The following is a 135,809-nucleotide window of genomic DNA, read 5'->3' as shown; positions in this document are numbered from 1 at the left end:
TTAGCTATCCTCTTTGCTACGACGTAGAAAACTCTTGGCCACGACATAGTATCGTGGCCGACGACTTAGCTATCTTCGGGGCCCACGACTTGTAACACATGGCCACGAACATAGTATTCGTGGCCACGAGATTTAAAAAATAAAAACACACAATGTCACCTTTTGTGCCACCGTATGAAATCCGCCTCAAGTCGGATTTCTTTTTTTAATAAATTTTCAAGCGATACAGGAAAAAATAAATCTCTTCTTTTGTTATTCCGAAATTTTTTAATCAAATTAAACAGGCAAAAAAAACCCGAACTTTAAAAGCTTTTCACAAAGAGAAAATCAATAAAATTTTTATAATCAAGTTAAAGACAAATCGTGGACTTTTGAATAAACATTTAATAAACTTTAATGTAAACCCAAAACAATAAATTCAGTAAAAAGGATCATTTAAACAACAAAATAAAATTTTTATTGGCGTCCGCGCCGAAGCGCGGGCCCCTTAGGAATGAAATCAAGATTTTGTGAATGGGCGACACAGCAACTTCTCGAGTCGCCTTTTTATTATGACCACATAATAAAAGCCGATCATTCTCCGATCGGTATAGGGTGCTTGATTAAAAAAAATGTCCTCGATATGTACAATGAATAAGCGAACTGGAGAATTTCGCAAAAAATGGCATGGAAAATACCTTTTCCCCCGTCTCTTCGTTTTTTTTATTTATCAATTTTGTAAGTATACCGTTTGGGTTTTATTAAGGTATGTTAAAATAGAATGATGAAGTTGATGACCTAAACATTCCCCGAAAATATATTTATAGAGGGGATGTACTGTGCTATCCGGTAATTCCCCGGTCTCTCCCGGGTCTATTTTGACCGGGATTTACTGGTCTCAAACCCGGTACGGAATTAGACCCAAACCCGTTTGTAGTCAGAAAGTGTTCTTTAAATATTTTGAAAGATGGCCCAATTTTAAGTCATCTCTAGTTAATTGGGTCATAATTAAAGTGTATTTATTGCATGTGTGTAGTTTTTGTGTTGTTCATTATGATGTGTATTAAAAAGTTGTTTTTTGTGTATTCTCCAGGAAGCTGGGTCATTTTGTTGGGGGAAGGATTTAAAGATGTACCAGAGATGCCGCCAGCAGTCAGGATTTTTAAAAGTGGTGAATTTTAAAACTGTGTTACAACAAAGGTGAAGTTTTTGGGAAAAAAAGTAGATGGTAACCCTATTATATTTTGGGGGCCCTCATTTTGACTAAAATAGTGTTTGATGGTTTAAAGTTTGAAAGAACAGTATAATAATTCATCAAGAAAGTGGAATCCAGAATAAGGGCCTTTCAAATGTGACTGAATTTACTATAGGAACAAAGAACAACGAAAATTCACCAGGCCCGTCACCAAGAGGAAAAATTTGAAACAAAATGGGAACTGGTTTTGAATGGGATATGGATTGAAACTTTGCATCAGTGTTGTGTTTTATTGGCATAAGAAATCAGGAAAAATAAAAGGTAACTGACAGGTTTGAAAATTTTAAAGTTTTAATTTCCCAAATTTTTATTTTTGACATTTTAAATTGGCGACAGATGTTGTTATTGTTTTATATCCCCCCTTCAAATGTATATGTCCTGCTGAACCCTGTGTCAGTAGGCGCTGCAGAAGAAGGGTACAGAGCTTTTTTGCGCATGAAGGATTAAACCACATTTTTTGAATTTAAAAACGGTAAAATACATTTAAAATTAAAAAAATGGGAAATTTTAAATTTTGTTTAAAGAAAGTTAATAAATTGAATAAATTTTTTATTTTTTGCAACCCCCTATATTTCCCAATTTTTACTAAAAATTTTATACCCTTTTTTTTAAAAAAATTTATAGGGAAAAAATGATAAATTTTTAAAGAAAAATGCATTTTAAAATTTAAATGGAAAAACCCATGCATTGAAAGGGGAAAATTGGGGGAGTGCATTTTTTTTCCCCAGGGGGTTTTACTTTGGGAAAAAAAAAAAGGGTGATTGGCAAGGGCTCCATTCCAAAGAGGTCCTTAAGGGGGCCCCAAGAAGCACCGGCCCATGGTTCGAACAAGCAACCATAGGTAGCCTATTGCTCCCATATGGACCTGGGCATTAAATATGCACTGTGTTTCAGCAAAAGTTAATTGATGGTAGTAATCCAGCATTGGTAAAATATTGACTACATTGTTTTGTTATTTCCCAATGAACGCAAGAAACGACAAAATAATTGAAACGGCACCAAATTGATTTCATGTTGGAAAATATAGGCATTTTCAGGTAGTGAAACTTGATGTTTTGTGTGAATGCAGAATGGTTATTTGCCTTAAATATATACACCAAAAGAACTTTTCCTAAAGTCTTAAACAGTGATTTTATGGATAATTGGCTCATTTTAGAATAACACAGTTGATGTGAGTGTTGTTTGTTGTTGTTTGTAAGCAGCTGCTACAAGCAGTTAAACTTAGGTTTAGGGGTTTAGTAAATGCTAACACTGTTATTTTCAATGCAGGGCATGCAAATTTTTAGCACACAATATTTTAAGCCCCTTCCTGTGTGAATTAGCAAATCAAGCCATTGATTAAAATTAAGAAATTAAATTTTCTTTCTTTTTTGGATATCAGAAATAACAGCATAAATGCCGTTTTATACATTTCCCTTCGACATGTAACTTAGGTGTTGCAATATTTTTTTCCAGACCCATTGGCAAGTTACCAAACAGCCGGGGTTTGAAGTACAGGGACCTTACCTTATAAGACTGGTTTAAGAATCTAAGAAGAACTCTTTTCAAGCTCAGGGTTTTGGCAGGCAGAAATTAAAATGTAGGACAAGTTGAGAAGGTAATAACTTTATGTCTATTTTTTGAAACTTAGCTATTGGCGGCAATGACTCCCAATGCCTCGGGCAATATTTGGTAGATATTTTTGATGTATATCAAAGGAGAAAAATTTCTCAATTTTGACTAAATTTTAAACCACTTCTCAATGATTTAAGTGGGAGACAGTATGTGCCGCATTCATTTTTTAGCCCCCATATTCGTGTGGAAGAGTTTGGGGTAATCTTTCTTTGTCAGAAGACATAGCCCATGGCGATATAGTAACCTCTTTGCCAAACTTAAGATTACCTTGTTCGTGTTTTGTTCCTTTATAATTGATATCTTAAGCAAACGCAATCAAAGGGTAATAAGTCTTGGTACTTTTAACCTTTTCAATTTACCCATGGGTATGAATAGGTAAAAAATCATAATTCAGTAAGTTTTATTGCAATGTTGAAGGAAATGTTTATGAAAAAAGCACATTTAATTGTTGAATACTTGTATTTTAAAACACCCAAAATTTCATGGCTCCTGATTAAAATAAAAGAGGAAGTTTATATTAACAATTTTAAAGCAATAAAGGGCTTATTCTTTTATAAAATAACCGAAATGACATTGCCCGGTAACATAAATACTTTATTTTGAAGAAAATCCATTGGCCAAAAATCAAAAAGATATAACAAGGGAATTTGTGACATAAACTTTTTGCGGTAAAATTCTAAATTGGCCGAGGGCTGGATTTTTTCGCATTAATTTTTTATATTTAAGAAATTGTAATTGCATTAATGTAATTTTGTTAGAGACATGTCAAACCTCATAAGAATGTACTTGTAATAACACTAAAAATTACTAGGGCAAATGTATGGAAGGGGATATTTAAATTTTTTGGGCTTTAAACTTAATTTTTTTGGAACTTCATTTAGGTCTCAACCGCGGTAACGGAATTGTAGGACCCAACCCCGTTGTAGTCTAGAAAGTAGTTCTTTAAATATTTTGGGAAGTGGCCCAATTTAAGTCATTCTAGTTAGATTTTGGTCCATAATTAAGTGTATTTTATTGCAATGTGTTGTAGTTTTTGTGTGTTATACCCCTCAATGTGTTTTAAAAGTTGTTTTTTTTGTGTTTTTTCTCCAGGAAACTCATTTGTTTGGGGGCGAAGGATTAAAGATTGTGTACCACCCCACCAGCAGTCAGGAGTTTTCCAAAGAGTGGTGAATTTAAACCTGTGTTACATTTACAGAGGTGAAGATTTCTGAAAAAAAGTAAGTATTGGCTTTTCCCTATTATATTTTGGGGCCTTCATTTGACTTAAAATAGGGTCAGTTTTAAAGTTGAAGAAGTATTAATTCATATCAAGAACAGTGATGGAATCCAGAATTAAGCCTCGTCAAATGTGACTGAATTTACTATAAAAAAAAAACAGGAAAAAATTCACCAGGCCGTTCACCTACTATTGGACTGGCGAAAATAGTATCCACCGTTTATTGTCCGGCTATCAAGGGTTTTTGGAGTAAATGTTTTGATATCGTTACGAACAGAAAAATATTTTACAGATAAAAAGCTTTTTTCCCAAAATGAATGGTTTGTCACTTAGTTTGTTTCTTACAATTAATTAACGATAAACACACAGATGAACTTATTTCTTATTACATCCGCATAAATATTATCAATTCGAAAAAAACTCAAAACAACAACAACAATAAGATGTTTTCGCATTATTATCTGGTTAGTGAGTTAAAAACAATAAATATGTGCAATAATTTGAGGCAAAAAGGTAATTTTATGGTATTAATTATGCACTATACTTTTGAAACCATTTTATTTAATTTGTTATTCCGTTTTAGTTTAAAGATGACGAGGAATTATTCAAAGTTAAAAAATTGATTTTTATGAATTATTCAATTTAATTGATTAAAATGTTAAAAAAATGATAAAAAAAAATAACAAATGTAGCATGTAATTGTTTTTAAGAAGATAAACAATATTATAATATTGAAAGATTAAGAATAATTTACTGGACTTTTTGTCCAGTTAAGTTTTGATTTATAATCGTGCGGTCAATATGACAATTGAATTTTTTTAAAAATTTTTTTACAATTTTTGATAAAAAAAGTAAGTAAAACGTAAAAACTCAGTATTAAAAATAGCACATAAAACAACAAAAAGGAGGAAAACAATTAATCAGTAAAAATCTTGTATTTTTTTATATTTAAAATAGAAATTTTATAATTATTGGGTTATATAAACCCAATTATGCCAAATGATCAAACCATGGTAATTATAATCAGGTCATTTTTTTTCTCTAAGTGGAAATACAGATTACTCTTTTTAATTAGCGATAACCCATAATAAGAGACAATTCCCCCAAGGTAATTAAAAGTTCCGTGGTTACAACCATATTCGGATTATAAATGATGGGTATACATTAGAAATGCTTCCATTGCTATTAAACATCCAATTACGATCATAAAAAAAATAACAAAGTAATTTTCCCTAATCTCTAGCATGCCAATAAAGTTCATAATAAAACAAATTGTCTTTCCCGCCCCGTTCTTTTCTGGTAAAAAAAAATTTAAACCAAATTTGAAAAGTTTAAAAGAATATATTGTCATCATTGTCAAACCTATTTCATCTTTTCACTTTCCTGCATTTCTTGTTTGGGGGGCGCCCCTTTTTGTTTGGCTTTCCCAATCAAGGGCCTTTTCTTGTAAAGTTTAATGGTTTCGAGTATAAAAAAAAGAGGAAAAATAAGTTGGTAAATGTTTTTTCAAAACCCAAGTTTTAAATTTTACCTTCCCAAAAAATTATATCTTTTCTTCCCTTTTTATTTTTAAATTTTTAAAAAAGAGTTTTCAAATTTAAATTAATTTTTTTAAAAAAAAAACCCACCCAAAAATTTTTTGGAAGGGCAAACTTCTTGGGGAAATTTTGTCAAAAAAACTGTTATCATTTTTAAAAATAAGCAAATATTGTTTGGCATTTATTTTACCCAAAGACTCTTTAAATTTTTCGTGAGTTTGTTTTCGTTAGCTTAAAATAATTTTTTTATGTTAAAATTTTAAACTGATTTTTTTGGGAAAATTTATAATTTTCATGATAATTTTTTACCCTTTTAAATACCCTGATGGCCTGGGGGAAAATTTTAATGAAATTTGTAATCTCCCATATGTAGTAGGCGAAGTTCAAAATTTTTGGACAAATCCTGTGTGTATTTTTCCCTAAATTTTGTTTTTATTTTTTATCTTTAACTTTGTTTAAATCGTGTTTTTTTCATTTTTTGGCACTTTTAAAAAAATTTTTTCCAAAAAAAAAAATTTTTTTTGATAAAGGGGTTTCAATTTTTGGGAAAAAATACAAAAAGAAATTATAAAAGAAACATAGAACCCTTTTAAATCGAACATACAGTCTTTAAAATTTAAAACTAATTTAAAAAAACCCTAACACCTTGAAAATAGAGGCTTGTAAAGAAAGGTGATATGATTTATAATTCTTTTGAAATTTTCAAACTTTATAAAATTTTCCCGTTGGCATAAAATTTGAACCCCCCGAGGGTTTTAATTTCAAAAATCCCGTTTATTACCGACAAATTTTTAAACCGTTGCAAGTGCCCTATGAAAATATTATGCTTAATTTTGCATAAAACAAGGGAAAATTTTTATGTAAAGGGGGGCCCTTTGCATGAAAGAATTATTCTTAGGAAACAAATTGGGAAAAAAAAATACTATTTAGCTGAAATCAATATTCATGTGGGTTACATACGATAAAAGTTAACTTTTAAATTGGGCCTTTTAATTTGCGATAAACAAATCAACCACAAAGATATTTTAAATTAGTTTTTCTTGTGTTTTTAAATACGATTCCCCGGCCCTATTTGCCCAACCAAAATTAAATTTTTAAAATGTCGTTAAAATACGTATATTTAACTTTTAAAATTGCCTTTCAGTGCGATAAACTTCAAAAAAAGATGTTTATTAGTTTTTCCGTGTATAAATTTAAGATTCCCGGGCCCCTACTTTTAAAAACCGAGATTTTTCATACAAAATATTTGTTTTGCACATCACCTCCCAAACCCAAAATTCAAATTACCTTTTTTGTCTGTCTTATCAGCCATTTGTTTCTTTTGAAGATTTTTAACAAACTAAAAACGGACACGTGATTCTGGGGAACTGTTTATAATAAAATAGTAAAAGAATAGAAAGTTCTCATAACATACAAACAACCAGAAAAATTAAAGTGTAATTTCAAATAAACATGCATGATTATTTATCAAAAAATAGCACGCTTTACACTTTGAAAAAAAGGAAAACCATCCCTAAATTTTAATTTAAATTTTCATAGGGATAGTCTTAATCATTTTTTTAAAAAAATGTAAAGTTTTTTTTTACGATGTCAATTTGAAATTTTATTTTATTAGCAACATTAGTATTTTTTAATTTTTTGATTACTGAAAAATTGTATCCTTTTAATTGTTCAGTAATTTTTTAGCTTTTTTTTACAGAAATTTTGCCTTCTCCTACCATAGTATAAATTAAACGGTTAAAAAATATAGTCGCCGGTTTTTTTCTCCCCCCGGGGACTAATAAAAAAAGTTCCCCCGTTTTCCAAAATGAAAAACCCCCGAAAAAAATAATCAAAAATGATATTTTTATGCTACCATTCTTTTTCGTTCCAGAAAAAAAAATAGCAAAATCATGGGCCTGCTCTAGAGCGCAGGTAAACTATATAAAAGTACCTCACTCCAGTAATGTAAATTTTTTAAAACAATTGCATTTGACTTGTCTCCAATACTCAGGTTCCCGGAATTAAAACTGACGAGAATTCTCAATAAACAATGTTCATTGACTGGGGGGGTGCTTTGTCCCTACCTGTATTTTTGATGGGGGGGGGGGGGTTCTTTTGTCCCTATGTGTAAATTTCAACATGGGGGGGGGCTTTTTGGTCCACCTTTTTCGTTTTTAGATGGGGGCCCTTTTTGGTCCGGGGGTTGGTTTTTGTTCCGGTATCCCCATTAATTTAATTGGTTCGGAGAAACTAACTGGACGCAAAACTTTTTGGTCCCGTACGAATGATTGTCATACATGACCGAAACTGATGTCTGTTTCTGGGCATTAGCAATTAGTTACTGAGATGGTAAAAATAATTTCAATAATTACCTATTGCATTTGCGTATGGGTTATTTATAATACCTCAAAATATTATAATAGGCACTCAAAAACTATTATACCGAGTATAGCAAGCTTATTATCGTTAGCACTTCCAAATAAATTTATATAGCACTCGAAAATAGAAAACATTTAAACTTTTAGGACAGTTCATAGAACTGGAGAAAAAGTTTCCCGCTCTGAAAATACGAATAAGACTATTCTGGAAAACTAAATCGACAATGTTTTTTCTCTGTGTGTGTGTGTGTGTAGGGGGGGGGGTTGTTATGCATTGACTTAAAAACGTTTAACTTTGTTTAGTCTAATTTTGTCTTTTTAAAGGTAATGTACCCTTGTAAATTAGAAATATAATGTACTTCAATTTGGTTTAAATTTCCCCAGAGCTAAATTCCGTAAACGAGTACCGAAAACTTAATGGTGGGCTGGTTTTTTGGCCATTTTCGCTTTTTTGCCCCGCGACCCCCACGCGCCAAAGCCGAAAAGTCGAGAAATTAAATCAAGTTAAAATGGTGGGGAGTCAGGGATGGAGCTAAAAACACAAGCTTTAAATTAGCGGGGGCGCGTGGGCGAAAAAGTCGGATTTAATTGTAAAACCCGCGGGGAACCACGAAGGCGCGGAAATATTTATTGTTATAGGCCGGGCTTAATTAGCGTGCTTCGTTTCCCCCACCCCCGCCAAATTTTATTCTTAAAAACCTCGACTTTTCGCTCCCGCGCCCCCGCTAATTAGCGTGTTGGTCGCTCCGCGCCCCCCCGTTTTTTTGTAGTTAAAATCTCGGTTTTTTCGCCCCTCTTAAAATTAGGCGGTTTTTCACATCCGGCGCTGCCCCCCCGCCGTTTTTATTACAAATTTATTTTAAAACCTCGTTTGGCGCCCCCGATAAAAGCGTTTTTTTTCGGAAGATCCGGCGTCTTTATTTCTTAAATTTTCGTCCCCGCGAAACCCCCCGCGGGGCGAAGTTTTTTTCTTAAATCTCGCCCGCGCCTCGCTAATAAGCGTGTTTTCGCCCCGCGCCCCCGCCGTTTTATTTTTTAAATTTCGTCCGGCGACCCCGCGGAGCGGGAAGTTTTATTTCTTAAAATCTCGCCCCGGCGCCCCGCCTATAAGAGTGTTTCCGTCCGCGCCCCACGCCGTTTTTAAAATTTCTTTAATCTTATTTCCCGCGATCCCGCGGGCCGAAGAAATTTTAAATTCTTAAAATTTTTCCGTCTTCCCCCGGTTTTTTTGGTTTGGGCATGCGCAGTTTTGTTTTACAACATAGTGTTAACACAGGCATGGATGCATTCTATCTGTAAACTTTTGACATTTTAACAGGTAAAACAAAAATTCAATACAATATAGATACTGATAGTATAATATATAGAGGATATTTGTTCGTTTGTGTGCAATGAAATTTTATTTCATCGAGTGGACTTTAAAAACAGTATTCTCACGAGTGGCGTAGCCACGGGTGAGAATACTGTTTTTAAAGTTCACGAGATGAAATAAAATTACATCTTACACAACAAACAAACAAATTTTTCTTTTTATTCTTATGCTAAAAAACAAGTTAAAACGAAATTTTTCCATAATATAACGGTAAATTTTAAAAATCTGGGTTTTTCCCCATTGCAGGAGCCCCATTTAGTTCGGAATACTCATTGAAACAAGAAACTTGAGCTGAAAGTCCGACAATTTCAACGTTAAATGACAGTGATAATTATTTATTTAATTAAAAAATTATATGAATTCAATCGCTTGTTTTTAATTATAAAAAACAAACAATTCTTTTGGTAGGTAAAAAGGGAAAAAACGTCCAAAACCATCCATCCATATTTCTGTTACTTACTGCGAAATTTATAATTTTTAGACCTGGTTTTGTTAAAATGTAAGCGGTAGCCATTTTTTAAAGTTGTGTATTTCACGAGAGGAAAATAAAATTGGTGTTTGCATTTCAGGAGGGGAATACTCCATTTTGGGATTTGTTTTAGTTCATACACCTTTTTAAAAGAAAGAAAACAATATTTGAGGATTGTAACAGACCAAAAAAATAAGTGTTTTGACAGATGTGAAAGCATTCAAAAAACCAGGAAAAAAAGGCTAGAACAAAATCTGGAAAACCGTTGTGAACCTTTTGCTCAGGAACGCTGGTTTGTTTACTTGTTCTAAGAGCTTGATGGCTGGTCCCTTGCTTTTCCCAAATTTTCATAAAGCATGCGGCAAGTTTATTGCTCGTAGCCCGATACTTTAAATATGCCGCAAATGTCATCAAGAGCAGTTTTGCGCATGTGGAAGGAATGTATTTTTTCAAGACTGTAAAAAATGAAACAAAAAAATTTAGAGCGCGAATTTGGTGATTGGAATTTGAATGAAAAGATTAGTAAGTTTTCGTCTTCTTTTTATTACTTTTGATATTTATTAGGTTATTTTATCAATTTTCAGTTACAACAGCCTGACATTGTTCAGAATTGTTAGCAAAAAATAAAATTGAGGAACCACATGGGAAAAAATCTTTAAAAAGTAGTTTCGTCATTGAAAAGTGTGAAATTATCAATTCTTGATAATTTTCACCACTGTGAAAATTTTATCAATATATGTTTTTTCACGGATAAATCAGAGTAATCCAATGAAAAACATAAAATAAATATAGAACAACAGAACAGAACAAAATCTTTATTGTAGACTTGAGCTCTACGCTCCTCGTCTATATAAATACAATACATATAATACAAAAGTCAAATCAATTACAGCATGAGTACAGAGAGAGATAAATAAACATTCTGAATAACATTTTATGTGTAACAGAAACAGTACAAATCGCCCAGTAACTCTGGCAATTTCTGAATATAACGTATTTAATGTTGTTGTTTTTTTTTTAACAAATGTCACTAGTGGAGGTTATACAAACATTAAATTATAGCAGTTCGTTGGCTCTGATTTTTAAAGCACAATTAAGATAGCATGCTAATTTGTTTAAAACATCTATGTTTGTGACTGACATTAATTTAAGAAATTTAAGCATGCTAGGTCGTTCAAAATAATAATTGTCAATATAACGTTTCCTAATCCATTTATACTTGGGACACATAATAAACAAAATGGAACTCATCTTCAATATCAGAAGAATTACATAGTTCACAACGTCTTTTCAGTTCTTTCAATTCTATTTTGTCCCATACCTTCCTGTTTCGATGCGTAATTTGTGAGCGGATAATCTAAATTTTGTAATAAGTTGTCTAAATAATTTGTTTTTAACAGAACTCAAGTAACTCTCGTATTTGAAGTCATGTTTAATATGCTTATATACAGTTTAACACTCTGTTTTTCTCTAAGCTACTTTTCCATTCTTGAGTGAAATAGTCTAACAAACGCTTGTTTAAATTTGTATAATAAATGTGACTTCATTACAATTTAAAGGGTTTTCCCAAACATACCCATAACCAAACGTATATAACATTGATTTTACATTTGACAACCAATTAGTTTTATTCTTTTGTACGTTTTCCCAGCATAATTGAATACACCGTTTTTAAAACACAATTACTAGTTTTTAACACTTTAAACCAAAATTTAAGCACTTTAATGTAGCGATTGATATACAGCGGGAATCGTCCTAATTCACCATATACACCAGCATTGCTTGTGGATATCTTAACATTTAATACTCGTTTGCAGAACTTCAAGTGTATACGCTCCATCTCTTTACATTTGTAAAACCCCACACCTCAGCTGAATAATTTAAAATCGAGGTTACAACGAATCGAATAAACTACACATAGTTTTTGGGAAAAACTCGAACTCTTTCGTATTAACTAATAATGTATTCATTGCTTTAAGCGCTTTAACCCACTAACATTTGGGAATTAAGATTGAATCCACCATTTGAACCAAATACGACACCTAGATAGTTAAAGTTTATCGACTGTTTCTAATGTAATTCCATCGTATGTCCATTTCTCATCATCATGTAATCTTCCACTCTTTCGAAATACCATCACTTTGGATTTTTTCCGTGTTTACTTTCAAACCCCATCGATTACAATATGTGTTTAAGTCATTTAAACTCAGTTGAAGATCCTCGATGTTATCCGATAATAGCACCATATCGTCTGCATATATGAAAAGGATTAGTGTTATATCGCCATAATTAAGACCACTTCCTGGTCTAGATCCTAGGAAATAATTCTAGTCTTCAATAAACATAGACCAGAAAAGAGGTGAACAGATTTCTCCTTGTTTTAGACCAACGATTAAGTCCATGAAATCCGAATATTGGTTACAGTGCCTGACACGGCATCTCACGTATTCATACATTGATCTTATAATCCGTAGCATTTTACCATTTATTCCAAGTTTATACATTTTAAACCATAAAGCATTTCTGTAAACGCTGTCAAAACACTTTTTCATATCTATAAATGTAGCATAAAGTCTTTTCCCATTATTAAAACTACTTTCTATTATACTATTTAAACAGAAAATCGCATCTGTAGTGGAAAACCCCTTTTTAAATCCAAATTGTGAGTCTGAAATAACATCATGCGTAAAACACCACTGAGATAATCTAGCATTTAGAATAGAAGTAAACAATTTTGCTAGAACACTGATTAATGTAATTCCCTATAGTTATTCACGTCATTTTCGTCGCCTTTCTTGAAAAGCGGTATTATTATCCCCATCCATCCAGGCAGAAGGAAAATAGCCACTGGAGAATATCTTGTTAAATAAGTCAACCAAGTGTGACGTGAGATTATCACTCCTTCAATTAAATATTCATTTATAATTTCATCACTCGATGCCGCCTTTCCACGCTTAAGACCTTTGATCGCTCGATATACTTCAGAGCTTGTAATAACAACATCCAGCTCCTCAAATATAGGGTTGTCCGCAGTCAGGTTTTCACTACAAAATTGCTCGCTGTTTTCATCAAAAGTAATATTTATTTCTTGTGAAAGATTCTTGAAGTACTCATGAAATTGTTCAACAGATATACTACCCCCTTTCATATCTTTTTTCTATGAAAAGTATTTCCAAAAGTCCTTTGGTTTTTTCCTTTTTAAATCCTCGATTTCTTTCATTTTGACATGTTTATATTTATTACGTTTTGATTTCACAATCTTTTTATACAAACGTTTTTTACACATAAGATTAATCCTGTTTTCATCAGTTTTAAATTCATTAAAACAACGTAATGCTTCAATATAATCCCGTTTTGATTCTCTGCACGTTACATCAAACCATTCCGCGGGTTTTATAACGGCTTTACTTGCAAATTGGTTCGGTTTTGAAGGACAGTTTTTTATTTCCTTTGAGAATATTGGCTTCGCCACACAGTTTATTAGATTAACAAATTCCCCCACAGCATTATCTATTGTAGACTGGTTTACAGTTTCTAATGTGCCCAAAACATGATTAAACTGGGGCAATATAATATATAATAGATATTTTCTTCTATTATTCTGTGGAAGACGAAAACACGAAAATTAGAAAATAAAAACTTCGCCCCGCGTGGGCGCGCAGCGAAATTTAAGGCATTATACGGAAGGGTAGCGGGGCAAAAACACGCTAATTAGCGGGGGCGCGGGGCGAGATTTAAGAAATAAAACGGCGGGGGCGAAAACACGCTAATAAGCGGGGGCGCGGACCGAAAAGCCGAGTTTTTAAAGAATAATTTGGCGGGGGCGCGAACAACAGCACGCTAATTAGCGCCCTATAACAATAAATATTTCGCTTCGCGGTCCCGCTAATTAGCGTGTTTTTGCTCCGCGCCCCGCCATTTTAACTTGTTAATTCTCGACTTTTCGCTTGTACTTCAGGTACTGATAGATATCTATAAGTGTGAAAACTTGCTTATGTATTATATATGCAATGGATGATACGAACTTGTAATTTTTTTTTGTTGGTCTCCATTTTAGGCCAGTTGTTTAAATCTATATGTAAACTTGTTATTTAACAGTGGGAATCTTTTATTAAAGTTTGGATTTGGCAATCACGGATAAAGTGAAAAATGCTAGGCATACACGTTCGCATTTTCAAAAATAATTTTAAAAAGCACACTTTATATGTCTGGATTTTTGGCAACGAACCCCCATATTAATCAATGCTACGATTATATAAATTTACATTAGAATTTACAAGTTTTAAGAAATTTGTACGACATTTATATACGTCATAATTATATAGAATTGTTCTTCTATGTAGATATGAATAAACAATATATTTCTCTGGGTTTTTCGCGGATAATTAATTGTTTAAAAGATATACTAGTTATTCTGTCAGATGTAAGTAAAGAAATGTATGAAATTCATCTTTAACAGTTATTTCCCCTAGAATATTGTTGTGTATTTGATTATAATAGTCACTAGTCACACTCAATCACTACTTGAAAGTAGTTTTAGATTAAAACAAGATCTTTGAAAATGTATAACGAATGTGGTTTTTTGTTCACCCGATCGTTGTTAAATGAACCAATATAACTTGTAAACTAATCCTATTGTTTAAAAGTAATTTGTAAAAGTATCGCTTGTCAATCGGATTGTTATGGGTCATTTCCTAAAACAAAACTTTTTTTTTGTATTTTTAAATGGCCTTTAATATTTACAATGTGTATTCATATCAAACAGAGAATATGAAAAGAAAAATATTGTGTCAAATTTTATCTAATGTGTGTCATTTATAAATAGTTGACTCTTAAAATTATGTATTTTGATTTATGATAAAATGGAATTAAATTGATTACAGTATTAGTCCGTGAATAATTATTTTTGTACCCGCACGACTATGCATGTAGACAAGAACATGATTTGTTGCATGCATGGATAGCGGTGACCAATGGTGATCAAATGATATTTTTCTCACCAGCCTGGAACCGGGTACTCGGAAGTTGAATTATATTTCGCTAAGAAGTTATTACACTAGTTTTTTCGAAGTGACGTCAAATTAAAGTGAAATGAAGTGAAGTTAAATTAAAGTAAAATTTACACTCAAATGCCTTTCTAAGGAAATAAAAAACACTTTCAACGAAGAGTATCATATCTGAAATTTACCTTGTGATGGGCTGTACTCATTCGACACCGTCGCGCACGACACGGCGGAAGAAGAAGAAACGGTCGAGAAAAAAGAATGTTTCAATCATAGAGTCAAAAGAGATGGCAATTAAAAGACAATCAGCCCCAACACAAGCTGTAGTGTTTCATAGTGACCCAGATGAGTTTGCAGCACCCCCTCAAAATTATAGATCTGAACATATAGGTGTACAGCAGATGGTAAATGATGATTTAGTTTTTATAATTAAAAAAAAAAACAGCGTTCAATTATGATAAAAAAATAATCGGGATTATGTCGCGTTTTACGGTCAGGTCATCAAAAGGGAGAGTTAGCGAGCTGCCTGTATCTCAATTCAAGGATCCTAAGTTCGAGCCTTTGTGGGGTATCAGCCATATCTCTTCTGATCATATGACGCCAGTACTGCATGTTAGCGGACACTGATTAACTTTTTTCACATTCCAATTTAAAGGAGATGTATCAGTCTCAAAACAAAAATTGAGTCATAACTCTACTTCATTTCTTGAATGAATTGTACAGGTTACATTATATTTTTTTAACTGTTCATTGTCAGTTTTCGGGATAATTATTATGTTAGTTATAAAGAATTTTTCAGGTTATATGGTATTATGTATAAACGGTTATATTACTAAAAATTGTTTATATTCGGTCATATAACCTGTCAGTAATATTTAAGACAACAAGCATCATTTTTAATGAAAAAAGTGAGATTTTTTCATAAATTGACAGCAGCCGTGTAAATTATTAATTATAAAGATTGTTGACAGGTTATATAGCTATATAACTGTCAAGATAATCCAATGAAAAGCGACTTAACAAACGTATAGCTCAATCTGTTAATTAAAGCGCGAGACTTGTAATCTCGACATTGTTGGTTCGATGTACGGGCTGACCAATTAAAATTACTAATCAGTCTTTCGGGTGAGACTTTAAACAAGGTCCCGTGTACGAGTGCTTTAACAGTAAGTCTTGGTATGCTAAAGAACCACGATAAGCCTCTGAAATTAGGGGATCTGTTTATGTATCTTGCACTTTCCTCCAAAATCTAAAAACAATGACTTAGATTTTTCTGGAGGACTCGCCTTTATTGGCAACCGTAGGCGAGAATAAATAAATTAAAATACACAAAACCTTGCCAGAATACATGCACGTATACACGTGCAGGCTGACATGGCTCTATACTTGTGGCTAAGGCTAATAAATTGTACTTTCGGTTCGAGTAGGGCAACGATAAGCATATTTCAAGGGTTGACCGTAAAAATCTAGTAACTTAATAACTTACAACTTTTTTTAGCGGTAACTTACAACAGTTTTGCGGTCGACCTTCGATTTATGGATGCGAAACCAGATATAAAGAAATTATTGCCTGGGCTAAGATAAGCAACTGTTCATCCTTTATGTTCTTGTGTAGTACTAGTACTGTATTAATGTTAGCAGTGTCTTTCTATTAGAAAGACCCTGAAATACCCTGGTGTGACATAAGGTGGTTCATTCATGTCTTTTTGCTTGAGCATGTTTTCTGGGTAAACATTCCTTAAAACATAAAACGCTAAATAAGCAGTATTTACCGAACAATTTATTTGAAGCATGCGCGACATAATCAAATGGAGCCTCAAATTTTGAGCTTTAATCAGGGTCTTTCAAATAGAATTCGAAAGACCCTGCTTTAATTTACTATTGTCAAGATCTGCAGTATTTGTAGAATGAAAACTATGTTTAACAAAATCTATGAGGCATTATTATTAGCACTGTTTCTAAAATGGAGATCATGAAAATAAAACTATTTCCAGTCAGATGTCCCGGTAACGACTGTGTCACGAGTGGTGTTCAAACAAGCTACCTACACGGGAATATACAATATTAAAGTCCATTACGCGGACCATCAGGAGTGCCGTATCCAAGGTGCACAGTTTCTACCAAACGGTTCCCTGATAGTGTGCGATCAACACAACCAGACACTAAAGCTATGGGGCATGACCTTTCAGTATTTGGCTCATGTCGTACTTCCAGGTAACTTTGGTTTTGTTTTGACATTTTCTGTCATTTTTTTTTATATTTCTTTTCCTATTAACTTCCCAAAACCGAAGTAAGATTCGTATTAATGCAGACAATATTAAAAAGGTTCGACTTTTCAGTTAGAATCGACTCGAGATCTAATTAAGATACCGCACAAGACTGTCTGAAATATTACAACTCATCATAAATAAAATATTTTGACATGTATTAAATATTAGTCAAGTAGCCTGATTTTTTTATCAAAGATTTATTTCATTGTGCTTTCAGAAAATTTCATTGTATTTTAGAATATTGAAAAAGATAACTATAAACGGATCTTTTTTTTATCTACTTTCGATATATATTCTGTGTTCTTATTAAACTATGTTTAGGTACTTTATTGTTAGGGCACATTAACCGTAGCCACGTATACTTCTGAACAAAACTTTCATCAAACGTTCATCACTTTTAGAGAACATCTGCATAATAAGTACTGACTGAATAGCGAACAGATATGCCAGCACTGGTCGCTTAGGTAGCATCAGTTGACGCCCTTAAACTTGGTTGACCTTAATTGGTTGATATTCTTTGCAGGTCGACCTCATACCCTATGCGTTCATTCCTCAAATAAGGATGGGTCAGACGTTTACGTCACAATCCCTAGTGATAGAACCATTATGGAGTTTTACGTTGACGGCAGGATAATTATTCCAGGGCAGAAAATACGAACAGACGGCTTCTGCTATGGGATAGCTCCGTATAAACATGGACTCGTCGTGGGGGTTGGTTCAAAAGTAGAATTTATTGACACCGAAGGAAACATATTGAAAGTTTTAAAATATTCTGTGAACGGTGCTTCGAAGTTTGGTTCCCCTTTTTATTTGTCAGTGACCGGAAATAACAACATCATTGTGTCTGATTCAATGAACCGCTGTGTAATTTGCGTAACACCCGATGGAGAAGAAATGTTCAGGTTCGTCTGCATACGTTTTTCTCTTGTTTTTTTTTTTCTTTCTTTCTGTTTCTTTTTTTTTTTCTTTCGAAAATTTTCGTAAACTTCTTAAACATTATTTTAATAGGACAGATAGCAAACATTCCCATTTGAATTTATTCCAAATGTTAGTTAATCGGTTACCTAAATATTTTTAACTTGTAAAAATATTTCTTTTTTCAAGATATGATGAAATTGGTATTCCCCACGCCACTATGACAGACAAGGAGGAAAATATTTACATTTGTGGTGAGTCTTTAATGACAATTAACATCATTCAAAGTGAAAGTTGCATAAATACCACTATATTATATAGTAACTATTGTTTTTGGCGTAATTAAGTCTGATATACGAGTATATGCGTGTCTTTTTGTAAGGTTTTTTATTCACACCCTTCTCTTATTAGACATTTGCGGCTTATAATGAGGAACGGGGATTGAGGATCGAGGACAAGTTATATAAAGGGATAATCTCAGAATAATCTAACATTTTATAATAAACACGGTTTATAAGTTACGGATAACACCAGCATTGTCAACGATACCCATCTCTGTTTCAAATCGGAAATAAGATCGTGCACTGGTAAGAGAACCTGTTAAGGTCCTACAGTACAAGCATTAAAAACAGCAAAAGAAATCATGAAAATGCAAACTCGGTTTGATTGGGTTGTACATGATGAATAATAAAAAATGCAACAACCCTTACGCCCCCCTAGCATCGACTTAAGCGGGACTCAACTCTCAACACTTAAACGTTCTGGACTCAATTATCCTAAAGGACCAGAAGATACTAGTATAGCAACACTACATAAACACTATATAAATATCGCGTTAAACTCCGATTCAGTAACTCACTCCGTTTCAATTTCACACTTCAATATTTTCAAATTATTGCCAGCGCTTTAGGCCGTATACAACGTCTTGAAAGACGTCTTTTGAGTAAAAGATTTAGTGCAAAAAACAACTGTTAAGTGCAGTCCCTACGGGCATCTAAACCAAGGGCAAGCTTAAGCGGCTCACATGCAGCAGTCATTGCTAGGTCAAGCTCAGATAAATCTTAACAGATGTATAAATGAGGGCCACCATGGACAGCTGACCAGCAGCTTCGCTCCCGCCTAGTCCCGAGACAACTCGAACCCGGTCCAGTCCAACGAGGCCGTAGTCAAGACGTCAAAATGTCCGTGCTTAAGCAGCCAAACGTTTTGACATCATCATATTGCAAAGGACGAAACTATTGATGCACGTCAGCGCACTAGACAAAACAACCGTCAACGCAAACGACCATTGGCTGAGCTAATGAGAAAAGTTCGGATTTTAATTAGGGAACTTGGCTGGCATCAGTTCGTTTTGCAATTACTTAAATGAAAATTAAGATGTAAGGAAAGAAACACAGTAAGATACCGGTATCCTGGCCTTATTTCAAGTGTTCATAACATGTGTTGAGATGACCCCTCAATATTAACATAATCGTTCCCGACATTATGTCGCAAATGTCTAATATTATGGTGTCTTTAAGTATGTTTTCTCTCATTTGTTTTCAATATTCTTTTGCTATGGTTCTCAATATGCATTGCTCTGGTTCGATTCCTCAATATTTTTTGAGTAATTATTTAGTTGTTGTTTTAAACATTGTTGTTATAGTTTCTTTCTCTTAATATCCTGTTGCTATGTTGTACCACTAAATCACACGGTATCTGACTAAATAATGAAGGTCATTAACTTTGAACCACTTAACCTACATGTAAAAGAAGCCAAAATCTTAAATTAAACAAAAAGCCAATATAGTATTTTATTTCTTCTTTTAGGAAATGAGAAAGGTGCAATAGATGTTCTGCATCAACTAACTTTGCGAGGAGAGAAGATCAAAAGTTTATTGTCATGGAGGCACGTGGGGTTTACACCTGACGCCATTTGCTACAGAGAAAAAGACAAACTTCTGGCAGTGTGCGGACAAAGTGACCGAATAAAAACATTCAGGCAATACATTTAATTTTTTAACCTCTGCAATGATTTAAGAGACAATATATATCTATATAACTGATGTTTCTTCATTAAAATGTCGGCCTCTCATCCCACGGATCATGGTTCGAGCCTAATCGGGTCACGACCATGTTTCTTCATTAAAGTGTCAGCCTCTTATCCCACGGATCATGGTTCGAGCCTAATCGGGTCACGACCATGTTTCTTCATTAAAGTGTCGGCCTCTTATCCCACGGATCATGGTTCGAGCCTAATCGGGTCACGACCATGTTTCTTCATTAAAGTGTCGGCCTCTTATCCCACGGATCATGGTTCGAGCCTAATCGGGTCACGACCATGTTTCTTCATTAAAGTGTCGGCCTCTTATCCCACGGATCATGGTTCGAGCTAATCGGGTCACAACCATGTTTCTTCATTAAAGTGTCGGCCTCTTATCCCACGGATCATGGTTCGAGCCTAATCGGGTCACGACCATGTTTCTTCATTAAAGTGTCAGCCTCTTATCCCACGGATCATATGGGTTCGAGCCTAATCGGGTCACGACCATGTTTCTTTCATTAAAGTGTCAGCCTCTTATCCCACGGATCATATGGGTTCGAGCCTAATCGGGTCACGACCATGTTTCTTCATTAAAGTGTCAGCCTCTTATCCCACGGATCATATGGGTTCGAGCCTAATCGGGTCACGACCATGTTTCTTCATTAAAGTGTCGGCCTCTCATCCCACGGATCATGGTTCGAGCCTAATCGGGTCACGACCATGTTTCTTCATTAAAGTGTCAGCCTCTTATCCCACGGATCATATGGGTTCGAGCCTAATCGGGTCACGACCATGTTTCTTCATTAAAGTGTCGGCCTCTTATCCCACGGATCATGGTTCGAGCCTAATCGGGTCACGACCATGTTTCTTCATTAAAGTGTCGGCCTCTTATCCCACGGATCATGGTTCGAGCCTAATCGGGTCACAACCATGTTTCTTCATTAAAGTGTCGGCCTCTTATCCCACGGATCATGGTTCGAGCCTAATCGGGTCACGACCATGTTTCTTCATTAAAGTGTCAGCCTCTTATCCCACGGATCATATGGGTTCGAGCCTAATCGGGTCACGACCATGTTTCTTCATTAAAGTGTCAGCCTCTTATCCCACGGATCATATGGGTTCGAGCCTAATCGGGTCACGACCATGTTTCTTCATTAAAGTGTCAGCCTCTTATCCCACGGATCATGGGTTCGAGCCTAATCGGGTCACGACCATGTTTCTTCATTAAAGTGTCAGCCTCTTATCCCACGGATCATGGGTTCGAGCCTAATCGGGTCACGACCATGTTTCTTCATTAAAGTGTCAGCCTCTTATCCCACGGATCATATGGGTTCGAGCCTAACCATGTTTCTTCATTAAAGTGTCGGCCTCTCATCCCACGGATCATGGGTTCGAGCCTTAATCAGGTCACGACCATGTTTCTTCATTAGACACCAGTACTGGTTGGTTCCTGAAAGCGGACTCGAGAGTGGTTGATATAAGTTGCAAGATCGAGCTTATTAAATAATAAATTAATATGTTTAAACCATATATTTGTCCAGTTCTGACTTTAAAGATCGGTAAACATGTCCGAGACGGTCTTCTCATAAAAAGGAATGTATCATAAGGTTACTGGAAAGACTCAATAAAGAAACCTCAGTTCAGCAATGAGTTTGATCAGGCAAACCAGTATGTCCAGACCATATTACTCGTATGTCATATTTTGGTATTGCAGTGACGTTACTCGTTGATTCACGTATTCTTTTAAGGATTATGCTTTATCGATATGATAACATGCAGTAGTACATGTATTCAATTTTTGCAAAATTTGGTCGAACCTGAAGATGTTTGCCTGACTTAAAGTCGCGTGACATTGGATGTTGTATAACGAAATACATGTAGTATGAAGAAAAAAGTACATTTTGTAGGTTTTTATTATTTTTAGTGGTCATAGATAAATGTCCTTTTAAATATAAGACATATTATGAATAGAACCCATATGCTAAAAAAAACAACTGTACTGACAATCTCTTTTTGTTTAAACATCTACGTGCATTTTCAAAATTACATAATAATCTTCATCTTTTTTATTACATAATTATTTAGGTTGGAAACGAAAACATCAGGGAAAATTTACGCAAATGACGTCATCGTTGACGCAGAAAGAATTCAAACAGAAAGAAGTACAAAAGAGGTCCAGGAAATCATGAAAAGAATTCTTATTACTTAGGAAACTACCTGTGTCAACTGCTTTACGCGTTTCTTTCTAAAAGAATATTACTTTATTTATATTTAAATGAAAATAGCTATCCTCGTGCAATTAGTATTTCTATACCATTCGTTACTGTCATATAAACACGTGGCAATATACCACTGTACGGATATCTTGCTCGTGCCTATATTTTGACAAAGGCAATCGTGCAGATGTCACGAGATTTTCTTACAGATTTATGAACTTGGAGGGCAATTTTATCTTCATGAGAAGTTTAACAAATTGGAAGGAAATATAAATCCATTAATTCTTAATTAGCCGGAAACAAGCCGTGTTTCATGAACTGTATTTTGGCTGTCTTGGAATATCAGACCTATACCGCTGTCATCGAACATGGTTTACTGAAGTTAATTCAGGTTTACTAAAACAGCCTCTGAAAACGCCTTTCGGAGAAATGATATTAATTAAGACAATATAAGTAACGGCAGCAAAATACGATGCTATAATTATAATGTGAAATTTGTAAAATTGGTGTCAATTGCTTAAATTAAAGCGGTAGGCAATAATCATATACATCGGTTAATTCAATGGTTAAAACATATGACATATTTACATTTGTTATTAAATTCTCATTATTATTTATAAATATTACGTTTTCACCAAATATGTGTATTGAATCAAGACCGACCTACAAGGCATAATGGACTTTTTTTAAATAGCACACATGCAGAAAAACGTTCGTTATGGAAAACTATATAAATGCAACAGAAACATACATGATTGAATAGCTTTTTTATTGCACATATCTTCAATAACAGACATGTATATACATTGATTAACAACAACAATATGTGCATGTATAGAGTACATCATGATTTTTTATACATGTATATATTTGAGTATATTCCTTTCTCCACAGGCAGGGTCGTATGGCAAAAATTATAGAAACTTCTGAGCGGTGGCTAATTCTAAAACATTTGCTACATTCCATTTCCAATTTGAAACTATTTGTTATCTATAAGTATACATTGCAACGTTGTAACAAAATCTAATTTCAAAAACATCAAATCTCTTTAAACTGTACATGGGAAATAAACATACATTTCCCTCAAAAACATTAAATCTCTGCAGTATATTACTGTACATGGAACAATGCACACACTTGTAAACAATTTAAAGTCGTTTCTAGAATAAGTCTCCCATTTCATTACAGTTTATAATCAAACATCCTGAGAAATCTTATATACTATGAACCTTTGATGACATGATTTCAATGATAAATGTAGATTTTTTTAACAAGTTATTCCTTAGATTACTTAAAAATGAAAAATAGCCTCGCCATGACAAAACCAAAAGCAACATAGTGCGTTTGCAACCAGCATGGATCCAGACCAGACTGCGCAGTTTAGACTAGCCTGCCCATCCGCACAGTCTGATCAGGATCCATGCTGTTTGCTTACAAACCCTATTACAAGGAGCGCAGGCTGGTCCGGATCCATGCTGGTCACAAACACACTATGTTGGTTTTGTCATTGCTCATTTTTACTGTGAAATGATCAATCTGCAATGTAACTGGTGCAAATGTACATTTGAATGCAATACCATATAACATCATCTGGGTGATAAAAATTAGGTAATATGCATATATAATAGGGTAAATGAATTCTTAGTGTTCCCATGTACAGAAATCATTATTTTCAAATATAAAAAGTGAGAATTATCAAAACAACAGTTTTTATCTTATCTTTTAATTGCTTTGTACCTTTGTTATATACTGTAGCTATATTATTATGAATCATATATGTTGCTATGTTATGCTTTTTATGCTATATGTTATGTTGCTATGCTATATAGTCATGCTATGTTGAATTATGTACTTGTATATGTTGTTATGTTATCCTACATGTAGGAAGTGCTATGTTATGTGGCTATGTTATGTAGTTCTGTTTTATGTTGAATGTAGTGTTGTAATTTTAAGTTATGAAGAGTTGTAATGTTGAATTATGTAATGTTGTCATGCTTAGTTATGTAGTGTTGTTATCTTATACTTTTGGTGTTATGTAATGGTGTTATGCTAGAATATGTTCTTGGAATGTGTTTAACTAAGATAACATTACATTTTACATAGCTATACAATTACAATATAAGATTTGAGAAATATTTATACTGAGTACATATACAATTTCTGGTTAAATATTGCAGAAAAACACACACAGATATTTCTGGTTAAATATTGCAGAATAAAAACAATAACAAACAGTAACGTCTAGATACATTATCTTAAATAAAAGTTCTAAATAAAGCAACAAGATTCGGTAAAAATGTAGTGATAAAAAAGCTAAGAGACTAATGTGCTTAAATACTGTTTTAATAGCCTTTCACCCTCTGATTTCTGTAGAACTTGTCCCACAAATGATTTCAATGTTAAATACTTAATGTTCTGGCAGACCTGTCTCTGTAACTGTGACATTTATCTCGCATACCTGACTCTGTAACTGTGACATTTACCTAACAGACCTAACTCTATAACTGCGACATTTACATGGAAGACCTGTCTCTGTAAATGTGACATTTACCTGACAGACTTGACTCTATAACTGTGACATTTACCTGACAGACTTGACTCTATAACTGTGACATTTACCTGGCAGACCTGGCTCTGTAACTGTGACATTTACCTGGCAGACCTGGCTCTGTAACTGTGACATTTACCTGGCAGACCTGGCTCTGTAACTGTGACATTTACATGACAGACCTGACTCTGTAAATGTGACATTTACCTGACAGACTTGACTCTATAACTGTGACATTTACCTGGCAGACCTGACACTGTAACTGTGTCATTTATATGACAGACCTGAGTCTGTAATTGTGACTCTGTAAATGTGACATTTATCTCGCAAATCTGACTGACTGTTTGACATTTACATGGCAGACCTGACTCTGTTAATGTGACATTTACCTGGCAGACCTGACTCTGTAAATGTGACATTTCCCTGGCAGACCTGACTCTATAAATGTGACATTTACCTGGCAGACCTGACTCTGTAACTGTAACATTTACCTGGCAGACCTGACTCTGTAAATGTGACATTTCCCTGGCAGACCTGACTCTATAAATGTGACATTTACCTGGCAGACCTGACTCTGTAAATGTGGCATTTACCTGGCAGAACTGGCTCTGTAACTGTGACATTTACGTAGCAGACCTGACTCTGTAAATGTGGCATTTACGTGGCAGACCTGGCACTCTAACTGTGACATTTACGTAGCAGACCTGGCACTCTAACTGTGACATTTACTTGACAGACCTGACTCTGTAACAGTGACATTTAACTGACAGACCTTTGGCATTTACATGTCATTTTTAACTTTAAGGCCCTTCAATATGTTAAAAAAAGATACTAAAGTGTGTAACTTTATATATATGTAAATATGTTATATTAGAATATAATATTACAATTATAAATCAACAACAGTACAAAAGTCACTTTTTAGTTTAAATTTGTTTCAAGATTCTTTAAAGAAAAAATAGAAGCTCTGAATGCATTAAAAGGAATAGAAATAAAAAAGTGAATAAAAACAATAACAAAATAACGATACAATCAAACATACACAAAACAACAATTATATTCCACTATAACTTGAGGTATAGACTAAAAGGCAAGCAAGTGATGTCAGTGTAAAACTTTTTGAAAAGGTGAAATCCCTCCAAGACTATAAGACCACATACAGAAATGTGAAAATCACAGCCTTGTTGTAACTGACTCTGTTTAAGAGGGACAGTGGAATGTGTTACATCAGTCTAGGCTTTTAGCACCACAAAAACCTTTAATATGTGATTCTTAAAGATATACTATGCTCAAATTTGATAATAAGACAGTATTTGTAATTGCAACACAGTCTCTTTGTAAATATAAAATAAACATGTTTGGAAGATATGTTTTGTCTAAAACTCTAAACACTATAGGTGGTCACAAAATGAATATATAGTGTCATTAAAAAAACTGGCAGTTGTTTTTGGGTTTTTTTGTTGTCGAGAAAACACCAATTTTATTGACCTGTAATAGGAAATACACCTTCCCATACATAGTTTATTCATTCTTTTTATTGAAGTAAGACATATTCAGTAAGAATTTCATAAATTTCAAACAGTTTCTGTGATTAAAATATTTCACTCCAGCATGAGCATAATATATCTTTAGATTGAAGAAAAGGAAAAAATGTATAACAAAGAGAATGTGAAGGGCAAAAAATGATGGTTCAATGAAATGACAATAACAAATCAATAACAGAACAGGTTACACAATTGGTTACCAAAAAAAAAACAGGTATGAAAAAAAAATATAAAAAAGATTTAAGACATAAGCCTTCTTAGTGATGATCAAACTTAAGGAAATCTATTTTACACTTTGACAATATCATCAATATAAATTAATGTTAAAAGTGAATGATTCTCATAAAAGATAACAATAAAAACATTTTGTGACTAATATACTGGTGAACAAAAGGGTGAATATTAATAATCAAATGTATATAGAAAACATTTACGCTATTTCTTGGGATTTATTTTTTTCTGTGTACCATCTTTGTCCCATCTAATATCGGGGTACAAACAAACTTTTACCATTATAGTTTGATGGTGCAATACTGTTCACAAAAGAGTAATCATCATCACCTTGTTGATCTTATAACGGGTATATTTACTAATTTGTAACTGTAAAATAGCCTTTAAATAGGGCTGTCATTGAATATCGCAACATTGATATACGACTGATATTCATCATCCTATACAATATCAATACACACTTTTAAATATTGATACAAGCTAAAATTTATTTATTTCTGTTAGTGAATATACCTCTCTATTATGGCAAATAAGAGAACTCACTTTTTGTCAGTTTTCTTGGCTACCCTGAAGTTTAAACTCAAGTGTTTTCAACTGTCAGTGACAAAAATAACAGAAAAAACAAACTATCTGTTAGTTTGTAGTATTTGTAATGTCTAATACAAGCATGCATAGCACCATGATCCCAATTTATAACACATATTAAAATTTTTTTCATTGTATCTACTGTCAAAATCAGTATATCAATATATCGTTGACATTTGTCCCTTGATATATCGATACAAACTTTTCCATCAATGACAGCCCTACAGTGAAAGTTTCATTGTACCCCCCACAATTAGATGGGTACAACTCACATCAGTATCTCTATATCTGATTCTCAATTAACCCTGAACATTCAGAAAAGGAGGCATGCATTTCAACAATGCTCTCTCTTTTTTTCAGTCTAAATCTTGACATATTATCTTTTGCATTCATCATAAATTGTCAATCACTTAATAGTTATATATCGCACCCTTAAGTGATATGACACTGGTCAGTCAGTTTGGCAGGACGTTACTGTACTTTTTGAAACATTTCATAAGACACTCATAAATAATGGAACTGCCATTTAGCTATAGATAGTAATGCTATTTCGATTTTGCTGATTTTTGTCTGGCATCAAGCTGTTTTTTTGTGTGTTTCTTCTTGGGCTGTACTCCGACAGAGGATTTTTTACCTGCAGATGTGCTGTGGGTGGTTTTAGCCCTGGTTCCACTAGCTCTAGGTGTAGTAGTCCTTTCTTTAGTTGGCCTCTCTATTCCAATATCTTGTTCCCACATTGGTACCTGGCTTTTGACCATAGACCAGTAGTTCTTCTACATTCAAAAATAATATATCATATTATGTATTTAATGTTACTGAATCAAAAATTGTACAAAAGTTTTGTGCTTTTTTAAGTATATTCTTTGTGAATATAACTACCTTTTCCTATTGAATTTTCAGCAAAACAACTATTTTCATGTTAATTATTATGGTGATTTTTAAGATGGACTTAAGGCGAAAATCTATGTCAGATGCCTAAATACAATCAAATTCAAACTAAACTTCCCACCCTATTGCACATATTGTGCACTTATAGTGCACTAGACAGAATGACTAGACAGGACGACACTTTGCTGGTTTAATGAATTATTGCATTGCATTGACGCCGGTTAAGTCATGTATTAATTGACTGTTGGCATCACAAAGTAGAGCCACATACCATAAACAAGGAAATCTGTCTTTCTCCTTACTAATACATGTATACAACAAATAAATATGCTTTAAGCTTTTCAGCTTTATAAAATAATATTTTAGGCGCCTGGATCAGATACAGATTGATTTAAAAAAAAGGTATAAATCAACATTCAAAAGAAGCTTTTGAGAAACATGTTAATAATCTAATAAATACAAGATGCAAAGGTTGATCTGCGGTTAACATATTTATATTTGTTTACAATGGATTCAACTCGCTAGTGTTGGACCAGCACCTTGAGACGCTTGCAGAAATCATGATCACAAAGTACAAAAATATCACGCTTTTTTTTTTTTGGTGATTTACATTTTTCAATCATCGTACATAAATCAAGTTAACTGATGAAGTAGTCATCTCAGGGTGCATTTCGTTGGGTGAAGATTTTAACATTTAATCATTTTAGTGCCTTGTCCAGTATATACCTGAATACAGTATTAAGAGTGGTGCTCCAACACTTTTTTAGCCTCACTTGTTTACAGTAAGTCTTATATAAAAGAATAACAAATGACTATGCAGTCCACAGGGAACTTCATACCTGAAGAGTCATAAATCTTGGAGTTGGTGCTGCATTCAGAGACTCATATACATCTTCTTTTGCAACTTTTATATCCTGTAATAAAAGATTGTATCGAATTATTCAAGGAAATATACATAAACACATAATATTTTTACATATATCAACATGCATATAAAACACACAAAAATGCAACAAAAATAATCATAAAACTATAAAGTAGTATGTTTTATGTTGTGCTAGGATATTGCCCATTTAGCTAAAAGCTTATTTCCAATGGGGTCTAGCTAGTTACTGTTGCATTAATAAAATGTACACTAAATTAAATGATTAATGAATTACTATAAATGAAATAATTTGCCAACATTGTACATGTAGTTTGTACTATATACCAGGCACATTTATCAATATTATGAGACAAATAGATAAACATAATATCTACAACATTTAAAAGTGACATGCTGGTTAGTGGTAATGCTGCTGCCAAAACTTTTGACAGTAAGTAGGCAGGTGAAAAAGTTATGGTAGAAGGTAAACTGGTAGACAGCTTGAAAGTGTTTTATAACTTTCACAAACAACACAAGACACAAAAAACAGTTTTTCTCTAAAATTGACAGACAAAAATTTCTAAGCCAATTTAATTTCTACTGATTTGGTCAACTAACATTAAACTATGCATGTCTGCAAAGGAAGACAAATACCTTGAGTAATTTCTGATTTCTGATAAATGCCTGTTCTGTGGTAAGTGTACCTGTTAATGTCATATTATTCTGGCTCTGACTATATGCTAGGGAACAGTTCATCAATGCCTCTCTTCTTGATAATCTGAAGAAATAAAATGTATTGATATCAGATAATAGGTGTAGGCCATTTCAAACAGCCATGATGTTGGGGTCATAATAAAAGGTTCATTCTTTATGTGTGCTTACAAATTAAACAGACTGGTGAAAATGTCCAATCGGGCTTAAGACATATAAATCATATTTGTAGAAAAATAATTAATATGTTTCTTTCTAACTTATTTGGTTTATTAAGCATGAATATAAATCGAAATAAAAAATATTTTGGTTCTTAAATAATTTTTGTTTTCTTAAAGTTATTTCCCATTTTCTGGAAACAAAATATTTGAAGTTCATAAAAATTGTGTTGAAATTTAAATTTCTATTAAGAAATGTGTCCAACAACTTCATTTTGCTCAAGATTATTGCGCCAGTACCTGTATTCTATATATGTTTGGATTAAATATTCTGTTTCTGGCATAGATCTGTTTTTTGACAATTCTTAGACACTGAACATTATACTTTTTCTCTGAAAACTGACTGAAATGTATGCCAACAGGTGTTGGCGCAATGAATTAGAGCATAAAGAAGTTATTTACACTATTTTGTTTTACACTTAGCATATATGTTACTAACATATTTTTTAAGGACTTCAAAAATTATGTGTTATAAAAATATGAAAAAGGGGAAATAATTCTCGGTAAAGTGACAGTGGCCATATATTTTTCTATCTGTTTACGTAAAAAATTATCCTCAATAAAACAAACAAAGTTAAAAAGAAATATCTTTATCACTTTTCTAGAAGGAAGTGGCTAGCCGTACGGGCCCGTACGGCTAGCCAAAAGTTCTAGCCGTACGTGAGTCACGTACGACTAGCCAGGACTCGCTGCATTGTCTAGCCGTACGGCACTTTTCAAAATTATATAGAAGTCGATCATGCATGTGTTATTTTGTGCCTCATGATTATGATTTGTTGTTTTATTTGACTGAAAGATGATTTTTGGTTAATTAAGCACATGGATCGAATAAATAATGATCGGAGTGGAATAAATAAATAAATAAATAAAAAGAACATTGAAAAAAAAAACGATGAAAAGCAAAAATAATTGTATAATTTTCAAATACAGTAGATAAATATCGAACATAAAAGCACAATCAATTAATAAGCCTTAAATAAAGCCTACCCAGGGACTGACAATAGAATTTTAAAATGCGTTTCACGGAACATGCAAACTTTCCTTAATGATGGACAAACTTCTATACCGTCGGTAATTGACGCAAATATCAGAGCCTAACAATAATTATTTTCTTTTTTTTTTCATTTTAAAGGTGTCGAAAATTAAACTCTATGAAACAAAAAAGGATTATTATCAAAATTTTGTAAACTATTTCAATTGATGTTATTTAACTGCGACCTAACGCTATTTTTTCTCGATGTCTTGAGATGATAAAGATCGATATTCGTACTTTTTTTACTGTAGCCAACAAGGCGATTAATCTCTATTTAAAGTAAATATACGAAGACAATTACTATTTCTTGGTTAAAATCCTCGCTTAAAGTCATGAAATAACATATGTATTTTCGACTTCTATATAAATTTGAAAAGTGCCGTACGGCTAGACAATGCAGCGAGTCCTGGCTAGTCGTACGTGACTCGCTTACGGCTAGAACTTTTGGCTAGCCGTACGGGCCCGTACGGCTAGCCACTTCCTTTCTAGAAAATATGATTGTTTATAAAATGTCATAAGCAAGATCAGTCATTTTCATGCAAATATTCCAAATGTTCAATAAGCCGCATACTCTCTTATTATAAAATGATATCTTCCTGTAAAGCTACTGAAAATATTAAGTAAATAAATTCATATTCCAAATGTAAACAAATATACAATAACTACTGAATAAGTACGAGTAAGTTTAGGTACGAAATTTTTATATAAAAAATGGGCACTCACATTTCCTCGTGTAGACGTACAAGCTGCATTTCCCTTGCTGTCCATTGTGACAAACATATATCCACCTCACTTCTTACTGTACCTTTTCCCTTTTCAGTCATTGCATTCTTCTAAATTGTTGCAAAACTACCAAAAATAGTTGGTTGTTTACGACGCTATTGTACTTACTTTAGTAGTTTGCACTAAATTCCGTCCTTTGTCCGTACCACATTTGAATAAAAAATTATAGTGATTAATTAATTATTTTACGCTAACATGTAATTGTAAATGTTTATGGATGTAAATCAAAGGGACTGGTCATTTCTCTGGCTACATGTCTTGATTTTATAGTTCAAATTAGCATATTTGGATTGTTTAACAGGATATGACGTCATAAAGCAACTACGTCAAGAGACGTCGTTTAGTTCCTGCGTTGATGCCGTTGACAACAGAAACTGGTTGCGGGAGGTGAAAGACGGGATCATTAGTTTAAGCCGCGGGATTAACAAATATAATCGTATGTAAAACAAAGTTTTCTTTTTTCATTTTAATGTCTCGTGATATGCTTAAGTTGCAGCTGCATCTTGTGTTGTGTTGGCTGCGCAAACGGTTAAAACTTTAAACGTTGCCTAGGCCTTCATGCTGAACTGTATATTTTGTGCATTGCATTCACATATGTTCATATGCATGTTATTTTTTTTTTTTTAATTATTAATAAGTGATATATTTTGTAAACCATGTTGTTTGGAAAAAGGTGACAATCTACTATTTATTTTTCAGTGTAGGTATATATAGACCTACTGATCTGCTCGATATAATTAGATCTATCTAATAAGTTAAGCTTAAAAATATTCAACGAATTATGAGCTTGAATAAATTAATAATACTTTGTTACATATGAAGCTTGATGTTGACACAGGTCTGTCGACTAACTGTTACTTGGAAATAATAAAGCCGGTTGAGTTTAATATAAAAACAGTCTAGTTCACACTAATTAAAGATTACATATTTGTGTTCTTGTCGAGCACTGCATTTGCACTTTCAATATGTACTTCTAGTGCACTTAAATGTGCATCTCTAGTGCGTTTCGAATTACACTTTGAAGTGAGCCTTAATGCACTAGACCTTTTTTGCACTGGGCACTTGGGCAGTTATATATTTTGTTTGTACAGCACTTTATTACCACACATTTCAACAATTATCAGAAGCTTGTGCCTTTCAAAATATAGAAAAAAATAGAAAAAGAAATACTATTTCAGTTTTGTTACTGTTATATTTTTTTTGATATAATTAAATATAATGGTGTTCATTTTTTGTTTAAATTACCAATTAATTGATTCATCTTTATTTTTCTTGTGGTATGAAAATTATCATATCTCACTCATGGCTACGGAAACTCATGAACTGTTTAAAATTTCATACCGCTCGATGAAAATAAATCTTGTATTTATACAAAAAAAAAAACAAAAACAATGTCCTGTACATGTATGTACCGTGTACACATCATTTTTTTTTAATTACACATATTGTTTACCAATCTTAATTCTTACGGATATATGTCCGTTAGAATTTAAATATATGTACACACATGTGCCATTAACTTCATCTTCTTCTAAAATCACTTTACTATCTCATAAAATCATAAATAAATAAAAATAAAAATAAATAAAAGGTAAATTTTAAAAGTCAATGAAAAGACAGACTGCTTGAATGTAAAACTGAAAAACTAAAAAAAATTGGATTTTTGCACTTTGAAATAATAATAATAATAATAATAATAATAATAATAATATAATAATAATAATAATAATAATAATTAATAATAATAATAATAATAATCATAATAATCATAATAATAATCATAATAATAATAATAATAAATGCGAAAGGGATATTTTCATATTATAACATTTATTTTATAGATAATTGAAATTTCTTTGTCATGTTCAATGCGAAATTCAAAATTAATGCTCATAAATTAGAAAATGTGGCTGGCAGACAAAGAAAATGTTTAGCAATCGACGGAATATGTAAACAATGTAAATCTCGTGAAATAGAGGATGAACTACATTTTCTAATACAATGTACATTGTTTAAGATATGACGATGAATGTAATACACATATCAACAAAATATCATTTAAAGAATTTTCTTATCTTTATATTAATTAAAAAATTAGCACTATATAACGTTTTCCATTTATTTATTAAGTTATGATCTAATGCTTAAGTCACCAACTTTATTACAAATCTTATTTACAAAATAAAAGAAGAGTGGTGCGTAAAATCAAATTCTAACACTATCGGAATTTTTTCTATATAGACAAAGAAGGCCGGAAGCGTGCATTATTCTACAACAATGCACTCGCCGTTCTTATTATCTCCCTGTGTATTTTCACATTGAAGGCTCCATTTTGTTTAAAAAATCTGATAAATTAAAACAATTTTTTTTCGAATTTTGTTGTGAAAACTATCTAGAATGAAAGAAAATGGTCTAACTAAGAAAATTAATCCGAACACCAATATCTTTAATTCAGTCGTTAACGCTGTACAGACGTTTAAAGTGTTGTTTACGTGACGTCACAATGTAGCGCCAAACAGCACATGCAAAACAATCAAATCAAGTTCGCTATTTAATGTCGCAAACGAGTTTAGTTTTACATTTATTTCACTTTTAATAATTTGTATTTCGCTTGGAAAATTATAAACTGAAATAAATAAACAAACAAAGTTGTAGATCTATCAACGTTTTCAAAATTCGTTATTTTCAAAATGTTTCTACAAACGGTAGATTTAACAGTTTTTTTTCAACCCACTGGAACGGCCTCTAAAGAACGTTTCTATTGGAAACTCTGAGGCGAAAACAAATTCAACCACCAAACATAAAGTCCAACGTTATAATAAAAATTATATTTTTTCTTGACGTATTAGAATGGAAATAGATATCAATTCTTCGTGCATTATTGTATAATAATGCACGTTTTTCGTTCAAATGCTTTGTAATTAATCACTCAGGCCTATCGGCCTTCGTGATTATATTACTACGCATTTGAACTCAAACCGTGCATTATTCTACAACAATGCACTCAGAATTGATATCTATTTCCTAAGTATATTTAATCTTAAAAGAAAAATCTTTCGATGACATTAAATCTAATGAATCTCCACGAGGTGAAATTCTGACAGATTTCTATACTAGATTATTGAGTATGTATTCTTAAGCCATAATTACCTTCAAGCTGGGACAAATATCAATTATATGTTAGGTTATATCTACGTAAAAATAGAAATGACTTGTTTATATTGTATTAACAAATTTCTTAGACAAGAGACATTTTAGCTACATTGAATAAATTTACTATCAAGCTAGTGTCAACTTAAAGTGCGATGAATGCAGTCAAATGTAATTATCGTTCTACCATACATCATACAGCATATGACTTTTTACTAAAACTTTCTAACCGTTTGGGTTCAAACCGCGTCAATGGTGAGCCATTGTTTCCTTGAGTGAGAAACTTTACACTTATTGCTCAATACTGGTAGATTCCAGGGACGGATTCGAAAGTGTGTCTTAAAAAAGTACGCTTATATGTTGTCGAAAAAATAAATTCGGTACATATCTAAAAAAAATACTGTCGTTTATATTGTACAATAAGCTTTATGTTGATATTATTGTAGATAAATGCGTTATAAAGATACAGATGTAGACCCTGGCGGGGAGCCAAAGCCTGGGGAACAAGTTTCTACTACAAACACGAAAAGTCCACAGATTGGAAAACATGTCCAAGACCCGGACTCTATGCTAAACACAGTTCGTTATCGTTTCTTTTACAAATTTATAATAATATAAAGAAAAAAAATCAGAAATAGAATAACGTCAAAATGACTTGTAATTGACTAATTGTATACTGATATTTTAGAAAATAAGCCCTTTTTCAGAAGCTCTCTTATATAATGACACACAGTGAATTTCTCCAAGATCCTGTCTAAATTCTTATTAAAAATATAATGAAACAATATACATAGCGTACTACATGTATCTATAATAGATCTATTGATACGCTTTATAGATTTAAAGACTTAAGTATTGATAAGAAAAATTAGCAACATTTAAAAATCAATTACACCCTAGCTCCCCCACACAAAAAACACGAAACAAAACAAACAAAAATACATATTATAAAATAAAAATAATAATAATAATAATAATAAAATTCATTCTTATTACATCGTACTCACTTAATAAAACTTTTTTCCAGTTTATACAATGGGTTACAAAACCTGAAAAGGGCAAGAAAGTCGTAAAACCAAAGCAGCAAAAAGAGAAACCGGAGAAAGTGACAAAAAAGCTGAACTTTTTGAAGAAAAGTCGCTCCGACAAAGGTTACATATGTATAAATTATGAACTAAGCAAAATTACCGTTTGTTGGTACATGTAGTTTTAAGCTGGGGTCCAGAAAATATTTCTTATATTCATTACAGAAAAAAATACATGTACTATGAAAAAATGAATGATCACAAATTGTAAAACGTGTATTAAATACTTTCATTGTTAAAAACACGTCGAGTAAAAGTATCATTTGAAAATCTTTACAAATTATTGCTGAAGTTGTGTGTCGTCGAACTGACTTTGACAAAATACTCTTTCTATGTCCCGCACCCTGGCTATTATGTTATTGTCAACTGAGGCGGAATTAACCGAATTTCTACGACTGAAGAAGAATTATCCCCGGTTACCCACGGTATATACCGGTATATTTCGTATACATAATACATAATATATTCCGTACAAACTAGATTATTTACATAATGTAGTATGTATATGGAATGTATACCGTGGGTAACCGACGCTGAAGAAGAATGCGTTGTCGCCAGTATGTTTAGTTTAATTCATTCATATATACATGTACATGTAATCATTTTTGTTTTCATAGGCGCAACAAGTGAAGAGCTTAAGCTTCTCAGAGAACGTCTCTCAAGACTAGAGAGTAACCCTTTGCTACAAAATGTGCACTTTTCACGTCCATCTACGCCACAAGCAATACCTAGCACCAGTACTGGTGAACCAAGTAACAACTCATGTGTTGATAGTAAGTACTAAGTAAATTTTATAATCCAATGGGTATAGGTCATTCAAAGATGTCAATTCTGTAGTTTTGTCTAGTTTATTAATTATTTTTGTTTTTGCATTGTGGGTTTATTTCTAGAGCGTATACAGACACCTGTTGCTAGTTCTAACGTTTAATGATGTTCACGGTATAGGATCGAGTGGCGGGAAGATAATGGGCATGCGCATTACTAATGATGGCTGATTTGGTACACTGCGCGTTGCGTTGTCGATGGCGACAACACAACCTATATCGTTATCGCTTTTCGTCTTGTCGCCAGCGAAATGCGCCAAACGGCGCCTTGTCGCCATGTCGTCCTGTCTTTAGCGAAGCACGCCAAACGGCGCGTTGTTCTGGGCGCGTTGTCGCAATGTCACCCTGTCGCTTGGTAATAAGCAAATCCTTCGATTTAAGTCCAAGCGACAATGTGACATCGCGACAACACGCTGGACGACAACTCGCCGTTTGGCAAGCATCGTTAGCGACAGGACGACAAGACAAAGGTCCGACAAATCGCCGTTTGGCGCTTTGTCGTGCTGTTGCTACAGACAACACGAAGCACAAAAGGGTTTCAAATCAGCCACCATACATTACTGTATTTAGTCTATATTATGATAAAGCATACAGTTGGCATTTTACTTTTTTACGGTTACTAATATAACCGTTAAGGTAAAGAGAAGTGTAACACTTTTGTGCTTTTAAAGGTGTCTTCCTTTTAACCCAATGATAGTTAGTTCGAGCCCTAGTCGATCAGCGACTATTTTTATTGATATGAACCAGTACTGGTCAGTTCCAAGAAGCGGACTTACCAGGCGAGCACAAATCGTTATTTGCATTTTTTTTCTTCTTTTGTAAAATAAACTTATTCATATTTATAAACTCTATAATAAGGGCGAATTTCATTGGATGACGACAGACTATAAAGTCTTACACAAACAAGAAGAAATCTTCTATTACAATAATGATATTTGATTTACAATTATACCGTTTTTATGTTCGTGGTGGTGGTGGTGGTGGAGGGCGGGGGTCGTGTTCCAGTGTGTTGTCTTTAATTTCTTTTGAATCTGGGACACTATATTACCGGTATTACTGGACCTCTCCAAAGCGTTGTGAATGATTGCTAGCGGCATCCATTTTGTGTATCAAATTGAATTTGATGAACCTCATTTAAAGCCTAAAATCATTCGAACTAGTCTTAAATATGTGTGCATGTTCCTTTTCAAAATATGACTTTACTTAAACGAAATATTAACTTCGAGGTGAACAAATCGTTATAAGGAAAAAATCGAAAAAATATCACTTACGTTACCTTGGACACTATATATACGAACAGTGGTTCATTCCGTTTTGAATCTTTTAAACTGTACAAAATTGATTGTTGTTTTCTGAATAGAATCTAGCGTTTTACTATTTCATGTTTTGAAAAATAGTAACAATAAACACTATAGCCCCAATATCACCAATCATTATGATTTGTGTACCGAAATTGTGCTGCTCCTCTAACTTTTGAACATCTCTCCAATTATTCCTATATTTATTTTGTTTCCAAATGCAGTGCTTATGAAAATCTACGTAGCCAATTTATTAAGCGTTGTTTTTACATTCGGCCAAGTATGGCCAAATTTATAGATTTACTACAATCTAAAAGCCATAAAGTATTTACAAACTTATGTTATTATTTAAAAAAGGCAAACATCAGACGAAATGATAACTCTAGAAATCTTCAATAGTATTATGATGCTGTTTTGATTATATATACTGTGATGTTCTTTCTTTATATTATATAAATATTTTGTCAAACAAATTCGATTAAAAGCGAAGTTATAGTTTGTTCTCCGCTTAAATTTAGTACTCTTCATTATTCATTTACAGAAGTAATTTATAGATATAAATATATAATTGATTAATGGAGATTTGTCAGTATATGTAATGTATTACATTGTATGTATTAAATATCCCATTGCTCAGTATTAAAAATTACTAATTAAAATTATTATTAAACTGTTATTACTTTTAGAATTATTATAAAATTATATTTCAAACTGCTTGTTATAACGATGTACCTATGTCTGTACAAGTTATGAAATAAACTCTGTTCTGTTCTGTTCCTATTTAGAGCTTATCCGGAGACTGACGGAAACAGCCGATATGTAGCTATTGTTCTTTCTTAAAGAAGCAGATTTGTATATAATATTATGTTAATGATTGAATTCAGAACATAATCCTCTAATATGTTGCTAGGATACCGAGTGATGTACTTGTTGGTCAGGGTAGAACAGGAACTAGACCATACAAGAAGGGTTGTGCACAACATGCAAGAAAAGGGCGCGAAAAGATCACGAGTTCGCTCTGTGTCAAAGGTCATGAGGCAAATCGACAACCTGCGGGACCAACTTCTGCGCATCCTTGGCAACGATACTGATACAATTGAACGCATTGGCGATGCAGACGACATGGAGCTGTTCTTTCAGAACATCGACAGCATTTGTTCTGCTGCACAGGAAATCACGTTTGATGGTGATGGAAACGAGGCTCTATGTAAATTGTTGCTTGAAAACAACGATAAACCAAATGGAGTCATCACGTTGAAAAACGGAAAGGTTTGTTGTATAAAAATGTTTATTTCTTTTAGAGAAATAGATATGTACCTGGTTGTGTGAATGAAATTGAAAAAAATATGTGTGACAATAACAAAAAAAAAAAACCAACAACATCAAGAACGAACAAAAAAAAACAACAACATTTCATTGTAAGCTTTAAGCAGTGAAAGTGTTTGTAAAATACATTTCATAACAACAGTACACTTACTTGCTTAAAAGAAAAATATATGTCAGTATATTTAGCATCGTAAATTTAAGGACCACTGAAGTTTTTTGAATGTCGGGACTGCAGATTAATGTTTCATTTGATGAAGGTCTAGACCAATTACTTGTGTTCACAGTTTCAGACCATTCGCTCACACAGGGGTCTACGTTTTTCCAGAATGATTCTTCTTATTTTGAAATATAATCCAAAATTGAATAGCACTGCAACGGTTTCCACTCAGATCGGGCTAAAATAGCACAAAATACGACTTCTTAATCATTATAAGTATATTTATTACATATCGTTTGCATATCTTTATGTTTAAAGTGCCTAGTTTGGTCTATGTAAGAAATTCAAATTTTAGGTTTTTGACCTCAGCGGAGTTTTTCTTTAAAAAAGGCTTATTTAGAACTTGGTTCCATACTATTACCAGCAATGTTTGAATGAACTAATATATTTGTTTGCAGTTTTACGGACCATTTTTATTTTGAATACAATTCAGTAAGAAATGTTTAGATGATTTTAACAACGAAAAAGAACTTCCCAACCTTTTCCACGTTGTCTGCATATATATATATCGTTCAAAAGTATTGATTAACTAGGAATGGGTTATCAGTTATTGCGCATGGCCACTTAAACTAGAATTCCCCAGGTGTTTTTTTCTAAAATGTCGCATGTTCTCTAAGGTAACTTTAAACAACAGACAAAACTTCAAAACATATAAATCGCTGTATTATTTTAACTGCTGTGTTGCATAGAAAACAAATGTCTCTCTGATTTAATGAAGTACACTGTAAATGAGGAGAACACCGGACGCGTTCACACTTGTTCAATTTTGGAACATTGCGCGTTTATATTTTGAATGCCTGTGTTCAGAAAAGGAGTTCTATTACGAGTTGAACACTTATCATTTGAACGTCAGTGTTCAATGGTAGTCCTTCTGACTAGACAACATGAAAGAATTTGAGTGTTTGACTACTTGGGTCAATATATTGTCAGTTGGGGTTACACTTACGCAATTTAACAAGTAATGGTGCTTTAATAATTAAAACATTTTAAAGTGGAACATGATATGAACAGTAGCGTTCATCGAATGTTCTAGTTGAGAACGTTTCTAAAAATAGATTTGTGACAATTTCTGACGTCATTCCAAGTACCACAACAACAACAACGACAACAACAAGTAAGCGTTTGCGAAACGCAAGCTGAACATTTTACACTAACAATGACTAAAATTGAAGAAAAAAAACGGTATTAACTTTTACTTCTTTAGCTTTCTTTTTTATCCATAATTATTTTATTTTTCTGAAAAGAACTAAGTCGTCATCTTGTTGTAGTTATTAACGTGTCTCCTTATATACAAGAAGAAGATCTATGTGATATTGTAGAATAGATGTTTTATGAGTAGTCGGGGTTAGAACTATCAAAATGCAAAGATTAATGAATTCTTTAGAAATTGTGTATAGATCTTTGTATGATATATTGTGTTGATTTATATTTTAATAGGATAGCGAGTAAGTAGTGTTGTTTCAAGCAGTGATGAAAGATTTGAGCTATAGACTGTAGATCTACAGAAACTGTTCCAGACTTCCATACAGATCTTTGAGGTTTGTTTCCTTAAACAATATTAGGTTGATAATACCGGTATTTAGATTCTTACATTTCCAAATGAGTTTTTATCGTTAATCAAATCATTTTACATTCCATAACTGTTACAAAGATGGCCTGGCATTGTGTCACAAATAAATTGTGTGGTACAAGAGTCGTAGCTATGGATTCAAATCGACTTTGTGAGAATGTGCATGGCCCTGGTGATGTCAGAATTATATTAAGATAACCTGACTTGAATCTGGTGTCTGATAAACTGTTAGATAATGCTTAAACATAATATATATATTATATTCATGTTTGTCAACCACTTAGGCTGTTATTCTCTATATCAGAACTGTAAAGAATGATTTATCTCATAGGAAGCAACTATATAAGCCTTTAAATCACCTGCATGTTAATAAATTCCATTAATGTTTTCCAGGATAGTGAAGAATATGATTTTCCTGCTAAATTGGAGACAAATGAAAACACCCCGCACAAACTGATGACATACATTACAGAGGGGAGCAACTGTCCTTTGGTGTTTAGACATAGAATATTGATTATTATTTATGTACTCTCGCAGAAGTTTGTATTTGCGAAGAAATTTAGGAAATTATCCTTAATTCATGTGTTATGTTAAGAAGACTGCATTCATGCACACAAGAATATAACACATAAAAATACAACATGTAATAACAATAAGTGAAACAATGCTAGGATATTGAGATATTGTGTGATTACTCGTATTTTTGTGGTCTGAAATGAAACGCAAGATTCATGTTATCATGTACAAACAAGTTACTGAAAGAACTTTGTAAAACAGTATTTATTTTTTTACATTTTGATCATAATAGTTAATCTTAAAATCTTTTCATTTTTTACACTTATTTTTTATAACTGCTTATCAGGCTTAGAGTTAGAAAATAATAAGAAATTTTGGATAACATTATTCATTTTGTTATTGTGAATAACTAAAGAATAATTAAAAAATCTCAATATGATTCTTTGATCTGTTGTTTTATCAGGTGTTCAAATGTAACATAAGTGTTCATCAGTGTTCTAACTTTTAACATACCTAATTTTGAACATGTTCTATGCGTTCAATATCTGTTGCATCGAAATTGAACGCGTCTGGCATTTAAAAGTAGAACACCTGAGTGTTCATTACATGTTATATAATGGAATGGTTTGGTGTTAAGATTTTAACGTCAACGTTAAAATTTGAACCCTAGATGTTTATAAGGCGTTAGTATATGAACGGTTGGAGTCAAAAGTTGAACACCAGTATTAAGAAATGGAACGCGTCTTGGCGTTCAATATCTGTTGCAAATAGGCGTTCAAGATGTGTTCTATTCTTGAACTTTTACATTTACAGTGTAACATAGATGCGCTGCCCTACTGGCAAAAATAGACCGTACTGGCCGAAAATTAGAAAGGGCCGGAAAACTGCTTGGGGCCGGAGACTGCTAAGAAACCAGTATAGTATACACGTGAATATTTGCACTTACTCAAAACTGAGATTTCTTATTCCTGCAGAATATTTCTGTTATTTAACACACGGGAATATTGTACTTTAACAGAATAAACTGAGCAGACACAAAATAGTATACTGTTATTATAATAAGTGATAATTGCCTATAGCAATAATTTTGTGTATTCAAACATATTTCTTTCAGGCGGGTAAATTGAAATCCTTTTTATTTATTTTTCAAAATTCAAATGATAACTTTGTTAGCAAAAGGCAACATACCGCTTCATGCACTTCTATATTCTAAGTAGATTATTTCATTTTGTAGGTAAAAATGAAAAAGAGCGGGTCCTCGCCAGGTGATCTTAAAGCTGTGTTCGGTGTTGACAAAAGTGAGTAGACGTACCAATTATTTATCACATATAAATACACACTTAAAAAAGGTAGAGAAGTGGGGCTTAGAGCAGGGATGTGGGGCTGCTGCTCAAGCCGTTGTCGTTTTTATACTTGCTTTACTTGCTCAAAACTTACGAGTTAGGAAACTACCCGCCTATATGACTGAAATACTGTTGGGAAAAGGCGAAAAATGAAACAAACAAACAAACGAAAGAGACGAAACTACACTATCATCTCAAATGCTGGTATTCAATTACACATGTACCTAAAAAAAGGATGTTCAGGAAAATAATGAGCGACCATTTAACACATTTTCTCGTACATATGCTTTGGGCGGGGATAGAAATGTAGGGGCCAGACTTATAAATGGGAAAAAATGCTCAACTTTAATATTAATTTTAAATAATTGTTAAAAAATTACCGATTTTGTGAAGGCAATTATTTATTTGAAGATTTTGAGACAACTTTTGCCTTTCTTCGTGTACAAGTATTTAAATGAAGCTATTTTATCTAAATATACGCCTACTGCAGCGTTGTACATGTTAATGAAAAGCATAAATCAAACAAATGGATATTACCAATCATGTTTAAAAATGCCGAAATTAATACATGTGAATAATTATAATAGTGGTTTAATAATACTGTCATTTTAAAGGCACATTATGCCTCAGATATGCTATCTTTTTTATTTCTCAGATTTTTTTTTGTATTTTGTTACAGTTTCAAAAACAAATACTTATTTGCCATCTAAGCTTCTCTGCTTCTTGTCCTCTGTTGGTATTTGGTATAATTATAATGAATTAGTATTTTGTATGGAAGTTAACATACTTATTTGTTTACGTTTTGCTACCTTTACGACACATTAACTGCACATTCAGTGCTAATTTCTTCAGCTGTTAAACATGTAACATACTCTAAATCCATAAATCCATTACCATACCATTTCATGACATGTCTAGATAATTTGATAGATATATATTTCTGTGGCATAATGTGCTTTAAGCAAACCCGCTGAAAAAAAAACACTTAATTACCAGTCTAAAATAATACTAATATTAATCTAGAAATTTAATATCAGAAAAATCAATTTTACAACGGGAAAACCTTTCGTACGTACGTTGAACTAGACACATTGATTTTCTATTAGAGATGGTTTTCCAAAGCGCGTAGGAAAAAAAAGTGAAAATTGAAAATTCCATCAGTGACATTGAAGAACTTAAGCTCCGTGTTGTACAATACGTCACTTGAATGAAGATTTCGTTTGAAGAAATAACACCAATAAAAACAATTATAATAAAATAATAATTATAACACCACCAAAATAAATAAATAAAAAATATTAAATAAAAAAATTCAAAAATATATACTCTGTAAAATAATAAAAAAATAAGAAAAATAATAAATAATAAGAAAAATAATAATGATTTTGAATAGATAGATAGAAAAAATAAATAAATAAATAAATAAATAGATAAACGAACGAACGAACGAACGAACGAACGAACGAACGAACGAACGAACGAACGAACGAATGAATGAATGAATGAATTTAATAAAAAACAAGAACTGTCGGAGGACAGTAACGCTCGACTATTCGAAAATTTGTCACAAGGGTGTTTCATTGAGTATAATAATGCTTACCTATATTAATACATAAAATTGTCCGAAAAGGTACAAACTCTTCAAGTTTCAATACATTCCCTTCAGTAGTTATGGAGATACAAGCTTACATGCAAACACTTAACCAAGAATTCATGAGTCAAAAAAAGGGGCATAAATATGTAAAAAAGCAAATCAGAGTTATGGGACTTGTGCCAATTATCTTAGATAATCACAGAGAACAAGTGTGTGAAGTTTCAATCCATTCCCTTCAGTAGTTATGGAGATACCAGCTTACATACAAAAACTTAACCAAGAATTTCTAAGTCGAAAAAGGGGCATAATTATGAAATAAAGCAAACCAGAGTTATGGGACTTGTGCCAATCATCTTAGATAATCACATAGAACAAGTGTGTGAAGTTTCAATCCATTCCCTTCAGTAGTTATGGAGATACCAGCTTACATACAAAAACTTAACCAAGAATATCTAAGTCGAAAAAGGGGCATAATTATGAAAAAAAGCAAATCAGAGTTATGGGACTTGTGCCAATCATCTTAAATAATCACAGAGAACAAGTGTGTGAAGTTTCAATCCATTTCCTTCAGTAGTTATTGAGATACCAGCTTACATACAAAAACTTAACCAAGAATTTCTAAGTCGAAAAAGGGGCATAATTATGAAAAAAAGCAAACCAGAGTTATGGGACTTGTGCCAATCATCTTAGATAATCACAGAGAACAAGTGTGTGAAGTTTCAATCCATTCCCTTCAGTAGTTATGGAGATACAAGCTTACATACAAAAACTTAACCAAGAATTTCTAAGTCGAAAAAGGGGCATAATTATGAAAAAAAGCAAATCAGAGTTATTGGACATGTGCCAATCACCTTAGATAATCACAGAGAACAAGTGTGTGAAGTTTCAATCCATTCCCTTCAGTAGTTATGGAGATACCAGCTTACATACAAAAACTTAACCAAGAATTTCTAAGTCGAAAAAGGGGCATAATTATGAAAAAAAGCAAATCAGAGTTATGGGACTTGTGCCAATCATCTTAAATAATCACAGAGAACAAGTGTGTGAAGTTTCAATCCATTCCCTTCAGTAGTTATTGAGATACCAGCTTACATACAAAAACTTAACCACAGGGACGCCGACGCCGACGCCGACAAATGGGTGACTGCATTAGCTCGATTATTCTGCGAATAGTCGAGCTAAAAACAGTGGAAGAAAAACAACAAAACAATGAATTCTGTCAGAGAGACAACGTGGAGGACCCATAGCACAACACATTTTACCGGCGCTGTACTTAAAATAAAGTTATATTCATAAAGTTATAATGACAAATTAAAAACACTGTTCCTAGCACCGAAATTAATTAATATCTTTAAACATTAATGATCAATTATACATTTACAAAAATAAATAAATAAAATAAAAAATAAATAAAATATAAATAAATAAATAAATATGAATAAATAATAAGTAAATAAATAAAATTTAAGATAAATAAATAAATAAGAAATAAATAAATAATTAAAAATAGAAAGAAAGAAAGAAAGAAAGAAAGAAACAAATAAACAAGTACAAGAACTATTCAACGTAACCGTTAGTAGGTACAACATTATTGATTTTCTATTAGTAATAGTCGCAGCGCATAGAAAAAAGATGGAAGTTGAAGATTTCATTAGCGGATAATATTTAGCATCAATCCCAATTTTTCAACGAGTTACATGCATGAAGAAAACAAAATTCTTCTATAGAATCTAGTTAATACTGTCTATAACTATATATAATGTTTTATAAGAATGGATTACAGAAACGAATTTTTCTACTTTGGTAAGTCTAGTGTATGGAGCGTTTGGCGAAGAGTATTTTCTTAAAGATTTTTTTAAAAAGATAATTTGTTGATAATAGGTGTACTGTATTCTTAAAGTTTTTGTTTTTTTATGAATCTGAATTTAAATGTTAATAAATGAATTTTGTAACAAATGATTGTTTGATATCGAAACATCGTTTTTTAAGAAGTATATTATTGCCAAATATATTAATAGTTTTATAAAACAATAGTAGAACCATCATGCGATATTTTGTTTGTTTGCCTGTGATGTTAACTTATAGCTATGCATTGTTCATAAAATCAGTATAGAGAAAAAATGGCACCCGTAACGGCATAGATACGTTATACGTACAGTTTCCGGTCAAATTGTCTTAGAGGTAAACGTGCCTCGCAAGAAAAAAAAAAACACCACAAAATCACCATAAAAAAGAAATAATGAAATAAAAATAAATATTCTTGACAAGTTATATGATAGGCAGTTTATAAACGGTTGTTTGCAATGTTATAATCGCCCTACAACTTGTTACTTGTTGTAGATCTATATACATGTATAGTTTATGAACATAGAAGAACCAATTCTTGGCCGGTTATTATTACCAAAGGCCACAATATTTAATTGAGCCGCGCCATGACAAAACCAACATAATGGGTTTGCGACCAGTATGGATCCAGACCAGCCTGAGCATCCGCGCAGTCTGATCAGGATCCATACTGTTCGCTATCAGTTTCTCTACTTGTTTTAGGGTTTTGTAAGCGAACAGCATCCATGGATCCTGATCAGACTGCGCGGATGTGCAAGCTGATCTGGATCCATGGTGGTCGCAAACGCATTATGTTGGTTTTGTCGTGACGTGGCTCAAATATTATCGTAAAGCATGCATGATGATGGCAACAAATACACAATGTATGCTTGATAATTACAGAGGACGCCGTGCCAGACAGCCATTATTATAAAAATACTAAAGAAGCGTTAGAAAAATACAGAAACAAGGGTGGTAACTCTGACGGAACACGTCCCGGAAACGGCGATAGAAACAAGCTCGTGTATAGTAAGTGATTATTTCTTGCATATCAGACAGGAATATCTACCGTTTATACGTGTCCAACCCCCTGTAAGACAAGTCACGTGCATTAAATGACGTCATTCCAGCGCGCTCATTATAAATGAATTTGTAAATTCATACGCTACTATAAATAATAAGTGCTGAATGAAAATATTACATTTCCTCATTTCTTTCCGAAATATGATTAACGTAATATGCAAGAAAAAAAATTAAACACCAGCTGTCGTAACAGACGGAATAATGAAGCTCTAGCTCCGGTTACTGTTAGTGGAAATTCGGCAGAATCTCGTTACCGCCGTAAACAGCTACCCCCCGAACTAGATATTTCGGTCTTTATCGAAAGCCAGTGTAGCATCCTTATCTAACATGCAGCAAAGGCGTTTAAGTAAACATAGACACCAGCCTGATATCTCCGTTTACTATTTTATTCATTCATCCAAGAAATATTGTAATAATTTTGAAACATTTTACAATCCTTTGACGTCGAAAATGTTACATTTATTTCAAAATGATAATTATAAGCTGCACCTTTCCTATAATAATCGATAGACTGGTGTGAGTTTAAGCCCTTGTTAATTTATAACCAAGTGATAAAAGAAAATATGATCACTTGAATTAGCGTTTTTTCCCCCGGTTATTGACTATTTATACCTAACATTACTAAGGCTGAAGAAAAATCGATCTCTTTTTTTATTCACCATTGCTTCATTATCAACTGAATATAAAAAAACATTTTACTAAATAAATAAATAAATAAATAAGCGTTTGAACATGTGTTTGAATTGAAACTTTATTTCACAGAGAGCGAGGCCGTGGACAGTTGGTCAGACACCGACACGGACGAGGAAATGTCCGCACTGGAGAAATGTGATGGTCAGAAGTACAAATGGCCAATGCTCAACACAAACGACGAGAAACGCATAGAGAAAGAGAAAAAGTTACATACGCTTATGACTGAAATAGGTTTGTATAGTATATAAATTTGTTATGTTTGTGGTATGTCATGTGGTATGAGATGCCATTTTAAGTAGCATGCGTGTAAAATAATAGTTGAATAACGAAAAACGGTCTTGTTTCGAATCTTTTTTTCCTATCAATTTTAAGGGAATACAGTTCAATTTTCCTAAAACAATGGGCATCGCTTATCAATGCTTATTATATGTATAAACATCCAAGTTCACCTGCAGCTATTAAGATAAGAAATATTTGAACTCTGTATGGTGCATTTGTGTACGGTAGAGCACTTATAACAGTTATATTAGAGTTCAGGGTAAATTTCTCTGAATGAACTACAATTGCAAATACGATTTGGTATTATAAGCATTATTTTAATAATATACCATTGTTTATTGTACTTCCACAAACAAAACATATATAGAAAGAGTGATTTTTTTTTCGTTGAAATATTTTGATTTTTCATTTTGTTTCCTACGGTATCTTTGAACTATATTTTCAGTCACAATCATTAGATAAGGCATAAAAAGTGACATTTAACAAGGCGGTGAAATGCAAGGGGTATACAAATGGATTTATTTAAAAAAAATAAATAGATGAAAAGTATGTCAATAATACAGATGCATAACTACGTATACTAATGAGAATCTTGTATCTTATTCAGATGACCTCATGGATGAAGTTGGCCTCACTGACAACAAGGCACATAGCAACGGTATAACCTACGAGGTCCTCATGATGGGCAGTGGTGAAATGACGAAGGTAACGGAGAAGAAAGAAATCCCAAAGAAGAAGGTGAAGAAATTCGACACAAACCCCGACAAGTTCAAGGCAGCAAGATCTAAAATCCCACTGAAAAAGGCACGAAGCCAGCCAGATCAGTTTGTGGAAGAGTTCGACAAGTTGCTCAATGAATGTGATAAGAGTGATAGGAAAAAATAAAAAAGTCAATGTAAATGTCACACAAAAAATCTTTTGTTATTTATTGTGTACCAAAATGAGCAGTAGCATTGTGTGGTTCACACTGGACCATTTTATTCCTTAAACTGCAGACATAAAGAAGAAGTATGAGGTAAACCGAATATTTTTTGTCGGTCTACAGTAACTTTGCGAATGCTTATAGAGATTCTACATCAAAGTCCAGGGGTTGCTTGTACTATTGTACCTATTGGTAATCGAAGGAATCGTGTCTTATGTAAGACACAATACAATACTGTTTTAATGGCGATCATTTAGCAAGTTACTTCCCCTTTCCATAATTTGATTCTTGCAGCAGCAGGTGTGAGAAACTGGCAAAAAAGTAATACACATGTATAAGTAAATTCTCAACTGTGTGCTTCAAAATTAACTCTGCCAGGACAATATGAGGGCGGCATGTCTGTGTTCCACTTACACATTTTGTTCATTCTGATCTTTCTAATAGATTAGCAAAACCTTTGTTGATCATGCAGCATAAAAAAATTAATAAACATACAACTGACCACGTTTTCACATAAGCTTAACAAACCGTGAAATAATTGGCCTAACAAGGTTATATGCAAAGATACATTCTGGATAATGTAAGTCCCTAGTATCATTAGTCAATAAAACGCCCAGATAACAATATTTTGGGATTTGAACACACCTAAGAAGACGAATAAGTGCCTCTTTATACTATCTTTAGCCATATCCCCAATCAAACTTTAATTAAATTACTAATTAATCAAAACATGCATATATATATATTAAAATAAAAAGAAAACTTTTTTACTTTGACAACCATTCTGTATTTTATTAGTTCACAATTTAAACAAACATTAACAAATGTCGGTAACACAATAAAGATACGCAAGATATCATTGTCAACATAATCAATTTAGAGAGTTTTGTTTTTATTGTCATTCAACTAAGTTTCTTAAAAGTATCCTGCAGTTGAAACCTTATTAAAGCGGCCGTCAGCTTTTCTAAAGGTTTAATAGAGGATATTGAATGAATGTAGGTTTAATATTGAATTTATTAAACGAGTTGAATTTTTTTTTCATATCAGACAGGATTATCTGTACCGCATACACCCTTTCTTGCATATCAGGATTATCTACCAGGTCGGCAAAACCCTGTCTTACACCCCGTGTAAGACAAGTCGCGTGCTTTAAGTGACGTCATTGCCGTGCGCCTTTTATGAATAAATTGCGTTCTATGGATGACGCCATTTTCCCGCTATGAATGAAGTTTGTAGGTTCATACCCAACTATGTATATGTTAGTGTTCATTCGTACTGTTCTACAGAAATTAGAAACATCGACGGCAGCGATAGCGACAGGAGAATGTTTCTAATTTCTGTAGAACAGCTACGGATGAACACTTACATATTTAGTGTCAAGCTTTATTTGGCTTAATTTTATTCACTTAATTACGTCACTACGCGGTTCTTTGAAGTACTATGAAAAATAGAAGGCAACTATGAGCGGAATTCGACATAGTATCGACTTTTGTTCTTCTATGAAAATTAACACACGCAATCTTTAAAGATATACTATGTTCAAATTTGATATCAGGAATTTCTGGTTATTGCTACACAGTCTCTTTGTAAATATAAAATAAACATGTTTTGACTACACACAAAGTAGATATTTTATGTTTAAAACTCTACACACTGTAAGTGCACTGGTCACAATATGAATATATAGTGTCGTTAAAAAACTGGCAGTTTTTTTGGAAAAATACCAATAGAAAGGAACGACTTTCAAAACATAGTTAATTCGTTTTTTATTCAAATTAGACATATTCAGTAAGGATTTCATAGGTTTTAACAAATATATTGGATTAAAATATTTTACTCAAAGATGAGCATGGTATATCTTTAAGAAATACAGCGTTTTCATTGGATGACAAATAAAGCTGGACACTTAAAGAAAAGTGTGTAATGAAAATATCAGTTTTCGTAATTTCTGTTCCGAGAATAAATGGCATTTAATATGCAAGAAAAAGAATCAAACACTTGCTGCCGGTACAGACCGGAATATCTAGCCCTCGTTACCGACGTAAACAGTTACCCTCAAGTTAGATATTCCGGTCTGTACCGGCAGCCGGTGTAAGATTCTTAAAGTCTATACCCCCTCCCAAATGTAAGACAAGTCGCGTGCATCGCGGTCCCGGCCTTTAACTTCCCCGTATCAGTTTATGAAATAAATTGATAAGTAATATGCAAACACCGACTGTCCATACAGACAGGAATATCTAGCTCTCGGTAATTTTTAGCGAACTCTCAGCAAAGCCTCGTTACCGCCGTAAACAGTTACACCCCACCCCCTCCCCAAGCTACATATTCAGGTCTGTACCCGTAGCTAGTGTAAGATTCTTATAATATTATGGAGCCTCTAGCGACCAAAATATTATTTTATTCAACGAGTTCAATAAATTCAGTAATGAACCTGCACGAATGTAAAATTCTATTTATCACATGCCCAAAATTATGTGCAAAAAGAATTCTTTTCCATTGATGCGCCTATAGTGTAAATTTATAGTAAACGCTAACATACACTATAACGTCACGTCAAACTATATGCACGGAGTGCAATATCATATTTACTTGCACATCATATTTACAGAGTCGCAAAATCAGCACGGTATGTGTTAAAAGTTCAAAGAAACGTTTCCTACTATGACTGCCTCAACTTCACAAATTTACTGTTATTTCACAAATGTACTGTAACAATAAGAAATCAAAAAACAACAACGATGATAAAGTATTATATCATAGCAATATCTTTAGAATGTACATATCTGAATCAGTACATCAGTACATGTACACTTAATTTGATTGTTTAAACTGTAAGCACATGTCACACCTCAATGAGCAAATGAACGAGTCCCCACCCTTGACTGAATATTTACTTCCTATTTATGCCTTGAAAAATATTACTTCCAACACTTCTCCGACCAAAGCAAACTTTGTCACGAATAACTATATAATCTCCTCCATTATTAAACCATGCAAATATGTATGTACGTGAGACCACTGTATTTGCAACTGGAATAGATGAACAATCCTCTTTACTAACGAGCACACCCCACAAAGCTCAAACCTGGTACATACATTAAAGACATACATTATAATATATCTTGCAGAATTAAACTTGGGGTAGAACTAGTCCTTTAATCCTCTCGTCCCTGGCGTTATTTCTTAAGAAATAGGTCTAGCTGGGCAGTTTCGTTAATCTCCAGCGATTTCTTTAAAGTTGAATGTACCCTTGAGAAGCCTGCATGCTGGAAGCTGTGTGGCATCTGCTGGCATGGTGTATGGTCCCTGGTCTCCCATATAAACAGATCTAGATCACTGTTAAGGTCTTACAATACGCAATGCAAGTGGAAATATCACATGGTATTATTGCTCATTTTAATTATAGAAATACAATGTACACTAACTGGCAATAAAAATAGCAATAGCATATAAAGCAGCACGCCTTCAGATTCATGTTGATTTAAAGTTAAAAAGTAAAATAATGTGAGGTGAACAAATAAAGTAACTTAAATATTGCAATCGGCACATACGATCTACGAAAATTACCAAAATGTGTTCAATTTGTTTGATTGGGTTTTACGTCACACCGACACATTATAGGTCATATGGTCAACATATGCAAAAACAGCACTTACTGAGTTAGTAACACAGTTGAAATATTGTGATAAAATACTGCAAAATCAGTGTTAAACCGTACATAACATATAAAATGTAACTTGGATCTTGAATGTTTTTACCTCTCTTAAAAGTTTAGTGTATTTTTCTCAATATTGATTTTCTTGAAATATTTTGGATCATCTGGAGGCGTGCAGCTTTAATACTAGTAAATAAGAGACAATTAAGGCTGTTAACCCTTTGTCTTCCTTAATTGCTTATATATAATTCATAATTCATCTAATCTATGCGTTCCACTGCTCAGTAAGTCAGTCCTTTCAATATTAGAACTAAAAACCTAAACTTAGCATAAATTTCCAAGACATAAATGTTGATAGGCAAAAAATTAGGCAACCAATATGCTCAAAATCTATTCTAACGCAGGTTAAGCTATTTCTTAACAGATCTCATCTTAATCCTAAAATTTCCTTTGTCTCAAGTATAGAGCCAGACCAGCCTTCACATCCTTGCACTCTGACCAGTATCTATACTGTTGGTAGCTTAAATTTTATATTTTGATAAATCCTTCAAAACAAGGCAATTCCAGTACAAAAATTCAACTGGTTAACCGTTTAACGTAACTTAAAAAGTCATTTTGTTTGTTTTACAGCACACCAAAATTCAGGTCATATTGCGTCTAAACCTGAAAGATGATTTTTGGCCAAACTCTGGTGTTACAAACTTAAAGCAACACCAGGGGTCAAAACCACCTCACCTGATGGAGCTTAAAGATCCATAGATTCTAGTAACATGAACCCATTTAGTTGCCTCTTACCATATCGCAGGGATAAATAGCAGCTGCAATTCTAATGCCTAAACTATCAAAGGCAACTAACCATTCAGCTACAAGGGTAAACACAAAAGATCAAACACAAAAGATTAAAAAGACAGCATTCATAAGATATGAAAAGTAAAGAATACGGTAAACGTAGAACCCAGAGTGAGCCTGAACTAAGGTCTATCTCTTCTCCAACCCCAGGGTGGAATATAGGACATGGGTGAGGTGCAGGTTGTATCAATGGGTTGATACTGACCCTCAAAGGTCCATCTGGAGTCACTACAAACAGCCTCATCATCTGCGCCATATAACCTTTAGAAGACCTGAATAATATACATATCACATCTTAACAAAATGCTTGAAGTACTGTTAAAGCTTTTGCGCAAAATTTCAATTCTTGTATTTTTTTTATGATTCAACCGATAACATGTTTGAATCCAAAGTGTCTTGCCTTTGCCACAAGTGTAGAACCAGGCTTGCCTGCACAGCCGTGCAATCTGAACAGGTTCTATACTGTTTGTCACTCAAACTTTGTATTTTTTAATAATTATCTAAATCCCTTAAACTTTGAATGGACTGTTCCAAATTCAAAGCTGGGCAAAACCATTATTCAAATTCAGCAAGTTCTGGTTAAGAACAGTAATAAGTATATGAGACTTACAAACAATGGATCAAGATTTAATTCCAACCCCTCCTGCTATAACTTTTAAAATAACAACAGTGGTTACTGTACACAGACACAACTTTAAAACCATTAACTGTGATTCCCTATAATAGTCCTTCACATTTTCAACATTTATCCTGCATGTTTATGAACCAGAGGTTATTTCTTGAATAAAATTCTCTGTTCTCTTAAGTATACTTCCGCAACAAACACTTACTCTGGAGAGAATCACTCACCAATGTTTCTAGTGGTGACTATGGAACATATCATATACAATAAATTCCCATTGAGGCTGTAAAATTAATCTTTACCACGCTAAATATATTGATGAACTTGTCTAGTTTTCAATCTTGACCAAACCATTCATCATTTTTAAGGGAAACATTTCAAAATAAGTACATGAATTGATTAAATAGCGAACAGGGTAGGTAGATTGGTATGGCATGGATGTGCCAGCTGATCTCAGTCTGCATTGGTGCAATGTGTATATTCAGTAGCTACCTGGTGGCAAATGATTAAGAGAATAACACTGTCTAGGCTTACCTGCAGTGGCATGGGCAGTAAAGTGGCATATCTAAGTTCACAAGTTTGTTAGCATTGTCCTGAAAAAAAAAAATTACGTCCAAAAGTGTAAATTATAATAATACATTAATCATGCTCTCAAAATATGTTTATAGGGACCAATGTGTAACTTTAGCAGGAGTCAAATTTTAGCAAAAACAAAATTAAGTATTTTCCTAATATTATCTTGTGTTTGGCCAACTTTGTAAAATCATATGTTGACTTCAAAGGTTATTTCAGTTACAAGCAGCACCATAGCAGAACCATAAGCTAGTATGATTTATTATAACAGCAACTAATTTATTATTTCAATTTACAAATCATTTCCCAGATATACAGATAGGTTTTATTTAAAATAAGATGGCAATATTATTCAAGGAAATAGAAATTCGAGGTGCATTGTGTTGAAATGCAATATACAGTGACACTCGACTTTACAGGCACTCCAGTTACAGTTCAGAACTTTTCACTATTAAGGGGAGAAGCTGTGTAAGCACCCGCATAGCTCAGTTGGTAGAGCTGTGGAATGGTATTCCTATGGTCCCAGATTCGAGTCCCAGTCAGGCTGCATATTTTTCTCTCCCTGTGACACTCCACTTCAAAGAACACCCTCTATTCAGGGTAATTTGTTTTCATAAGAAAACAAATCACCACTCTTGACACCCCACTATTCTGGGTATTTAAAAGTTGTAAAGAACATAAAAGTTAGTAGTCAAAATATTTAATAAGAAAATGGTTCACTTCTCCCTGCACCCTGCTATTCCTATACTATGACCATCTTTCATAGAACAGAAATTGAATTTCCTACTAAAATCACCTCCGTACATAACTTTCCTATCTGTTTCTTGTTGTTGTTTTTTTCAGCAATCTTTATTCATTACACAGAAATATATTTGCTTTAACCACATACCTTTACAGTGCTGGTACTGGAAACTTTGATGATTTTTTCAGGACCACTACAGAAGAACCTGTGACCTCGAGGGCATTCATATTCCTCCCCTATATACACTCGCAGATTAACCTCTGTTAGTTCTACAAATAAAACACAAATACGCTACAGGCATAATAGAAAAAAAAATATTATTCCAACATAAAAATACTTTTTTGTTAATCTCACAGAATTATATGAAATGTGATAATGCTATATCAAACTTATTCAAAGTTTAATAATAACCAAAAATGTTTTGACTCACAGTGAAATATTATTAAGTCACACTACTGAGTAAAAACATCATGTAGAACTCTTTTTAAAATTTTTCCCATGAAATCCCTTAAACTTAAGAATGGATGGTTCATAATTTAAAACTGGCGGGGAAATTATTTTACAAATTTGATCATTAGAAATGGTTTAAGCCTTATTATGATTTAAGTTATAAATGTAGAGATGGTACAAAAAACCTTGGGTGTCAGAAAATTGTTTCTCATTTTTTGTTTTCTATACTGAAACTATTTTGTGCAAAGACCATGCATTACCTTTCTACCATTCATTGATATAAATTGAATCTGATATCATAAACATAGTAATAGCTGTTAGTTACCTTTCCCTCTTGTTCCTTTCTTCTGTTTTCCTTTCTTGCCTGTAGTTTCTCCTACTGTGGGCCATTTATCTCTCTCTGCTTGTACGGTTATATCCCAGGGTAACAAAAAATTACTTCCACTTAAAAACCCTGGAAGGTCTAAACCTGTAAAATATATTATATAGATAGTAATGATAAAATCAAAAAGAGAGTGTACTAAGTAGTTTATCATATAAATTACAAATTTGAGGTGTAAACATTTTCTACAAGCCAATACCTAATAACCTTTTACATAATTATACAGTATAACTTCTAAGTGTCAAACTTTGATTAGCCAATTTTCTCAATGTGTTGAAGTAAAATGAAAGTTCCAATTTTTTCTCCTATAATTTTTTTTAAACCTATAAATGTATATCATTTAAATTTTTATGTGTTGATTTTTTCACTGTGTCAAAGTTTTTACGTGATTTGTAAAGGATAATTCAAAACCATTTTACCATAAATAAGCCATAAATCCATTTATTACTTCCTATGTATGAGAATGAAATTTAATTGTTATCATTCAGTCATAATTTGAAAATAAATAGCACAAATTAGTTTCATTAATTTTGAGATCTGCCTGATTACCACCTGGGATATATTTACTAGCTTAGGTTATGTTATAACTCTTTCCTCTCATTACACCTTTTTTGTACACCAACTATTAACATCAATGGCTCAAAAGTTTATTTAATAGAGACTGATTCATGAGTCGAAGTCCAGTTGGGTCAAAGTTTTTAGCAACACCCTTCAACTTCGACTTACCGAAGTTCTAATGTATTTTATTAATCAACAGTATGCCATCCCTGAGAATCAAAATGTAACATAATCCCACTTAAGGGGTAGAAAAATCAGATTATAGATAATGGTAATTGTATTTACAATGCCACTTACCTTGTGTATGATTATAAAGACTAGATTTTCCAAGACAAACCAGCGACCAGGATGGAAACTTAGGTAGAAGCCCCACTGGTGACTCTGTATGGATCATTCCAGGCAAATATTCTGTTGTAGAATGCTGTCTTAGAGGGGCCGGGCTTACTGTAATAAAACAAGATCATGATAATTTCACAAATCTTTGCCGTACCATAACCTTTTGCATATTCATATGCATTTAAGTTACCTTTAAATACAGGTTACGAAAAACCCGAGAAACATTTCCAGCAAATATACTCTTCAAGATTATATAAAATTTATCAAACTCATCTGAGATAGTAAATTCACTAAAAATACCATCCAAGAAAAAATTCTTCTTTCATGAAGTGTGAACAAACCATTAGTTGATCAACATTATGTACCTCAAAATGAAGACCATTGACTGTTTTTATCCGGCAATGCCAGACATGAGTAAAAATCTCCAGGCCAAAATTTTCAAAATCATCTTAATTTTATATCAATCTGCTGTACCATAATGCTTTCTTTAATTTATGCTGGCTATAAAACTGGGAAATATGTTATTTTCAATGGGGAGATAACTCTTCAAATATATTTAAATAAAACCTAACAAAACATTCACTTACATGGAGAAGATGGAGAATGAGCTTCTGGCTGATCCGGATTAGGTGTTGCAGCATCATCTTGATCAGGTAGAGGGCTGCAATTACTCTGTCCACCATGTGCAAACAAATCACTCCCACCAGACTGACCTGCATATTTTAAATAATCATCATGATAAAATAATTAAAAAATAAGTATGATGTTTTAATATCAATATAATCAAGGTTTTCCTTTTTATCTGAGGCAACAGATGTGCCACCAAAAACAACCAAGGGGTATATATAAATCTACAGGCTGAAAAAAACCCAGCCGATTTAAACAGCTTTTCAACCGATATGGATTGTCAATCTGTTAATAATGAAACCTTGTAAAATATGTAAATACTGCACTTTTTTGCATAAAAAAAATTACAGAATTAATAAAGTCAAGTTGTTCTGTTTTTTTACTTACTTCATTCCATTTATAGATAGTTATGCTTTCAAATCTTGTTAAAGTGACATTTATGCCCATCTAAGTGTAAATTGTGGGTGTAATTGTAAAAATAACTTTACATTTTGCCATAATTGTAAACAATTTTATATTCTTATTTGTAAAAATAATAAAATAAACTAGAGCTATCACTGAAGGTGATTAATACCCCCACAAGTAACTTTGAATTTTTAAAAATAAGTGGCCTGAAGAAAAATTTGAACTCAGCCTGTAGTAAATAAAGTATCAACCGTATACAAAGAATTATTTCAATTAATTGCAATACCAATAAAGGTATTCATATAAGCTTGCTATACACCAAGTTTGATTACAGTATCTCATTCCTTACTATAGTTACTTTCCGGAAACAGTTTTACTAATATATAATGCTGAGTTTCAATAAGAAGTTTGATATTGAAATTACTGTAATCAATAATATTACTTCCAAAACTCAAATGATGAATACCATTTTACTCAGGAAAAAATATATTTTAGTTTTAAATTAATAATATTTTATTGTAAAAAAGAAATTAACACAATTAGCCATTTCACAATTTTACATAATTACATAATCGTAAATGTACAAACAAAACAGGTTGGGCAAAAAGTCAACATTACTGGGGCTCATCCCCTAAAATTTCAAAACTGGTCTGTCACACAACAAATAAATAACTAAAAAACAAAACATTATTAACACTTACCAATGATGTATAGATAAAACAATTATTAACCAAACAGTAAACATCAATGTTAAACAAAAACAATGTATAGTTACATGAAGATGGGAAGGACATATCTAAAACGAAGGGTTGAAATAACATACTACAAGTGCTGCAATGTTCAATTATTACTAAACAAATTTATCTTTAAAATTTGAAAACTGGATTGTGAATAATTGTCTTATGAAGTTATTAATTTTCTATCACTCAAGAATATTAAGAATCTTTTAATATACGTTATTTAGAACTCAGTAAATGTGTTTATTTTGCAGCTTATTCCCCAGTACAAACAAACTTTTACCGTTATAGCTTCATGGTGCAATTCCGGTCACAATAGATTAGTCAACCGGTTTCCACTTATTTTCAAAGCTGTAACTCTAAAAGTTTGTTTGTACCCCTTGATTAGCTGGGAAAAGCCCAAAATATTCTTAATTCCACGAGTATGTTTTTTTGAAAACTGGACTGAGAATAATTGATTTATAAAGATAATGATTTTCTATCACTCAAGAGTATTAAGATTGTTTTTCTCAATCTTAATAATAATGATTTCATTAAATTCAATAAAAAAAAAAACCTCCACAAAAATGTATTGTTTAAACATAAATAACCCAATATAAAATCTGTTTATAAATATCAGTCTGTGAAATTTACAGAATTCTGACCTTTTAAAAAATCTAGGCCAAATTTAGGTCAATTAGGAGTCAAGGTCATATCTCTGTCAAATCATAAAACAAATATATTTAAGTCAAGTTTAAGTCTGTCTGATGAAAGAAAGTGAGTGACAGACACATGTAGGTCAAAAACAATTATCTCCCTTTTTACTGAACACTATTATGTTAAATCAACACCAATGTTTCCAAAGAAAACCCAAAAAACTGTCTTACCTAGACTCAATGCCAGGCTGAGACTGGCCATGCCTTGAGTTACACCAGCCACCTCTCCTTTACCTGCACTAGAGACTGATTCCTTCTGAAGTTTGGGTGGCTGAGCCTTAGACCTAACCGGCGGGGTTAGTAATGCTGCCCGTATGTCGGTACTGCTGGCTTGAAACACAGGGAATTCATAACGCTCTAACTTTCCGCAACACATTTCCTCCAGTTTTACATAGAAATCATAGTTGGCCGCCTAGAATATATTAATTCAAGCCTGTAAACTATGACCAAAAATGTCTTGAAATTGAATTTGGCATAAAATCAGAAAAAGTAGACTAAACTTGTTACATGATACAATTTTTTCCACAACACAATAATTTTCTGTATTTACATTTGCAATAATAATGCATTATTAATAGCGAGCTCGACGAGCTGGCCCGAAGGGCCTGCTCGCAAAGCGAGCTTTACGGTAACGCGAGTACCTGCTAAGTGATGGTTTTGAAAACTTTCGTCCGAAGTACTGAATTGGACACATCGCAACTTTTGAATTTAAAGATAACGATAAAAACTGAGGACTTCTGACTGAAAAAGGATGTGTAGACTGGTCACCCGCGCACGTCTAAAGGAACCATAATTGGACAGGGAACCAGAACAACGGAAGCTGTGTATAAAATAACGAATGACAGTTTTAAAACGGAAAATGTAAAATGAAAATTGAAGGCGCCATTTTGTTTGAAAAATCTGATAAATAAAAACAGTTTTTTGTCGAATTTTGTTGTGAAAACTATCTAGAATAAAAGAAAATGGTCTAACTAAGAAAATGAATCCGAACACCAATATCTTTTATTCAGTCGTTAACGCTGTACAGACTTTTAAAGTATTGTTTACGTGACGTCACAATGTAGCGCCAAACAGCACGTGCAAAACAATCAAATCAAGTACGCTTTTTTAATGTCGCAAACGTTTTAAATTTAACATTTATTTCACTTTTAATAAACTTTATTTCGCTTGAAAAATTATAGAGTGAAATAAAATAAACAAACAAAGTTTTATCAACGTTTCCAAAACTCGTTATTAATTTAACGACAGGGGCGGAGCCATATTTAACACAGTACGTGTGACGTCACACGCACTGATCACTGCATTTGAAATAAAAATGAGCAATTATTTCATACTATTTGACCTTAAAAGTACATTGAGCTCGCTTTGAGGCTTTGCCTTTTTCATATTATATCATAAATGTCATCATCAATTACCTGAGTAAAAGCAAACAGTTTGGCCGATGAATATGGAGTCTGCCTATTAAACCAAGGGATCATGGGTTTAAGCCCTTTTTAGGTTGCATCCATGTGTGCTTAAATGACACCAGAAATAAATATTTCCAGAGATAGGCATGGAAGTGGTCCTAATCATAAGTACACAATCCAGATGAAATAAATATGTTTAAATTTGACAGTTTGTTCTCAATTTTTTTGGTCGGTTTAACATTACACTAACACTGTAAAGGTGTATCACAACTTTTCAGCTTTATTGGTGGAGGAAGACCTCAGGCACCTGTGCCTCAGGCACCATCGATGTTCCGTAAGCAAGCAGGATAGCTTTATAACATGAAACAAGAGGGCCATGATGGCCCTGAGGTCGCTCACCTGTATATAGGCACCCCCATCCCCGGGCCAATTTTTACCCAAGGGCTTTTATTTGTTTATTTGAACAGACTTGGTAGACACCCATAAGAAGATGTTTCATGCTAAACATCTAAGTTCTAGCTCATTGGCTTTTTTAAAAGAAGATTTTTAAAGTTTTAACTATACACATTTAGTTAAAAACAATGACACCCCTGGAGCAGGGCCAGTTTTGACCCCCTGGCGTTTATTTTAACAAACTTTGTAGATATTTACTTAAAGATGTTTCATGCTTAATATCTAAACTCTAGCTATTTGGGTTTTTCCAAAGAAGATTTTTAACTATTTGCTATACACATATAAGGAAAAAATCAATGACCCCCCCAGGGCTTTTATTTGAACATACTTGGTAGACACCCATTAGAACATGTTTCATGCTAAATATCTTAGTTAGCTCTTTGGGTTCTTTAAAAGAAGATTTTTTAAGTTTTTACTATATGCATATAGGGAAAATCTATGACCCCCTGGGGCGGGGTCAATTTTGACCCCAGGGCTTGTATTTGAACAAACTTGGTAGACATTCACTAGAAGATGTTTCATGCCAACTATCTAAGCTCTAGCTCTTATGGTTCTTTAAAAAAAGATTTTTACTATATGCATATAGGGAAAATCAATGACCCCCGGGGTGGGCCAAATATTGACCCCAGGGCTTTAATTTGAACAAACTTGGTAGACACTCACTAGAAGATGTTTCATGCTTAATATCTTAGCTCTAGCTCTTTGGGTTCTTTAAAAGAAGATTTTTTAAGTTTTTACTATATGCATATAGGGAAAATCAATGACCCCCATGGGCGGGGCCAATTTAGACCCCAGGGCTTTTATTTGAACACACTTGGTAGACACTAACTAGAAGATGTTTCATGCCCAATATCTTAGCTCTAGCTCTTTGGGTTCTTTAAAAGAAGATTTTTTAAGTTTTTACTATATGCATTTAGGGAAAATCAATGCCCCCCTGGGGCGGGGCCAATTTTGACCCCAGGGCTTTTATTTGAACAAACTTGGTAGACACTCACTAGAAGATGTTTCATGCCAAATATCTAAGCTCTAGCTCTTATGGTTTTTTAAAAGAAGATATTTAAAGTTTTTTCTTTTGGTTGCCATGGCAACCAGAGTTCTGCATGGAATTAAATTATTTGAACAATTTTTAAAGGTGACCACCAAAGGAACATTCCTGTGAAGTTTGGATGAAATTGGCTCAATGGTTTATGAGGAGATGTCATTTAAAGCAAAAGTTTACGGACGGACGACGGCCGGACGCCGGACGAAAAGCGATCACAAAAGCTCACCCTGTCACTTTGTGACAGGTGAGCTAAAAATACAAGGAATACAAAATCCCTGGCAACCTGTGGAGAACCACCAATGTTCCTTAAGCTAGCAGGATAGCTTCCTCACATGAAAAAATACAAAATCTCTGCCGAGATTCAAGCTCAAAACGGTGAGTGACAAGTGGTTTGAACATAACCACCTAAACAACTTGGATACAGATGTCCCTCTTGTTCTCAGATATACATACACCACATTACTTTGACAGGGGAAAATACAATGTATCTACCTTGTGATTAAATGGATCTTCTTTATCAGCTTGTTTTTTCCCACAATTACAAGCGGCTTTCATCTTGAGTTGACTAGAATGTGGCATCAATGGAAGGTGTGAGTTACTCTCAGTGTCTATCTCATCCTCTGTCTTATGTAACTGTAATAAAATCTTGCTTTAATACTAATACACTTTGGTTTTTATTGCAGGGGTGTGGAAATCCTATGCCCGACTTGTCCGACTCAGGATAAGTAGGTTTTTTTCATAGAACTTGCCTGTTAACAACACAAGGGGTGAAAGCAATACGTTCTAAGTGCATTTTCCAAAATTTTACAGGAGAAGCAAAAAACTGTCTCAAATGTTTGTAAAATAGCAAATATCCGCAACACTTTGATTTTACACATAGAAATGTTTAAGAAAGTGAAAATCTGAGCCTGTGGAAAAAACAAAATATTGGTATTCTATCTCTAATCCATTGGGAACTCAGGATAAGTTATGAAATCTTATTCAACTTTTGAAATGTTTGCTTTCAATATTGCCATAGTTAATTAGTTATATAGTTTTTGCCGTAGTTTGTTATATAGATTCACAACAATACTAGATATACGTACTGGATTAACACAATGATTGCCCGTCAGACTGATTTCCTCACAGAGTTGTCTCCCATTTTTCCAGAATCTCTCACACGAGTCTTCCAGCTGTTTCATGTATTTATCACAGGCAGGACCTCTAGCAAACTGACTGAACACTTTCTTAGCTTGTGCTAACTGTAACCAAAGTGAGGCATTGATATAACCATTACTGCATAAGAAAATCAACAAAGCCTTGGCTTTTGTAATCTTTCCAATCATGTTTTTTTTTGTTTTTTTTCCATGGGGAAGAGGAACTTTCCTTATAGTTAGGAGAAAAAAAAAACAACAAGTTTTTAATTCAGAAAAGGGAAAAAATTTGAAGTAAAGTGAATTTTAGAGGAAAACTGCATGATTGAAAAAAAAAATTTCTGAGGTAAAATAATGTACAACATGTATAGTAAACAGTCTATATATAACTAAACAATGATTTTTCTTGAAAAAGCAGAACAAATTCAACAAAAACTTTCCTTTTTTACTGAATGAGGTTAAAGATTTTTAACTTCACCATCAGCAACGACCGTGCATGACAAATTACTGAAAGTACGACGGAAATATAGTTGCGCCAATTATACAGGTTGCGCCAATTATACAGAGTTAAAAATTACATTGTCATCATGTATCTTTAACTTTTTTTGGTTTTGTAAGTTTGTTGGTTTTTATTGTTCCCTAATAAAACTATCCATGTACTGTAATCAAGGGAAACAAACCTTGCTAAGATGGTAGTTAGTGACATAATGAGTGGGTAAATTTTCCTGATAGGAACTTTCTGCTACTGGTAATACCTTGTTACACCGACTGAAATATTGAAAATCAACATGTTAAGAACTGCTTTAAAATTCATATACATATAGTGTGTTTATTCCAGTACTTGGTATTTGTTTTACCCCCTCCTAATCTAACTTTGGTGTTGGATTTCAAGTTACACTGACACTGGTGATATGGTGACATTCTAACTAAAAGGCCCATAATGCCTCAAAACTGGTTTTATTTTTATTTCTCAAAAACGTTTTGATTTTGATATACTTTTTATAGTACTAGTATCCATAAAGTTACTCATTGGCCAATTACCAGAACCATATCTGTTGCTTTTTGGCAATAATTACACTTATAGTGAACATAAGTATGTTGTATGGAAGTGAAAATACTACTTTGTTTATATTTTGCTACTTTTATGACAAATTATTCCACTTATCGCCAGTTTCTTCATGTAACAAACCTCTAACATTCTCTAAAACCGTTACTTAAACATTAAAATGTATATAAATTTATTGGTATTCTGAGGCATAATGTACCTTTAAAAGTGATAATGTGTTTGCTATTGTTTCAAGTCACATCAATATTGATAGGATCATATGGCCAGATTTTATCCTTAACTGGTGACGACCTCAATATTTCAGTCATGGGCACGAACCTTGCCACCTCTACCAGACACACACCCTACCCTATGCCTTATGTAAATAATAATCTTGTTGCAAACCTTGTTTACTATAGATATTAGAAGGTATGAAGGGTATATTAGACGTCAGGTACCTGTGCCTTGGTAGAACTGTAATAATTTTGACCTACACATAGCTGAACTTCTTCATCAAAAGAAACAAATACTCATTCCTGACTAGTTTTGAATCCAAAGCAATAAAGAAAGGAGAATTGAATCTGTCATGGAGGTCCTATATAGATTAGTTTATACAATTCTATTTTAGTATGATTGTGTAGGAAGCTATAAGCAAATTAAAAGTCCTATTGTTGGTCATAAATGCTAGGAAACACTAAGGATTCCTATGAAACACAGTCCAGATTTATGATAAAGGTAAGTTAACATACTTCTCTGAGAATCGAAGATCTGTTTCAAGAAGAGATCGGAGTGTATTGCAGTGTGGCTGGAGTTTAGGATCTAGCTTCTCTGAGAATAACATAAGATATAATTTGTTTGCCAAGGTAAACCATGTCTCACTTGTAGCAAGCTGTATTTGGGAAGAAAACAAAATGTTAGCACATTTAACACATTTGAAAATATTTTGGTCGCAATTTCTTAATTATCTCTTATTCATGTGTTTACTTGCTTCTTGATATTGAATTTTTTTTTAAACATTAATCAGTTGTTATTAAATCTAGAAGTTATGCTTTACTGTTGAACATAATCTATTAAGCTATGTAGACATACTGACTTATTGACGACAGTAAGTGAGTTAACATTTACATTCATGCATGTGCTTGAGTGTGTATGTGTGTTTAGGTTATCTACCCTAGCTAGCCACTAGCTAGCCACTGAAATAAACAATATGGCTAGACAAACCTTAAGTTTAATTCTACAATTAACAAATTATCCCTGTTAACAAACTTACCTCAAAGGTTGCAGTGACTGGGTGCCGTCCGACATTATCATCAAAACCTTTTGTCAGTGCCATATCAATATGTTGCCATATAAACTCCTTAAAACTAAACTCTCCTCCATTTCTGGAGAGTCCTTGTGACCTCGACCTGTCTATACCACCTTGACCTCTTCTATTTGATTGATAACTTTTCCTTGGCAGATCTGAATCTGTGTAAACAAGATATGTTTGTAAAACATGTATGCCCCCTATCGGCAGCCAATTAGTCATATGATCAGGTTATTATGCATGACTTCTGACCCAGTGAACAAACAATTAATAAGGGTTATGTAGTCTCTACAGGTCAAGACTAGTCACAAGGTAATAATTATTGTGACCCCATAGGTTGTGTGCAGCAATTTAAGTCATTACAAATCTTACAAATAATATAATTTTATTATGCATAAATTTTATGAATCATGTAGGCCTCATTAATGACAGCCAAGTTGTTATATTACATAAGACCTTCAAATGTGTATACCAAAAGCATTTTTAGTTTAATATAAAAATATCAACCAAGGCAACAAATCATCATTAAGTACAAGGTCAATATGACATTGACCCCTTGACCCCAAAATCCATAGGGGTCATCTACTGGTCATGACCAATCATCATACCAAGTTTGAAGTTCCTAGGCTTAAGCATTCTTTAGTTATTGACCAGAGAAAGTTTTTACCTACAAGGTAAACATGACCTTGACCTTTGACCCTTGATCCAAAAATGAATAGGGGTCATCTGCTGGTCATGACCAATCATCATACCAAGTTTGAAGTTTCTAAGCGTTCTTAAGTTATTGATTGGAAACTGTTTTCACCTACAAGGTCAATGTGACCCTAACATTTGACCCCTAAATCAATAGGGGTCATCTGCTGGTCATGACCAATCACCATACCAAGTTTGAAGTTCCTAGGCCTAAGCATTCAGTAGTTCTTGATCGGAAACCGTTTTTACCTACAAGGTCAATGTGACCTTGACCTTTGACCCCTTGACCCCAAAATCAATATGGGTTGTCTGCTGGTCATGACCAATCACCATACAAAGTTTGAAGTTCCTAGGCCTAAGCGATCTTAAGTTATTGATCGGAAACCATTTTTACCTACAGGGTCAATGTGACCTTGACCTTTGACCCCTTGACCCCAAAATCAATAGGGGTTGTCTGCTGGACATGACTAATCACCATACCAAGTTTGAAGTTCCTAGGCATAAGCGTTCTTTAGTTATTGATCGGAAACCATTTTTACCTACAAGGTCAATGTGACCTTGACCCCTTGACCCCCAAAATCAATAGGGGTCCTCTGCTGGTCATGACCAATCATCATACCAAGTTTGAAGTTCCTAGGCCTAAGAGTTCTTTAGTTATTGATCGGAAACTGTTTTTACCTACAAGGCCAATGTGACCTTGACCTTTGACCCCTTGACCCCAAAATCAATAGGGGTCATCTGCTGGTCATGACCAATCACCATACCAAGTTTCAAGTTCCTAGGCTTAAGCATTCTATAGTTATTGATCGGAAACCGTTTTTACCTACAAGGCCAATTTGACCTTGACCTTTGACCCCTTGACCCCAAAATCAATAGGGGTCCTCTGCTGGTCATGATCAATCACCACACCAAGTTTGAAGTTCCTAGGCCTTAGCGTTCTTTAGTTATCACTCAGAAACCATTTGGTCTACGGACCGACGGACTGACAAGTGCAAAGCAATATACTCTTCTTTGAAGTGGGGGCATAATGAAGAGAAGAAATTTTTTAAATTAACACCTCCAAATGAGCAAATTAAGTTTCAAAACTGGAATTTCAAAATGTTACAATATTCATGTACATTTTAATATTCTACTTGTTTCATGTAAATTAAAAGCTAGCTGGATAGCTTCCTCATGTGAAAGAAGCCAAAACCCCTGTCAGAATTTAAACCCACAGCAGTGACGAGGGAGTGATTTGAAGTCCACAACCTTTACCATTATTTACTGTTTGATATTGAAAGCTATGAAAGAAAGTCAACATAAACGGTGCTGACTGGCACAGATGTTCTACATTGTATATATAGCACAACATTTATAATTTACCTGCATCATGCTGTAATGTATTTTCTCTGATCTGCTGCAGGAAAAATGAAACTGGGTCAGCAGCCTCATTCTGGTACACATGAATAAATACAAACTCCTGATTGGCTGGCACAGCAAATAGTGAATTGTTACTATAAATAGATTGAAAACTTACAAAGAAACAGCATCAGAGATATTAAGGTATGACACACCCATCATTTATTTAACTAATAAAAATATTGCATATTTCATCACCTTCAGTTGAGTGTGTGCATATACTGCATATACATGTGGCAGAGAGATTAACACTTTTATACATGCATAAAACTTGCCCTATAAGCACCGAATAACAGTTAATATTAATACTGATCGATAAATTGCAAATGCCCATCATATAGAGAAATGTAGTCCCTGTAGGGCATGGCATTCCATTCAACTTTTCATTGCTCCAAAGTTCTTATAAATTCAGAAGAAAAAATCAAGGAAAATATTGACTTAACTTATGTTTATATGTATATATTTAGGTACCTGATATTGGTAATTACTCTGGATTTTCTCAGGATCTTGTATATCTGATCCTCCATACAGTGCTGCAGCCTTTTGATTGGATGTATTCTCTGAAAACAACAACAATACAATAAGATAAGACATATTTTCAGGTTATAAAAGATCACTGGATCAAAGCAAAATAGGTCTTAGTTCTGGTTGGGTTTGAAGTGAAGATGTCCATACAGTTTTCTATCAACTTCCCAACTGAACTGGTGGGTAAAGATACTGTATACTATTACAATTGTGTTTCTTAGTAAAGCTGTCTCTAATAAGGGTGTAAAAGTGGTCAGTGAAATAAGAAGCAACTACTTTGCGTTGTGTCTAAAATGATAATGTTTATTAACGGTAAAATAACAATGCAACGGAAATGACGTCATATGAACTCTTCTTCCCGCCAACGTAACGTTGTCTGCCTGCCGTTCCCGCTAACGTAACGTCATCTTTACGACATCCTCCCAGGCGCAAATATATGGTAACTGTTACATAGTCTCAAGGGGGTACAGCTTTACAATTGGTCTTGATGTAGCTGTACCCGTTACTGGTGCGAACCATGGCCGCTCGTGTCAATCCATCTTTACCAGTGATCAATTGTTCAATAGTTCCTAATTTCCACTGTGATTTCGGGGTTTCATCATGAATAATTACTACATCACCGACCTTAATCGTTTGTATATTATTTTCCGAAGTTTTGTGATACTGGCATAATGACGTCAAGTACTCGTGGCGCCATCTATCCCGGAAATGGCTAATGATCTGTGACTGCATTCTCGCTTGTTTGGTGATCCCATCTCTTGAAACTGGTTTTGGTTCGGATATATCTTCATTGTAAGGCAGGGCTGTCAAACGCCGTCCGTATAGCAAATGAGCTGGTGTAATTGGTTCTGGATCGGTTGACTCTGACGTAACGTAAGTCAACGGACGGTCGTTCATGACATTTTCTACCTCTGTTACGATTGTTTGGAGAGTATCATAAGTGACGTATGCATTACCAAGAACCCTTTTGATAGCTGTTTTGGTAAGACCGATTAATCTTTCCCACCAACCACCAAACCAGGGAGCGCGCTTGGGAATAAATCTCCACTCTGTACCATGGTTGTGTAACGCGTCTTTTACGGAAGTAGAATTCATTAATTGGCGTATTGTATTTGCTGCTGCTTGAAAAGTTGTTCCGTTATCAGATATCATAACCTTCGGTAGAGATTTTCTGCTACTGAATCGCCTAAACGCTTGTAAAAATGAAGATTCAGTCATATCTGAGACTACTTCTAGATGAACAGCTCTGGTCGAAGCACAAGTAAAAAGACAAATGTATGCCTTCTCATTTTTGTTATTTCCTCGTACATGTAAAGCTCCAGTGAAATCAACTCCAGTCACAGTAAAAGGATGTGTATCTTGAACTCGTATCTTTGGCAAAGGTGGTGGATCTGGTGCTGTGTACGGTCTTCCTGACACTCGGCGACACTGGTTACACTTCCGGAGTAATTTCTGAATACACTGGCGTATCGATGGAATCCAATATTTCTGACGTATATGGGTAATAAGTGCACTCGTACCTGCGTGGAAGTGTCTTTCATGGGCGTCTATAATTACAAGTTTCGTCAGTTGGTGGTTTGCCGGAAGCAGGTATGGGAATCGGGTTTGCTCAGCTAAAGGGGCGTTATGAATCCTACCACCACAGCGAATGAAGCCATTATTGTCAAGGTATAATTGTAGTTACCTAACAAGCGTTAGGTTTCTCCTTCCGGTCTTGATACATGTAATCTCAGCGCTATAGGTGGTTGCTTGGCAATTATGAAGCCACAACTTCTCTGCATCTGCAAGTTCTTTTACAGTTAACGTCAGAGTTGACGTATTATCGGAAGTTCTTGCAGATCGGCAATGTTGAATGAATCTCATCATATAGGCTGTCACCCTAAGAAGCTTTCTGTAACGGCTTAATCTGTTGATATCAATGACATTGTGAATTCCGTAGGTTGTCATGGTAACAAGTGTATCATCTTGTTCTTCTGCGAGTAAAACAGTTGTTACAACAGCTGGCTGGCTCGGGTACCGACTTTCATCAGTTAACCAATCAGGACCTTTCTCCCATAATCTACTCTTCAGAAATTCAGTAGCTGTAATTCCTCTTGTCAACATGTCAGCCGGATTGTGATCGGTTGGACAGTACATCCACCTTCTGTTCTCTGTAAGATTGTGTATTTCAGTCACTCTATTCTGTTCAAATGTTTTCAACTTTCGGTTGGATGACAGCCAGTGTAGAACAATTTGACTGTCAGACCACATGTGTACGGATGCTGTAGGTATCGTCTGTTGTACGTGCTGCAGAAGTCTTGAACCTATCACTGCAGCCATAAGTTCAAGCCTTGGTAATGTCAGAAGCTTCAAAGGTGCGACACGTGTCCTTGATATAACACGTGCAGACTGGTCACCACGTGTAATGTATATTTACTGATCCATAGGCCTTAAGGCTGGCGTCACAAAAACACATGAAGATGAATATCTGAGGATGCGCTGGCAGCACTGTCGCCTATACCGGAAGTAAATGCCAAAGAGTCAGTTTTCCTTGAAGTAACTTCTTCGGGTATCTGGGTAGGGATTACACTGTTTAAGTCTTTAGCAAAGTTATACCATTGGGTCTGTAGGTCATCTGGTAGGGACATGTCCCACTCGAACTTTTGCTGCCAAATATCTTGAAGTAGGATTTTTGCACGAATTGTGAGTGGGGTCAGGAAGCCAAGGGGGTCATAAATCTTCGCTGTTTTCCTTGAGTATGACACGTTTTGTCATAAATTGGGAAGTAGAAATGGTCTTCTGTGCTAAGAAAATCTGGTCTGATATCAGGTCCCATTTCATTCCAAAGATGCTAGTTATTTTCTTCAGTCTCGGCTACTTCTTCCGCTTCCGCCTTTAGGCTGCGCAGAGAACTGTTGTTGTAGAGCTCCAGGACCGTAAGTTAAAAACCAGCAGATGTCATCAATTTGCTGTGTGTTCTGGAAAGTAGTGTCAAGTAGAGTACTCTCGTCAGAAAAGCTAGAACATTACGTTTCAACATTATAAGTCTTTTAAGTATTGCACTCACCCCCAATTATGATCATTGGCACTCATATGCTTGGTAAAAAGTGCATGAAGTATAAATGGGTGAACATGTGGCACCAAAAAGCACGGACTTGAATCTGTATGTTGTAAGGTCACTATTTGGATCATAAATGTCGTTCAACCATAGAAATCGTGTGACGTCAACGATCATTTTCGTTGAGTTGTATTTGAAGAAAAAGCCTTTTCTCAATATCTGTGCAGACGGCAATATCTGTGCTTTCTAAAAGTTCACTAAAATACTCGTCAATTCGTTGATACTTGAGGAGGGGTTGATTCAAGGCAATCATTTAAGACTCGGTGAATTTTTGTTTTTGACGACAACTACAGTCAAACACAATACGGATAGGGGTGGTGGCCGAATGTTTTCTTAACTCCGTGATGTGGGATATAGTGTACGGGACGCTCACTTGATAAAACATTCACTTTTCTCTATAAATCCTCTTTTTTCCTGGTCTTTAATTATGCCATCGTACTTTTGTAGTAAAGGGGGGTCTTCACGTAATCGTCGTATGGTGTTCTGAGTTCTTCTTAATGTGATGTTATAGTTGTCGGGTAAATTAGGGTGATCAGGTTTCCATTTGGCAACGAAGCAGTATACTTGCCATTTTCAAAGGTAATGCAGTTCTTCTGATAATTATGCAAGTAGTCAGAAGCCTTTTCTTCTGCTACGGGTAAAATGCCGATGGATTCTAATTTCCCAGAATCGCCCTCAAGATCATCATAATCTGGTGCAGATGTAATATATATTCATAATGTAGTTCGCAGCTGTTACTTGATGACGTCACCGGAAGTTGGTCCGGACAGAAGAAAAACAATCTTTGACTGGACAGCTGTCGGGTCCGTCGCCTCCGTATAATACGGTCTCCAAAGATCTCCCAATATCTAATCCGCTCCAATTAGTAATGATATGTTGAATGTTGTCAACTTCCATGGTACTGGATGGGCTAGTTTCAAACCTCGTAAATATGGCAAAATGTGTGGCAGCTTGTATTTGGTTACGTAAAGGCACAGCAATTAGAAACGGCACAATTTAATACATTCGATTTTGGCAATTTTTTCTCTGAGTTTGTCGTTATCAGGTAAACTGTGGCGGGTTTCAAAATGGCCGACTTTTCTTGGACTCCGCCCCGAATGCAGCCAGATGGACAACTTCGGAACCCGCGTCCCTGTAATTGTAATGTTTCGGCGAGTTCATGCAGTTAATAAAATGAACGCTTGCGCTCCTTCGTCAAATAAAATGTTTGCTTTAGCACAGGCGTGACCGGAAGTAATCTCAGCAACAGCAGTCTTCAGTAAAACGTTGTTTCTACTTTGTGTTGCAGAATGTAGAATAGCCGATTGTGCACTGGAACCGGAAGTAAGATGCGTTGTTGCTTCACTACCGGAAGTAGGGACGAAACTTGGAGCCGATGTGTTCAGCGAGCTTCCGATACTCTGATCGCAAATGCTGGTATGGTGTTTCCGGTTGCATTTTCTACACCGGTGTTTTGAGCGACAGGAAGCAACAAGATGTTTGCCTAAACAGTTGAAACACATCCCGTCCCTAGATTTGCCACTAAAATGCCACCCTTTTCAATGGTGGAGTATTTAGACAATTTTCCACCAATAATGCCACCAAAACGCCACCCAAATCATGAAAATGGTGAAAAATTTGAGCAGGACTGATGTTATATAATTTTCCAGTTAATTCCACCTTTTTTACACTAAATGCCACCAATGAGTGGAAAATTGGTGGAGTATTTAGACAAACTTTCACCATAATGCCACCATTATGCCACCTTAGGGTGGCAAACTCATTTTCCACTAGATGCCACTTGTTTCCACTTATTGCCACCATAATGGTGGAAAATTGGTGGAGTATTTAGACAAATTTCCACCATTATGCCACCATTGAGTGGCAAACTTATTTTCCACCAAATGCCACTTATTTCCACCTTTTGCCACCATAAGGGTGGAAAATTGGTGGAGTATTTAGACACTTTCCCACCATTTTGCCACCAGATAGTGGCAAATTCAGTTTCCACTAAATGCCACCTATTTTCACCCTTTCAGAAATTTTCCACCTTGTGGGTGGCAATAGCTGGAAACTGCTTGAAAGTCACCCTACCCTGTACCCTAAATTGGAAAGAAACAAATTTTAAAAATAATCCTTTTTAATGTTTCCATATGAAATTATATATTGTCTCAAAAAATAGCAAAACATTAGTCCATTTATTTTCTTCAGTTTATCTTGCTATTCCTGGACGGTTTGAGTTCAGTCCTTTAGGTTGTCGGCAACTTTTCGAGCGCACAATCTAAAACAAAAAAAATTATGAATGATTAATACAATAATTAAAAACATAAGCTTACAATTTTATATGACTATTGGATATTTCTATATTCAATTTGAGTGCATAGATATGATTAAAACACTTTAAAAAACAGCACTGCAGACGTGGAAGAATAAGACTTTTCTTATTTACTCCAAGGCAGAAAATATACGCAGAATCAAAAATGATATTTTCATTCAGTTCATTAGTTACCTTCCAAGAACTTAAGTTTTGCCTTGTCTGCACAAGAAGGTCTGGCGTCAGACTCTCTGTTCCCTTTCCTCATACCAAACAATGAGCGGCCTTTAATCTCTTCTATATTGAATAGCATTCTGAAGAGCTTTGCTGTACCTTTCTCTTTTGAGGCATATGGCTTTAGTTCTGCCATCACTTGGTCCTAAAATATGATTAACAATATCAAATAAGTAAAGACAGAAAATGATTATCAATATCTAATATGTAAAGACAGAAAATGAAAAAACTTTTTATAAGACCTTGGTATATGTATACAACTCTAAAATTTTAAAATAAGAAAGAAATAAAGAAATACAACACATCAACACCAGTGCAGGTTGAGTAATTAATAATCTTCCAGTTTCAGTTCTTAACGAACCTTCATCAGGATAAATATTTGATAAAATTTTCAAGCTAAAATGTACAAAAACTCTAAAATTTGTAAAACAAAATGTAAATGCAAATTAAAGTGTCATAAAGAGTTTGAATTAAAGTAGGTTTGTAAATAGTGACTAATAGCTATATTTATCAAGAACTTATTGGGTACTGTGACACTTCTTTCCTATCAATTCTAAAATAACTTTGAATTAACAAGATACCTTTGTAAAGCCACTGAAGATCAAATGTGTTGCTCCAGGCTGCTCCTCATTGCTTTGTGTCTGCAAAATAATAATTCTTATTTAATGCTGTTTCTGTTATGAACTGTCATTCTCCTAATAGCATGTTACTCTAGACTGTCTAATTATGGTTATATAATTATCTACTGTACCATGAAAGCTGAATTACAACAATGAAGGAATGAAACTTACTAATAAATCAGTTACTGTTAATCTGCTCCACATGTGACACACAAGGAAAATTGTTTAAGGCATGAAAGTTGTAGTAATAGGTACCTCAGGTTATCTATTGTTTGATTGATGTAATATTGTACATAATGATATTGTACTTACTGATTAATTTCTATAATTTTTTTCTCAAACTTAAAATTTCTAACATATTGTATTTAAGAAATGATGAAGATCTTCCTACATTCTTTATATTCCTACATTCTTTATATGTACATTGTAAATGCAGCTTTCTTTTAAGTCAAGTTACAAACAAAACAAATATAAAACACAATTTTATACAATACCACTTCATATTTTTACTGTCAAAAAACTAAACAGTTTCTGCATAGATAACAATAATTATTGTATGTAAAAGTTGTTTACCTGAAACTTTGACTGGGAATGATTCTGCTGTTTATCTTCTTGTCTACACCCCAAACAAAAAAATACATCAACAAATTATATCAAAATTGTGAATAAATCTGGAATAAATCATGTTTTCCTGATTTGTTAATACAATTTGTTCATGATTGATTAAATGAATCATAAATAAATTGTGCTTTTACTGGAAAGAAAAGATCCCATTTATTATAGATTCATTACAAAAGACTGATTTATTAACCATTGATTACAAACATAAGATAAATTCAATACAATTTATTGCAAATTCATTACACTTGAACTGGAATGTATACAATTTATTCATGATTTATTGGAAATAGAACTTTTCCCGACTGCATTAATACCATTTATTACAAATTCATTACACTTTAAAGTTCTGAGATATTCACAAGTTGTTAATGATTCATTAAAATCAGAGATTTTCCAGGATTTATTCAATACAATTCATAACATATTCATTGTACTTCAGATGTTCATAATTTGCTTAATTATAACAGAAATTTTCATTGATGTAGGTCCTTTTGTTTTACTAACCCCTCTCAACTATACAAATATATATTTTTTTAATTTCCCTTTACTCATTACCGTACTTGTTTTTAATCAGTCACTGGAAAATATATATGGGTTTTTCAAGTCTCTTAGTTTAATTTAGCATCACCATATTATTAATTCCATGCTCAGCGCAAAACGTAAAAAAACAGTCAATTATACAATCTCGTTTTACTGTTAAATATGTTTAACTTATTTGCATGTAGATTTTATTTTTGAGTGATCATGCAATTTCTTATTGTTAATACGCAATCTGATCCATACCCACGGCTTTTTATGATTAGATCTATCATTATCAGTAAAAAAAATGTCGAATAGATTAACGTATATGCGTAAAAAGGTAAAATGTCGTAAAAAAAGCGACTTAATTCTCTCGGACTTAACATCTGTTATTAGTTAATTGTTTTGAACAGCATGGCTCCCAGCCGCGCGATTAAACGATAAGATCTTGCAGGGAACTGCAGCCAACCGTGCGCCCCCTATCAGCAGACAACAGAACAAGATTAATAGGAAACGAAATTTTTTTGCCATTTTAGAAAAAAGATATCTTACCATACAAACAGTTTTCTTTCATTTTGGATATAACTAATGTCAGACACAAACTAACTTACAACAGATTTTGTCATTGCAGCTGCAAAATTAGGAACTTTATACAATACTATAGTAGCTATAGGGATAACATTTCGTTTGCATTAATTCTATGCATAGGAAAAAGGCGGTCATTTTGGAAGATGAACACAAAAATATGGATAAAAAACAATATCAAGGCATCTAGACTACTGATAGATGGTATACTGATAGACGGTAAGTTCAAAATTTTCTTTTCGTTCTACATAGCGTTTTTTATAACCTTCTATAGATCTAGATCATGTGTAAGTTGGCAAAAAATAAAATTTACTGGAGTAATGTGCAGATTAGGATAACGATCGATTCGCCCCATAACGACTCGCCCCATTTTAGTGACGATTCGTCAACCCCCCCCCCCCCCCCCCCCCCCTAATGGCACCACCTTAAATTAAAACATTTTTTATTCATTTTATTTGGATTGAAAAATATTTATGATACAAGATACAAGTTTTAAAATATGCACGCATGTACATGCATTGTTTATGAGGATATCTATGTACAGCCCATTTTAAAAACATAAATCTGCATTGTTTCACACTGAGCTCATCTGCACATTTGAATGCGATAAAAAATGATGTTCTTTTTTATTTTAAGTGACTTCAGAAGACTATTTTTCTTTTACTTAGTTATCTCGCAGAAAACTGAAAAGAGCAGCAAAGAAAGGACAGAACGTAAAAATCAGCAACTCTGATGAGATGGTAAAAAGCAGATGAACGGGAGATAATAAAATGCAGATGGACGGCTTCTTTGATTGTGAAGAGTTTGCTATTAGTTATGGGACGAGGGCGTTCCAAGAAAATGACATACATGAGTCTTTGAAGCGTAAGTATAGGGCTACATATATATGAATCATTTTAAAAACGACAATGTGCTTTTTAAATATTAAGTACTAGTAAATGATAAAAAATAATACTTTTCAATCTGAATTTTGTTCATGTACATATTGTAATTCAATGTCATAGCCTTTCAATTTCGTTTAAAATTTAATTGAAGCAAATGGTAAAAAACTGGACTTGCTACAAAATATTTGTTCATTCCTCTGTTGAAAATGAAATCGAACATTCACCCGTTTGTTTTATCAACAAATATTTATCTATCATCAGACTTTGTGAAATATACTGCTGGTTTTTATTCAATAGAACATGTACAGTCCAAAGCGGTTGAGTCCTTTAGTGTATTTGGCTCCAGTTGAAATTCAAATTCAGATTGTATTGCAAATAGAACAAAAATATATTATACTTTTTTCAGAGTGATATGTCAGAAGTCTAAGTTTAAATTTTGATATTTTATTTATAAATATGATACTTTTTATGAGAATTTTATTTTCTATTTCAGAGTATGCCATTCATTGCCTCAGTATAGAGATTCAACATTTAAAGATTATAGGAATAAAAAAGGTGTAGCTCCAGACAAACACTGAAAAGGAAGGCAAAGATGTTTTCAGACTGACATAAAGCCCTAGTTTCTAAAACTAGAAATATATTCCTAACAGCAAGCACGAATATTTCCAGAATTATTCCCCTTAACTTGTTTGTTTTATTTGCAGGGATATTTATGAAATGAGCTATGCACGTACATTATGAGTTTTCAATGTTATGATGTGGTGGCATAGATTTTTTTCACAAATTTTAATCTTGTTGTATGTTCTTGATTAATCTAGTCAGCTTTTGTTTGTAAAAAATAAAATAAAAATAAATAAAATTTATCAAGATATGTTATTATTATTATTATCATTTTCATATTTTTCTCCGGAATTGACACCATCATTGGAACCTGCATTTATTCAAAATCCATTAGATAAATATAAGCAGGCAAGCCTGATTTGTTAATGATTCATTAATACATTGAATTTCGGTTTATGGAAGAAGAAAAAACACAATTTATTAGTGATTCATTAACAATTTATTTGCAATTCATTAATGAATCAGTTGGTCAGCGAACCTAATTTATTGCCAATTGATTAACCTGATTTGTTGATAATTCATTGACTAAGTCAAGAAAAGGACCAAATTCATTACCCATTTGTTAACCTGATTTATTAACAATTTATAATAAGTTGGTAAATGGACCCAATTTATTACCAATTCATTTCACTGATTTATTAACAATTTATTCATAATGCATTGGCTCATTTGCATGTCATTTCCATCTATAATAAATTGGGAATAAATGGTAAATTTGTTTATCATTTATTATACTGATTCATTCCTATCTTTTTTTTGTTTGGGACATTCACACTTCAGTTAAAACTTCTCATTTCTATTTACCACACTAATAAGACTTTAAATGTTTTCTTTGAGAAATCAAAAATATGCATCCTTACATTTTAAACAAAATATCTCCAGAATTGCTACAATATCAATAATTTCCTTTGTGTTTGCAAGCTTTAACTGACCTCAATTCCTTTGAATTCAAACTTTACAACGGTGTAACTGCATGGACAGTCCATTATAATTTTAAATTGTGAGGGATTTTCCAAAAACCATAGCACCCATCATTTTATTTTTTACATTCATTTGAATGTATAACTATATCTTATACCTAAATAGATTGAGTAGAAATAAGCTTTTGAAAGATAATTTAGCATGCTATTTTAAGACAAATTCTACATAAAAACATGTATAATGTTGCCTCTCCCAAAATAATCAAATGGAACATTCTGGTCAGCATGAGTAAACTATTAACCCCCATTCATAGATTACTAGATAAGAGGGCAGTAGTTTTATCAGATCTGAGATGTATGCTGTGTTGTTAAATCTTAGAGGATGCAGTATTTACTAGCTAGTATTTACTTATCCTGATTGTAAGAAATTTATCAGACATTATGACTTATTTACTTTTCACCTATTAATTTTTACAATAGATTTAAAGCCTCTGAAAGCATAGCACAAAAGATGTTAGAGACAATAATTTTAAACTCCACATATAACTTAATCTCATTTATGAGAAGTTACAATGCCAAGGAACCATAACTTTTTATTGCATTATTTGGGGTTTATTGCCATTTTTTACTTCTCTGCTTAATTTTTGTCTTGATCATTAAGCTTAAAAAGTACTGAAGATATTAATTTGAAACTTCACAGATATAGATCTTTTTGAGTAATGTGCTGTGTTTAAGAACCATAACTCTTTGCATACTTTTGGAGTTATTGCCCTTTGCATTTTTCACTTTAATTATTGTTAGCATTACATGAAAAGTGTTAGTACTCACCAGATATCAGTTTAAAGTAATATTGAAGAGACAATTTATTATGTCAATTAGAAGAAAAGACAAAAGTCAAACTTTATTCAAGATTGACATTAAATATCATAGAAGAAGCAACAAACTTTATGCAGAGATATGCATTTTCTGGGCATAGAAGAACATTTCAACTATTTAATAAATGTACAGATTATAACTAAAGAACAAAGTACACTTTAAAAGCCGTAATTTTATTTTACAAGCATAGATTGGAACATAAACATTTTGACTTGAAAGTCAAATTTTACATCCCTAAAGAAAAGTACTGCCATAAAAAATGGGAAGTTAAGTAACCCCATACTTTTCTAATTTTTCCTGATCATAATTATATGTGTTTAACGCCTGGAAAAGTGATTTTACGTCCAATTTCTGTGTCTTTTCCTGCTACTTTACAGCTGGAATTATCATACCGTTACTGTGAGGCAGTGACTTTGTATCAGAATTGTGTTCATGGCATTCTAGTATGTTTAAGAAATATGAGTTTCTGATAAAATTTTCTAACTGTTCAACTTCAATAAATTATATTTTTGATAAAAAGTTCACTTGATGCTTTGGTAGAGTACAAACTATAAACAGATTTATATCAGTTTGGAGCTTTGACTTAAACCCTGCAATGCACAATTATTAGATTTCTCAGTTTTTTCCACCAATTTTTATACAACCCAGAAAATAGTTAAGAGTTTCCCTTTTCGACTAAAAGTTATTCACAAAATTTTCTAAGTTTTTTTCCACTATTTTGCCACCCAGAAAATAGTTAGAGTTTCACTTTTCCACTAAAAGCCACTCATTTTCCACCTTCAAAATAAACTAAGTTTCATTTTTCACCAATTTCCACCCTTTTGCCACCATAAAAAAAGTCTATGTTCAAATTTCCACTCAATGCCACCTAAATGCCACCAAAGGATAGTGGCATTTGGTGGCAATTTTGCCACTACAGTGGAAAAAGAGTGGAATTTTGTCATTTTCCAGTTAATGCCACCTTTTTTACACTTAATGCCACCCTTTTCAGTGGAAATAGCTGGCAAGTAGTGGCAAATCTAGGGACGGGCCTGTTTCTTGCGATGAATAATGGCTTTTCTCTCCTTAGGATTAATGATGTTTTTACAGTCAATTGCAAAATGTTTTTCATTGCAGAATGGACATTTGGGGCGTTGGGGTATTTGTACTTCTTGTATATGCTGAAAACTTTTCTTCTTTTGTGTTGGTCTTGTGCTTGTAAGGAAAGATGCAGTTGCTAAATGTTCATATGTAGTCTGTGTTGGCTGGCCTGAATCTATTATATTTATCTCCTTCTTTAACGCTCTCCTAAGTTCCGGAAGTGACCATTCACTCCCACCATGGGCGCGTGTCATGTTCCACTTGATCTCCGCCGGAAGTTTTTCAAGTATGACCGGTATAAGTAAATTTCCAAAGGACTCATGACCTTGACCTAGGGACTGTAGACCACGGATATATGCCTCCATCTTTTCTTGAAACGGTCTTAGACTGGACAGTTGGGAAGTTGGTCTAGGTAAATCCAGCAAACCTTGCATGTACGCATTTACAACTTTATGTGTCTGACCAAAACGTTCCTTGAGTAAATGTATAGCTTCTGAATAGTTTCCATGTGTAACATTCAAACCATCAATGACACTGGCAGCATCTTTGGACAATAGAGTTTTCAGATAGCAAAATTTCTGCACCTCAGATAGTGACATGTTGTTATGTATAATTGACTCGTAACAGTCCCAAAATGTTTGCCACTCCAAAATGTCTCAAGTAAAATTTGGTAATGTAAGCTTCGGAAGTTTATGAAACTGTGATGCAGACTGAATTGAAATGTCACTTATGTTTTTAGCCGATGTGCTATTATTTCGGTTCCCGGAAGTTCCATCTGCGTGTTGTGCGGTCTCATGGTTGTTACTATTTAGGGGCTCCTCAAGTGTGGTATTCTCAAGGGTTATATGTGGGGAACGGGTGATCTTCACGGCAGCGCGGTGTTAAGCCTCCAAATCTCAAATGTGTAGCCGAACTTCCAGCTTCTCGGTCTCCATGCCTACCTCATCTACCTGCGACATTATCTCCTCGTTGATCTCTTCCAGCGCCATAAGTTTCTCACGTAGAGTTTCAATAACGGTAGTAAAGTGCGTATTATCGCCCGCATATTCTTCTAATTTGCCAAGTTGACGTGTTATCACAGCCTTATGTGCACTTCTTCTCTTCTTAATTCTCAAAATATCCATAATTTCTGTTTTTGTCACGGCACCAAAATGTAAAAGTGGTCAGTGAAATAAGAAGCAACTACTTTGCGTTGTGTCTAAAATGATAATGTTTATTAACGGTAAAATAACAATGCAACGGAAATGACGTCATATGAACTCTTCTTAACGCCAACGTAACGTTGTCTGCCTGCCGTTCCCGCTAACGTAACGTCGTCTTTACGACATCGGGTACACTTATGAAATTTTCATACATGAAAACCCTATCTAATGGTAATTTTCTCTTGCTATAATATCTAAATTATACAAGAAAACACACACAATTTACAATCTATTATTCTAAACATGTGAATAAAACATAGGTGGCCATCTTATATGACATCATATGTATTTTCATTGTCCATGACAACATGGCTTAGAAAAATTTGAAACCCTTAAGGCGCTAATTGTTGATCATACAGAATGAGCAATATTTGGGCACCTGAATTAAGTGGAACACTTTCAATACACTAGCTGTCGGGCACCTGTGTTAAGTGGAACACTTTCAATACACTAGCTGTTGGGCACCTGTGTTAAGTGGAACACTTTCAATACACTAGCTGTTGGGCACCTGTGTTAAGTGGAACACTTTCAATATACTAGCTGTCGGGCACCTGTGTTAAGTGGAACACTTTCAATACACTAGCTGTTGGGCACCTGTGTTAAGTGGAACACTTTCAATACACTAGCTGTTGGGCACCTGTGTTAAGTGAACACTTTTAATATACTAGCTGTCGGGCACCTGTGTTAAGTGGAACACTTTCAATACACTAGCTGTTGGGCACCTGTGTTAAGTGGAACACTTTTAATACACTAGCTGTCGGGCACCTGTGTTTAAGTGGAACACTTTCAATACACTAGCTGTTGGGCACCTGTGTTAAGTGGAACACTTTCAATACACTAGCTGTTGGGCACCTGTGTTAAGTGGAACACTTTCAATACACTAGCTGTTGGGCACCTGTGTTAAGTGGAACACTTTCAATACACTAGTTGTTGGGCACCTGTGTTAAGTGGAACACTTTCAATACACTAGCTGTTGGGCACCTGTGTTAAGTGGAACACTTTCAATACACTAGCTGTTGGGCACCTGTGTTAAGTGGAACACTTTTAATACACTAGCTGTTGGGCACCTGTGTTAAGTGGAACACTTTTAATACACTAGCTGTTGGGCACCTGTGTTAAGTGGAACACTTTCAATACACTAGCTGTCGGGCACCTGTGTTAAGTGGAACACTTTCAATACACTAGTTGTTGGGCACCTGTGTTAAGAGGAACACTTTCAATACACTAGCTGTTGGGCACCTGTGTTAAGAGGAACACTTTCAATACACTAGCTGTTGGGCACCTGTGTTAAGTGGAATACTTTCAATACACTAGCTGTTGGGCACCTGTGTTAAGTGGAACACTTTCAATACACTAGCTGTTGGGCACCTGTGTTAAGAGGAACACTTTCAATACACTAGCTGTTGGGCACCTGTGTTAAGTGGAACACTTTCAATACACTAGCTGTTGGGCACCTGTGTTAAGAGGAACACTTTCAATACACTAGCTGTTGGGCACCTGTGTTAAGAGGAACACTTTCAATACACTAGCTGTCGGGCACCTGTGTTAAGTGGAACACTTTCAATACACTAGCTGTTGGGCACCTGTGTTAAGTGGAACACTTTTAATACACTATCTGTCGGGCACCTGTGTTAAGTGGAACACTTTCAATACACTAGCTGTCGGGCACCTGTGTTAAGTGGAACACTTTCAATACACTAGCTGTCGGGCACCTGTGTTAAGTGGAACACTTTCAATACACTAGCTGTCGGGCACCTGTGTTAAGTGGAACAATTTCAATACACTAGCTGTCGGGCACCTGAGTTAAGTGGAACACTTTCAATACACTAGCTGTCGGGCACCTGTGTTAAGTGGAACACTTTTAATACACTAGCTGTCGGGCACCTGTGTTAAGTGGAACACTTTCAATACACTAGCTGTCGGGCACCTGTGTTAAGTGGAACACTTTCAATATACTAGCTGTCGGGCACCTGTGTTAAGTGGAACACTGTTAATACACTAGCTGTCGGGCACCTGTGTTAAGTGGAACACTTTCAATATACTAGCTGTTGGGCACCTGTGTTAAGAGGAACACTTTCAATACACTAGCTGTCGGGCACCTGTGTTAAGTGGAACACTTTCAATACACTAGCTGTCGGGCACCTGTGTTAAGTGGAACAATTTCAATACACTAGCTGTCGGGCACCTGAGTTAAGTGGAACACTTTCAATACACTAGCTGTCGGGCACCTGTGTTAAGTGGAACACTTTTAATACACTAGCTGTCGGGCACCTGTGTTAAGTGGAACACTTTTAATACACTAGCTGTCGGGCACCTGTGTTAAGTGGAACACTTTCAATACACTAGCTGTCGGGCACCTGTGTTAAGAGGAACACTTTCAATATACTAGTTGAACATTTTTTTTTCAAACAAATTAATTTGATTAAGTGCAGGGCATACTGACAATTAATTCACTTCAAAAGTCATTAAAACAAACCCAATTAGATTATTCATGCAATCTGAAGTTTTTTCGAAACACAAACACAAAAAATTATTATTCACACACTTTCATGCTATATCAATACCTCAACGTACCTGTGGTCTTGCCTTGTATCCCGTGTTCTCCACCAACTCTTCCGGATCATATTCTATAGTTGATGTCTCAAATACAAAGAGAACTCTTGGTGAACATGGTCGCCCATTGTATTTCCAATCTTTAGAGATTGGTAGATCTAGGAGCTGTTCTGTTACGCATTTCTGTACCTTCATCCTGTAGTAAAATTACATATAATTATATATGATGGGCTAACTAATACACATCTTTTTAATTTAAAAAATAATGAAATATTCAAAAAGTTAATGAAAAAAATAAGACCTGGACGGTCTTTTTAATTAGTTATCTGCCCCATGGAGATCATAAAATGGCACCTGGTTAAGGCATTAGGATATAACCTGTCAAAAACTGGCTATACCGATATAATGTCAGTGGTCTAACTGCACGTCACACCTGTTTAGAGTAAAGGTTAAAATTCCATATTTCTGGTTTATATTAATTGTAAAATTATCATTTCTTATTTTATCATAGATATTTCTATACATGATACCTTTTAGTCATTACCTTATAGAGTCCAAAATCCTGAATAATCTGACATATGTAACATCAAAAGATGAACCTGGGTGTGATATCTGAAATAGTACAGTAAAATTACAAATCTGCATAAGTCATTATTTTATTTGCACTAAAAAGAGCTGAGACTTTATCAAATTGCAAAATACATGTTTATTGTTACATAATTCTTGTCTGCATATAGTGCTGATCCTTGAATATTTATTATACACATGTACATAACTGGTAGAGTTTAATAACATCAATAAATGATACCATAACTGGAAAAAAACAAACAATGCCATTTGATACTTGATGCAAATACTAACATTTCACAATAGAGACATTAGTTCAGTTTATACAAATTTATTTTAGTTTGATTGTGTTGGAAGCTATAAGCTTATTGAAACACTCTCGAATCCGTTCCTCGAATCAACCAGTACTAAGCAATGAATGTAAAGTTTCTTGCTCAAGGAACAACGGCTTGCCCCTGACAGGGTTTGAACCCACGCGGTAAGTAATCCTTAGATTACTTGTCCGGCGCGTTAACCACTCGGCCACGCCGCCACTCAATAGAGTCATTAAAGGGACTCCACTGAGGTTTTTTGACATGACAGGAATGGAAACATTTTTTTCAGATTGTTACTCTATTTGATATAGATCTATACAAATAACTTATGTGCAAAATTTCAGATCATTAGCTTGCTCCGTTTTTCCAGAAAAATTATTATAATAATGAGTTGTATTTCATTTATATTTCTGTTTTAAGTGCTTGTGTTGATCTATGTGAAAAATTGAAAATTTATGTTTTTAGCCTTATAAACCTCAGTGGAGTTCCTTTAATTTTTTTATTTCAGAATTCAAAAACGAAGCCTTATTCTTTCTATCAATATATCACTATGACTAACTCTAATTAATAAAATTTTACAGTGAAAAAAGCTCAGCTAGCCAAGTTCTAATAGCTAAGTGTTTCCCCTATATTATATTACATACATAAATCAAAGATATACATGTAATCTATACTCACCACAAGTATATGAGAAACTTGAAACATGAAGAAGAGACATTTAGCATTGTGACAATCCTCTTGTTGCCATAGTGTCTGAAAATCCTGGAAATAATTGTATAATACAAATGGTTAAACTCCAAGCTCAAAGGCATAGGGTTTAATGAAAAGAACAAGCTGAAACTTTGATTTCTGAAGAGTCATATACTGTTCTGGCCAAATAGGAAATAATCATATTCTGTGCATAAAACTATAATGTGCATTCTTTAAAAATGCCCTCTGCAAGTTTTCCTTACTATCATATTTCATCACTTTTTTAAGCAAGGGCTGCATTATAGTTCTAGACATGTTCTTTTGACAGGTCACCGGCTTTCATTTAGTATGTTTTGTGTGAATTTTAGTCATTCCTAGACATTTTATCAATTGATCAAAATTAACAAATTTTCAAAACTGTGTCTATAATCTATCATAAGAAAAATACCATCATTGACTATAATGACATACAATAACAGCTCTAACTATATGTAGTTATACTTATTAAGAATCTCTTTCTTCAGCTATTGAAAATAAACATTTTCGTTACTTTTATTCAGGGACTAAAAATAAAATTTTCTGTATAAATATTGAACATTTTGCAATATATAAATAGCCCAACCTTCAGCTTACCTTGACAGAGGCATCCTTAAGTCTCTGGCAAACTGACGTCAATCTGTAAGAATCTAGTATACTGGTGAGATGTAGGTATACCACATTGCTGTCAATGTCATAGTAACACTCTATGTCACCCTGTAAAATATGCTATCATAGAGCTCAATTTGTTTGTGAGAAATGATGCTTATAAAACTTGGTTTGTAAAAATTGAAAAAAAATGGGGGTCAAACTTCTTTTACTCATCAAAATAAGAAAGAAATAAAAGAAATACAACACATCCACACCAGTGCAGGTTGAGTAATTTATAGTAATCTACTGGTTTCAGTTCTTAACAAACCTTCATCTAGATAAATATTTTACAAAATTTCGAGCTAAAGTATACAAAACATGGATGTATTTTATATTATATAAACATTTTTTTTTACTCATGTATAAGCATAACAAGAGCTGCCCCACAAGAAGTTGATTTATCTTATGACATAAAACTTCTCTTTTTTTCTAACCCAGGTCCTACATGTAATTAAAAAAAAAAACAGAAATAAAAGAAAGTTTGCTCAAAATGTTAAAAATATTTCTACTTTTAGCAATGTCTATGTCATTAAAAAATCTCATAATAGAAAAATGCTTTGTAAAAATTACTAAGTGCTAGACAGAAGACTAAATGGCCAGTTTTAAATGCATTACTTTGATAAAAAAAATCAGAAAAGGCAAACATTCTTTATATTTTCCTCAAAATGAATGAAAAAGGGAGGTAATTTTGAAGTGTTTAATTTTGAAGTGATATCTTCATAGTTTCTGAGAAAAAGGACCTTAAGAAATGGTTAATCAAACTGAAAAGGGGTAAACATTTGCAAATATTCATTTTAGGATTACCGGTATCTGCCTGTATGAAATTGCATTTTTTTATAACAAAATCATCTATACAAAGTTTGAAAAGCTTTCATAGTATCAAAAATAATCAACCTTAACACAAAATTAACCAGAATGCCAATTCTGACAAAAGAGTCATGACAATGGATCCACATTTTTTTCTTTCAAAAAGAGGCGGTAAAAATTAAACTACCCAATATGAAACAAAAATATGCTTACTTGATTTATACTATCCTCAAGGTATCCCTCCACACCCTGCAAATATACATATACATTGTATTTTGAATAAAAAAGATTTTTTTTTAATTAAATACATGTACTGGTACCGTTGGCCTAGTGGTTAAGACGGCTTCAGATTAGGAGGTCCAAGGTTCAAGCCCCACCTTGAGCGTTAATTGAAGGATGAATCTTTCTCGTTCGGAAATGTCTGCTTCGTGAGCCACGAGGCAGTTAAATGAATGGTTACTGATTTCTATCCGCCTGGCATAGTGGTAGTTGGGAAGTACATGGTATACAATCAAAAGGTGTCTCATATTAAAGTCAGTTATTACTGACCCTTTCAGTAGGGGTGGCACTATGATAAACAAGACCCGTTTACACGTTACTCTTATTCTAGAAACTACAATAGAGATTTACTCTATAAATTGTTACATTGGACATGGCCATCTTTGAATAAGGAAGTTTACATCAACAGTGTAGAGGTTTATGTTTAAGGTAGTACACCCCTAATGGACACTATAAGGAACTGTAAAATTGACAACATAGGACAGTTATATGCCTTAAATGTCACCTGTATGCAAAATTTAAGCAAAATTTATCGTGTGGTTTATGAGTTATGGACATTTTTCTGAACTAAAACTTTGCCATTAGAAGGGCTTTTTTCAGAAATGAGGAAACTTTAAATAATTTATAATATCATCATTATGAAAAATGTTTTCCTATAGCTCATTGTTAAGAAACAAAGAATGATATTTAGGTAATAAATTAAACAAACAAAATTATTGTTTTTAAACGAAATGTTTTTAATATGTATAAAAATGTAACCATACCCCACCCACTTTTAACACTTATGTGAAAAAAAACTTTTTTTACATATCCCTAAAATTTTCCACAATGAGGGGCAGTTTTCAAAGTTTGCATAAATTTTCTTAAATGTATATTGGTTGGTCTTGCAACATATTAAATATTTTTACCGTGTAGTTTTTATTTCATTAAACTTTGAAAATATCTGGTATCATATTTGCTATTAAATTTGGCATTATTAATTTTAGTAAATAAATACCTATAAAAATTATGTAATTAAAATGAAACACTTTTTTCTTCCATTAGGGATCTGAGAGAATGTTAAAAAGACAAGAGGGCCATGATGGCCCTGAAGTCGCTCACCTGTATGTAGGCCCCCCAACCCCCACCCCCAACGTTGCAGGGCCAATTTAACCCAAGAGCTTTTATTTGCACAAACTTGGTAGACACCCATAAGAAGATGTTTCATGCTAAACATCTAAGCTTTAGCTCATTGGGCTTTTTAAAAGAAGATTTTTTTTAAAGTTTTTACTATACACATAAAGATAAAAACAATGACACCCCTGGGGCCGGGCCAGTTTTGACCCAAGGGCTTTTATTTGAACAAACTTTGTAGACACTTACTAGAAGATGTTTCATGCTTAATATCTAAACTCTAGCTATTTGGGTTTTTTTCAAAGAAGATTTTAAGTTTTTGCTATACACATATAAGGAAAATCAATGACCCCCGGCGCGGTGCCAATTTTGACCCCAGGTCTTTTATTTGAACAAACTTTGTAGACACTCACTAAAAGATGTTTCATGCTTAATATCTTAACTCTAGCTATTTGGGTTTTTTCAAAGAAGATTTTTTAAGTTTTTGCTATACACATATAAGGAAATTCAATGACCCCCCGGGCGGTGCCAATTTTGACCCAAGGGCTTTTATTTGAACAAACTTGGTAGACACTTATTTGAACATGTTTGATGCTAAATATCTTAGCCATAGCTCTTTGAGTTCTTTAAAAGAAGATTTTTTAAGTTTTTACTATATGCATATAGGGAAAATCAATGACCCCCCCGGGGTGGGGCCAATTTTGACCCCAGGGCTTTTATTTGAACAAACTTGGTAGACACTTATTAGAACATGTTTCATGCTAAATATCTTAGCTCTAACTCTTTTGGTTCTTTAAAAGAAGATTTTTTAAGTTTTTACTATAATATGCATATAGGGAAAATCAATGACCCCCTGGGGCGGTGCCAATTTTGACCCCAGGGCTTTTATTTGAACAAACTTGGTAGACACTTATTAGGACATGTTTGATGCTCAATATCTTAGCCATAGCTCTTTGAGTTCTTTAAAAGAAGATTTTTTAAGTTTTTACTATATGCATATAGGGAAAGTCAATGACCCCCCGGGGCGGGGCCAATTTTGACCCCAGGGCTTTTATTTGAACAAACTTGGTAGACACCCATTAGAACATGTTTCATGCTAAATATCTTAGCTCTAGCTCTTTGGGTTCTTTAAAAGAAGATTTTTTAATTTTTTACTATATGCATATAGGGAAAATCAATGACCCCCCGGGGCGGGGCCAATTTTGACCCCAGGGATTTTATTTGAACAAACTTGGTAGACACTCACTTGAAGATGTTTCATACCAAATATCTAAGCTCTAGCTCATATGGTTTTTAAAAGAAGATATTTAAAGTTTTTTCTTTAGGTTGCCATGGCAACCAGAGTTCTGCATGGAATTAAATTCTTTGAACAATTTTTAAAGGTGACCACCAAAGGAACATTCCTGTGAAGTTTGGATGAAATTGGCTTAGTGGTTTATGAGGAGATGTCATTTAAAGTAAAAGTTTACGGACGGACGACGGATAGACGACGGACGGACGCCAGACGAAAAGCGATCACAAAAGCTCACCCTGTCACTTTGTGACAATCTATACTCTTTACAGTGATTCTAGCCTATTTGAATACTCTTTAAAGTGGAGGTAGTGCATTAGGGGTGTACTACCTTAATACGTCAAGATTACTCAGCCACTAGTAGTTGGGTCAAATGAATGCATGGAACAACAGTCACTTTGATGATAGTGTAGGTGGGTTAGAATTGTCAATAATGGTTAAAAGGGTAATATAAAACACAACTTAATAAACTGCTTAATAAACTGTTTCAAGAATACAAATTGTACAATGTTGAATTCTTTAACGTTTTGATTAAGTTATCTAAACGTTTCTTATTGATTTTCAGTTTTTATGGGTTATTTTTGTTGTGTTGGGTTTTTAACGATTATTCACCTTATTCAACAGAGGCCTATAAAAGTCCTCTTCTTCCCAAACAAAATTTTCTTTAAAACCATGCAGTTTTCCAAAAAAATCTGAACTTGCACCAGCTTTTTTAACTCCAAAATTTGTAATTTAAGAGATAATTTTTCCCAAACTGAAGATGCTTAGGCTTCTTCCCAATTAAGTGAGAAGTACCACTGGTCTAATGTCGCACCAACACTGTAAAGGTCCAGCTTAACTGGTGGAGGAAGATATCAGGTGTCCCAGCATTATAATTTCAGGCACTGACAGGCACTCAAGTAGAACCACTAACAGTATTTTTCTAGCTGGATAGCTTTTCATCACATAAAAACAATTTAAGTCCCTGGCAGCATTCAAACCTGCAGCAGTGAGGTCAAGGGTTAGTGGTTTGAAGTTAAAAATATTAATCACTAGGCCACAGACACCCTATTTCATACAAACATTCAAGTTAAAAATTTGTTGAATAATAACAAAACATAAATATTATAATATATCGGATAATACCTACAAAGTAGTTGAAAAATAAATCTACAATATTCAGCATATTTAATATTTCACCTTAAATATGTCGGCATCTAGAATTGGGTTGAATAAAGATGCTTTTGAAGTAGCAGTTTTGTACAGGCTCTTTCCAATGATAGACACAACACATACTTTATTGTCTTTAAACTGGCTTGGCCTGAAATAAATGTTTATTCATGAATGCTTTCTTTGACAAAAATATATATTGGAATGAATGTTAAATTTACAGGATTATAATATTTCCTGACAATAGTGCAAATCAAGTTCATGAATTTTCATTTGCATATTTTAAATGCTTTGTATACTGTGCGTATAATGTAGAAATGAACAGAACAGAAATGAGTAAACAAAAATGTTTCCTGCATTGAAGACTGCTATAAACTAAGTGTGCGCATAAAAATATATTGTCGTGTTTTGTTCTTTATGGCAAATTCCACGTGAATTAAAATAATCCCATTAACAATCATAAAATCTCAATAAAGTAATGAAAATAAACTTATACCCATGTTACATTTTTAAAACTAATTACTTATCTCGATTTTTCAGGGCCATCAACAGAATATTTAATGACATAATCAAAGTTTTATTGATATATCAAAAAGTAGATTTTGTGTATTGTCAAAGGAATATTGGAAAATTTCCTGCATTTCATATCATGTAATGATGTACTGAGTTGGGATACTGTATACACCATCTGTTTTCCAGAGTGTCAATCAAAAGCCAAACATTAAGCCATGAACATTCTGCACATACAGTGTACTGGCATGCGAGCAGTTCCCGTACAAAAATCGTAGTTACTTAAACATTATTTTTTATTACGCTCACTCACCAAAATTTGAACGTTACACATCAATATTCGGCTCGTCACAGAAATCATGGAAATTCCATCATGTTCTAAACATAGAATAACCCTTAGTTATGAGGCCTCATATGGGGTACCGAAATTATCCATTATTTTGTATGAAGAGAAGTAGTTCCCGTACATAAAATTTAACCCATTATAATTACACAATTTTATTATATCGGACCTATTTTTCATTTATAATTGTTGAACAGACCATTTTCTAAGAGATAAATAGATGTAATTCCGGAAATAGAAAGTAGACTAAACGCGTGTATCTATTACCCGGTACCGTTACCCCCAACACATTCACATGCGATGGCATGCTTGTATGCATGATATTTTACGCATCAAAGCCATAAAATTATTTTATATAGTAATATTGGTCAAAATTCTGATAATTAAACAAGTTTTCATCACATTGCCTTCTTATCTGTAAACAGGTGGTATAAGTGGAAAACCCTTTAACATGCCTCACGTGTAAGTATGTTTGCGCATGCGCGCAAGAACGGAATCCCCCGGATAAAACAAGGTCACGTTTTGACAACGCACATGTGTAAGTGATTTAAAATGAGACTTTTTATACGTACTGCCGAACTGACATTTAGATTTTGTCTCGTTTATGTATCTGCTTGATTTGAAATGAATTTTTGAAGAATGCATGTAAAAATAAAGTTTAAATGAAAAATACGGGTACTGCTTCTGTACGGGAACTGCTTGCATGCCAGTATAGCTCTTTTAAGCTATACATATTTAACTTTTTAAAACAGTTTTACCTAATTCAAGCTTAATAATCCAGGAACTAGAAAGATTCAGAAAGATTTTTCAAGATGTCTAACATGTCAGCCACTATAGAGGACAAAGTTTACAAACCAACACAAAACAAAGGACTGTTACTGCGAAATAACTTTTTCTCCATTAGAATTGCTGAATTATAGTGGTTTAGTCGAAGTACCGGTTCGGCGAACTGAATTTATAAAGAGGTGCGGAAGTGGTTTCATCGATCTTATGTAATATAGTAATTAAAGGCAAGTAGACATGGTTCATATATATAAAGTTTTATTTTCATTGTCAATATTTTGTTATAAATTTTAAATCATTATTCGCTTTTTCAGGTTTTACTTATATACGTCCATATATTTCTATGATGAGATCTTTCGTATTGTGTAATGCTTTTAGGTGAATATTACTATTATACTTAAGGAAATAATAAACAATACATGTAAGGTTAAATTTTTAATATCTTGTCTTTAATTGCATGAAAATGTGTGATAAACCGCGATAATTGGCATACCCATTATACAACAGATATTGTTTGCACTTTATAAATTAAGTTCACCGAAACCACAACCTGTTTAATTATATAAGATCAGGTCGCCGAACCGGTATTTCGACAAAACCACTCTCACCCTAGTCCTAATTATAAGACCTATACGTAACCTATTTCATATTTATCATTCATTAATCTGATATTTTACATTTTTCATTTTCCATGTTACGTTAGGTCTTAACAGATCTTTGCAAAATCGTGTAGCAAAAAAAATGACATTAGACATCGATTTAGATCTAATGAATTTAAACAATTAAAACAGCGTGTATTTACAATAATTTTGACCTATTTATGAACAAAACTAAAAAATAAATACCTTTAAACAAAATAATTGAACTGTCACAACCGAAAAGTCATGATTAAATCCTCTCATTTAATTAAATTCTTTGTACAGCTGATATACAAATGGCCGCCATACAGTGCGCGAAATCTGATTGGCTAATTCAAATGCAAGCGTTTAAATGACTCCAGAAGTTTCTAACGGAATATTTTTTCAACGAAATAATTGCCCATGCACCGTCAGTGTGTTCAAATATATTTTTCCGTTCAAAAAATTGGAATCAATCTGTAAAACGCTTTACTTAACCAGTATGGCCGATGAGCGAAATAGACTGATATTTATATTTTATTTTTAATTGATAAGTACATTGTTTGAAAGTTTTTGTTAATGATAGACCATGCAATTGAAAGAACAGAAGATAAGCTTTTGAATAAAGCTTGAAAGGCAAGTCAACAGACATTTTTTTAATTTTTCAAAATGCTACGCGTTTTTGAGCAATAACTATTAGACGTAAAGGCTTGACCAACATAAAACTATAACAAGCCTGTAACGTCTAATCTATTGGACTACTCTCACCCGAATTGCTAACATGTGGAACAAATGCCATGAAATGGCCAGACAGGGTTGTTTTGGCAAAAACCGTGGATACCTTCAAAAACCAGACTAGACCACAACTGGAATGTTATGGACAGATATGGAACTCAAGAGTCATCGCTTACTATCAAACTCCCATCCAAGAATTAAATGTAAATAATTAGTCTACTTTCACTTTTAAATTTTAACAATTCGTCAAGTAGATCTAGATTTATATGAATTTTAACATTTCAACTCAACCAGGTGAAAGAATGTTTTGGAGTGTTAAACGACGCACTAATACTGCTTGTTATAAAAGGTAACAAACGTGTTCAATCACTTTAAAACTTACACAAAATCGTGTTTTACTGGAAAAGAATTTGTTGTTGCTTCGACTGCCGACATTTTACCATGATAAAATCCGTCTAGCTTATCTAAAACCCGGCACTTCTGTGGCCGTCCACTACCTAATTGTAAAAAAATCAGATATATCGATAGTAGATCTAATATATGTAGATTTGAAAAAAAATGTTATAATATTATAATGTTCAATAAAATAACGATATCTATTTTCAATTATACTGTATAAGGGCACATAAAGCTTAACAAAATAATGAGTACATTTTTTTAATTTGTGCGATTTCAGCATGTTTTGCAGAGTTTATTACTGAATCAGAAAGTAGCACTATACTAGGTAATCTTCATAAACGTGAAGTACTAATTATATATATATACAAAACTAGGCTCTTTTTTGTAACTTGAAAATGCAAAAAAGGCAAGCTTGAGATTTATTTATTTATTTATTTATTTTTTTTTTTTTTTATTTATTTATTTATTTATTTATTTATTTATCTATTTATTTATTTATTTATTACGTTAAATGTGTTAATTTTATTATGTAGCATACACTAATTTAAAATTGATCACCAAACTAAGCAAGTTATATTTGATTTATCCTTTCAGTGGTTCTAAAGATATCGCTCATTTTTAAATAATTATGACAAATGGCAGAAATAAAAAAGAGTAAAATTGCACTAATTGTTTAAAAAGTATGCCTTTCAATGGTTGTTGGGGTATCATTTTTAATTGTTTTATAAGTGAATGCATTAATTTACATCAAAAACAGAGAAATGACTTCTCATGGAAACAACAGCAATTATTTTGTAACGACAGTAGTTTCCTTTGCATGGTTAAGAATTAAAACTCTTGGCAATTATTGATACAAGTACATGTACATATGTATACGAGGGCTTATCGGAAAGTCTGTGTTTGTTTTCAAATATATTTGCATTTTTTTTTTCAAATAAACTAATTTAAAAGTTACGTTAGAATTTAACTCATTACACGGCGAATCGTTACATATAATTAACACATTTACTTTACTATTATATGATAAAGAAATATAGAACAAATAAGTATATACAGACCAACAGATTTTTACCTAACAGTACTCGTACACGTTACGATGTACATAACCTTCAAAATCATATCTGTCATATGTTGCGGTTCGAATCGGAATTTCCGTCCCGAGGGGTCCCACCAATAGGCGAATTCCCGAGGGACAGATATTCCGAACATATGTCAGATGTTTTTTCTTGCATATTCCATTCTATCTTAAACTCTTTACTTAATATAACAATTTTTATGGAAATTTATGCCACTACACCCGTAACTATTTTCTTCCAACAGCGTAAGAAATTCTAACTTCATTCAAAATTGTTAAATCAGGTCATCCTAAGTGTGCCATTGTACAGCACTAGACTCCGCTGGCACCCCACCCCCATGCCAGAATTGCGGTATGGGTAAAACTGACATGACAGTCTGATATGCAAAGAATATGACGTCAAATATCACCATTTTTCCACATACATTGTAGTCTCCACCAGCATGCACACACATTTCGTGTTTCTTTATCCAATGACTTTTTCTTAATAGTATTTAATCCAAAATCAAGTACATACATGTACTGTACTAGTATAATGAATGACAGCTTCTTCACAATGTAGCTATATTGACGATCCTGGAAAGGAATTTCATGGAGCTAAGATTTTAACTGAGGAAACTGAGACCGAAACAGGGTTTTATAACACATGTGGAAGTATCTCAAATGCTTTCCGTACACCAGTTATTCACAATTCTAAGTTTTTAATCCGTCCCGAGTATACTTTTATCATTACCTCTGTATGTGTTTGGTGTTTTATCAAGTACGGTTTGTAAGTTTACAGCTGCAACATTGCTTGTTGCCGTCGAACTGTCAAGATGTTCGAGCATCACAGACAAATTGATTCAAATGCATGACTGTATTCGGGTCAAAATCTATCAGACGGTCCGTATTTCCTTCAGCCGAGCCTAACAGTGCTAGCCCGGTCTTTTTGAGTGTACACAGTGTTAAACGCATAACTAATTCGTGTTATGCATTTTGTGGGGTTTCATACATACAATTTACTCAAAAAGAAGTATGTTAACCGCGATTTTATTTTCATAATTTTCAATTATGGTTTTCTATAAAAAGATTAAAAAAAATCTTGCACATGTTTAAATTTTCCTTAGTTGCCTTATAAAAATAGAACTGAAGACTTTGTGAGAATAGCTTTGAAGCGTTATCAGATGCTACGTTTCTACAGGGTCTTTCAAATATTTGGGGAAAAAAATCTGGAAAAAAGTGATCCCTTGTAAGCATTAAAACAGCAAAACTACAACTCAGTTTGATCGAGTCTGTACATGAGAGATAATGTAAAAGTGCAATATCCCTTACGCCCCCCCCCCTGGCACCGATTTGAGCGGTACACAAAAGTGCTGGACTCAATGATCCCGAAGGACTAGAAAAATATACCAACACTGGTTTTTGAATTATGAAACGTTCTTACAGTCTACAAAAATAAGTTGGGAAATCCATTATTTTTTTTACTCGATTCATTGCTGAGGAAAAAACAGATGAAGGTGACCAACTAGAAATTCGACACTGTGTACATACAAGGCAGTGTTAGTAATAGGTTTTTATTAACAATATACATGTATAGTTAACCACATTCTGATAAAATCAGCTCTTAATAACGCTCCGCATGTAAGAAATAAGTTTCATATTTTCTCTATTTTATCGCCACATCAGAGTTGTTTGTGCCGTGTGGAGGCTGTAAAAAGTCGCCCCGTATACATTCAATCAGAGATGTTATATCTCCGATCCTTAAAGCACCATGCCTCCAGATTCATGCTAGTTTTCATGAAAATTTTAAAAATGTATGTAAAAGTAAAACATTGTGAAGTGAACAAAGAAAGTAATTTACACATTGCAAACGGCACTTACAACCCACGTAAATTACCAAAAAGAGGTCAAAATATACATAAATACCTATTACTGCCTTAGTAATTATAAACCAGTAGAATTATAGTGATTGATACTGAAAAATCAGTTATTAATCGCACATAACATGTTAATGATTAATTAAATATTGAATCTTTTTAATTTTCTTAAGATCTTAATAAGTTTTTCTAAATCTTGAATTTCTTGAAATATTTTGGCTCATCTGGAGGCGTGCAGTTTTAAAGACCGTTCAGCACTATAAGCCGGTGCGAATGGGTGTGGACGGTAGTTTGCACTTGACAGTACCGTCCATGAACAGGCACAATAAACCCGAGCCTGCAACATTTTCGATTTTACCGTTTTGGCCTTTCTTAAATTCATATTTTTTCTCTATTTTATTTATGAATAATAACCGAGATGTTCCGATTGAGGGTTAAATATTAATATAGCACGGGATCCGTGAAATATTTGAGTGTCTAACACTTTTCTATTTATGTATTTTATCATTATCTATAATGCTATTGTATTACGACACATGTACAGCGCACAAATCTCCACAATGATAAAAAAAGAAAAAGAAGAAACCACATCGCCATACCTTATCGATCTCTTATATGTAACACCGACACTTTGATGTCCATTTTCTGTCATCTTCGCAATAAAAATCATTTTCCTGATCATTTTTCGCACATTAATTCAACAGTAAGTAATGAATCTATATATTATTTTTTGTGGGGGATCCTAATAAACGTGAACAATAATTTGTAGATTATTATTAGCCGATATGGCTAGATAGATAAAGGAATATGGCTTGTTCGAAAAGTTTGATACTTGGACTTTATGCTGTCGTAAAATTTGTTAGTATATTTTAACAACTTTTTGTATTTATTTTTAATTAAGTTAAATCTTTTGTTCATCATGGAAGAGTGGCTTAAATTAATAATGTTTTTTTCCTTATACATATATGATATATTGTCGATCGTATGTGTAACTGCAACAGTAAGACTTTCCAATAAGATGTTTAAAAATATTTGGTTACGATAGTTTACTTAAAAGCAATTATGGTGAATTTTGTAGTAAATTCTAGAACTAATATAAACTGAGCTATACAGTTTTAAAATGGAAATAAAAAATAAATAAATGCTGAATTAACAATGCAAAGATCGATCGTGAGTATTAAAGTTTAAAAATAAATTATTTATTAATAGCCTGGATTTTGTTGTTTATTCCAGCAAAATGAACGATTTAATGTTGATTCTCTACACGTTTATGTTAACCATACTTTAAGGCACATTATGTCTAATTTTTCATTCTGTAGATAGGGCATTTTTATTTTACATTTTTGTTTAGAACACGTGATATGTTAATCACCTGAAGAAAATAATGCTGAATATGGAGTATTTGCGGTAAAAGTAGCAACATGGTATTTTGACTTACATTCAAAGTAATGAGTAATTATAACTGTACTAACATTCAAAGAGCAATAGAAGCACCAGATGGCTAAGTTATATTGCCAAATAGATATCATTTTGGAACCGGTATCAGAACACCAAAATAAAAAAAAAAACTTTTGAGAAATCAAGATAACAACATATATTGGCTGAATGGGCCTTTAAGAAGTTATAAAGTTGGATTATTATGCCATTAGTTATCAAAATACCGGTATGGACAAAGTTTGGATAAGATAGTGAATTTATGAATTCGATATGTCGAAATATGAATTTATGATTTTATATATTTAAATCACGGGGTCTCTATCGTTTTCAGCAGATATATACAAAAAATACAGACTAAAATTGATTTAATACAAAAGGCAATAAACGAGATATTCATTATAAATAATACGCAACGTTAGAGATTATTTGAACTCTTGAATAAAACCATTGCCTCTTATCTTATTTTTTCTTCAATATATCACTTTTGCTTTATAATTGTTTCAGTTGTGTCTAGACGTTGGTGATGCACAATTATCCCGCACTGGCATATTGTCACGTGATCCGTTTCGACAACCTCCATTTTACCCTGAGCCATTTGGTATATTTACAAACCACCTGAGTTTCCCCGACAATGCCATTGGTGTTACTGAAAGCAGACAGGCCACTCGTCGCTCTTCCCGTCCAGAGAGCTACAGCAACTATGGTTCACGGGGGAAAAGATCGGCTGCAGACTATCAGGAAGTACGCAGGGACTTCCCAACAAAATTGCATTGAGCTAGAAAGAAAAAGATTTAAAAAGTCAAGCCCCGTTAAACCAAGACTTGGGTTTTCCCCCCCTTTCTTTCATAGTAGAAAAAAAAAGGCAGCTAATAAACTTCACTGACTGTGCGCCAACGAAATGGGAACAAAACCCCTTTCTATAATAAAGTGGGCCCCACAAAAAATTGTCAAAAAATTCAAAAAAACCCGTACCATCAACGCCCCACAAAGTAATTTTTTTGGGGGCAATTAACGCACAGAAAATTGCTGGCCAAGTAAAAAGCAATGCTAATCTAGGCTTTGATCCAAAGACTTAAAGTTCGCAGGATACGAACAATTGCCTTTTTCGAAGATAGAAAATAAAAGCGTTTGTAATAGGAACGTTGAGATTAAAATTACCACCAACAACCGGTCACATATGTAACACGCCTAACCACCAAACAGCAATCAATTACAAATATGGCACTTACCTTTCGCACAGCAGCATATTGAATGGTGACTCGAGTTTCGATGCTTTGATATCAAATGATGCAAATAGCAAAACTCAAACACGTCAAAACAAGCCGTTTAGGGTCTGTGAAACAAAGTTGCATTCAAAGGTAAACAACAAAAATAATAACCCAAAGGAAATTACATAACTTACAAAAACTTTAACAATATATTGACCGAGCGCACAATGGCTGATGAAGAAACGTAAAGGAGAAGCAATTCGAAGATACTTATTGAAATCGATGACGGGAAAGGCCCAACGGGGGACTGTCAAACAAAAGGTTAAAAGGGCCACGCATTTCAGTAAAGTGTTAAGCCAGACCAGGAATGCCAAAAACATACAGTTTTCACATCCGTTAGCCAAGGAAATATCGTCCAAAAACAGTCTACTAAGGGAGCTAATTCAGTACCACAATCTGGACACTTAATGCACAGCAAAGTCTACAGTCAATGTATCCACAATTCTATGACTTACAGGCCCAATTATTCCAGGACCCTGTGCTACAACAAGATCAAGTACAAACGCAACACCTGATGGAAAAATCTTTTGCAACAGATCCAGAATAAAGGAATACCGTCAACACAACAATTCCAGCAAGACATGTTAAGTTTGATGGCAAGTCAAAAACAATCAGAACCAACGCAAAATGTGCAAGAGAGGCACAACAGGTAAATCAACACGGTATTTTTAACACCAAAAATTCTAAATCTTTACAAGGTACACAACAAGTAAATGACCAACAATTCCAAAAGCATCCGCATCAAACGCAAACATCAAGGAACGGCAAACAATTGCCAAAAGGACCATCACTTCAACAAAGTCATCAAAGAATATCTGCATCACTTAAACAAAATACATTACCCCAAAATAAAACAGTAAATGCTCAACATCAACCAAATAGACAGAGATTGAATCAACAACCGTATCATACATTATCGACTAATAGTCAAATACTTCAGCAAGAACAGCAGACTTTTCAGAAGCAAATGTTGAATGCTCAAAACCACCAAAATCCTCGACCAGTACCTCGAAAAAATCCATCTAATCAACAAATGTTGAATAATCAAAACCAAGCAACACCAGGACAATTACCTTTAAATTATCAAATGCAACAAGAGATGTTGAGTATTCAAAATCAGCCAACACCCCGGCCATTGTCTCCTATTTATCAACAACAACAGCAAATGTTGAATAATCAAAATCAACCGACACCTGGACCATTGCCCCCAAATTATCAGCAGCAACAACAAATGTTGAATAATCAAAATCAACCGACACCTGGACCCTTATCCCCAAATTATCAGCAGCAACAACAAATGTTGAATAATCAAAATCAACCGACACCTGGACCATTATCTCACAATTATCAACAGCAACAACAACAACAACAATTGTTGAATAATCAAAACCAGCCAACACCCGGACCATTATCCCATAATTATCAGCAGCAACAACAAATGTTGAATAATCAAAATCAACCGACACCTGGACCATTATCTCACAATTATCAACAGCAACAACAACAACAATTGTTGAATAATCAAAACCAGCCAACACCCGGACCATTATCCCCAAATTATCAGCAGCGACAACAAATGTTGAATAATCAAAATCAACCGACACCTGGACCATTATCTCACAATTATCAACAACAGCAACAACAACAACAATTGTTGAATAATCAAAACCAGCCAACACCCGGACCATTATCCCCAAATTATCAGCAGCAACAACAAATGTTGAATAATCAAAATCAACCGATACCTGGACCCTTATCCCCAAATTATCAGCAGCAACAACAAATGTTGAATAATCAAAATCAACCGACACCTGGACCATTATCTCACAATTATCAACAGCAACAACAACAACAATTGTTGAATAATCAAAACCAACCAACCCCTGGACCATTTTCTCAAAATTACCAACAGCAACAACAATTGTTGAATAATCAAAATCAGCCAACCCCTGGACCATTTTCTCAAAATTACCAACAGCAACAACAATTGTTGAATAATCAAAATCAGCCAACCCCTGGACCATTATCTCAAAATTACCAACAGAAACAACAATTGTTGAACAATCAAAACCAACCAACACCTCGGCCATTATCTCAAAATTATCAACAGCAACAACAAATTTTGAGTAATCAAAATCAACCGACACCTGGACCATTATCTGCAAATTACCAACAGCAACAACAATTGTTTAATAATAAAAATCAGCCAACCCCTGGACCGTTATCTCAAAATTACCAACAACAACAACAAATGTTGAATAATCAAAATCAGCCAACCCCTGGACCATTTTCTCAAAATTACCAACAGCAACAACAATTGTTGAATAATCAAAATCAGCCAACCCCTGGACCATTTTCTCAAAATTACCAACAGCAACAACAATTGTTGAATAATCAAAATCAGCCAACCCCTGGACCATTATCTCAAAATTACCAACAGAAACAACAATTGTTGAATAATCAAAATCAGCCAACCCCTGGACCATTATCTCAAAATTACCAACAGAAACAACAATTGTTGAACAATCAAAACCAACCAACACCTCGGCCATTATCTCAAAATTATCAACAGCAACAACAAATTTTGAGTAATCAAAAAATCAACCGACACCTGGACCATTATCTGCAAATTACCAACAGCAACAACAATTGTTTAATAATCAAAACCAGCCAATACCCGGACCATTATCTCCAAATTATCAACAACAACAACAACAAATGTTAAACAATCAAAATCAACCAACACCTAGACCATTATCTCCAAATTATCAACAACAACAAATGTTGAATAATCAAAATCAACCGACACCTGGACCATTATCTCTTAATTATCAACAACAACAACAATTGTTAAATAATCAAAATCTGCCTACCCCTGGACCATTTCCCCCAAATTATCAACAGAAACAACAAATTTTGAGTAATCAAAATCAACCGACACCTGGACCATTATCTGCAAACTATCAGCAACAACAACAACAAATGTTAAACAATCAAAATCAACCAACACCTAGACCATTATCTTCAAATTATCAACAGCAACAACAACTGTTGAATAATCAGAACCAAGCAACGCACATGAATCGACCGAAATTACAGCAACAATTTCTACAGAATAAACAACATCACCAACAACAACTAAACCCTACACAAGGGCGAAACTCACAATCTAATAAATCGCAACTGTCGCCATCAAAACAAAATCAAAATCCAAACACAAAACACACACAACAACGCACGAATCAGAAATCAATGTTGTCTCAATCACAAACTATTCTATCTCAGCAAAATATGCAACAACCGCATCGACAAACGTTTAGCGCCCACACAGTACAGACACCTCTACCACAAATACCAACTTTAGCATCCGCATCAAAACCAGTAAAGTCCAATGCTGTTCGAGGAATACCTTTATCAATTGATGGACCTGGGTTATCAGCTTTTAACCATGTCCCATCTACAAAAAGACAACCACAGGCAAAGGGTACATTGAAAAAGACGCCAACTCCCTTCCCGTCTAGAAAAAGTGAACAGTCGAAAAACGGACAAAGACGAAGAATTCCACATGAACGATACATAATGTACAGATCAACTACCACATCATCTCCAAGGCATTCTGAGAGAAGGAGACAAAGAAATCATGGCAAACGTATTTCTCGCCCTTCAAAAGAAGTAACAACTGTTCCTTCAACAAATAATTTCCCTAAACGTCCCCTGAAGCCCATGCGTTTGTGGAACTCATCTCCTAATACTTCTGCTGGAAATCCGGTATGGAGACAACCGCTGGAGCAGATACAGAGAAACACAATCTTCTCATCCAACACCAATTGTTTCAAGTCCACCAAATACACCGTCAGCACGAGGATCTGTCAACGGTGGGAGCTATATTAAGAATTGGTTTCATCCTAGGAAATTTGGTAACTCTCACGGCAATCCACATGAACCTGTACAAACAAGTTATTCCGAAACGGGTAACAGTATTAAGTCACAAACCAAAAATAACAAACAGACGGGTTCAGTCGGAAGGCAACGTACACGATCCGAACAAATAATATCTCAACAAACCAGGAACGGGCGTCGGCCTGGTATTAGATTATTGTCAAAAGACTCACAACAGTCTAAAGATCTACTAAAAGAAAGAAACAACCATACATGAATAATGGTCATTACAGTTTTAAAACTACAGCCAAACCTTCAGTAACGCCTACTCCATCTCTGTCCTCCCAGAAATCTATGGGATCAGCTGCAAATTTGCATAATAATGCATGGAAACAAGCCGAATTCTGCTACAACAGTACCGCCAATTTATTCTACAGGCAATACTTGGAACCAGTAATCCTGAAAAAGAACGACTATTTTCAGCAACAGCAGACGCTTTCAAACTTGCCCCAGGAACTGTGAATTTGAGTTTTAAAACGCACATCTAAATAAGAGTAATGTCCAAAATAACGTTTCAAATCAGTCGACTGTAAGCGATGTGAAGAAAAATAAAACAATTTCAATAACGCAACATATAAAAAACGTCTAAACAATGCATCTCAAGGAAGACATAACCATGCGCATGCGCCAATCAACTTTAATGTTTTCTTAGAAGTAAAACCTACACCAAAGCCACAACAGAATTCGTCACAAGCAGCTGAAATGTTGAAATTACTAGAAGCTCTACAGATCCTTAGAGGAACAATGAGTCCCCCGACAACGATGCATCCACCAGTGAAGTTTGTCTTTCAAATGGAACCAAATGTGCAACAACCAGCTAAGTGTAAGTATTTTAGCATAGTATAATAATTACGCTAAACGAAATTTAGCATTAATTTTCAGAATAGTAAATCTCATTGATTTTTAAAAAAATCATATCCTACAATTGTCGCTGCACCACCTACTCTCCAGCGCATCGGTCGAATGTTTCTCTTTTGTACACTAAGAGTGTACACTACCCTTCGCTAGGTAAGGTGACGGAGTAAAAACGATGAGATTGCCGAAAAGTATCAATCAAACCTGTGTTTACAAAGACAAATATTTGGGTCAGAGTCCATTGATAATGATTCTGATGTTTTACTTCTTTTTCACGTTTTCTTTCATCTTGTATACATTTCTCGCCATATGATGAACATGTATTATATCTATTTTGTAGATTGTTTCCTTCACAAAAAAGTAAATATATCTGAAAAAATAATCCCTTGGAAGCATTAAAAACAGCAAAATTACATGACAATTGCAGAATCGGTTTGATTTGAGTCTGTATATAAGTTATAGATAGAAAAAAATTGGTATCTCTTTGATAGGAAATCAACTTTCTATTGCAAAATAGATATCATATTTGTATTAATGAAAACGTGATGTGAAATGATAAAAAGCCATAGAATTCTTTTCACAAACTTACGTTAACTAAAACACACTTTCTTGAAAGTCATATCAATTTAATGCTTTACTTCTTTTCAGTGATGTGCAAATGCTTTAAGAAATCAGACGGTTGTCCAGCGGAATTGAAAGAAGAACATCTAATGGATATGTGCTACGATAACGACACTATTCCTTGTTGTGATGATGGATAGTTATACATAAAGTCGTCGGTATAATAACAGTTCCCTTATCAAAAAAGTAAAAGAAAAATATTGCTGGAAACAGAAAACTATCCTATCTCGTACGCATTTTGGACATTTTGAAATTCAATTTTCTTTTTAAATCATTAAGTGTTTAGTAAAATAATTATAGTGTGAAACCTTTGTTGTTGACTTGCTTCAGTCAGTCAAGTTAGTAAAATAATGAGTATGATGATTCTGGAAATCACCGACTATTTGGTTTCACAGCTGACCAGGAATGCCTCGGATTATCGAAAAATAAAAGTATCACAAACTTATGTGTGGTAAAATTATGATATCAGTCATTTCTTTGACCTTAATAAACATGTAGAAAACAAAGAAAGATTTTATATTTATTATTATTTGAGAGTAAATAATAAGAAAATGTGTTTATTTAACCGCCATCATTAAACTTATAAACAAATACTTGTACCTTATTTAGCACAATACCCTGGAACCCGGTAACTTATTATTTAGGTATATATTGATCAGTACTAGTTAGTTCAAGAAAGCGGTCTCAAAACAGATCAATATATTAAGATTTTAGTAGCCTGGAACCCCGTTGTATCGATCTATTAACCCATAAATCACAACTGCAGTTAAAAACATTAAATTTCCCTGAATCTTTATTTTGTATCATTTATTTTGATTCTTTTGTCAAAAATATTACATGGCAAACATCATTGATATATAGTTTTTAGCTTTGGAATATACGATTATTTACAGATATGTCAAACAGGTTGAAGAATTAGGTCACGCCATTATATCGATGCATTGTGAGAATCGCTCAGTTAGTCAAAGTTTTGGAAGTCTGACCCATCTTTAAGCTACATTTTTCAGTCAATTAGAATCAAAGATGTCTGTTTGAAATGTCAGCATAAATTTAGGCACTTTCAACAGACAGTAAATGTGTTTTTAATAAGAACACAATATTTATAAGTCCATTTATTATCTACAAAGTCTGACGGTACTGGAAACCTGTTTTTGACCGTTTTTACGGCACAAAACAAATGCGAAAGATTTTCGTGACACTTTTGTAAATGTTAGCAATCAGTAGCTACTGCATTTTGCAAAAAAATCGAAAGATTTGTAAATAGATTGATACAATGAATAGCACGATACAATGGGGTTCCACTATACTGCTGGTTAGTTACCGGAAGCGGACTCAAAAGTTTTAAATATATTTAAGATTTATCAGTACTGGTTAGTTCCCGGAAGCGAATCCAAAAGTTAACAATATATTAAATATTTATATAAATATTTATCAGTTCTGGTTACTTACAAAAAACGTGTTCAAACATTATCAATATATCAAAGATTGATTAGTTCTGGTTAGTTTCAGGTAGCGCACTGGAAAGTTTTTTAACTCAACATTCCGATTTTTTTTCGGATATATTATAACATTGAATACATAATATCAAGCATATTATTTATGTTTTGCTTCATTTTAAGTTCGATTTTAATTTGTTTTTATTGACTCATAAGGTCACTTAAAATATCCTCACATATTTCAAGTGTCGATAGGTCAGTAAAAACTTTAAAGTGACATTATGCTCCTATTTTCATTGTCAAGTTGAGTTGAATTGACTTTATATTTCAAAAGATTGACTGTTTAAATGATGTTTGACCAACACATTATATTGGAAAATGTTTAGGGTAAAATTTAAAATTCAATTTTGACTCTCACTTGTTCACTCACTATATACCTTAAGATGGGCATAATGTCACTTTAAGTGATCGCACCCAAGGATTTTTTTCAAACTTAGAAACAGATCAGGCTAGATGTTATGCTTACACTAATGTCATAACGTCTTTCCTTCATTTACAATACATGTCATATTACACATAAAACTAGCGAATTTCCGGAAAAAAATACGTATGAACTCTGTTTGACCAATTGACCAATACAGGAGGGAAATGCCTGTTGTTTTTTATATATAAATAAAAAAAACAACAATTATAAGTTACGCTTAGTCAGCTATTTTTACAATCATACGCTATTTCAGCGCAATATTCAAAATACGAGCGTATACACTCATTCTCACTTAAGTACGACATTCCATGTCTTCAATGTTCTATGAAAATTTGTGGAGATATTTAAGCCCGAACATTCTTGTAAAATGTTTTAACAATTGGAACTGCATCAAAGATTTAATTTGAGCGCAAATTTACTAGCCTATTGGTTTGATTTTGCTAGTGACAATCGTTTTCGCAAGGAAGTGGTACGAAAAACAGCATGTCTTCAACTAAATCGAAGTACGTTTCATTGCACGTATCGTCGTACAAAAAGTCGTGGTTTACAGTAACTACAGCTTATTTTCGTTATTCTATTGCAGATTTTGACATATAAAACTGTTTTTGATATTACGAAAATTAATGTTCTCAAAATCAAATTTGAATTGCTTGTCTTCAAAGTCGAAATCATTTACGAGTCTTAATTGCAAAACAATGTTAATTATACATGGTAACTTATAAATGGTTATTTCAATAGCAATATTAAGTCTACAGTAATAAAGTTCACATAAAATACGAAGATTAAGAGTATCTGTGTAACCATTTTGTTCAGGATTTCACGTTAATTTGGATTTTACAAGCGTAATTTTTAGAAAATCATTTACGAGGCTCATCAATACCATGCGTTTTACAATATATTTTCAATTATTTCAATGTTATAGTACTTCAGATATCTAGAGCGGATATTTGTCTTGCTTATATTCTGTCATTTATGTAAACCATTTCACAATTTCTCATAAAATTCCCTTGTCAAACAAAATTTTTCAACATTTACGAGCCAATCATTTACGGGACTCACCGTATTTAACATTCTCTTGTGATTTATTCTGCTAAATTTGTTGAATTATTTTAACTTGTTAATGGACGTTGGTATTGTTGGAATAATATTCTTCCACGAAAACAAATAAGTATCCATGTTTTTGAAACATACGCATCTGAAGTTTGTTTTTCACTTGCATATAGCTTCTAAAAATCATAATTTTGATATTGTAATTGGTATTCAGACGTTTTTGACCATAATAGAGTTCAATGAATACTTACTTTCATATACGAATACATTCAAACTTATACTTTTATCACAAAAATGAAGTAAACATAAAAACAGTCGTGTCCCGTATCTGGCTGAACTGTCCCATAAATGTTATATTCATTCAGTAATAGGAAATTTTGAATTCGCGTCTATCGATGTAAATGCAATAATATTGGTGTATAGTGTATTAATTTTAAGATAGAAGGTTCTACGGAGCAGATATGGTGTTAACTACATAGTATTTGTCCTTAATTAAACACATCCTGAAAACTTTATAACATTTTCATAGATGTTTCATTTAAATGGACAATGACTTTTCATGTATCTTGATATAAAATATTTTAATTTATCTTGATACTTAATATATGTTTTAACAAACATACTGTACATTGTTTTGCAGTTCAATTATAAGATAATATTAATAAGACTGACTTGTCCCGTAAATGACCAGAGCGAAAGAAAATTATAAAACAGTGATTTTCTACACTAACACTAACTTGGATTTTATGCAAATCTAGCAATTTTCTTGAACTTCTAAGACCATTTACACGATCTTTTACTCATTTTTTTACTATTTTCAGTTCAATTAATTAAATATTGATAATAAAGCCCAACCTTGCCAAAGGAATATCTGCTCCATTTCATAAATAGATATAATTTAATCTTCAATCATTATAAATATATAATTCAAAGTATTTACATTTCTTTCTGTCAATCCATAGCATCTGGAGACTGGGTCACTTACGGGACAATTGAAAAATCATTTACGAGTCCTTAATAAATTGTCAATATATGAGATGATGTAAATTATTTCACATTTGACAATTGAATAATAAATAAGTAGGTACTTCTAAGAATTCGTCAGTAATTTTCACATTTTCTTACTCGTCCATTGTATGGACCTGTGGATTTTGTAAGGTTATTCATTTTGAAAACGAGATTTAAGCATATTCGATATAAATTGCATTTCCATGAGTTGTTTTTATAGAGATGTATTTTTTGTAAGTTCAAGGATTGATTCTCATTTCCAGATGTTCATATAAATAGATGATAGAAAACTTATTTCAAGAGACAAAATAAAATCGCCATACCATATGCACAGATTTAAGGACCAGTGTCTCGAAAATGACGAAATTTACTTTCTGGTTCTATCTAGAAAACCTGTAATAGGGAAAAATCTAGGACATATGTACTGGTAATATTTTATATTTAAGATGTCGAGATACTTATAATTTTGGAACGGAATAAAATTTTAATATACAAGAAAATTCATTTTTCAGTTCTAGAATTTATGAAATGTTGTACTTAAGTGAGAATGAGTGATTATAGTTATTTTATAACTTGTATATTTGTTTGTTTGCTTGTTTATTTCATTTTACGCATTTTCCCAACAGTATTTCAGTCACATAGGCGGGTAGTTTCCTAACCATCGTTCCTGGAGAGTTACACCAGTACTAGACTACCTTCCTCCGAGCTAAACTACCAAAGCATCTCCCGGGGATCGAACCCACGCCAAAGACTAACTAACTAACTAACTAACTAACTAACTAACTAACTAACTAACTAACTAACTAACTAACTAACTAACTAACTAACTAACTAACTAACTAACTAACTAACTAACTAAATAAATAAATAAATAAATAAATAAATAAATAAAAAAGTAAATAAATAAAGAGATGCGGCGAAGTGACTAGAACGATGGACATTATAAATAATAAAAAAAGAATAAACATAATAAAATAAATAAATAAATAAATAAATAAATAAATAAATAAATAAAATAAATAAATAAATAAATAAATAAATAAATAAATAAATAAATAATTTATTGAAATGAATAAATAAGATGAGGCGATGTGACTAGAACGATGGACATTTTCGTATTTCAGCCAAATACCGAAAGTAAAGTACACTGGCGAAGTCACACTCTACAATATGGTGAATATTGTTAGTACGTAGTCTATATATCTATATTACAAGGAAATCAAAGCGGCTTCTTTGTTGTTTTAGACAGGAAGTTTAACACAATCCATACCTATGATTTATGTAATAGGAAAGCATACATTTGACCACACAAAATTACTGTTAAAATATATAAGAGATGATTTCTTTTGTTTTAGGTGTCAATAATTATTATCAATTATAACACCAATATCACTATTTTACGACGCATTTAATTGTTTGCGATTACTTATTGTTAGAAAACTCGTAATACACATATGTCAGAGACCGTATATGACATATAATAACATCATAAGATACGGTGAGTGATATTACAAAAATGACAAGAGTGCACGTGTATGAAATATATACGTAAGGAAATCCCGTTCGAAATGTATCGGTTAATGTTTAATTATAAAATTGTTAAATTGAATTATTATTTACCACCAATTACAATTAGAATTAGTTATATTTGTATATAAAATTAAAGTTAAATAATGTGTTCAGAAGAAACATAAATAAACAGGGTTTTTTTTTGTGTCTTGGTTTATTCAAAACTTGTCCGATATTAGTTGTCGTTCACTTACGGAGCAACTAATAATTACTGAAAATAAATACTTTTATTTCCTCCAATATTGAAGAGCATAACATATTTACACATATACATAAACGAGTATAATACATATTAACAAAATAGTATATCCAATTTAGCATCGTTCATATAGTAAGAAGAAATGCATTAGAAATATTTTACATTAACTACATAAATTATATCAGATGTAGAAAACAAATATAACAAAATAAATCTTAAGTTACAATTTGTCTCATGAGGTGTTATTTTGTCTTAACATATTAACTAGTATACTAGTATCAAGGATCGTATAATGCTCAAGAGGTAAGTATCAAATGTACATCCAGTTATCAAGGTATCATATATTGCTCAGGAGGTAAGTATCAAATGTACAGACAAATATTAACTAGTATACTGTACAGACAAATATAAACTAGTATACTTATTAAGGTACCATATATAGCTCAAGAGGTAAGTATCAAATATACAGACAAACATTAACTAGTATACTAACCAAGGTATCATATATATCTCAAGAGGTAAGTATCAAATGTACAGACAAAAATTAACTAGTATAGTTATCAAGGTATCAACAAACAAACAAACAAACAAACAAACAAACAATTCAAAACAAAGACAAACCAAAACAAATAAAAAACAACAAATAAAAACAAAACAAACGCTGACCTCTTGGCCACGGAACCTTATCCCACATTCGTATATAAATTAACAAATACCCAGTCCGTCCTTCTGTATTTTTTTAAAACGAAATACTGAAATAATAATTGTGAAGTACATAGTATCTATGTTGCATAACAAATCGGGTTTACATCAACCAAACCGAACAGAGTTAGGTCCCGTTGGAGTCGTTTGAGCTTACAGTATACGTGGGTATATATACATTTTGGTGGACTTGGGCTCATCTGAGCGTTTCTTAGACGAAGACAAAAAGATATGAGCAGTAAAATGCTCAAGCAATTAGGTTTTAAAGTGCATGTTTTATCGTCATACATGCCAATCAGTCAGACGATCCGGTTTTTTTCAGTCGAGCTGCATATATAATTGCTGACACCGGTCTCGTTTGAGTCACTGGAGTCATATATATTTGCCACAGGCTCGAGCTCAGCACCGGGACTCGATGACAAAAACATGGAAGAACAGCGAAATGATTTTTTTGCGTGAACCTTTCTTTGAAATAATGTTGTTGATCGTATAGGAGATTGTTGACCAGTAGGAGAGGTTTGGTATTATGTAATATAATTATGTTCCAGAAACTTACAAAGATTACATGATACAGAGATTGGAATATAATTTGCTGGATTGACTTTCTCCCTTCTTGAATAAGGGTGTGACATAAGCCTTTGACCAGTCAGCTTAAATAGTACCGCTGTCGTGGGCCATTTATCATACTTAAAATAAAATATTCTGTAATATCGTATTGTTAATATATGAGCAGCGTCACGACAAAACCAACATAATGGGTTTGCAACAAGCATGGATCCAGACCAGCCTGCGCATCCGCGCAGTCTGATCAGGATCCATGCTGTTCGCTATTAGTTTCTCTACTTGTTATAGGGTTTGTAAGCGAACAGCATGGATCCTGATCAGACTGCGCGGATGCGCAGGCTGGTCTGGATCCATGCTCGTCGCAAACGCATTACGTTGGTTTTGTCGTGACGCGGCTCAAATATTGCTGACGTAATGCAGAACTATCCATCATCACAACAAGGAATAATGTCGTTATCGTAGCACATGTCCATTAGATGTTCTTCTTTCAATTCCGCGGGACAACCGTCTGATTTCTTAAAACATTTGCACATCACTGTAAAAAAGGAAGTAAAGCATTAAATTGATATGACTTACAAGAAAGTGTGCTCCATGGCTTTTAATTATCTTATAACACGTTTTCATTAATACAAATATGATATATATTTCTCCTTTGACAGTTGAATTCCTTTCAAAGAGATACCAATATATTTTCTATCTAGAACATATGTACAGACTCAAATCAAACCGAGCCTGCAATTTTCATGTAATTTGGCTGTTTTTAATGCTTTCGAGGGATTATATTTTTTCCAGATATATTTACTTTTTTGTGAAGGAAAACAATCTACAAAATAGATATTATACATGTTCATGATATGACGAGAAATGTATACAAGATGAAAGAAAACGTGAAAATAGAAGTAAAACATCAGAATCATTATCAATGGACTTTGACCCAAATATTTGTCTTTGTAAATACAGGACTGATTGATACTTTTCGGCAATCTCGTTAAAAAATCAGATCATCTTTTTCTCTCCGTTACCCTACCTAAGCGAAAATTAGTAAACGCACTATGTTGGTTTGGAAAAGAACAAAACCAGATGACATGTCATAAAATTTGAGTAGACCTATCATGATGGGGCAAAAAAATAATCTTTGTCCCAGAAATATGTGTTGAATGGACAGATTTAGTTTTTTAGTTTTACTCAAATATGGTAGATCTACCAAATGGAAAATAAAACAGGTATATGTGTTGTCTAATTTTATTAACCTGTCAGTTATGAAAACATTAAAGCATTCATTTAAATATTCGATCCCACTTCGGTTCTGTCCGTATAGTTTACGAGAATTAATCTGGAGTATATAACTAATGTTTGGGAAAGTAGCACACTAGATGAATGCGTTGGTTCTCGTCACATCCGCAATTTAGCACAGTCGGTCAAGTGATGACCCAATATATCAAAGGTCGATCCCTATATACATTCATTTTTAGACCTATTCTTTCCTTATTTTTGAAGTATATTTATAATGAAAATGGTCATGCGCTTGCAAAATTGTCTTCAAACAACTTAGACACAATGATTTGTCTCTTTTTATATTGTATTTAACGGCACTGAAATTACATATATTTTAATTAAAAAGTATGATTTTTAGATACTAATTCTTAAAAATCCGGAAACAAAGTGATCCCTCGGAAGCATTAATCACAACAAAATTACAAGAGAATTACAGACTCGGTTTGATTGAGTCTGTACATGAGGGATGATGAAAATGTGCAACATCCCTCACACCCCTAGCAACGGCTTGAGCGTTACTCAATTCTCAACACTTAATAGTGCTTGCATCAATGATCGCGAAGGACCAGAAAAATATAACAACACTGAAGTGAAGTACGGGGCAACTTTTAACAGCTGCCACACAGCACTTGACACCTGCTCTTGTGAAGTATAAAAATCCGGAAACAAAGTGATCCCTCGGAAGCATTAATCATACAACAAAATTACAAGAGAATTGCAGACTCGGTTTGATTGAGTCTGTACATGAGGGATAATGAAAATGTGCAACATCCCTCACGCCTCCTAGCAACGGCTTGATCAATGATCCCGGAGGACCAGAAAAATAAACCATGTTATTTTAAAAAAGGTGTACACTAGACTTTACCCAAATAAATGCAGTACATATAAAAACACAACAAACAAACAAACAAACAAACAAACAAACAAACATAGATAACAAAAAAAACCCCCAAAAAACATCATGATAATAATGTGTATAGTTGAAACCTGGTTATTTACGATACGGCACTTTTTACGGTACGACACGGTAATGTGACGGTTTTTTTTCAAACTGGAGAAATTCACAAATTATTTCCCTTTTGTTTAGAAACACCATTTGTAATGGCGAATAAAGACGAAAACAAAACTGAAGGTAGGCATAATGATAAACGCTAACTTTTTCAAAATATTTCCATTATGGTAATTTGTTATGACATTTTGTCAAATCCACATAACCTAAGAAAACTTTTTACCGTTTAAATAATCTCTATACTAACTCAGTTAGACATTGTTACCTGGTCACTTTCCAAATTCATTAAGAATTTTATGAATAAAGCAAAGTCTTTGACACAATTTTTAACACAAAGCCCAATACAAAGATGTCACATAATTCACTCAATAATTCAGCACACAACTACACAATATTTATACTTTCGTCTTTTGGAAATACAGTTGTTTCATGTTTCATGAGATATCAAAATTTAAGTCACCTCTCAGTCTCAGTGAATTAATTAAGGATTCAGATCACTAATTCCATTCTGGGGAAAAGTATATTATAAAGTTTTAAAACAGGAATGTACCATAAGTTGATATTGGCTCTGCAAATATTTCTGTTAATCCTTTTTCTTTTTTTATGAATAAGTTGCGTTAATAGATAAAACACAGATTGACAGTTTCCGAACTCACAGACGACAGGCTTTTCTTATCAGTAGAATTGCGAGTAAAGATAACCGATTGCGTATCTCACTGTATAAAACGTATGTAAAATGGTCTGACTTGTGGTAGGTTCAATGTGTTGAAAACTTGAAATATATAGTTATACGAGATGAAGCTAAGATCACAAGCTTTTCATTGGTGCAATAAATTTTTAAATCGGACATTAAATCGCCCCAAACTAGCGGTTTAAAAACGGCTAAATTTGCATTGTTTTGCATTAGAGTTATTGATTTTATTCGAAGCTAAGGGAAACACTCGATATACCCCGGTTATTTACCTAGTTCATATAGAGACTGTCAATGGGTGTATTATTTTGATAAAATCATCACTTTTGAAGATACACTCATTTCCGTAATGTGTTTATTTATACTGTATAGGGGGTATATTTTGGATATTATCATTAATATTGATAGAATTTCAAGTTCCTGTGCATGAATACAGTTTCTAATTTTCTGTTTTTCATCACTGAAGTTGGCCCAGACATCTTTGCTGAATTTCTTGAAGTTGGAATCCACCTCATATTGTATAGCAGAAAACTTTATCCATGTGGTTTGTTTGAGCGTAGAAAGAAGTACAATGTTCCAGTGCAGGTATCATAGAAATAGATATTTTTAGATCTATAAAAATGTGTAAATACATTGAAGAAGAATTCGTTCAACGATCATGAAATAATTAAACCTTTTTATCATTAAACTGTACAAGGCAGGATACTTTTGGACAAAAACATGGCTGGTGGAACAATATTTAACAAGCAATATATTGGAATCTTCCAGCAGTGTACAATTCCAAATATAATCGGGTATTGTGTCTGTTAAAAGTTTAATAATCTCTTTTTTCTATATCATGGTACCTCAAGCTGTGTACAAGTGAATTTAGTCCAAATATAGTCCTGTATTGTATCTGTTTATTCTATATATCTAAATTTTATTGAGGAAACACAAAATGTGACCAAGATACTTTCACACTCATTAGTTAACTTTATGTTGATAATTTTGTTGTTAACAGCTTTTATCATTGATATTATATAGAAAAAGTCAAATGCACTCAACTGTCCAATAAAGGATAATTATATTAGATGGATGTCCAACATTGAAATATATTGGATGGTCATGTGGTACAATTTATAAGCAGTGATTGGCTGACAATAATTGATATAAAATAATTCAACTTATTTATTTATCAATGTATTTACACTGATTATGCTACATCATTATATTATAAAACCTTAAAGCTTAGACTGACTCTTGAATTGTTGATATATTCATCATTTTTTGTTAATGCATTTAGAGACATTTTTCTGTAGCGAATACAGTAGCGTTGTTATAAAAAGAAATTAATTGTATTGATAAAACATACAAGTAAATTATGACACAAAACTTTGAAGTATATATTCAATTTAAAACTTTTCTAAAATCAAAATAGTTTTCAAATTCCTATTAAGCACATAATTATTGTTCTTACCCTGAAAATAATTATGCAAAATTTTTGTGCTATGATATCTGATTTAATTAAAATTTTCAGCAAAAAAATAATGATGTAAGCTCATGAAAGTGACAATGTAACAGTAATGAAAGTGACAACCTTAACCTTTTCCCTTAAATAGACGTGTTTTGATGGCTTTTTGTCCGCCCCCCCCCCCTTTAAGGCCTCAAACAGTGAAAAATACCATATTAAGGCCCTAAACACTGTTTTTCGTTTGAGAAATGTTGTTTAAAAAGTGACCACTTTTTTGGCCCCCCATCAGAATAATACATCAGGGGGTTGCCACTGTTTGGGGGGGGGTTGAAGGGGGGCGGTAGTCCCCCTCATCGCCAAGAAAATTTTGGACATGTGCCAGGCTTAAAATGGCCTCAGGTCAATCTTAAGGTGACGTGTAACCAACGCTGAAAAGCCTTTTACTCTATCTCATTGCATTTACAAGTTGCAGCACTTTGAAATCAGTTTTGATGGAAAAAAATCAATGCAAAATAGTGATTTTTCACAATTTTGAGACGTCCCCCCATTGCCATGGTAACAGGAAATTTAAGATTGAGCATGTTGTTACATAGGTTATGATTCAGTCAACATATGTGCCAAGGTTCATCAGTATTGAAGCATTTTTCATAGTTTTATAGCACTTGGAAATTGTTACAGGAGGCTTTTCAATGAAAACGGCCATTTTTCACAATATGCGCATGGGGTCAAAGGTTAAACTGAATTACAGCTAGAAAAGTTACATGTTAGATTGAATATTGAATTTGAAGAAACAGATTTTTTCCCTTAATTTTTGATAGATGTGCTTACACCCAGATGTTACAGACTACATATCAAAGGTCATTCAAAGTGTCAAGGTCATGGTTGCAAGTGGTGATGTTTCCATGGTAACTGTTGTAGTCATTGACCAATCACAGAATCCAGTGGAAAGATTTGTTTTTGAACTTGGAGCCTCAGGGTCAGAAGACAGGTATGGTTTAACATTAAATAAGAAATTATGATAATATAAATAATCACAATACACAACTTAAATGGCCTGTTGACATTTTTAATGAGTCTGATTTGAACATAATAGGATTTTATAGGTGATTAGGAGTGGATTGAAGGTAATAATTGATGCATAGCTATAAATTCTCATGTGGCAAATTGACTCTTGTGCAGATTTTGTCATGGGCAAATGTGTGCATTTCCTGATTTTCATGAGTCAAAACCCAGATACCTGTGTCAATGGAGAGCCCTGGAAGATTATATTTTGTAATAGGAAGTCATTTATTAAAGTCAGTTACTGTAACCCAACGAATAATCGCGACCAATTAATATTCGCTTTATTCGCGGATGGCCACGAAGCGCGAATATTTGTTTGCGCGAATAAGTCCGCACTATTTCGCGAATAAATCGGAGAGAATTTTTTATTTTAAATGTTGTTCATGCAAAGCTACTTGACTGGATATATTCGAATTTTACGGACACCTGTTAGGAAGTAATGAATTGTTATGAATATTGCCATAAAGCAATAAAAACACAAACTAAGTAAACTGCTACTATTTTATAAATATCAAAAGAACTCTATGTCAATATAGCAATCAAAAGAAACATCCACATTTTAATACAGTTTATGAAATACTAGTAGGCCTATTGTCAATCACGTTCTGTGATCACAATTCACTTACCAATACAATATAAGGCTAGCGTATTGGTAATCCAATTTAAGACACCAATAATGACCTCAACTATTAAAGATTAATAGTCGGCTAATGGATTTTACGGCCCAATCGGACTTTCCAATCCGCGAATATTTTTTTTCGGAAATCAAGAAAACGCGGAAATTAATATTCGCGAATATGTCCGAATTTGGCAAAATGCGAAAAATTTGTATTCGCGAATATAAATTGGGTTACAGTATTACACATCTGTGTGTTTTTTACGACTCTGTTAAATTGTTATTGCATAGCCTTGCATATTTTGATCTGATGTCACTTGCATTATATAAAAATAGCATAGAGTAATGTTAAATGATCACTCTCTAAGCAGGTCTATGAAAACAAGCTGTTTTACTTATTTTGGGATTGTGATAAATAGAATATTATATTTGTATAGGTTAAATACTGAATTAATTTTTCAAGATGATCTCATTTATCTTACTAATTGCCCATTTGCCTGAAGAGCTTGTGAGATTTCAACTTTACACAATAAACTCGAGCGATACAAACCATCAAAATAGCTCATTCATGTAATATTCCCTATACATTTTCAGGGACGATCCTTACTTGTTTCGTCTAGAAGATGCATTACGAGGATTTCTACTTAAACTAAATATAGCAGATACTCAACTTAGACCTTTACCTCAGGGTGTGTGTATTTTTTTATCATTTTTAGTGTATTGTCACAACATGGGAGAAATGTGCTGCCTATCAGACTTGGATTTAAAGTAAATAATAAATAAAAATTTAATGCTTCCAAGGGATCACTTTTTTTCCAGATATTGGAAATATGAATTAGCCTGCTTTAACATATATTACTCATGCAACCAGTGTAGACAAGATCAGTCAAAACATTTGTGCTGTCTGTTCATGATCTGCACTGTTTGCTATTCAGTCAGTAAATACTTAGAAATTTTCCCTCAAAATGATAAATGGTATTATCTAGATTAAAATATGAACAAGTCCATTTAAGATTTTTAATGTGACAAGGGTTAAATAAGTTTTAGACTCTGATAAAATTATATTTATCTCCATACAACCAGTATTTTATTTCACCATATCTTTAAGATTCTTAGCAAAAAGAATGGTTCTGGTAGGGAAATGCTGGATTCACTTGTATATTACATTATTTATTGAGTTTGCTAAAGTCAATTTATTAGTCCCCTACTGGTTTAACCGGAGGGGACTTTAGGTTTACCCTCCGTCCGTCTGTCTGTCTGTCCGTCTGTCTGTCAGTCCGTCAGTCCGTCCGTCCACAAAACTGGATCCCGCGATAACGCAAAAAGTACTGAAAATATTTTTATGAAACTTGATATATGGATAGATGGCAGTATGGAGATTATGCACGTCTTTTTTTTTCTTCCTATGTTGAAAATTCTGGTTGCTATGGCAACAAATAGTCTGAAAATATGGCAAATTTAACACATAAACTGGATCCAGTGATAACTCAAAAAGTACTGAAAATATTTTTATGAAACTTGAAATATGGGTAGATGGCAGTCTGGAGATTATGCACATCTTTTTCTTTTCTTCCTATGTTGAAAATTCTGGTTGCTATGGCAACAAATAGCCTGAATTTCAAGATTTCTGATTTAAATTTTTCAGCTTTTTCACTATATGTTCTTTATTTCTTAAGATGTTTACTTCAAACTTTAAATATAAGTTTCTGGTCATCAACCACATCATATGTGACAAGGTTTATAACTCTAGCACAAAAATATCAGTATTACCTCCCTTGAACTTAGATTTTTTAGGGGAAAAAATGTTGTCTTTTTTAAATAACTTCTTTATTTCCTAATGTATCTACTTCAAACTTCATATATATGTTTCTTATTATCACTCGACATTTTTGAGAAGGTTAAATACTCTAGCAAGACTATTTCCAGAATTATGTCCCCCTTGAACTTAGATTTTTTTTTGAGAAACTGGTATTTTCACTCCAACTTCTTCATTCCTTATAGGATTTACTTTAAAATCCCACATCGTAATAATATGACAAGGTTGTATAAACATAATTTCCTTACTAAGCATGGAAACTTAACACATTACTGTGATATAGACAAACTTATTTTATTATGTTTTGTGGTCGATATTTTCAAATACAGACTTCATCCTCAAATTCATTATAAATGGCAATACACAGGAGTGTATGACAATTAAAGAACTTTTTGAGGGACCGGTAGGGGACTACTGTATTGCCCGCAATACTATCAAGTGCTTGTTATTTATAGGATTTCAGGATCAAACAGTCTTAAATCAAGCAGCCAAGGTCAGATTTATATATGTATATGCCTTTATATGGTTATAAATTGAAATTAGTTGATTTACCTGTAACTTTCATACAGTAGTGAAATGAGTGTAATCCTTTTTTTGTTAATGGAAGTATTATTTTAAATTTTGTAGAATGTTCGTGGGTTGTGCATGTCCATACAAAAGAATCTACTGCTGACAAATTTATACAGCAGAAAACTATAGAGGTAAGCCAAGTGCTATGAAACAATTAAGAAAAATACTTAGGAAAGTTAAAATTCAGTATTGTAAGAGCAATAGACCAGTTTGTAAATTCGTAAATTGTAATGGGAGACAACTGCTGTACAGGCATACCTTTGCTTTCTTGTGCAACATTCATTTATCTCCCTTGTATGTGTTTAGCTTTGCTTTTCAAGTAGCTGTATTTGTTTGGAGATATTGACTTGAGATTGATTAATTTTAGGGAGTTTTTTCATTAATTGTCTTAACATTACACAATAAGCATAGTTTTCTGCTACTTTAATCCATAATTACAGCCTGATGGCCTAGTTGTAAGTATAATGTGATTGTTAACACTGATTTTCAAATTGTTTACTTGACAAAACCATTTTTTACAGATTTCTTTAACTAATTATTTCTTTCTCTAAATTATGTAGCATACGTGGATAAATCAGTTGGTAAATTTCTATTTTTTCCTAAATTGGACCAACTTTGTCTCAGAGGCTAGTAAGGCAAGTGTTATGCTTGTTCTACATGTACCATTGTGCCTTACTTTAAAATCTGTATGATTTACTTCAGAATCTGATAATAACCTGCAAAAGGTCATTGAATATTTAAATGTCTTAGGTCATTTTTGTCAAGCAATACATATCCCTTTTCACTTGAAAGCAATTCTATTTTAGTTTTATATGTAAATAAAATGAATAAACAAAAAAGTACTCTTAGTAGCATCAGATTTATATGCTATTTTTTTAGGTAAGTATGAGTACATGTGTACTAATATAATACTGTTACCTTAATTCACTGTCATTTGTTTTGTGCAGGATTTATCATGGGTACCTGCAGATATAAAACAAACACAGTTAAAAGATCCAGTATTGCTGCCATTAAAAACAACAAATAACAAGATGCTCAAGGTAGTTTTGCTTCATTTTGTCAAAATTTGGTTTGTTTATATAAAATTTTAAAGGAGCTCCACGTAGGTCCACTAGTAACAAAACATTTAAGTTTTAAATTCTTCCGTGGATCAACATTGGCAATAAAATATGGAAAAAATCTGGAAAATATATTAAAGGAAACTTCTTAGACAAAAAATTAAAAGGTATATTTTTGTGTGATTCTATCTAGCTTTTACAAGGGTTTATTTCGTCATTTTTTACAAATACATTTGAACAATAGTTATTCCAGACATAATGAGCAAATGATCTGAAATTTTGCACACAAATCATTGGTCTATCCCTACGACAAATTGTTCAAAAATCTCCGAAAAAAATTCTAGTCCTGTCCTGTCAAAAACCTCAGTGGAGGCTGTTAAAAGTTGTCTAACTTATTTGTAAATTATTACTTGAATCTTGAATAATTTTACTTTAATTAAAAACATTTTTCTCAAGTTTAATTTTCTTTATTCAAACTTACATGAAGACTTTATAGCAGTCATCAATATTTTGAAATATCAAATTTTGAGCATATTAATATATCTTTAAAGTTCCTAATTTTCTGTCTATGTGTTGTCATCGAATCTTCTCCTATTTCTCACAGATGCAGCTATATATTGAGGAAAGTTCAGACAAGCAGACAGTCTCACATTGATTATATTACAGCGATTTTAGCATAATTTGCCTCCTGGTGTTAATAAAGACAGAACAAGTTAGAACAGACAAAGCTAAAGACAGTATATTGGATCTTTACCGGTAATTTACAGACACTGGAACAAATGGGAAATAGATCAAATGAGCCGCGTCACGACAAAACCAACGTAACCCATTATGTTGCTTTTGTCGTGATGCGGCTCAAATTATGTGTGGAGGTTAAGTATGTGTGAAATTTATGGCAAAGTTTAGTTGTCTGTGTGATCTATACTAAGTCTTATTGAAGGCTTTGAAAGACAGACAATTGTAGTCCAGAAAGATAAAATTAAAGCTATTATTGTAAACCTCAAATGTAAAATTTATTGTCTTAATTTAGTTTTATGGTTCATTCAATGGTATAGTTACACATGATATAAGAAATAGGCTTTAAAGCTAAGGGTGGGTAATAGATGAAAAAATTAAATATAAAAAAGTAAAGTGGTTATTGAATCTCTTTTTTAGAATTTAACTGATGATTTACTTATTTTAATATTGTTCTGTATTTCTTAATGAATTGTTTTATAAATTGTGACTAGTTTGTTGTAGCTAAAGTGCTACACTAGACTTTATTAGATTACAAAACAAATGTGTTTGAAGTTCATAGACACATTTCATTTTTTGATTGATGTAGAAATTATTATATTAAAATTTTGAATTGTTTTTTATGTATTTTGAGTAACTATGAGACATTAAAATTGTCAGGTCATTGAATAAGGCAATCTTTATAAGCTTAATTCTGTATACCATGCTGATTTTATGAGGTCAATAAAACTTAATATAAAGAGCATTTATGAAATTTTCATAATTGCTTTATGTAGAAAAGTTCAAAAAGAAAAAAATGTGAACAGCATTTTATAGGCATATAAGTTCTCAGAAATGAATATAATTGAGCCGCGTCATGTCAAAACCAACATAGTGCGTTTGCGACCAGCATGGATCCAGACCAGCCTGCGCATCCACGCTGTCTGATCAGGATCCATACTGTTCGCTTACCAACTCTATTACAAGTAGAGGAACTGATAGCAAACAGCATGGATCCTGATCAGACTGCGCGGATGCGTAGGCTGGTCTGGATCCATGCTGGTTGCAAACCCATTATGTTGGTTTTGTCTTGATGTGGCTCATATTTTATTTGGTAGTAGAAAGGGCAAACATGTGTTATATTAAATTGTAATGATAGATTTAGAACATGTGAAATGTTTACACATGTATAAATCTGAAGAGAATGTGGCACATACTTGTGATTTGGCATTCCTGTTGTTTTGAAATGTGTCTTTCATTCTTTTAACAGGGAATGGCATTTTTCATATTTGTTCTTCATTTTGGCAGCTACATTGTGAAATATTGTAGAATTCAAAACATATACATGTACAATGTATATGTTTCATGTTAAGATTTATTTTGAGTTACAAGAATGTCAGAAATTTATAAAGGAGAATATCTTGTTTAGCTGTTAAGTATTTATGGTATTAAAAAGAATTGTTGTTTTTGAATTAAATATTTTAAATTGTTATTTAATAGTGTATCTGTATAGATCCCTTTTATCCCTGTTTCAAATAAGATCATACATGGAAGCCAAGGAACAAATGAATAGACAAGCTTCGTGCAAACAAAATGCTGCACACATCCAATCCGGTTCTTGACTAATTTATATTGACAAGGCCTCATATCGAGGAGTTTACAACTACCGAACGACACCAGTCAGGGAAGTCCAGTCAACAACAGGGAGTCCAGCACAAGCTCCCGGTTTCCAACCTAGTAATTTCCCATAGATCTATTTATATTTGATTTGATTGATTGTTTGTGTACTTGAAACCAAGTTCGTTAAGAAATTCAGACAGAAGTAACTGTGTAGTTTAAATAAATATTATAACATGATAAGAAATTCTTAACCATGAAAGAAGTTTGATGAAGAATTTAACACCCTTCATGTCGGTGTGAATACCATCCTTTGTCTTTTCCAGGCTTGCTTTTTAACTTATTATGCAAATGGTATGGTCTTTTCACGATTTTAAAGAACATGCTCTACGACGTTAGATTGGATGACAACAGCATTTTATCTTCACTTTCCACCGTTGTTTCTTCTAATAAGTTATAAAGGGAATGATGTACCTCGATATGACAGAAATGAACCAAGGGCTTGACCTTAAAGATATAATCAATTCAATAATGACGATAAGTGTTGATCAGAAAATGTAAATATAGTCTGCTGTTCCGTCATTAACTCTTGCTATTTCCATATCAAATTATAATATATCTACTTATGATTAAATAAATGTAACAGCAATACTATACACCAGACGAATGATTAGGACAAGCAGACGAATTTGCATCGGTTATGTGAATAAATAGCTGTGATTTTTGTCAATAATTGACTTGGCGATGTCCCTAAGGACATGTTTCCTTGTGTGTGTATTTGCGTTTATTTATACTCGCCACCGGTTGCTTAATGGGTGAGTCCTCCAGAGGAGTATTAGTCATTTTAATTTTTTGGAGGATAGTGCGATTACAGATACAGAAAGATGCCCCAATTCCAGAAGCTTCTGGTTCTTAAGCACCAATACACGGGACCTCGATTTAAAGTCTCATCCGAAAGACTGATTAGTAATTTTAGTTGGCCAGCTCGGGAATCGAACCCAAAATGTCGAGATTACAAGTGTCGCGCTCAAACCGATTGAGCTTTGCGGGCTGGTTGTCCTTGAATGTATGGTGGAACTATTTTAAATATTTCACTACAAAAGTGGTGAGAATTTCGAATATAAACAATTATAACTTTTCGTGCTATTCTCTTACCAATTAAACTAACGTGCATATCTAAACTGAAACTATACCAAGCATTGTTATAAATATAATACTACGACATGCAATAAAACAAAACATACATTTTAAATTAGAAAATGTGAAATTCTGCAATAACATGGGTGCATATTAATGTACAAGAAAAAAAGCAATGGGAATACTCTTATTATGTGTTCGAAAACAAAAATAGAATCCATAATAGTCATACGGTGTAGGGCATTAATTATTTCGACTGTTTTAATTAAGTTATCTAGTAAATAAATCTAAAAAGAGAAAGAGGAACTTGACACTATAAATCTATAATAATAATATTTTTCCTGCAAAAAGAAAACATAAAAAGAAAAAAGATAAACATTAAGATCTATGTCTAGATTAAAGTATTAGCCAATTATAATAGGGTTACAAACTTTCATAAGAAGGAAAACAGACGTAAGACAGCAATTCTCTACGATAGAAAGTTACAGATTTGTTCCTACTGCAAATATTGAATTTGACTGGCAAGACAATCTGATTATGTCTGTTTCAGTACGCACATAATTCAATTGTCTATAAATAAAGCTATATAAGGTACGATATGCATCTGATATGGATTACTTGGACTCAGGAAATGGAAACGAGGCTAAATTAATTTAAATAATAATTTCCATTGGAACATCACGTGATTTATACGCTGACGGCTCATTGGTTATATTTTATAAGGTGTGAAATAGAAATGTTTCTATGACGTCATATTATAGGACTAAACAGCCTTTATTATTAATTAAGATAGTGCTGTATGCTCATATTTTCTTTTAAATTAGCATATTTCGTTTTTAGTCAGTTTTAAAAGAAAAAAAAACTTTCTTATTTTACATCAAGTACATAGATCATATAGGTGTCTGTTGGGATTTTTTTGTATTATGTTTGTTTGTTTAGAACTTTACTGATGACAACTGACACATGCAATCAATAGAATCTAGTCGAATTGAAGACAATTAAATAGAAGACATAGTCTGGCCAAATATTGACATTTCTATTTAAGAGTTACACCAAACTGACTTTATTTCTAAATTGAATACACCTCTTTGATGAAGTGGTGTTTTCTTGATTATGCCGATATGTGACTTAAACTTGTGTAAAGGTATACTGTAATAGGTAAAAGAAAACAGAAGTAAATGAAAAAAGAATGGATTATATAAGACATTGTTACTTACAGATGACCACAAGGATTATACAAACGTCATTGACATTCCACAGTAGAACGCTCACGTGACTGCGTGTCTTATTTACCAATATAACCCAGTCTCAGTTAAATAATAGTTGATTTCATAAATCAGTAGAAAGTAAAGGAATATATGCCATAAATATGGTGCGACATAATGAAACGTCGATTCTAAAAATAAGCAAACGTTCGACCATTGTTATTAATCAATATATTGCCAATCTTCATCTTGGTGATTGGGAAAAATGTAACTATTGTATTTAATGTAACTTTTATGTAATGTCTATATCAAGTTGTGATATAGGAAAGGCTCCCAGTGTTAGCAGTGTCAATAAGTCAGTATTCCTTGCTAATTGCTTGTCTGTCTGTCCCATTTTAGAATAATTGTTTAGATTGTTAGATTGTTCTGGCTCTGATAGATATGACCTTAAGTAGAGGAAAGCTGAGGACAGGCAAACAGATTTGCTGCATTTGTTATGTCATTTAATGACCAGGCTTTAGTCTACATTTCAATAATGACTTCTCTAAGGACTTCAATAGGGTTGGAGACGTCGGCGACCTAATGACCCTTTCTTTAGACAAGTTAATTGTATGAAATATTTGCAGCTAAACATGTTTGGAGACTCTTTACATACAAACACATTTAAAAAAAAATCAACACAAAATTTTAGTTATATTGTTTACTTTATTCAAAGACGGTAACATCATCCAATCAAAATTAATACTTTTTATCAGAACTAACTTGTAGAAAATTTAAATATGGTTTTATTAACATGTAGTTTAAGCAGGAAACTACTGCAGGAATCGAAATAATTATCTTCATAGTTAGTGTAAACTTAATTATCTAAGATTATCTAGAATGAGGTCATTAGACACGATTAGCGATAATTCAGGATAGATTTGCTGAATAATTGACTTAATTTATGGGCAATAATATATTTTCGACAAAGATATGTTGACCTCCCAATGAGACAGAACTTTCTGATATCCAGACAAAACAAATGTTTGCAACTGTTTTTAATTCCAGCAATGTCAGATATAAAAGGTTTTGTTGATCATAACTTGTCAGTGTCAATTTGTAATACAGGAAACTTTTTTCTTAATGTAATTTTGGATGGTTAATCCATTTCTTTATCAAACAGACTGTCTACTTTTTATCCTATACGTTTCCTGTTTTTGTAAGAACATGATATAATTAAACAAAAACTAAATTGATAAGAATAATGTAATTGAGTTAAGAGAACATTATCGATATGTCATAGATTATTTTAGATGATAACTTGCCATTATAAATAGACAATACTTGTTAAACAAATTACATCTTGCCTTTAGAGAAATAACACTGGTTTACCAATCAAAGTTAAACTACGATTGTAACATTCGTACTTTCTTCAAGGGAATTACCATGTACAGCAAATACCAAGCTTGGGTTTTCACAGTCTTTTTTTTTCGAATATGGAATAACAGAAAAACACCAAACTATTGACAACTTAAAAACAACCTAAAAATAATTAATTCAAATAAGAACCATTATTAAATGATTTAAATACAATACGATGTCAAAGATAGAAGAATCATTATAGAAAATATAAATGAACTTATTACATTATGTAACTGATCTAGTATTTATCCTGTAGAGAACAATTTAACTTATAGTCATTGCATAATACCATTACATGTAAAAAAGGGAGATAAGATATATATATATATTGTACTGTAGTACAAGAAGTTTCTTTTATTCGGTTTCACAAATAAAGCAATATTTCCTTGACTTGTGTTCCGTTTTAACAATTTTTATTCTTTGTTCAGAATTATTTATTGTGCTAAAATATAAAGTAATATATAATGTCTATCTATCAAAATGCTGAAAGTGGTAATGCCCTTACCGATATAACGTGATGTGAGTGAATTTTATGCTTAGTGTAAACTTTGTCGGATTGTCAATATTATGTAGTAACCGGATTTATCCATTCGAATGGATGAACATTTGCTTTTTAGAGTCATTTAATTTGAACACAAGATTTAAGTTTCAGAACGATCAGAAAATTTAGATACAATTGTTATTTATTTGACTTTTGTCCGTTTATTTTTTATTTATTCTTTTTAAGGGCAAAAACTCAATTTCGTTTTATGACACACCTTACAAATTAACGGAAAAATGTTATGAAATTCGCAGTTAATAAGTTAATACCTGGATACTTAGGATTATTACTTATTCAGAAACAAGGTCCATATAAGGTTGTCGGAAAAAAATCAATTGATCTAATTTTAGATAAAAGATTAAAATTGTCCAAGATTTTCTAAAGATTCTAAAGCAATAGATTCTACGCATGTAACCAGTGCAGGTATTCATCAGCTGGCATGGTCTGCACAGTTAGCTATTTCAGTCAGTATTTTATTTTTTTCAAATTGTGCTAGAATATGAATGGTTTCGTCAAGATTGAGTGACAGGCAATTCCATTTGGACAAAATGCTAATGGAGTGAAAGACAGCGATGCTTTTCATGATTTAAGTTTCATATTTATGCGTGTAGCTAACTACAAGCAGGACATCATTAGGAACATGTAAAATTAAGAAATAATTTACTAACACACCTGAGGCCACACATAAATAAATTATTATCAGTTTGGGATGTTTGATATACAACTGATTTCTATTTGCAATATTGATATAAGAAAACAGCACTGCTTTTCAAACATAACATATTCTGCCAAAAAATATCAATTCTTTTTATTCTGTGAAGTAAATCTTTCTCATGCAGTGTTTTATTTACTCTCATTTGCATCGGTCTAATGTTTTACTTCCCTTTACTTCCATACTTATATATTCCCTTAGCTGTTTAGAGTACCCATGTTTTACTTCGATTGCGTTATTATAGCCATGGTGCAATAGAAAATACCATAAAAGGTGAACATTGTAAAGGAATCTTTATTTGGGGTTTTAGACAAGCACATTAATTAAAAAAAATTAGTAAGTGGTATGAATGCATCATGTAATTAGTAAACAAATGACTATGAAAAAATGCATTGCCATTTTGACGGATAAATTCTGTTCAAGATATCACAGTTCATTTTAAGTCAGAACACCTCGGGTGAGAGAAGTAAGTTATTCCTACGAAGTTGTCGTAGAAAGTCGAGCTAATACTATTGATCTTTCTTCTGACCTTAAAATAGTTTCACTCAAATATTCAATTGAATCTAATCTACATTCTTCCGTACATAGAGTAAAACGATAAAAGGAAATAAATAGGATAATGCTAATTGCTATCAATTTCTACACAAACAGTACATAATGTAAATGAAACCGTAAAATGTTTTGTAGATTAATTTGTCTAGAACTAATGAATTCCAACACGTTTAGAGCCCTGTATATAACAAAATGCCTAAACTGGTAATTTCTTCGCCGATATAACGTAATGTGAGTGAATTCTATGCTTAGTACCAACATTGTCAGATTGTCAATACTTCTCAAAATTGAAAAATAATAATGCGAATATCTGATGATATGCTTTTGAGTATAATTAATATGTTGACTTTTTTAACCATCATATTAAAATACATGTCTTACAAGAGACGCATGCTATTTTGTTAATTGGTTTCCTTTTTCTTTTATTTAATTATTTTTTGTCTGTACGAAAATACGAGATAAAGTCATACATAGTTTAGTCTAGACTGAATGATCGACAAGTCCAATCAAGATATTTTGCGGAGTGAATGAGGTGAAAAGACAGCAATGCTTTCAATGAAAATCGCATGTTTAGTTTGAATGAGACTGATTATCATGCTTGTAAATACGCCAAGGCCAACAAAAGAGACATGCAATCTAAATTGGAAATTACATCCAATCTGCCAATAGTTTGACAGACGTGCAATTACAAGTTTGCAATGCGTACATGCTTGATGGACAATCAGTATCCATACATGGTCTAATTTCGCTGTTCTTTTACTTCGATTGTAAAGGCCATGCGTCACACGTTTGTACTTTCAATTACAACCAAATGAAATATCCTACAACAACTGTACCGAATTCATCCTTACACAGTTTCCATTCAACTACCATATATTTTGCACCCACAATGAAGTTACGCTACTAGTTCGTGTCGGTTTGCTTGCTTTGAAAGATTAATTAACTATTACCATGATTTCTTCACGAGTCTAGGCAATTTTGCTATAAAAGAATAAAAAACGTAATGTACGCTGAAACAAAAGACTGAAAATTCCAACGGTAATTATGTCAGAAATAAAATTAAATAGCCTTTCAACGTACTTAATTATATAAACACATTATGATTTCTATCACGTATCCTATCAAACTTAGTAATACAAAAGTTATCGGTCAGGTCAACGTTTGATAGTAGATAAATATTTTAGACGACATTCTAATGATTTAAAATATACTAATGTGGCGATCATCTTTAATAAGAACTTGGAATAAAAAAGCTTCATTTTACCAGATTGTATGTAACAAACATCAATAAATCTTGTTTATTTGTGGTTTCTGCCCAAACAGCTATTGATTATCTCAGAAAATCTGCCAGTATTTTGTCCAAAAGACATACTGCTTCATCTAATGAAATGAAATCTTTATTAATCAACTTGTATCCTAAGTTACAGATGTTTCTGTGGTAATCAGTAATGTTTGATGTTTATCAATGTTTGAGATTTGGCAGCTAAGTAACCACCGTGTAGCTTACAATATCAAACAGACCTAGTTTATTGTTCTTCTTTACCGTTTCCAGTAACCTATCAATTGAAAAGTCGATTGTTTTCTCACAGTTTAATGTTACTTATCATTTGTTTATTTAAGTTTCATCTATGTGCACTCAGTATTATAAAAACAAAGTCATAAAACATGTACGCAGCCATTCTATATGATAATTATAAGATACAAGAGAGCCGTTCATACAAAAGATTACTTGTCACTAAAATAGTTTATCCCTTATGTGTATCAATTAGAAAAAACCTTAATAGTAGTAAACATTTGTAATAAATATGATAATTGTGTAAAAAAAGTTATCTAATGGAAATCTAGTAACAAGGACGTAGACATATTGGGCGACAAGCTACTAGGAAAAGTTAAAAAAAATATAATAAAACATGAAATAAAATGAAAATGATGTTAGCATTGCCAAAATTAAAAATTCATACAGCATATACAAATACATGTATACTAATTGTTATAGTTGCATTTCGTTTTCTGTTAAATCGTTATCACAATTCAGTAAGTATAGAACAAATGATCAACGGATACCAATTAAAGATTAATTAAATAAATACACACTTAATGGATACAATATAATACAAAGCAGTAGGTGTAAATCAATAAACCTGTTAATAACATCGACAACAAAACAGTTTTAATGTGCAAGCTCAATTTAATTAATCCACTGGTTGTGAATCCCAATGAAGTTATTCTGAAACTTCATCATTTTTATTTGCTAACATGATGGGTTTATTTAATGCTAAGCAGTAATTGAGAACAAACAAGCAAACATGTTTTAGTAGCATATTAACAGAAGCAAAAAACCTTTTAAGAAATTCTGAAATACAGCTATTAAACAGCGATGTTAATTATTTCATTGTTATTTAACTATTCACACGTGCTCTTACGAGAGCTGTTTATTATTAAGTAAACTTAATGGACTAACTCAGTGATTATCTGTGTAAATGTTTTAAAAGACATTAAATGCTGACATACTTTTGTGAACTCTTATGTGTATATGTTTAAGGTGACTTATAGGTACACTGGGCCGGGGGTTAAGTTAACTTATGTATCATTGTCATACACATGCAACTATACAGTAATTATAATATATTTTATTATCTTTTTACTTATTTACTTACTTTCAAGATAACAAAAGCTACATGATACTGCACATGATTATGATCAACATAATCCAGGTAGGACGGCAATTCTAATTTTATAATTTTGAGTATTGCCGCGTAAAATTTCAAACATTGTTTGTCAAATCTAAAAATAGTTCTCATTTCATCTTTAAGTCTGGAAAACATGTTTTATGTTCATTCGATAACGGATATTATTTTATACGATACGTAGTTAAGTATAGAGTTGCTGAACTAAGTAAACATATTACTTTATTCTGCAAAGAATTCTTTACTTGTTTAAGTGGTTGTTATTGTTAGATATGATATGAAATGTAAACAAATATTTGGTTGAGAACAAAATGATCATACGTTTCCATCGACTTGCTTGAATGTAAAATTTGCTATTCGGGAATATTTCTGTGGCAGATATTGACGTACATCAAAGAGGTATTTAGGATCATGAATAATATCGTTACTAAGGGGATATAGTCAGAGAAAGAAAGTAACATTTGTATGAAACATATTGTTTGTTTGGTTGCAACTTACATTTTGTCGGAAAGGCAATCATGTTATTTCATCATTTAAATAATAAAACAACCTTTTGCCTTAAATGCCATAGTGGCATGTTCTTTAATGAAAAGTGAACAATGATGTTACCAGCAAAGTACTTATGATTAATAATTTGATCTGCGAATTCGTAAATATTAAATCGTTGAGATATTAACGTGAGTTCGAGAAACAATAACTAAATTGTAAAGTGTGCGTGACCTTTAGAGGAAAGTAGCTACTAAAGATAGGATATGCTACAGAACGAAACTTTGCAATTTACATTTTGGTCACATTTTGATTTTGTAATCAATAAAACAGTTTCAATATATTCCGTCGAGGCAGACATTGTATAGAGCGGTCTCAAAGATTTTTTTTAACAAAAGTACAATGGTTTTTCAAAATCTGTTTGAATAAATGGCTAGATGGGACGAATATAACTCGGTAACACAATACATCATATATCCTTCAGTCTTCAATTAAAATATGAAATAATATCACAAATACGGTTTCATGCATTTTAAGGACACCACTTAGGCATAATATTTAATAATTATAAAAAATGTTGTTTAGGAAACATAAAGGTAGTAACATCTCGACCAAAAAAATAAATATATTGAGTTTTAACAATTTCACTGACAGCGTAAACATCCCCAATATTTTGCACTGGCAATGCTGGCTTGGAATAAGTGCTGCTGTTTGTTTTCAGTTTGACTTCCTGTTAAATCTACAGGGAAGAACTGAATTTATGTAAAAATTTCATTGGTCATTTTATAAAATAACACTCTGAAATCTCGGAATCTGAATGGCCATTGTCAAATCAGAAAAATGACATAAAGGATTTTTTTCTGACATGGTGTACGCGTTTAATTTTTAGTTGATCTAAAGGAATCTGGAAACGAACTATCTACTTTCATAAGTTCTTAAATTTCAGATACTTAAGTTCTGTTTAACCATGCCTTCTCCTACACATTATAAGTTTTATATTGCCATGTATCATGCAGATTGTTTTACGCTGTCGAGTTATAAATTTTGTAAAACATAAACGAAACCACCAAGTACACCCATTTTCCCGTTTACTCATGTGCATGAAAATAGCGAAAAGCACACAAGAAAACGAACTTCCCAGGTATTATCAGTTATACACAAAGTTTATAATTTCATATATTTTACATATTTATGAAGTATCTATTTAACCGCTAATGATTGAATTGTTTTTTTACAATAAATGTTTGTCGAAGTTTTTTAGATAAGAAAGCTTTCTTTTCATTCTTTTTTCGGATTAAATGTTTCTTTCGTTATTTCCAAAGGTGTTGCGTATCTGTTGATTCGGGTATTTCGTATCAACAAAACGTTGTCATTTATAAACTTTCAGTTAAAATCTCAAATGGAACAAACTACAATAACTTAAATGTTTTTCTTTGAGCTGAAACGAAATTCACAATAATAATAAATAAAAGAATCGCATGACGGTAAAAATGAACTGAGACGAAAAAATTGTGTACGAAATAAATTGTTTTGTTTGTATTTCTTATATACTTGTTCTTTACTTTTGAAGGATTTACTTCAGACTTAAGATTTTGTTTCTATTAAAACTTTGTATTTACCAACATATGCATATGATCTTAATAATACAAAAATTAAACGTAAAATTTAATACTAGGCCCAACATCTTAATTCTTATGATTCTTTTTCCATGTTTCCTTAGATACGATATGCAAATAACCGAGTTTTAATTCGGCCGAGTATAT

At 33.2% G+C, this 135,809-nt stretch overlaps 6 protein-coding genes and 3 long non-coding RNA genes across 15 annotated transcripts; 6 read left to right on the top strand and 3 right to left on the bottom strand.

The window, feature by feature from the left end:
• Positions 1–14,533: 14,533 nt before the first annotated feature.
• Positions 14,534–22,852, top strand: LOC132746664 (uncharacterized). Its single transcript, XM_060735884.1, has 6 exons — positions 14,534–15,213; positions 16,804–17,023; positions 17,603–17,981; positions 18,184–18,248; positions 19,804–19,975; positions 22,103–22,852. Exons 1-6 carry the CDS (start codon positions 15,001–15,003, stop codon positions 22,224–22,226), a joined length of 1,173 nt encoding a protein of 390 aa, XP_060591867.1. The 5' UTR covers positions 14,534–15,000; the 3' UTR covers positions 22,227–22,852.
• A 140-nt stretch (positions 22,853–22,992) lies between these two features.
• LOC132746665 (centrosomal protein 15 kDa-like) lies at positions 22,993–31,777 on the bottom strand. 4 transcript variants are annotated; one of them, XR_009628017.1, is made up of 6 exons: positions 31,580–31,777; positions 29,549–29,672; positions 28,869–28,943; positions 24,853–27,914; positions 24,760–24,784; positions 22,993–24,657 (listed from the first exon to the last, which is right to left on the bottom strand). XR_009628017.1 is itself a non-coding variant. In XM_060735885.1 (4 exons), the coding sequence occupies exons 1-4, from the start codon at positions 31,678–31,680 to the stop codon at positions 27,687–27,689; spliced, it is 528 nt and encodes a 175-aa protein (XP_060591868.1). In that variant the 5' UTR covers positions 31,681–31,777; the 3' UTR covers positions 23,237–27,686. The 4 variants fall into 4 exon arrangements, 1 of the variants encoding a protein (XP_060591868.1); XR_009628016.1 differs by having other exon boundaries at positions 24,692–27,914; XR_009628015.1 differs by having other exon boundaries at positions 23,237–25,281; positions 25,486–27,914.
• Positions 31,778–31,921: 144 nt separating this feature from the next.
• Positions 31,922–49,355, top strand: LOC132746663 (uncharacterized). The gene is made up of 9 exons (XM_060735883.1): positions 31,922–32,075; positions 35,236–35,368; positions 35,817–35,940; positions 36,492–36,647; positions 38,907–39,265; positions 42,860–42,923; positions 47,290–47,415; positions 48,232–48,393; positions 49,049–49,355. Exons 2-9 carry the CDS (start codon positions 35,240–35,242, stop codon positions 49,324–49,326), a joined length of 1,398 nt encoding a protein of 465 aa, XP_060591866.1. The 5' UTR covers positions 31,922–32,075; positions 35,236–35,239; the 3' UTR covers positions 49,327–49,355.
• Positions 40,600–41,801, top strand: LOC132746655 (uncharacterized). The gene is made up of 3 exons (XR_009628009.1): positions 40,600–40,721; positions 40,977–41,077; positions 41,503–41,801. It is a non-coding gene; the product is annotated as an uncharacterized LOC132746655 (long non-coding RNA).
• A 777-nt stretch (positions 49,356–50,132) lies between the features above and the next one.
• LOC132746660 (nonsense-mediated mRNA decay factor SMG8-like) lies at positions 50,133–95,493 on the bottom strand. Of its 2 annotated transcripts, XM_060735880.1 has the most exons (23): positions 95,368–95,493; positions 92,028–92,148; positions 88,379–88,414; positions 87,305–87,424; positions 86,660–86,743; positions 85,645–85,712; positions 85,122–85,296; positions 68,942–69,030; positions 68,435–68,565; positions 66,344–66,540; positions 65,823–65,962; positions 64,709–64,796; positions 63,981–64,136; positions 63,388–63,528; positions 60,166–60,406; positions 59,338–59,358; positions 58,118–58,243; positions 57,492–57,638; positions 56,580–56,723; positions 55,952–56,073; positions 55,024–55,082; positions 53,960–54,139; positions 50,133–52,691 (listed from the first exon to the last, which is right to left on the bottom strand). In XM_060735880.1, exons 1-23 carry the CDS (start codon positions 95,418–95,420, stop codon positions 52,577–52,579), a joined length of 2,754 nt encoding a protein of 917 aa, XP_060591863.1. In that variant the 5' UTR covers positions 95,421–95,493; the 3' UTR covers positions 50,133–52,576. The 2 variants fall into 2 exon arrangements, with proteins under 2 accessions (XP_060591863.1, XP_060591864.1); XM_060735881.1 differs by lacking the exon at positions 59,338–59,358.
• On the bottom strand, positions 73,590–75,861 carry LOC132746661 (uncharacterized). Of its 3 annotated transcripts, none has more exons than XR_009628012.1 (4): positions 75,813–75,861; positions 75,201–75,260; positions 74,581–74,764; positions 73,590–74,352 (listed from the first exon to the last, which is right to left on the bottom strand). It is a non-coding gene; the product is annotated as an uncharacterized LOC132746661 (long non-coding RNA). The 3 variants fall into 3 exon arrangements; XR_009628013.1 differs by lacking the exon at positions 75,813–75,861 and adding an exon at positions 75,552–75,636; XR_009628011.1 differs by lacking the exon at positions 75,813–75,861 and having other exon boundaries at positions 75,201–75,359.
• On the top strand, positions 75,931–79,231 carry LOC132746662 (uncharacterized). Its single transcript, XR_009628014.1, has 3 exons — positions 75,931–77,183; positions 77,633–77,828; positions 78,342–79,231. It is a non-coding gene; the product is annotated as an uncharacterized LOC132746662 (long non-coding RNA).
• A 6,494-nt stretch (positions 95,494–101,987) lies between the features above and the next one.
• LOC132746666 (putative mediator of RNA polymerase II transcription subunit 26) lies at positions 101,988–103,745 on the top strand. Its single transcript, XM_060735886.1, has one exon. The coding sequence runs from the start codon at positions 101,988–101,990 to the stop codon at positions 103,743–103,745; it is 1,758 nt and encodes a 585-aa protein (XP_060591869.1).
• A 12,017-nt stretch (positions 103,746–115,762) lies between these two features.
• LOC132746658 (mitotic spindle assembly checkpoint protein MAD2B-like) lies at positions 115,763–123,813 on the top strand. Its single transcript, XM_060735879.1, has 7 exons — positions 115,763–115,854; positions 116,889–117,007; positions 118,691–118,860; positions 120,145–120,239; positions 121,994–122,067; positions 122,884–122,976; positions 123,599–123,813. The coding sequence occupies exons 1-7, from the start codon at positions 115,824–115,826 to the stop codon at positions 123,647–123,649; spliced, it is 633 nt and encodes a 210-aa protein (XP_060591862.1). The 5' UTR covers positions 115,763–115,823; the 3' UTR covers positions 123,650–123,813.
• The last annotated feature ends 11,996 nt before the right edge of the window (positions 123,814–135,809 follow it).

This window comes from Ruditapes philippinarum, unplaced genomic scaffold (genome assembly GCF_026571515.1).
Source record: "Ruditapes philippinarum isolate M1 unplaced genomic scaffold, ASM2657151v2 ctg2606_1_1_1_1, whole genome shotgun sequence".
Lineage (NCBI taxonomy): Eukaryota > Metazoa > Mollusca > Bivalvia > Venerida > Veneridae > Ruditapes > Ruditapes philippinarum.
The sequence above is the reverse complement of the archived record's forward strand: the minus strand, read 5'-3'. Positions and strand labels throughout refer to the sequence as shown.

Coding starts and splice junctions, on each gene's coding strand:
- LOC132746666 (XM_060735886.1), top strand. CDS start 101,988: ATGTTGAATGCTCAAAACCACCAAAATCCTCGACCAGTACCTCGAAAA.
- LOC132746660 (XM_060735880.1), bottom strand. CDS start 95,420: ATGTCGGCAGTCGAAGCAACAACAAATTCTTTTCCAGTAAAACACGAT. Junction 86,744..87,304: donor TTAAGGATGCCTCTGTCAAG/GTAAGCTGAAGG, acceptor AATTATTTCCAG/GATTTTCAGACACTATGGCA. Junction 64,137..64,708: donor CTAACTACCATCTTAGCAAG/GTTTGTTTCCCT, acceptor CTTTGGTTACAG/TTAGCACAAGCTAAGAAAGT.
- LOC132746665 (XM_060735885.1), bottom strand. CDS start 31,680: ATGACTGAAAAGGGAAAAGGTACAGTAAGAAGTGAGGTGGATATATGT. Junction 29,673..31,579: donor GTACGTCTACACGAGGAAAT/GTGAGTGCCCAT, acceptor TTATTTCTTCAG/ATTATCAAGAAGAGAGGCAT. Junction 28,944..29,548: donor GAAATCAGAAATTACTCAAG/GTATTTGTCTTC, acceptor CTTTTATTACAG/GATATAAAAGTTGCAAAAGA.
- LOC132746664 (XM_060735884.1), top strand. CDS start 15,001: ATGGGCTGTACTCATTCGACACCGTCGCGCACGACACGGCGGAAGAAG. Junction 17,024..17,602: donor GGCTCATGTCGTACTTCCAG/GTAACTTTGGTT, acceptor TATTCTTTGCAG/GTCGACCTCATACCCTATGC. Junction 18,249..19,803: donor GGAAAATATTTACATTTGTG/GTGAGTCTTTAA, acceptor TTCTTCTTTTAG/GAAATGAGAAAGGTGCAATA.
- LOC132746663 (XM_060735883.1), top strand. CDS start 35,240: ATGCGTTATAAAGATACAGATGTAGACCCTGGCGGGGAGCCAAAGCCT. Junction 35,369..35,816: donor CGGACTCTATGCTAAACACA/GTTCGTTATCGT, acceptor ACTTTTTTCCAG/TTTATACAATGGGTTACAAA. Junction 39,266..42,859: donor TCACGTTGAAAAACGGAAAG/GTTTGTTGTATA, acceptor TTCATTTTGTAG/GTAAAAATGAAAAAGAGCGG.
- LOC132746658 (XM_060735879.1), top strand. CDS start 115,824: ATGGCGAATAAAGACGAAAACAAAACTGAAG. Junction 117,008..118,690: donor AGTACAATGTTCCAGTGCAG/GTATCATAGAAA, acceptor AATTTTTGATAG/ATGTGCTTACACCCAGATGT. Junction 120,240..121,993: donor ACTTAGACCTTTACCTCAGG/GTGTGTGTATTT, acceptor TAAATTTTGTAG/AATGTTCGTGGGTTGTGCAT.